The sequence below is a fragment of the Tachysurus vachellii genome, chromosome 5 (genome assembly GCF_030014155.1).
Source record: "Tachysurus vachellii isolate PV-2020 chromosome 5, HZAU_Pvac_v1, whole genome shotgun sequence".
In the NCBI taxonomy this organism is placed as follows: Eukaryota; Metazoa; Chordata; class Actinopteri; order Siluriformes; family Bagridae; genus Tachysurus; species Tachysurus vachellii.
Window position 1 is genome coordinate 11,705,009 of NC_083464.1, and position 144,179 is coordinate 11,849,187.

Consider the following 144,179-nt stretch of genomic DNA (forward strand, 5'->3'; position numbering starts at 1 on the left):
TCTGGTCATTTTAAGGTAAGTAATTCCCCCCAAAAGACTATGTGGTGATATAACAATAATTCACATCAGGTGCTGCCCATAAAGTGCATCATTATGTTATTCTGCTTATACCACAGCAACGTCACGTAAAACAATTACAATGCTGTATTTAACAAATGACATGTTGCACATAACATTTTATAGTAAAATCTGAACTGAGAGACAGGTTTGTTCCTGTTCTCACCTACATTACAGCCAGAATAAGCAGAATAAACTCTCTCTCTACATCATTTTATTGAAAAACCGGAAAGCATAAACTCCTGTGTTCCAAAGACTTGGAATGTTAAATGTTAAATTAATGACTCCTAAATAAAAATTAACTTTAACATGTAGAGTTATATTTAATAAAAATGTTTTTAATCCATTTTTTATCATGTGGTGTGTCATACATGGCATACAAGTCCCTGTGTTTTAACTGTTACTGTAGAAATGATGCATCTTACATAAGGCATTAATATAACTCTATACTCCATACTACTTCTGAAACTACTTTGTGAGCTGTTCTATTAAGATAAGATAACCAATGCCTGAATTATAATATTATATAATATATTAAACAATGCAAAGAAAATAGTGTTTTGGTCAACCAGGTGAGAAAATTCAACTGCATTCATGATACCAATATCATTTTCCGTGAGTGCCTGAAATATTCTGAATTTCCTGTAACACCACTGCTACGGAGCAACGCTTGAGCTTTCATAAGATTATAAATAACTATTCTTCATCATTATAGTCACCCAGATATCACAGCAAACCAAGACTTCTGATTAATACATACTACATTCAGATTTTTTGCTGCTTTTTCATGCATTCTTTATCAAAACATTAGATTAAACAAGTGTCCGATTTTCACAAATCATCAAGGTGTTTTTTGTAGAAAGTAAATAACATGACAATTTAGAGGGCATTCTCAGAGATCTAAATCGATGGTTCATAGCAAAAACTTCCAAAACACTTTACTGCACAGCTGCAATCACATAGTGACACCAGTGTTGCTATAGCAACAGTAACAGGCAGGTAAAAGACAAGCACATCCTCATTTTCTCAAGAAAAAAAAAACTATTATTCTTCTCACTGATTGCAGTTGTAAGATGCCTGCGGATGAACATAAGATAAAAAAAACTTCAGCCATGAGAGTTTATTTTCTATTCAGAATAATGCACAAAAGGACTATGATTACATGAATACTTCTATGTAATGGGTATGTAACACCTGGACCATGTGCACTGATTCTTAGATATGAGATGTGATCTAGATGATTGTCTTTATTCCTTAAAAAAGCTCAGTGGTTAAGGCGTTGGATGTTGAATCAGAAGGTTGAGAGCTCAAATCCCTGCACCAATAAGCCGCCACTACTGGGCACCTGATCACGGCCCGTAACCTTCAATAGTTCTGTCTTATAAACGAGATAAATTCAATCTGCCAAATGCCGTAAATGTAAAAGTATGCCGGTGACTATTGAGATTTTAATGTGAAAAAGAGTTAAGGGTCACTCATTTGAAATGCTTATCTGGGGCTTCTCGGGAACTGGAAAATCCTGTACTTTGATGAAAACCATATACTGGCCTTTACTATTTTTTACTTTACTACTTTACTATTTACTTTACTACTGGCCTATACCTAAGCTATTAATTTTGCAGTACGAGTATAATTATGTATATTGTTCCCCAGTTTTCCATTCATTTGTCTATTTGGATAGCCACACACTCATTAACACTGAATCTGTGAGCAGCCACAAAAAAATAAATTGTAAAAAATAGCGACACATACACACACAACAAAGAGGGATTAAAATTAAGCTATTTCATGCAAAAAGGTCACTTACTCATGGATTCTGACTACTCACCTCATCCTGACTGCTTTCTACTTTCGGGTTGCTAGCTGTCCTTTTGAGGTTGCTGCTGAGGCTGATGCTGACGGTGGCATCAGATTTGGAGCGTTGGTGAGTGCGCTTTGAGGGTGAGAGGCTATGCTCGCTCATGTTTGAGCCAAGGATGTGGTTCTGCTGCTGCTGCTGCTGCTGCTGCTGGTGGAGGCGAGCACGCTGACCGGTTGGCTTTAGCTCGTCAGACAGGATAAGTCTACGCAGTTTTGTGCCACGTGAATGCCTCTGCGTGGAAATGTGCATATCAGATGAGTAAGCGCCGAGCAGCCAGGCGCACTGCAGCGAGAAGCTGATGCTCTGGCGGCAGCGGTGCACCACGTATGGCTTAATGGCATCACCCACGTCCTCATCCATGTGGATGTACATGTTGAGCAGCTGTGGCAGGTAAAAGTCCACATCCTCATCTCTGAAACTGAAAAGGCGATTGCCAATGTAGGCCTGCACACCGGGCTCCTTTGAGTTGTATAGGTACGAGATGGCCATGGAAATGTCAAACAGTTTGGATTCGAACAGGCGCAGAAGCCATGACTGTTTGGATGAGTTGTTCTTGTGACGCCGGCGTACGCTTTTTACTGTGCCCACTGCTGGCACCTCTTCCTCCTCTGTGATCTTCGGAGGCTTGCCTGATGCTGTACCATCCCCATTTAAGGGCTTGGTGTGTTCAGTTCCATTCACCAGATGTGGTTCTTCAGAGGGCAAAGCTGTATCTTCATCACTTTTAAAGATTTTCACCTTCTGTAGCACCTCCTGGCAGGCTATCTTGGCTACCTCAGTATCTATAACCAGACTCAGTTCACCGACACCCTCTGATATTACATCCAGGGGTGGGCTAGAAGCAGGCAGGCCTTCACTGGCACTGGGGCTAGAACTGTTCAGCAGACGTGGGCCAGAGGATGGCGATGAGGGCAGGGAGAGAGATGAGGTAGTGGAGGTGGATGAGGCTGATGGACTCTTCTGCAGCTCCTCCAAATGGGAAGTGGAGAGCTCCAGCTCTGTGTCACCCATGGCCAGATATTTTTAGGCCTCTATATGGGGAAAAACATGAGGAAGAGAGAACGAGAACAGAGCATCAGGTCACTTTGGTTTTGTTTAGCTTAATCCTAAAATTATCCTTATGTTAACAAAATCATTATCTGTTAAAACTATCTACTCTACCTGTAAATAAAAAACTGCAACTAGTTCATGCTGCTACTGGAGTCCACACACAAAGCACTCAACTCACATTACACAGGTGCTCTGTCAGATACAATGTGCTACTGCATCATCCTGAAAGAAAAAGTACAAACCAGCCTACTCCTCCCTACAGGTAAAGCTCTGCATAGTCCTACTCTTCTTACTGCTACTAAGCTTTTATACCTTTACACCCATGTCTCATAGGATGATGATTCTCAACATGGCTTTACCGGTCTGCCCTAAAGGTATCCAAATACTTCACGTGTCATAAGTATATTCAAAAAGAAGTTAGGACACTGCACTGCTCAGGGCTCAGAATGGCTTTGAAGGTGCTGTGAGCTAAACTAACATCAAGGCATTAAAAGATAATCTCTTCTTGGACCACAGATCACAGACTTGTCAAAATTGGTGTTAATATTTGTTTTTTGTACTCACACATGAAAAGTCCTAAATCGTTAGAGTGTAAATGTAAGAGCATTTTTCAGATCACTTGTGGAGGTGATTCCAGAAAACATTATATTTGTAGTGAGAATGCCAAACAACAAACATACACTGTTTGATCAAGGCTGCCAGGTTTTCCTGCAATACTGAGCCGCTGCCATGTAGTCTGCCTCTGAGAATTTATCTATTAAAATGCTCTCCAAAATTGACAGTTTTATCAATGGTATAGTTATAATACCTGTAAATTCCTGCCCTAGAAATTAATTTGTAACAACTACAACTTGGACCTTAGATAGAGATAGAGTCTCAGAACAAAATGCAATGTTTTGGTTGGGGCCCATGCTAAAGTCATCAGGATTATGCTCTTCTCCTTTTATGGGCTTTAGTATTCTTTCAAAAAAAGCGTTCTTCTTTTGCTGACGTAAAAAAAAAAAAAATAAAATAAAAAAAAAATCAGTACTGCGCTCAAGTAACAAACAGACTTGCCCGAGATAATTTACCTATGTTGCCACCTAGTTTTCGTCAGAAATTTTAATGCAAACAAATGCAAATTGAAATGCAAACACAAATGCACAAGCTGAGGGCTGTTTCCAAGGTAGCAAGTGTCCACCAGCTGAACTTTTTGAAAATAGCCAGTAACAACGCCCCTAAAAGAAAAGGCATTATGTCATTTCAGTTTCTAGTGACCCTCAAAATGGCTGCTGTGGGTGTTCCCTCTTTAAAGTCCCATCTGTTGGCTGAGTCAATTCAGATCAAACCTCAGTTCTGTTTGAACTCCAATATGAACTCAAACTGTCCTGTCTTTCTTGCACAAAATATGTCTTTTCTGTTTAAAGTACACAAAGAGCTTGAGACCTGACTAGCTAATGTAGCATGCAGATCATTAGGTGATGTGGCAGCTAGACTTTGGAATTACAGTATCTACACTTTTTTTACCCTTCCCTTCCAACACTATCACCTCTGACCTTATTTCCTTCTATATTCTTTCTTTTCCATACTCTAAAATTGTATGTAACCCAAACCTTCACCTTAGCTACATACTGTACCCATGGCGTAGTTTAAATGAAAAAATAAGACAATAATTACTTGCAAAAACATTCCATTAACAACTAAAACATTTCAATGACCTCCATAGGTTTGTTGCCTAATTAATCCCACAACATGTATGACAATTCTGTGCCTTTTGACCATGAAAGGGCTCTCACCCCGGATGCTTGAGCTCAGTGCCACACGTGATGTGAGCTTTTATGCAAATGTTACTGTGCCCACGTGAGGAAACTTCCCTTTACTCACACATTCCTCAACTACACTGTATTCTTGGGTGCTTAAAATTTCCCCAGGTCATGTTTCTCGATTTTTATCACCTACAGAATGGCATCAAATCTCAATCAATGCATATACAGTACCTAAAGGAAGAGAGGACAGAAACATGTATATAAAAAAATTATTCCTTCTGTCTTTTTATGCAGTACAAGACTAGTTATTATGAACACTTATAAAAAAAAAAATAAAATAAAAAATCTGATCCAACAGTGGAGCTAAACTTAAAGTCATTGTGTTACTGATGGGATTATAACTATCTTCCCCGCTTCCACGTGGGCATCTAAAACAATGTGAGATGACTTGGTGCAATTCTGAAAGGCCACTTGTGTGTGTGTGTGTGTGTGTGTGTGTGCATCACTATGAACACAGTGATCCTGTATACATGGCTCCTGTTGCATTGGAAACAGCTTCAAGTGGCTCTGGCACTGACAGACGACACCACACGAAACGTACACAACAATGAGCAGGGAGAGAAAACCTGAATCGGATCATCTTTCCTAGCTCCTAGCAAGCAAAGCCTATGATGATGATGATGATGATGATGATGTTTACACAGTGGCGGTCTGTGGCTTTATTAAAGATTACAATCAACCGATATGAAAGTTGAACGAATTTAATCTAACGTTTAGTATCAAACGTGTCAAGTTAAATCTAATTAACCGCCATTTTACGACTAGCTATGTTTTGATTCTGCTTTACCAGCAGCCTCTATGGGTGGAAAGGTCACTAAGAAAGAGCTAAAACAAAATATCACGTATGAGCTTTAATGCAATGGGTGTAAAATGTGATCAAAATGGATCCCCGGTAGATATTATACACTAAATAATCAACCCAGGCTAAGAAATGTGCAAGTTTTAGCCGATACGAATCCCTAAACGACGCGACACTTTTGATTAATAAGCACTAGTCAAATATATATTTAATCTGAAGAGACTATGCTAGTTAGCTACAAAACATTGTCGCTAGCTCGGTCTAGCTAACCTGCTCGTGCAGGAACAATAATAAACACCACATACACAGAATTCCTACCAATCAATTAATAATCCTTAATCACGACAGTTTAATCAGATGACATTAAATAAATCGCGTAACCATGACAGTGAATCAGTAGGTACAGCTTTAAGACTCGGCCGACGGAAAATGTCGCGTTCTGTTTAGCTAGCTAGCATTGAGGAGATAGCTAGGTTAGCTAATGTTAATATAAACCAATAAAACGCTTTACTACAAAGACCACGAGAACAATTTCAGACCAAAACGGTTTCAGACCAAAACAAACAGCGAACTCGATTTTAAATGCCGTCACAGGAAGTTGTTTTAGATAACTGCTTTACCTCATATAGGCGGCCAAGAGGATTACAACAGCTACAGAACGCTAGCTTAGCACCACCAGCTAGCTGGTTAACGACGGCATGAACAGAAATAATACTTCTCTTCTTGACGTATTAACTACGTAAAGGATACAGATATCTTCCTTACCGAGCGAACTTAGGTGGTTTGGTTCTTCGTTCTATCTCTCATCCATTCGGAAGGTACGATTTCCCGAAGGATGCCGAACAACCGGCTTGCACTCGGTCGGCAACATTCTAATTCAACCCAACGCACTCTCCCTACCCACTTCAACTTGGTAACGTCCATGTTCTAGGTGAACAGTCACAACGTGTGAACGGCAAATGGAACAATCGGTTGATTTTGAGTAATGCATTTCACCCGACATCATCTTTTAGCGTGCTATAAAACACGACATCGGTAGAGTGAATTAACGGTTTGGGTTTTTTTGTAGTGATATCTGGGATATAAAACGGTGCACCCCTACAGTAGTGGATTGTTCCAAGTGGAAGTGGAAAAGGGAAGTGAGTAAGGAATGAGCCTGAATGAAAACTTTTGCACTTTTTACAAGTGATCAAAAAAACAACCATTAGCCAGAGTATTAACAGTGTATTGTAATATGAAATGATGTAAACAAATAAACAAACATTTTTTAAGTATTAAAATGAATTATGGGGCTAACAATATTGTGAAATGGCTTAAATAAATTGACTCTAAACAAATGAAGTTGAGGAAAGTGGGTGTAAAAAAGAGAGAGACTGTGTCACAGGTTATGCTTCTAATGTGCAGTAGCAGCAGTATCTCAGTTAAAGCTTGTACTGAAGCAGCAGAATAAATGCTCTCAGCTATTTTTATTTATTTTTTACAACTGATGGTTAAGGGCCTTGTTCAGTGGCAGCTTGGTGGACATGGGACTCAAACTCACAACCTTCTGATTGTTAGTCCAGCACCTTAACCACTAAGCTACAACATCCCCAACTCACCCTTCTGATTGAGCTATGATTAAAGATGACACAATTAAAGGGAGATTACAGGAAACTGTCAAGCATAGTTATGGGCAAAGCCCATAGAATTACATAAAAGAAAAGTAACATACTAAGGTAACATTACAAATTTAAACCACATTTGAGCATAAATGTAGTTGAAAAAGATGAAAATATAAATACATGACATGTTTTATCACTGGTGGTCCAGGGTCCCCAGCTTGACCCTGAGCTCAGGTTGCTGCCTGTGTGAAGGTTCATATTCAAGATTCAAAGCGTTTATTGTCATATACCCAGTGAGGAAAGCATGTTTCCCTGAGCAATGAAATTCTTTCTTTGCCATCCACAAAGAATGCCAGGACTGTACATACATACACAAACTGTACACTATATAATGCAATATAATATTTGCAAGTGAGTGCAAATATACTATAACAATGTCAGGAATAACCCAGGTATTTAAAGCAGCAATAACATTAATAGATGTGCAAAATTGAGATGGAGAGCAAATATTAATATAATGTTCTCCTTGTTTCTGTTGGTTTCCTCTTGGGTCTGTGGTCTCCTCCCATCTCTGAAAAACATGCTAAGGAAAAACATCTATACTAAAATTGCTTTAACATGTGAGTGACTGTGTAGTGTGCTCTGTGACATACTGGTGTCCTATACGGGGTGTATTCCCACATCAAGCACAGTGTTTCTGGGACCTGCTCTGGATTCACTGCTATGGAGCCTCTGCATCCACTGTTTAGAAAAAGCCCTTGCTGAAGATGAATTAAAGATCAAATTTGTAAATTACTTTCAAATTTATTTAAAAAATAATTACTCATTGTTTTATGTTTATAAATTACCATGTTGATATAGTATGCTATTGTAAAAAGTTACAACAGCAAATTTCAAAAGATTTCAAAGTATAACACACTGATTACATGTGCTATAACAAGTAGCTTAAGAAATAAGTCATGATCAGGATGTTCTTTCCTAAAATTTCCACTTGGTAGTCAGAGATGTGCTCGTTACACAATAACGTGACTCAAATCAGTGATGTTAACAGCAATGGGGAAGTACCAAATTTTTGCTGTGCCTATACAATTTTTTGACGAGACGGAGAGTAATGTGTTGTAAAAGTAGGAAAAGCAGCAATTCTGTCAGCTTGGCAGTGCTAGAATTTGAGCTTATGAATTTCTGAGCAGACATCCATTGTCCAAGAATGTGTTTAAGGCATTGTCTTACTGATTAACAGGTTAGGATTTCAAATCCCAGGACCACCAAGCTGCCACTGTATGTGCCTTTAGCAAAGCCCTTAACTCTTAATTGCTCAGTTGTATAATTGAGGTAAATGTAAGTCGCTCTGTATAAGGACATCTGCCATGTGCTATAAAATATCAGAATCAGAAAGTGCTTTATTGCAAAGTATGCTTGCGCATATACAAGGAATTTGTTTTAGTGTCATACACTTCCAGGACACAGAGAAAACAAGATGAGAATACCAAAATAAATACACATATGAAAAAACAAAAAACAAATTGAAAAATAAATAAATTGTATGTACAGTTGTGCTGTAGATGGTAGAATGGAATAGCATAGTATGATATCTATTGATGTACTAGGATGGAGATTTTAACAACTAAATGTAAGGTGGATGCATTTGGTTATTGCATAATGGTGGGAACATTTAACTCTGTATCATCGGCCAGATGGTAAAAGTTCAAAAAGTGCATGACTTGGGTGTGAGGGATCCAGACTGATTTTCTGAAATTTTTGTTTTTCACTGAGTGATTTTCATTGGTGTACAGGGAGAAGAGCAGTGGAGAGAGAACACACTATCTGTCAGAAGGCTGGTGATCCACTGACAAAAAGAGTTAGGAACATATAGCTGGTTTAGTTTGATCTGGAGGAGTGTTGGAATGATGGTATTAAGGCCGAACTGAAATTTACAAACAGGATCCTTGCATAAGTCCCTGATTTATTCAGGTGTTGCAGGATGTAATGTAGTCCCAAGCAGGGGCGTCACTAGGCCCTTTTTAGGGGGGCTTTAGCCTTCTGCCCAGCCCCCTAAAAAATTATTTGATTAATTATTTTTTGATCGCTTCAGTCCCCTTTAAAAACGCATTTGAAGCGGCGACTTTCGGCTCCTCCCCTGAACTGAGTCTACAGTACGTGGATTCAGCGCGTTTTTCAATCCGCAGGGACGCCGAGCAGAACGAACATCAGAGAGTACAAGGTGTGTGTGCTTTTACTGATGGAAATTAGGATTGCAACCATGTGAACTGGTGCAGCTGTCCAACACACGGTGGGCGTGCCAGCTTCACTCAGTGAATGCTGTGCTTGAAAATTTGTCTGCCATCATTGATTGCCTCTCTGACATCAATACAGCTACTGCGGTGGGTTTGAAAACAAAAATCTGCAAATTCTCATTTGTATATTTGTTGATTCTTTTCAAGGATCTCCTATCTGTAGTGGCAGGCTTGCACAAATATCTCCAAAAAGAGACCATTGACCTTCCCCAAGCAGTGGCATACAAAGATGCTGTGTGTGACTCCTTAAAGCAGAAACGCAGTGATCCCACTGCTGCAGAAATATATGCTAGAGCAAAGGCAGTGTGTGAAGATAATCACATTGTAGTTGAGGAACAACTTTCAGGCCAGAGACAGAAGAATAAAAGGACGGAGGATTTTGTTGTTGAAACAACTTATGGTGCACAAAGGAGAATCAGCACAGATGCCGAACAAGTCAAAACAAAGTTACTATATCCATGTCTGGATAGAATGATAACTGAACTGGAGAACCGTTTTTCTGCTTTAAATGCTGCATTGCTTCAAGGTATTCAAGCATGTAGTCCAGTGTCTGAAAACTTCCTGTCTGAGCCACATTTAGAAGAACTTGCACATCACTACAACATTGATTTAAAGACAGAAGAAGTCATGGTAGCAAGGCACTTTTTGACACGTAAAAAGCAAACTGGTGCAGCTCCACAGGACATGGTTTCACTTTATAACCTGCTGGATTCTGAAATGTTTCCATCACTGAAATCTGTCATCCAGGTTGCCCTCACTATACCTGTTAGCAGCTGTTCGTGCGAGAGGTCCTTCAGTGCTCTTCGTCGTCTCCTCAACTGGCTAAGGAGAACAACGGGTCAGAGCAGGCTCCATCAACTGGCAGTTATGGTCATCGAGAAAGATGTCGTTGAGCAATTGGACCATGATAAAATTATCAACAGGTTTGCCACTCTTAGGGAGAGAAGACACAGGTTGATGGTCCCAATGAAAGACCAGTAACTGGGCTGCAAAAGCCCATTCCTTCTGATAGTTAACCTCAGTCCATTGTCCAGCCTCATACATGTGTTGTTTATATTGCTGATATGCATAGTCAAAGTTTATGGCTTTTATGTTATTTTCTGGTTAAAAGTTGGTTAAAAGTTTATTTTATTTTGTCAAAAAAAGTTCCTTATCAGGTTTTTATGTGAGCATAGAAATGCAAATAGTAAAATGTCGTGTTTGTACTGGAAACGTGTGTACGTGTGTTTGTACAGTGAGTAATGAACCAGGAAGTCTTCATTGTAAAAAAAAACTACATTCACAACTCAAAATTTTCTAGTGACTGGTCACATCTAAATTTTTCATTTTTTTTACAGTGAAATACAGGGAATACAATGAAATAGTGGATTGCAATAAGGTTAGTAGTATACAACCCTACCCTGGGGGCTGAGCCCCCTAAAATGAAAATTCTAGAATCGCCCCTGGTCCCAAATTTACTGCATCATCCACGGACCTGTTTGCTTGATAAGCAAACTCAGTGGGTCCAATAAGGGTCCAGTGAAGTCTTTCAGGTAAGCCAGAACCAGTTTTTCGAGCGACAGACTCGTTCAGATCTCGTTCGGATGGTGTCTTGTAGTTGTTGATGGCTTTCAAACCTTTCCAGACTGAAGCTTAGTCATTAGAGGTGAACCGAACCTCCAACCTTTTAGCGTAGTTCTTCTTAGCCGGTCTAATCTCCTAATTCTGTGTGTTACAAGACCCTGTCTCCATTTCTGTAGGCATCCTCTTTGGCCTGACAAAGATGTGTGTTGTTGGTCCATCTCTTTACAGTCTTTACTACAGGTTTAACAGATCAAAGTTTTTGCCTGTATAAGGGAAAAAAACTACATATAAATGTAAAATGTCTTAACCACTGAGATACCACTGACCAAGTTTAACCAAAAAAAATGCAATCACACAAAAAACATTATTGCGCAACATGTCTATAATGAATAACAAACCTTACAGCATCCTTACCATCATTCAACAAGTAAAAATAACAAGCATTTCAGTTGCATAAACATACATGCAATACTGATACTGATGCTGTACTGCCTCTTGCACTATTTCACTTATACCTGTACTGTTTATACTGCAGATTTTGATTTCTTATCTATTATTATCTATTTAATTACTCATTGTTTTTAAGTAAGGTCTATTAACCCTTAAACCCTACTAACCCCATTTTGTTGTTTTGTACCACTGTGTACACACAATGACAATAAAACAATTTCTAAGTATTTCAGTTTGCCTGAAAGAGTTGAGTCTCAACTCAAGGGGTTGTGGTTAGTGGTTAGTAGCAGATGCTCTTATACATTTTTATCTCAATTTATACACGTGAGCAATTGAGGGTTAAGGGCACAACAGTGGCAGCTTAATGGACCTGGGATTTGAACTATCAGTAGTAAACAAGCAGTAGTCCAACATGTTAACCACTGCGCTACCACATCTCACATACATGATCGGAAAAAGTTGTTAATCCAAGTTCCACCAAGCTGCAACTTCTGGGCCCCTAAGCAAGGCCCAGTTGTTTAAAAAAACAAAAATGAGATAAAATGCTTCTGCCAAATGCTGTAAATGTCTCATATGAGAATTATGGCCACAAGGTGTCGCTTTAATTCACGTTTTCCAAACTTTGTCCCTATTTTTTTTTAGCTGTAAACAAACTAAATAAAAAACAACCTCCAACATGCAAGCCAAATAAGGATAAAAGGCATTTTTATTTTACTGGTAATTTATAAATCTTACCCAGTTTGTATTAGTATTCAGTTGTTTTAGAAAAGACAGTAATGTGCATGTTTTTCTTGGAGTTTCAGTAGTAGGGCCTTGCAAGAAAGTCTAGAGGGAGGAGTTGTATTTTTAAAAACAGCCAGCTCCAAGACTTTCACAGAGGTTTTTTTTTTTCCACTCAGCTTCACAGAAAAGTTGAAATGTGTGCAGTTGTGTAAATGCAATCACAATTGTGAAAACACACACACACACACACACACACACACACAAATACAATATAAAGACTGTATGGCTTTTCATCGTTGACTTTCATGACTTGACATCCCTTGCATTGCTTGATCTTTACTGATTTCATTCCTGGACACATATTTCTGAGCTCTGTGCAAATCCAGACTCTTTGTCTTTTCAAGAAATTGAAAATTACTATATAAATGCAACAATATTTAATGTTCAATACAAAGGCTTACTTCCTTTCACCTTTCCTTTAATGCTTTGTAAACTTTGAACTATGCATTGAACAAGGAGGTGAGGATATGAGGAAGTAGTTTTTGGAAATAGCTTGTGTTTATATCTCCACACAAATCATTGCAGACTTTTCTTTAAAATAAAAGAACAGCTGAAGTCAGCCAATTCGCCACACAGATTTCAGATTTTCATAGATGGTTTTTAAGCTATTGCTATATTTAATACATGCAGCTTTATATCAGACTTTATATCAGAGATTGAGCCTTCAGGGAAATATTGTATATATATTGTGTAGGTTTCTGAGATGCATTAACTTATGAACATCTGGTTTGGCTCTGTAGTACAGTGGACTTGAAATGAAACAATGTAAAATGGTTAGCTTTAATTAAACACTTAATATTTACTGTATATTGGATAAAATGATTCGAATTACAGCCTTTTTGTGCACAGATGTGTTTTAATATAAAAAGGTGAGTTACTGTGTGAACTACAGTTTCGCACAGAGATTACAAAAATTGATTGTGATGCAGGTCAACCATGAGTGTCAGTCTGTTAGTGAATAATTTGATCAACATCAGTCACATATTGATTTCTAGAAAGACAACAAGTAATACAAAGCATGATCAAGTTAACTACTAATGACTAAGCAAGAAGGATAACTGTTTAGTACTCCAGGTTTATTTTGTAGAGCTAAGAGCTGCCATTTCATAGCCAGATGTCGGAGGTGCAGTCACCTCCAGGGTATCGGATCTCATGAGCGAGAGCAGGACCGTCGGGTTCCTGTCCAAAATCCACCAAGAATTTTTCATTCAGCATCAGGCCACCATTCAGTGTGTCCACATCAATCTGCAGCATGACTGAGCCTTGCCTAAAAACAGACACATTTTGCAGATCACATTTTTCTGCATTCTGACGTGAACTAAATTAAGCTTCGAGTGGTTTTTTGTATTGCACTGCTGCAGCATGACTGGCTGATTGCATGCACGATATGTATGTCTTACTTTATTATCTCAGGATAGAACTGTTTGTCCCATGCACTGTATAGAGAAGTAGTAACATAGAGTCTTTTTCCATCCAGGCTCAGTTGCAGCATCTGTGGACTGCCTGGTATTCTCTTGCCCTGATTTACAATAAATCATTCATTTTCAACTGACAAATTTCAGGAACAAATGGTCTTTTTTTTTAAGTTTGTATTTTTCTACAGCCTTTAAAATTAATCAGATATCCTATTTTAAATCATGAAGTCTATCAATAGTTCCTTCACTCAACACTCCATGTCAGATGAATTACCAGCCAAAAAAGTTTTTGCTTACCTTCACTATTCGTGGAGAAGGTTGCTGTTTCAGTTCTTTATCCTCTAGAACTTTAACAGGACCATCATTTTGAATGCTGCCTCCCAGAAAGATCTTATAAAAACAGTTTTTTAGTAAAATTGGTAGCAAGACCATATCCAACTTTATTTTTCATAAAACCTTTAATTAAAATGGTTGAAAAATATTAAATGTTTTCATAGTGCTATCACACCTGGCCCACCATACGGGGATTTCTCTTGTCAGTGATGTCATACTGTCGAATGTCACCATGCAACCAATTGCTGAAGTACAGGAAGCGATCATCCAGTGAGATTAAAATGTCTGTGATGAGACCTGAAGCAAGACACATTTACATACATAAACACATTTTGCTTGTGAACCATCTAGGTTTCAGTGTAGTTTAAAAAATCCTTACTTGGCATCTCAGGTAGGACCCAACCCTCTACTTTTTTACTAGGAACCTTGATGACTTTCTCTGCAGCCCAGTCACCTTTCTAAAAAAACAGGAGTGAGTTCAGCCAATATAGTCTCAATATAATTACAAGCACAATTTTATGATAGGAATTTCTGGAAAGTTTAACATATGCTTGCCGGAGTCTTATAGAAGCGGAACACGGTGCCTTGGAGTGCACAGCCCACATAACCTTCAGCTGCAGCAGGGTCATGCAGAAAGCGGATCTCTAAAGGAATGGCACCCTCTTCTCCTAGATCCAGAGTCTGCATATGCTTGTGAGTGGTCCAGTCCCACACATGGATGCACTGCCCATAGTGACCTGCAGAGAAAAGTCACATTATGTTCTAATGGTAATGAAAAATGATGCCTACATCCACATCAATGACCACAAATCAACAGAGAATCAACAAAAACTACACACCTGCTTTGACATCTGCAGGATTGAATCCATTGGCGAGTATTTTGGGTGCTCCCCACTCGGTGCTAATCATGACATTATGACGTGGCTGGTACCAGAAGTCATATCCAAAGGGTGCTGCTTCACCAGGCAATTCCCAGTTTCCAATCACTTCAAAAGTCTCACCATCCAACAACACAAATCCACCTAGACACACACATCAAATGTACCTTCATTACTTTAAACATTATTTGTCACTTCTTAAAACCATTTAAGGTTCTTATAATAAGTGCTGATTCCTAATTAGTAATGTTTACTTCATTGTCAACATAGCATATTCATTAACAGTCTTTGAGTTATTATAGGTATATAGCATGTAAGTCAATTGCCCAAACTGGTATATTACCCTTTCCATTTCCTGAGGGGTCTCCCAGGGTACTGATCATAATTTGTCCAGTGCCCAAGCAGTGAGAGGTATGAGGATTGGCCAAGCCACATTTCCAGAACATCTCCACAGGTTCAACAGTCTGTTGGAAGAAACTGATTAATGGAAAGTGGCTGAACCTCTATGGATATTATACACTGTACTCAAGGACAGGCCACTTTGTTAGGAACACCTATACATTTATGCACTTATCCAATGAGTCAATCATGTGGCAGCATCACAATGCATCATCATCAAGCAGATACAGATCTTACAAATTTCAGTTACTGTTGACATCAAACAGAATGGGAAAAATATTGATCTGAGATTTTCATGCATAACAGTCTCTAGAGTTTATACAGAATGGTGTGAAAAACATACACACAAGAAAAGCATCCAATTATTGGCAGTTCTTTTGGCAGAAATGCCTTGTTCATGAGTATAGCCAGAATAATCTGTGCTGACAGAGATGCTATGGTGACTCGAATAACCACTCTTTACAACTGCTGTGAGGAAAAAAAAGCATTTCAGAATGCATAATACATCAAACCTAGAAGTGGATGGACTACAACAATAGAAGACATCGAGCTCCACACCTGTCAGTCAACCAAGTAAAGGACTCTGAGGCAACAGATGGCAAAGGCTCATTAACACTAGGCAGGTGTACATGGTTAAACTGACCACTGATGGAGAAAATTTGTGAGTAAGAATTTCATTGCATACTGAACATTGTATTTAAGAACCTGACAAACATTATGCAGCCCAGGTAAGTGATAATTTATAACAGAGAAGGTTGCGATTACTCTTCAGTTACCTCACCTTGTGAAGTCGTGGAGCACGGGCATCTGTTCCCACATCAATAACATAGACCCGGGAGGAAATCAGGGAAGGTAAGATAAGCCGGTTGCGTTTTTTGGAGGCATCATCAAAACAGCTGCTGCAGGCATTCCATCCAGAGTGGTGCAACTCATCATTCATATTGGGCATAGGCAACCTATGAATCACCTACATTCACCAAGTGCACACATACTTTACTAACTTGTGAAGTACAAAATAAAAACAAATAATTTTTTTTAATAGAGAAGCAAAGCTTTAATTTGTACAGCTTTAAACACACCCAATGGTTTCTTCTATTTTGTCTTACCTTACAATAAGTAGGAGATTTAGGATTTACATCAACGGTTGCAAGATAATCAGGCTTTCGTATTTCAGTATTCCGAAAAATACAGGGCAGGTAAACAATCTCCTCTCGAGGACCTTGGGGAATATTCATGTTACAGGTTAATTTCTTGCATCTCTTTCTTTGGATGGAGTCATTGATACCAAGCTTTGTGATGCCTTACCATTCATGGCATCCAGAGGACTTTTGTAACCTGGTCCACATCCTGAGCAGGTAGATGCTGTGGATAGAAAAAAAGAAAAACAACCTGATTCTAAAGCAAATTTACATCATTGTGGTCCAGTAGATTGGATTCATATTGCATTGATAAGATCGAATCAATATGTGACAAATCAAAGGACAAAACAACATAAAGTGTATTATTTAGGGATTGGATCATGATAAGCCACAAAAACAGCTTCATTGAACCTAAGCACAGATTATACAAGTCCCAAAACAAACAGCACAATATTTCCTTTAGTTTGTCTCATGTCTGTGTGTTTATATTTGATAAAGTAATAAAATACTTAGACATTACTGCAGAACATGTAGCAAGGCATGGAAAATTCCCTGCAGAAATTTCGACATCTCTGAAATGATTCCATTACTTATAAACAGACTGTAATTCTAAATATGGTTTTAGCTGTGGGTGAGGTAAGGAAACAAGCATTCTATAAACTCGCATTTTAGTCCAGGGGGACAGATTAACAGTCAAAATCCATTCACTGGCATTCATGGGAGATCAATATGAATCACACAACCTATCTTTTGCAGTGAGCTGTCACATTTGTTCCACTATAGGTTATAGTGTATAATATATATTATACATGCATAACCCATACCGACAGAAATAAAGATGACTTATATAGACAGAAATAAAGATGACTTTTTAGGCAGTAGGCAATGTTATAGGCAGCTGAAACTTGGCTTTACAACATTCAGTTAGCAAGAATATTGTTTTATTAGATGATAAGAGTAAATGATTCTTGTATCACCTTTTCACTTCAAGCAAAGTATATAGATAAGCTATTTTGTACTGTTTTTATTTACAAATCACACAAAATATATTTTGCAGTGAGATGTCAATATTTCAGATAGACTGTATGTGCACCCTATAGTGAAAGAAAGTTGCACAGGATGAAATTAAATTTATTAGATATGATTAAAGTAAGGTAAAATATTTTATCACCTTTTCACATCAGATAAAGGACAAAAAAAGCTAAGTGAATATGTTTAAAGGTAAGTTAAATAAATAAACTTATTTTAAGTTCGTTGTAATTAAAACTTAGAGTTAAAATAAAAGAAAAACAAACAATCAAACAAACAGTGTGGATTGTAGTAAGCTAGTTGATTCCAGGCAGACACTTTTACACAATTTTGTGATACTACAATAAAAGAAAAATAATCTTCCCATCTAAACAAAATCAACACTCTCACTCGCTCATTTTCTACCGCTTATCCGAACTACCTCAGGGAGCCTGTGCCTATCTCAGGCGTCATTGGGCACAAATCAAAATGTTTTTATTAAATATAAATAAACTAATAAATGTTCCAACAATTATTCAATATAATTAATTGTTGAAAAATTGAGCAATAGGATAAAGTGGTTGTTATATGAGAAGCAACAGATGTGACATTTCTCAATAAGTTAAGAGATAGCAAGCACTGCCAAAAAGTTATACAACATCCTTTCACTGATAAACAGAAACTCTAGTGAGTCTTAAACAAAAATATTTCGTAGCAATCTTGCAAAACAGTATGCAAGAAAAAACCCTATAAATGTCTCTTTGTTGAATTCTATTTTTCTTTGTATTTATCATGAAATTAGTGTATACTTATATCAGTCCTACGTTACAAATCCTACATTACATGTATAATCCTACATTATACATACATAGCAGCAGAACATGAGGGGGTCAATAAGAGGTGTGGTTAGGAGCTATTCGTAGCGGTAATGTGATGCCCCATAGATTTATCACACTTCACAAATGAATGAAGAGACAGGAGTGATGGAGAACCCCTTTGCTGCTCACGTGCTCTGTTGGAGCAGGTTTCCCTCAAGGTACTTGACTGCCATGTACTATGGCTTGTGTCAAACAGAGGTGGATAATAGTGAAGGGTCATGTATGCCTAACTAATTTATAGATAGCCTACACAGACAGATAAGTAAGCAATAAGTAGGTAGGTAAACAAACAAACAAACAAACAAACAGATCACATCTGCTTCATGTTCTATTTCCAAGCTTTTTTTTTTTACTATAATAAAAAAAAAAGAATAATAATGATATAATTTAAATATATCCTTTTTTTAAATAATATTTATATATTTATATATAAATATAATAATTACATCACATTAAACTGTTAGAGGAGGATGTACAGTAAAGCTGTCATGTAGTCTTGTTACACTTATTTCACTTTCTGGGTAAATGATGAAATGTGTATAGTAAGAAGTTTACATTTTAGTTATAAAACATGACAAATAACTTGAAAGCAGAATTATAGGCTCTTTCCCACAAACTACACAAAACAAAGTGTTAGGTTATGGGACAAAACATGGTATAATGATCACATAAACCAACACAACTGGAAAAACAACAAACTGTGGTTTGCTAAAACACTGCTCTGTGTCTGTATTTACTTTAATATTATTAAAATTATTTTGGGCCAAATAGGATATTCTATGTAGAAATCTTAAGTGCAACTTCAACAGGCACCACCATGCGGGTCCATGATAATAAATATTTATATTTATGATTATTTCTTTTTTTTTTTTTTTTGACGAAACACCATTTCAGAATCGCAGACTCACGGCAGTTTGTTTAACTCGCGTACGAAAGTAAGTTAAAAACAAACAAACGTTATTTAAGACACGATTAGACGTATACATACCCATTCTTTAACAAACTCGCCAGAAGTTCCTTAAAGGAAGGATTGTCTTGTAGCAGAAGGATCTTATAAGGCGGTGAAATGAGGCGCGTCCCACAGACAGCAGGAAGGTTATGTAACCGAGGCGACACTGTAAATGCTGCAAATCATTAATCAACATGAAGATTACAGTCAACAGTCTACTCTAGTTTTCCTCAACTGAACATTCTATGGTCAAATTATTTAACTGATACTATGAATATGTTGTGTGTGTATTATTTCTCTTATAAAATGTTGAAAACACAAGACTTTCCACAAAACATTCATTTCCTCAGTGAAGAGCCACTTACACTATATGGCCATAGTCCAGTCATATGTTGACCTTCACCAAACTGAGGTGTGGAACAACTGGAATGATTTACACTGAGCCCTGGCTTCAATCTCACCAAACACTCACTCACTCACTCATCTTCTACCGCTTATCCGAACTACCTCGGGTCACGGGGAGCCTGTGCCTATCTCAGGCGTCATCGGGCATCAAGGCAGGATACACCCTGGATGGAGTGCCAACCCATCGCAGGGCACACACACACTCTCATTCACTCACACACTACAGACAATTTTCCAGAGATGCCAATCAACCTACCATGCATGTCTTTGGACTGGGGGAGGAAACCGGAGTACCCGGAGGAAACCCCCGAGGCACGGGGAGAACATGCAAACTCCACACACACAAGGCGGAGGCGGGAATCGAACCCCCAACCCTGAAGGTGTGAGGCGAACGTGCTAACCACTAAGCCACCGTGTCCCCCCCTCACCAAACACCTTTGATATAATTTGTAAAACCAAAGGTGATTTCGAGTAGCCACTCCATCTACTGGCTTGGTTTGGCAAGGAGAAATGACACCAGAGATCCTAGAAGAAACCAGGATGCAGGAGCATGCAAAACACTAAACAGATTAACCTATGTAACCTAACCCAAGCTCCGGATTATACCACAGACCATAGTAGTCATGGCTCAAAGGTGTTGGTGTTGGGTTACTTAGCATAAGATTGGGTGAACGGGTGGCTTTAAGTGAGGCCTTTAACCCCATCCGTACCAGGGGTACCAGTGTCATGGCTCTGTGCATTGACCCCAGCTTCCTAACAAAATGGGCTATGCAACGACACCATCTTCTGAGCCTGGTTCCTCTCATGGTTTCTTCCTCATATCATCTCAGGAAGTTTTTCCTTGCTGCCGTCGCCTCCGGCTTGCTCATTAGGGATAGATATATAGTATCTTAAATTTTAAGTAAATCTTTTTAAAATTTATTTTAAACTTTAATTGTATATATTATTTATTTTTATCCTTATTTCTTCTTCTTCTTATTATTATATTTATTTTTATCTCTCTTCTGTTTCCATACTTCTGTAAAGCTGCTTTGAGACAACGGGAAACTGCGGAAAGCACTATACAAATAAACTGACTTGAATCTTCTTAGATGTGAGCCAGCAATGCTATATACTGTACAACCATGCTGACATATATGTGGTTTGTGTCAAGTGGAGTATTGGTGTGTGGTAGATGATGACTTGGTATCATACTTTAACATTTTCATATTGTGATTAAGAAATTGCATTCTATATAATTTGTGTAATGGGCTACACAGACCCAGAGAAAAAGACCAAACAAACACAAAGACACAAAATGGACACAGTTAAAACCTAGAAATTTCAAAATACCCCACATTTTCACACTATTCTATAGCCTTTTAGAATAGGATGTGATCATCTTCACATAATTTGTCCAAAGATCATAAACTGCCACAAAGTAAACATATGCTAATTTGACAATGCATGTGGAAAGTAATTAGTTTGGAGAATTGTAAATGTTTAGGGTAAAGTAGTTTAACTCCAGAGCAGCAAAAATGTTCTCATCTCTTCAAGATGCATCCAGATCTCATTATAATAATCTTCATTATCACTGAGACATAAGGGTGAAGACACCCACGTTTAATTGGATGGAGGAAACAAAACATTTATTTACAAGAGATCCACATCCATAGACATAAATGAAAAATAGTTACAATCTGGGAGAAAGTACAAACGGTTTAAAAAAGGTCATCAATCTCTCATCCACTTTAATATATTGCAATAAAATAAGGTTTGAGGATTTTAAGACAATTTCTCCTCAAGATAACAAATTATTTGTCATGACTAGACACATTAAATATATACTGCGCTTATTCACCCTTTCTTTCAAATTTCTGTACCAACTCAACAACTGGATCCAACATCTGTCTGTGTTGTAATAAGGTCCTGACAGGGTTCTAAAAGCTCCTCTCTCTCATTAACATGGTGTACAGCTTGTGACTGTGAGGAGTTATCAGGAAGGGGAGAACACTTTGAAGTGTTCACTTCACTTGACACCTCTAATCCTTCATTCGTTGTTGCCTGTGCTTGTTGCTCTGTCTCCATTCTCTCACTCTCTGTTTTGCTTTCATTCTCAGTTTCTCCAAGTATTTCTCGCTCAGCCTGTTCAACACCACTTTTATTTCCATTTATTACTTTTTCTCTTTTCTCCAGGATGCCTTCAACATGTTTCTCTATGGCCTCTTCCTTTGACACAGAATTTATCACTTCAGGCCCAAGCATGGCTTCTGTCAATGTATTCAGAAGTTTCAACTGAGCATCAGTGTCCTTATTACATTCTTCTTGGTTTGTGATCAGTCTGGAGTGGCAGAATGAGTGCTGAATCACTTGAGGCCTACCAGAACAACAAGCCAAGGCCTCCTCTAACCATGACACAAGAAGCTGAACCAGGCCTTCAGGATTCATCTCACCTGTTCTGTTTTGGGTGACTAAATGAGACCAGCGACATAGCAAGAACTTTTTCAGCACAGGGCGCACACACATTTCCAGAGGCTGTCGTTGGCTGCTGCACCCAGATGGAATAACCATAGGTACGGTCTGGGTTCCATTTAAGGTGGATAGGAAGCCTTCTGTCATGTGGCTATGATGGCCATCAATAACTAGCATAGCCTTATTCTCATTGTGAGAGTTTAAATACCGCTGCCATACATTAGCAGACCAGATCTCTAGTTCTTCTTTTTCTGAGAAACCTTCAACTCTTGCTTTAATTTGAACTAAGTCTGAGAGCTCTTTGCTAAAACTATCTAAAGACATGCCTTTAATAAACAGCATTGTCGGCAACAATGTGCCATCTGCAAGAACTGACAGGTAAATGTTCATCCATGGTTTCCCAGTGCCCTCTAATTGGAATGCTGAGTCTTTGGAAGAGCCTGAACAATTGACAATTTGGTCAAAGTCAACAAAAATCGAAAGCTCATCCATAGCACCAACAGCTGAAAGAGGAACATTGTGTGTTTTAATCTGTCTATGAACAAACCCTGTGAAATCTCTGCAATTTTCCTCCATTCTACTTGGTAGCTGATGACAAGGCATTTCATTATTGTGCAGGCCCAGCTTGTGCTGTAGCATAAAGGTCACTGCCCAGTCATATGAAATACAGAAGGAGCTGTTTTGATTAATCTGATTGTGGATCTCAGAAGCTTTCTGAAATAAATTCTCCTCTCTGATGGGATGCTGCTGTTCCCGCTGGACTAGAACCCACTCCACCAAATGCTCCACAGCCTCTCCACTGCTACTGTCTTGACTCTCACAGTCTAGTCTTTTCTCTTTGTCTTGAAGCCAAGTCCTAATGAGCTGAGGTTCTGTGCCCATATCCTTGGCTGCTTTCTGTATTCCAGAGCACAATGCAAACAGTATAATTCGGAGCTGATGCGCAGACAGCATGTCCTCGGTTTCTTTGATAGAAATCTGAGAATTCGGCTTGGCTGCAGACTCCTTGCCTTTGTGCTCATCTCTGATCTCAACAGGCTCTTGCTGACTACTGTCATCTGTCTCCATTTCTGAATCTGATGACCCCAGAGGGGCCAATTCTTGATCAATATCTTCATTTATCCCAGAGGTATCCTCCAGTGCCAAGCTAGGGGAAAAGTTTGTAGGAGTAATGGTGTCCTGCATAGCTGAAGTATGTTGCCTGAAAGAAGATACAATTGTTACTGCATTTTCTGGACCTAGATATACAAAGCAAATTCAAATTTATTTGAATAGCGCTTTTAATCATGGACATTGTCTCAAAGTAGCTTTACAGAACATAAACATAAAACAAAAAGTTAATATAAAGAGTTCAAGATTAATAGTGTACTTATATTTAAATGTGTATGTATTTATCCCCAATGAACAAGCCTAAAAACACTGATATATTTAGAATGGTTCATCAACCTACAGTAGTAATAACTAGTCAGCCGTGCTTCTATGATGGTCCTGACAAATTGTGCCTAACAACAGTTGGATTACAATCTGTAATTGCATACCTACAAAGAGCATCTAAGGTTGTCTGAATCTGAGTGCAATTGTTCTTGGTACCCCTGGCAGTGTTCTGGTTTCAGACTCAACTGATTCTATCGAACCGTGGTGCATTTGTGTTCATCTTACATCACCACAAATGTGCATGGTGAATCCATTTTCTTTTTTTAATTTTATTCTTATTTATTTTAAGTTAATTTTGTGTTGTTATGCAGAGTAAGACAGAAGGGCACTTTTCTGTGCCCTACAACATTCTCTTTGCAATCATGCTACATGTGGAAACTATTGAAGTCCTCATTGGCTTCACAGGTCAAAATTGTGTAAACTGTGCCATTTTGTACTAAACTGCCAGTGTCGATGCCCCGTATACAGCAGGTGTACCTAATAAACTGGGAAGAGCTTTACTGTCAAACTAAATTGAACAATAAAATTTCCTCCTTATTCAAATATGATTAAACAAAGTTTTCTATATTAGTTTTGCATGATTCACAAAGCTAATGTAACCAACAAGCAATGGAAGTTTATTTAAATATATATAAAATTATTCCCACACAAATAACAAACATACCTTGTAGGCTCCATACTCCCAATTTCAGGGTTACCTGTAGAGAAAATAAAAATAAGTAAGATCTCATACCACTAAATATAATTTAGAAAATGTTAATGCTCTGTATCTTATACATTCATACTCAGGCTTTTCTGCCTCATAACCATAGAAAGCATAGTAGTCCCAGAGTCATCAGGTATGTTTGACCTGACATGCAGTGCAGCCATACACACTCTTATAATACTGAAGCTTTAGGTCACAATTCTTACATCACCATGGCCTACAATTAATTTTGGTTAAACAGTGTGACACCCTCAGAAGTCTTAGAAGCTTCTGTCCTACCCTCATGTCTCTGCTGATGCAACTGGTCACTGTTCATTTCCTTCTGAAAAGCTTGTCTTTCAGCACACTTGGCCAGCTGGTATCCCAAGCGTTTTCGGTAGTTAGCCTGAGAGAAGTGGCCTCCCTGAAGCCATGTGGGTGGGTTGCCTTTCCGAGTCTCTCGTAGTACAATAAAGGAGTTAATGATACTCAAGTTGACAAAGAACCAGAAAAGACGACGCCAGTTTGTGTCCAGGACCAATCCTCCTAGCTGGTTGCAGGCCAGGAGCTGACTGCAGATGTCCACACCACGCATGTTATCTTGTAGCAACTTAAACACCAGTGGTCTTGAAATGGTGGCGAGTTCCCCTGGCTTACTGGTGGACCTTCTCCAAACTTTGTCTGGCTGGCCAGCGACAGCATTTGTAGAAATGCAGACCATCTCTTTTGCATCTTTCCATCTGGTAACCAGTACAGGTGGGTGCTCAAATTGAACATAATCCCCAGTGTTCTTCAATGCAGGCTGATCCCAGAATTCTCTTGGAAGGACTGTGCTGCATGTGGAGCTGGAGCTGGAGCAGTATATGTTCTTTTTGTGCAACTCCTTCATTAGGGGAATACTTGCTAGCAGGCTTGACATGAATATCTGATGATGTCTACTTTCAAGGCCCTTTACAAGATATGGCACAACCAAACTCCCTAAGTCTTTGTTCTTTTTCTGTTTTGTCAAAATTAACATTTTGTGACAGTACCCTGACTTTGAATCACATAAGAGCCATATTTGTGGTTGAGAGTTTCTACACTTCTCCCTGTCAGCTGCATTTTCATGAGATCTCAGTAAAGTTCGATCAATAGTCAAACATTTGTTTGGCTTGTAAGCTTTGCGCATGCTAGTCTCCAGGGTTTTCAACATGGGCTGGAAGAAAGACAGTTTGTCTCCGTTGTCGTGGTCCTCTTTTTCAAGCATGCTGTTCATCCGAATATGCAGGCTGACCTGCTTGAAGCGTTCTACAGACATGGTCCTGTAAAATGTGGAACAGCCATGATAATGCTTCCAAGACCAATACATATCTGGCTCTGGAAGAACTTGCAGTCCCATCAGAATAGACAGGCCTATGAAGCCTTTGACCTCTTCACTAGTAAGAGACTGCCAAGTGGGATCTCCTCTGCCTACATAGCGCTGATACTCAGCATAAGCATTGGTCTCCTTAGCAATCTGCTCCATGAGGATGTCGGGGAATAACAGCTGAAAATACTCCAGAACATCACTGCTTTTAGACATTGAATGCTGTGGCCCACTGCTGTCTGTAAACTCTGGCACAGATCCTCCATCACTTGGAACGCTCCAGTTCTCCATGGACAACCAGTCAGGCTTTGCCTCAACATCATTAGCTCCTTCCACTTTCTCCTCCTCCTCCTCCTCCTCCTCCTGGCAGAATTCAATATCAGTCTCCAGACACTCTGTAGGGGAGGGGAGGGATCATAGGAACACACAGTTAGTCTTCTTTTTGAAGCCTTATGGCCACTAATACTCCAGTTTATAATACAATGTTAAATTGTAAAAGTGGTTCTCCATGTGCCAGTTACAAAGCGTAAGGAGCTCAAAAGCAGCTGATAGTTCCTTGTTGTACAGTCCTTTTTAAAAGGAATTAGTTCCTGTTATGTATATAGAAACCCTTGTTGCTGTCTTCCTTCTGATGGTATACAGTAGGAATTGTGTAAGCAAAATATTTTACATTATTTTAACTATATGGTTATATTAATGTTTTATGACACGTTTCCACTAGCATGCGGAAAGAGGACAGTTAGTCATCCCAAGGTATAACATGGAAAAAACACAACAAAATTTTCATTCGAATGGCGCAGAATGAGTCTGAACGGCAACTTCATTCATTCATTCATTTTCTACCGCTTATCCAAACTACCTCGGGTCACGGGGAGCCTGTGCCTATCTCAGGAGTCATTGGGCATCAAGGCAGGATACACCCTGGACGGAGTGCCAACCCATCGCAGGGCACACACACACACACTCTCATTCACTCACACAATCACACACTAGGGACAATTTTCCAGAGATGCCAATCAACCTACCATGCATGTCTTTGGACCGGGGGAGGAAACCGGAGTACCCGGAGGAAACCCCCGAGGCACGGGGAGAACATGCAAACTCCACACACACAAGGTGGAGGCGGGAATCGAACCCCGACCCTGGAGGTGTGAGGCGAACGTGCTAACCACTAAGCCACCGTGCCCCTGAACGGCAACTTATTTGTGACAAATTATCAACTATGACATTAACAGTACTTGCATGAGATCGGTTGCACTTACAAGCACGGCACACTACAATGGGTGGCCAGTTTGGGTTTGTCCTATTGAAAACATGTAATTAAAATACAATTCAGTGCAGACTCTGCCCAGCATGGATAAAGCAGGATAGTGGGAAAATGTCATTAGGAATTGCTACAATTAAGCTAAACCTAATATTTACATAAACTTGAAGAATACATGCAGAGTGACCTGGAAAACCAAATAGTCATTCCAACAAACAATGCAGTCTGTAAATAGTGTTTTTTTTCTACACTTGATTTGAAAGGAAGCAATTTATTGCTTAGTGTATCCAGTGTGGTGTTTGTTCAGCTGTTCAATTTTAAACTATTTACATTGATAATTGGTGAAACATAAAGAAAAGCACTGTTTTTATATGAAGTGGATGTTTTTGCATTACTACACTAACAGCATTAATAACAGTTAGAGAGTCAACAATGTACAGGGAACTGATATCAAGCTTACTGATTTCTAAAACAAAGCCAAACAGATTAAAAAACCTGTGTTTTATAAGATTGACTTATTAGAAAGACATTGGAGGTAACAGAAGTGTGATACAAGAACTGTCATACAAGTCTAAATATAAAATTCCTTAATTTCACAATATGTATATAATTTTCCCAAAATGAGAAAATATGAATAGAAAATATGTAATCCTTATAATGTTTACCTAGTATGCACATAAATATGTATGTTTGCAGAAGCGAATACCCTTCATTTTTGTATAAAATGCACTGTACATGTTAGCAATGTCTTAAAAAAAAAAAACAACAAACAAAAAAAATCTCACCTTTTAAACTGAAAACACAGCGAGAGTGATTTGGGAATTGGGCCAAGTGTTTAGCCATCAGGTCTCCCTGAGTAGTCTTGTAGTTACACCAAACACATGTTAGCTTTAACCAACTGCAAAACAAGTCAGGTTTTAGCAATAAAAAACCTTCAGTACTCCGTTTGTTCAACTACGAAAAAGATGACCAATGAATGTAAGACGTTACCTCAAAGATCCCTTTTTAGTACGGGCTTTATGAGTTCTGCTTGAAACATGATTGCTGGAATAAAGTTGAAACAAAACTCCAGTTACCAGAGGAATATCCTAGGTAAAAATCCTCTAGTTATTTATGAACAACATTAGACTAAATTTGGCACTTTTCTGCTATTTTATAACAAACGAAACAACTGTTAACTCACTTGATCATGTGGTTGGCATATGCACGGGAACAGCATGTGCTGTATGTGCACAAGGAACAGTGGACATATGTAGGATAGTGATTGGCAAAATCTGGGATATCAAAAGTGCACTCCACACACCTTTGTCTCCCTAACAGTGATCTGAGAAAAGAAATGCGAAACATCAGTTAATCAATAATTACACACATCTCACACACACACACATCTCTCACTCACACACACGCATCTCTCACTCACACACACACCCCTCACTATCTCCCACACATCTGTTATGAAGAATGATGTTTAAATGATAACATTTTGTAAATAGTACAGATATACACAGTGTCAATGTTTTGTGGTACTGTAACAACTAATGAGGCAAGCTTATACAGCAAGCTTGTGTCAAACTTTTGTTTTTACGATAAATTCTAACATCAACCAGTATGCCAATATCAAAACTATCCAAAATCCAACGTCAGTGCTACAGAGCGCCAGATACAGCACCTCTGGAGCAAAGAGAGTTAAGGGCATTGCTCAAGGGCCCACAGTGGCAGCTTGGCATAATCGGGACTATAATCCCCAACCTTATGATCAGTAATTCAAAGCCTTAACCATCACATATATACCAGTCTCCCTTTTAAATACCCACACATTTAAGTGACCAGAGGTACTAGTAGTTCTTAGGTTGGAGGTTTGCATGAAGCTGAATACAATTTCAATATGATTTAAATTTACATAGCCTTACTTCAAAAAGATTACCATTAATCAGTTAAACATTAGTTGATCCAGCAATATCACAACAAGAAGAATTTAAATTGCATATATGCCAATCAGAACGATATTTCTGAATACTCTAGCTTTTATTCCCCAGACCTAAAACACTGATATCTGACTATAACCGTCTGACTAACGTTCCCTGTGTTAATTAAAATGTGATGAATGAATAAAAACATCAAAACACTTTAATGAGACTCATACAAGCAAAGGAACATGCTAAAATTAGAAAGAACTAAAAGTAATATTAACAATAATAGTGAATTATGTTTGCAGGTAATCTGATTATATAGTTCACTTTTTGCATTGTATGCATATAAACTTTTTTCTATATTTTGCCATCTATTCCAACAATCATATCAAAACATCACTTGTGTTATTTTCTGTGTTGTATTACATCATGTAACATCAACCGCACTCAAAAGAGAACTTGATATCAATTCAATTCATTTGTATTGCTCTTTTAACAATTGACATTGTCTCAAAGCAGCTCTACAGAAGCATAGAAACAGAATAAAAATTGTTTAAAAAGTTTAAAAGTAAATTACTATTTATCTCGAACATCTATCCCTAATGAGCAGGTATTTACCTATTGTGAATGTGTATGTGAATTCCTAAGCGATTAATTGTGCTAGGATTTAAGACTACAGCTCCTTCTAGTGGACAAGAACTCAACAGAACATCTGAGAGTTGGTCGTTAAACACAACCAAATGTGAACTCACCTGTACTCCTGGAACTTTGTAAGGAATCCATACATTTTTGTGATCTGCTTTTTAGCAGGTCCACTGCTTTGTGCTACCACTGGCTTCTGCTCAGTAGCAGTCTGATTAGGCTGAGTGGTGCTGATGCGCCTCTCGGTGTCTTTAATTGTTTTATGACCTGTTAGACCTGCAGTTTTTTTGTGAACTGCACATGCTCTAATGGTCACCTAGGCAGACAGATGAGACAGACACAAAAGAGTTGTCTAGCCATAAATATAGACTCAATCAATCATAAAAATAACCTTTTGAAATTACATCATAATTGCATATGTGCTAACATTGTGAAAATATTAATATGCTATTGAAACGTAGATAGATTTGGGTACTAACACGTACTTTGGTCCCAGCCTGGAGCCCTTCCAGTGTAGATGGCTTGCGAAAGGTCTTGTGGTGATTGACTTTATGATCAACTTTCTCTTTTGTGAAGAGAAACTGAAGTCTGCATTTGTTACAATGGTAAACTGAAGTTTTCTGCAATAAAAAGCAAAACAATACTTTCCTAAGATTTATAGTTATTTAAGAATGAATCTAAAACTATATACATGCAATTTGTGTAATCTTCTTTGGAAACTACAGATTGATTATAAAGAATGTACTCCTGTATTTACCTGATGGCGGGCAAAGTGCTGCTGATATGTACCAGAGTTCTTAAAGACCTTCAGACAGTAAATGCACAGCAGGTAGCGGGTGTCCTCGTGCCACGTGCAGAAGTGACTGTGCACATCAGAGTAGAATGAAGATCTATACTGGCACAGCTGAAAATATCACAATTGAAAACAGAACACAGCGTTGTTTGACTGGATAAAATCACACTGAAATTACTAGAAGGAAAAAGGAAACTGCTTTATAAAATGTAGTTCACCTGACAAACATATGGCATTTCTCCAGGTTTATGTGTATTCTTCATGTGCTGCAGGAAAACAGGCTCACTCTCAAATGACCACTCACAGATTTTACACCTGGCTGCACAAAACATGAACCAATCATAAAACAACAACCATAAAAAAACAACTGTTTAGCAAGAATGATACTATTAAAAACACTGTATATAAAAAAAAAGAACTGAACGTTAACGGTCAACACAGATCATGCATGTGAACACACTGTCTTAAATCAGTGTTTCTCAATGATGTTCCTGGATCATCACTTCCACCCTGCATACTTTGTTGTTTTCCATGCTCCCAAATCACCAAATTAAACTCAAATAATTAATAAGCCTGCTTTAGAGGAAGGTAATCACAAAAGGTGTTGAAAAGTGATGCGTCAAGACTGAAAGCACAGTTTCTTAAAAATAACTTAAAAATAGATACATCAAGAGAATATGCTAATTTGATGTAAGGATGTTGTTTGAGGTATATACTGTAGCTTATGTCATGAAGCTCAATTAAGACCAATCTTTCCCACTTACGCTAAATACAACACGAGTGGCAATCTGAGTGCTTTCGCAGCTACTGTTTGTAAACAGCTGTTGCCAGGATTCAACTGAATTAAACTAAAGTGATCTATTCCAAGTCATCGCCCAGAAAGATGACACATGTTGGCTGTAAGGACATGTGAATTTACAGACTGAATAAAATTCAATGCAAGATGAAATGTGTAAATCGTCAAGTTTCACAAGTTTACGCTTTAATCTACGAAAATCTTTTTAAAATATTCTAGAAAAAAGTCTAGATAATTAATTAGATAAAAAGATAAAATAATTAGATTTACGTAAAGATTATATTAATATCTTTGCATTAAACTGCACAAAGCATGCATTTCCTGAATGAATTGGAGAAGCAGGTGAGTAGGTGAAAAATATTCTTTGCTCATTTTTATTATTCTTTACAGGAACAGGAGCTGAAATCCTTTCCTACTTATTGCTGAACATGTAACATCCTATCAAGTTTCAGATCTCTGTGTTTATAGAACTTATATTTCCTGATGACTGTAATAATTCGACAAAAAAAAAAAAAAAAAAAAAAAAAAATAAATAAACCACGACAAGCACAGAAGACCTTATTGCACAGAAACAAGTACTGTAAATGTATGAATACAAGTAAAACATTCCCCTTACTAGTTGATTCTAAATTGCAATGGACGCTCTCCACGTGACACTGAAGGCGAAACGGGGTTGGAAACTGGCGATAACAGTGCGGGCATGATGTGTGTTCTCCATTCTGCTGTTCCATGTCTACATGTAACTTCATGTGGTTCATGAGCCTGTAACGAGACATTTGGCAGACATTTATGGCTTGTGGCAGATGCCCTTATCCAGAGCGACTTACATTTATCTCATTTATATAAGTGAGCAGCTAAGGGTTAAGGGCCTTGCTCAAGGGCCCACCATTTGCAGCTTAGAGGTTCTAGATGGGATTTAAACTCACAACCTTCCAATCAGTAGTCCAACATTTTAACCACAACGTTCCCAATAAGAGGTTCCAAGTTGCAACAGTTGTCCAGACAGAGGTGGCCATACATACAAGCAGCAGGCCACTATAAAAAGTACTCTGCTGTACTATAGAGTTTCATTCCTAAAGTTAACATTAAGATAGATTTCAAACCTGATATTGTTCTTCTGCTTCTTGCCACAGGTGAAGCATCTGAATGATAAAGTTTCTTTTACGTTGTCTGTGGGCACATATTCCCGATTGCCCTCATAGGTTCCATAATAGAAGTCATCCACCAACATAACAATCCTGGACTGATGTTCTCCTGGATTCATGATGCCTTCAGTCTTTACTTTCATGAGGGGGCCACTCTGCTTTTGTTCTACACGCTTGGGTGCTTCTCTCTTTACAGTTTTGTGAGTCATGTCTGGACAGCAGAACTATACAACAAGAAAAAACCCAAATAATTATGGATAATCTCTTTGGTGTTAGACACAGTGTTTGTGTTGGGTGGTCATTTATTTGAGTACTTACACACATATGTCCCCGGAGTGCCTCCAACATTTTGAACTGGGCTCCACATCGTGGACAAGCGAAGGATAAAGGTGTCACAGAAGTACCTAAAATAAGAATAAAAATTCTTACACATAAAGTAAATAAAATAATGTACCACAATTCCAGTGTACCACACTTGATTGAGCTAAAGAGATTGTGCTAAAGTGATACGGTACAACTCATGTATAGCTAACAATTTAACTGTGATGCTGTGCTTAACCATGTGGATTTGATGCGACTGTCTGAACTCGGCGGAACTTGGATAAGACTACATCATGTTCCTGAGTACAAATTAAAGTTCATGTTATTTGTTTTTTCTTGCTGGAGGTCAGGAATTAGAAGTTACAAGCTGCAGATGAATAGTGTGTCTCTAAGAAATATAATTAACTGGTGTTAACTATATACTTGTCTAATGGTAGCCAAATTGAACATACATTGATGGATTTTTAGTTCACATTAAGTGAGTAAAAACACACTATATTTAAGAAATTGAGCACTGACCCCAACATTACGAATGTTAGATTATTAGGGAAAGGGGCAGGGCTTTGAGGTGCATCAGATAATAGAGTTCAGAACATCCACAAAATTATCAGTCATTGCAGATTCATGAAAATTGCAGTTACAGGATATTTCTGAATGACAGTTCATACCAGCATACTCAGATGTTAAAATGCTAAACTCTAGCAAAATGTGTGAAGACGAATGGAGCTGAAACAAGAATCTAAAACTGCATTTAATTGAGCATTTTAAAATGGTTAGTTTTATCTAAGACATATCCAGTTGTGCAAGCACAATGAGAGGTCCATATGTATCTGCATACCTTCCACAATGTTGCTCTGAGCTACAGGAAGAGCTGTCTGGATAGCAGCAGAGCTAGAGCCATTAGCCTTCTGATTGCTCATGACAACAATGGTCTGAGGCTGACTCCCAGGAGCAATATTGACTGTGTTCACAATGTTCATCAGATTCTGCATGTCTAAGTTGCTGCCTCCTGGTCTAACAGCCACTAACAGGGACATGAATTAAAGAAATCATTGAAACATTGCACCTAGTATTTCACTGCATCTCACAGTATTAATCATCATAATGCACCCATTTATAACAAATATTAAATTTACATTAAGTAATAGTATAAAAGTAATAGTACATAAATACTCAATACTGTGAGTATTTGCAATCTGTTGGTCTATCTCAGAAAACGCTAGCCTTGGTTTATTGCACAACCCTGTGTGTGATTTATGTCATCAAAACAGGATAATCCACAATACAAATTATGATAACATAATCTTAAATTTATAAAAACCCAAGGTCATGCACAATCTATATTTAGAAATATACTCAAGCTTAATGTTTGCTCACCAATTTTAGTCTGAGTGTTAATGGGTAGTGGTTTTAGTTCAGTGGAAAGCTGGGAGCTTGGGACAGACATTGCTCTGGGCTGGTTGGCTGGAACAGTGTTTTGGATAGTGAGGGTGGCAGGAATCTGCATGGTAGTGTAGGAGCCTGGCATCTGTCCACGGTTCACTACAGGAGCTATTGACCTTATTTGAGATTGTGGAGTAATAATTTGAGTTGTTCCCACTGCTGGTTTAAAAAGTCCGGGTGTACCAGGCGCTGCAAAAATGTTTAAAATAAATAATAATTTAACCAACCAATAAATAAAAAATAAAACACTGCTATTAAAAAAGGACACATAATAAAGACACTCGGTTTAAACTGAATTAACTATATTGCTATTGTTCTCCATTCACACTATAGCAGTGGAAAAAAGGAAACAATAAAACGTACCTTGGACCAGAGTAATGGGGCGAACTGTTTGGCCTTGCTGGACATTTAATACAATGCTGAGTGGGCTTTGGCCAGACTGGATATTCTGGACAGGGATACCCTGTGAAAAAGTCAGCAAACCCATTAACAATCCGATATTTTAGGAGGCCATTTTACTTATCAACAATCAGTGCTTTTTGACATTATTTCAATTAATTGATGGGTGCCTAACTGTGAGTTCGGTATAAGTCTGCACCTGTGTGGTCAGGTAGATTGGCTGGCTGCTACCAGCACTGGCACCAGGAGAAGTGCAAGGCAGTATCACCTGGGACAAAGCCACAGGTGTCAATCCTCTAGCACCTTGGGTCAGAAACAACTGCTGCCCTGGTGTACCTTTAGAGATGCCTGCGGGTAAAGCTGGTGGCACAGGAAGAATAGTAAAATAACATCAATAAGTAAAATTACCAACAATAAATTAAATCTTGGACAATGAAAGATTATCTGACACTATAAATCAATGTGACTGAGCCTCAGACAGAGAGAGAGACTTACATGGATTGGTAAACAATGGGACAGTATTCATATTAGTGCTGACTGATGAAATGCTGGAAAACACAACTGGTTTGGACACAGGTGGAGTTACAGCTCCCACTGGCATACTTTCATCAGTATCAGGTGAATCAAAAAGTTCATCTCGATTCATCTGTTGCCATGGCTCCAGCTCCTCCTCCTCACACTCCATAAACAAATCCGCTTCCTCCATTTTACTGCAATGTATTGGTCAGTAATGAAGATTCATTTTCAGAAATATTATTGATTGCAATTCGGTTAAAGATTGTGACATTTTACCTGCATGTTATTTGGAAAGATCCAAAACAACAATCAGTGTTTTGTAGCACTCCAAAAACACGTTCCTCATTAACACGCTATAATAAAAATATTTTCCTAAAGGTGTGAACAGTCTTCATTTATGCAAATCTTATAGGACAGGTAAGACTGCTGGAATCCTCTGAGCTTCCATGTTTAAGTGGAAAACAAACTATTTCCACACTTAGTTCAATATTTTCTTAAACATTTGACAGTATGCATGGAACAGAACAGACATTCATTAGACAAAGAGGATTATGCAGCTCTCTGTGCATCTACTATTTATAATATTAAAATTCAGGGGAAATTCTGAAAAGGCACAGAGACTGAAAAGGGGCGGAGAAAAAAGTAGTTCCTGAACTGTATCACAAACGCATAACACAAGCGGATGTACTAAATATATGAACGCAGTGACGTGACGTTGAGGTGTATAACACAATAAAAAATACAAGGCGGCTGTAATTGATTCTAACAAGCATGCCAGAACAGTTTTGTGACGTTTCCTGATCTCAATTGATGCGCACGACGGAATAGAGCCAGCGGCCACTTTACACCGCTGTAACCTTCCGCACTTTGTTCAATGCGCAAACTGGTAATCTGCGAATCCTAAGACGCGCGTCACCATCCTCCATTACAAAAGAACGCGTTTAGAGCATCAGGGATAATACTCACCATTAAGGTGTATTTACGGATTGACCTCTTTATGATAATCAAGAACAAACAAGCATGGCCGGTACGTCACCGACGAGACATCGTGATGATTTTCCGTTTTCAGGAACACCGAACGACGGTGTTGTCTGTGCCCACGTCACATCCTGCTTCAACGCTACATGCTGATTGGCTGTTCTCTCTCATAAAAGCACGTTAATATTAGAACAATGCAGGATCGCGTATGCAAACAAGACCAGCAAATCACTGAGTCTTATTCTAATTAGACCAACACAACTCCCCAAAGCAATAAAGTGGGATTTTATGTACTATCTACATGTTATACCAACCGGCGAGCTCATTAATAGACTTTTGAGAGATTCTGGATTTCCTGTGACGTGTATTAATGTCAGATAGTTATTGTCAGCCCGTCCGTCGTAGCGTCTTTGATCAGAAAGAAGTCCTGGTTTTAAAATGGTGCGACTTGGGAACATGGTGCACACAAGGACGCGCCCGATGATGGAAGAGATCTGGCACAGAGAAGATGCATGTCATGTTTCAGATCAGAATCACAATCAGGAACCTGTCTCTTATGCATGGTCATAGGTTCTTCTTAAGAAGTGCAGGGAACCACCAGGAACAGAGATGGGGGACTCAAGTCATATGACTTGACTCGAGTCAGACTTTAGTCGCAAATTTGAGACTTGCTTGACAAATATTAAAAAAAAGACTCGACTTGACTTTGACTTGACATTCATGACTTGAAACTTACTTGTAACTTGCACATGTGTGACTTACTCCCACCTCTGACCAGTAAAATTCGTCTATCACACCAATCCCATTACAAACTAACGCCATTAAACCCACAATCATAAGGAGATTTTAAGGAGAAGGCTTTTAACACACAGGCTGATTGTCCATATAAAGACAGAAAACTCGCATCTGTGAGAAAGAAAACAGAAAACATCACAAGTGAGATTTCTGTAAAAACTAACATAAATAAAACTGTACACGTGGTAGCGCAGTGGTTAAGGTGTTCGACTACTGATCGTAAGGTCATTGGTTCAAATCCCAGGTCCACCAAGTTGCCACTGTAAGGCCCCTGAGCAAGGCCCTTAACCCTCAATTGCTCAGGTGTATAAACTGAAATAGAAAATGTAAGTCACTCTGGATAAGAGTGTCTGGTAAATGTAAATGTACATTTTGGCTTCATCTTAATACATTGATGTGTACTTTGCCTATAGCCTACAATGCACAGGTTCCCCACCCTGTTCCTGCACGTGTCCTGTACTATTCTGCTACCCAGGAAAGGGTTAAATTAGATGATTAGTTGAATCATGGAGCATGATAAAAAGTAAACTGTGTAAGTAAGGGGGTACTCAGGCACTAGGGAACCTGTGGCCTATTGTATTGTAAGTTACATAAGCAGTACCGAGCTGTATTTCAGTATAGTGTTTATGTAGGGAGAAAAATTGTTATTACATTGTATATACACCAATTCTATACACTCTATACTGTACCGATTATATACGTGTATGAAGTGCGCGCGTTAAACTGTAAAAACAATATATCATTATTGGTCTAGGCCTTAAAAGGTCCTTTCTGCTGTAATTATAGATTACTGCTTCCTAATCCTCCTGAGGTTTAGAGCCTATAATATTTTGCTACAGCCTAATGGTCTGTTGTGAACAATGAGAGCAGTGGCATTCTCATATGTTTTAAGCCAGAAGCACTTGTGTGCAGCTTAATACGCTAAACTCAGCCGTCCCTATTCATAGCTTATGTGTGCTGAGCCACAGAGCCTTGGTGAGGACACAATTCTCAGACGTCTGTCGACGGATAAAGCCGGCTGTTAGTTCACGTAATGTGGGACCGAGTTCCGCCGTCTGTTTACGCGCAGTGTGGCGCAGTGCTCATGCTCACAGTGACCGGTAAGTGACGTGCGCTTCTCCGTGCGCTTTAAAGCACGGATTGTAGTAAACACAGTGCGATTAATCAGAGGTTAGTGTTACATTCATGTGCGTTTGGAATATACATGTATATTTATTTATCATAGTTACAGAACAGGTCCTTGAGTAGTCCCTGTCGTGTACATTTCTTGTACATGTCCTTTCTGAGTTGCACTTGGTCTGTTAAAACAGGAAAAACACTAAAGTGTACAGAACAGGACTACCCTGGGAACCTGGGAGTTATAGCATTCCATAACTTTATTACAAATAATGGTATGTAATGTTGATGTAGTCCAATTAAAACAAAAGATTAACTCTGAGTTATGAGCAGAGAGCATGGTCTTGGTCAGATTGAGAAGCAGAACAAAGATCAGACTGGACTAATAATGTGTTGTAATTTTGAGGAATAAGGTAAAATAATTTTTTTCTCTCTGTGGCTATTGTAATGATTAATGTGTCAAAAATTAGGGCTGTCTATCAGAATATTATTATGATATATTTTATGAATTCAGGATTCAAGAACTTTAATACGGTGGCCGAGAAGTGCAAAACACATTAATAAATCCGAAAACAAAACAACAAATCCGAAAACACATTAACAAATCCGAAAACAAAATGACAATTCAGACAAACCGGAAAAGGTAGGTATCGTTTGTAGGTAGGTACCAATCATTGCACGAGACACCTTTCATTCACCTGTACATCTTGAATGACAGGTGTCTTGTCCAATGATCGGTCCGTTTCCAATCACAAACTATACCTACCTTTTCCGGTTTGTCTGAATCGTTGCAAAAAACACATTAACAAGTCCGAAAACACAACAACAATTCAGACAAACCGGAAAAGGTAGGTATAGCTTGTGATTGGAACACGTACCGATCATTGGACAAGACACATGTCATTCAAGATATACAGGTATGGAATCTTAAGTGTAACGTGTAAAGTTCTCCATTTAAATATAAGAAAATAACAGAATTAAACATTGGCAAGCAAGGGAAATGGAATTAAATCAATGCTACTTTGAGGAAGGACATTCATATGAAGTGATTTTGGAGATGCTGGCAGTACAGTATATCATGGCATAAAGATGTTTGCGCTCTCTAAAAATACACCTGAAGGATGCAGGTCTGTTTTGAAGACAAAACTATTACCCAATAAACGATGTAAGGAATGCTATAAGAGCAGAGCTCTGTGGACCAGGACAGTTCTTCGGTTACCGGACAATGTGGTTAGCACTTCAGCAGAAACACAAGTAGCGTAAATGTCCATGTATTCTCTACCAATAAGCAGGCAGCAGGAACAAATACACAACCATGCAAATTCTATTTTTTAAGTACATAAAGAAAATATTTAGTGAACCAAACAAACCTGTAACAGTGGTTTTCTGCTGTAACATGATCTGAAGTACCTGGTTGGCCATCCTCTGTATCTGAGAGTATTATCTTAAAACAGAAATCAGACTTTATCAACAAATATTATATTTAGAAAAAGACATGGTATGCATGGCAGTAGTATCCAGAGATCATACCTATGTCATGTTAGTCAGATTAATGTACTTAAACCACTATTAACACTAACCTGCACTTCACTTCCTGAAGCACAAGGACTACAGACAAAAAACAGAAGCAGATGTAATCAGACATTTAATAGTACTTAAGATTTGAACGTATTTATTTGTTCTGCTTTTATAGTGAGCATGAACCATGACAAGATTAAAAACATCTTACATTTTATTATCCATACTTTTTTCAGATGTGCTTGTATGCAAAGGTATTATTGGCTGAAAGAAAAAATATAATCAGTTTATACAGATATTTTTCAACAATTGAAAATCAACTGGATTTATTGATATTACCAGTGTGTCAGCCAGGTTAGATCTCTCAGGATTTTGTGTCCTTATGAAAACTTCTCTGTCTGATTCTGAACTGACTTCCTGTTTTCCTAGACACAGAAAAAACCCTGTTATTACCAGTGATGTGCTAGTTACTAAGAAATAGTAACTAGTTACAGTTACTTCATTCAAAAAGTAACTCAATTACTTTGTTGATTACTTACACTAAAATGTAATGCGTTAATGTTAAAAGTAACTTTTTAGTGACTTTTTTAAAGAACATACTTTAATGTTCCCATTAATGCCCTTTTATGCATTATGGTCTATACAAACACAAAACTGACTTAAACACAAAGTAATTTTTAAACAGAAGTTATTTAAGCCAAACCAGCACAAACTGAATATATCACAAGGATTTCTGAAATAAATAACAAAACAAGCTGAATAATATAATCAGAATCAAAAACTAAAGTGTCTTCTGCATCATAAAAGCTGTTTCTGGAGGTGCTTCGACAGATTGGAGTTGCTGTTTATCGCAGTAGATAGGACCTTCGAACCAGAAAGACACAGCCTACATTTGACTAAAAGGTGTTTGTCTTTATGCTCAACTAAAGTGAAATAATGAGCATATTTCCACTTTGAGAAACTCGTCTTGCTCTCGCCTTGACTCGCCATTACTGCCGCAAATACTTGAATAAACGGAAACACGCCCACAGTGCGGCGTCTTCGTGTTTACAGGTTGGCATCCACTAACCCTACAATGCGTCGCTGCTGTAAACAGGTTAGTCTGTAGGCTACACTTCAGTTAAAATGAATTAATTTAAAAATGTAACAGACAAACGCACCATATGGTAACGGTTACGGAGTTACTTTATTTAAAAAAGTAATACGTTAGAGTATTAGTTACTGTCAAAAGTAACGGCGATATAGTAACGTGTTATTGCCCAACACTAGTTATTACCCTAAACATAAACAATACATTAAATATGGCAAACTAACCTTCAAAGTCCTTCCTTCTGCAAAGAAACAAATTTATCCTTGAATAAGGTTTTCCAATTTCTTTTTTATAGTCCTTCAGTGTAAAGGGCCTCGATGTCCCAGGAACATTAATGACCTCTGAGCCATCTGGGTACAGAAGTACATAGGGTCCTTCCTCCATGTTTTTAATAAAGTCTTTAAATTTTTTTTCAGCCATAATGAGGGTTTCACTTGCATTTACAAGTGGATTCGTGAATAACTGGATCGTTCTTCCTCGATGCGGTTTTATGCAGCCATTGTGTAGTGACATTAAACCGATATTAACCTGTAAAGAAAAAAGTACCACCATCATCACTATAACAAATGTGCGATTCACAAACCATCGCTAAACAGCCACTTAAATACGATCATTGACCTGGACTTTCATCTCCGCCTTTCTGCTTCCACATTTCTTGCCCAAAGGAAACTTGGTTCTTTCCCCAGCTTTCAGTTTTCTATATTCCAAAAACTGACTTAAAGTTGATACAGGTGTTGAGTCTGAGCCTTTACCTATGTGCGAGATTAAAAATCATTACTGATCACAAACTAACTCTTTCTATTCATTATACACACAGCTACTAGCTCTGCTATCCCTAGCGAACCTAAAATAATACCTGTGACATCTGTTGGCTTCGGCTGAATGGATTTCTGCTGTGTCTCTTGTAAAACCTGAAGATTTGTTCCACAGGAACTGCAGAAATTTGGCAAAACAATAGGTTACTTTCGTAACCCTGGTTCTCTGAAACATCGAGTGGAGAGATCCACCTATGGGAAGGGCATCCGTACCTGACCTCTGCAGAAGCATCCAATTGCACCAGGTCTGGCTTGACAGACAGGAGGACGTGCCCAATAGCAGGTAAGGTAACGCCCCTTTCCCGAGTGCATAATGCACCTGCATGTGCTACCTTTCCTCAGTGAGCATATTCGCTTCTCGTGCAGCAAGCGGGGCAAACTTGGTGGATCTCTCCACTCGATGTTTCAGAGAACCGGGGTTACGAAAGTAACCTATCGTTCTCTTTCATCATCTCGTGTTCGAGATCCACCTATGGGAGATATAGACAACTCCCCGGTTGCCCAATACACTCACAGCGAGGCCCTGTAAGCCGGCCAAATAGGTGGTGCTCAGCACGTCACAAAGCAACAGACACAATATACTGCGCGGGGTAAAAAACCCAGCCATGAAGAAAAAGAAAAACACGACATGTGGTAACACGCATTTTAGAACCCCGCTGATGTCCAACAAGCGGGCCGCCCACAGTAAAAACAACATGTTTATAAACATGTGAATGGACCAACCTGGGTGTCAGGAGAGGGGGAGGTTTATGCTTGAAACATGCATAACCAGGCCGGACAGACAGGGTTGAAATGAGTGTGGGCCTAGTAGCACGTGGCTACGAAGAGCATGAGCCACCATGGTATGGGTAACATCAAGCCGGTAGTGCCTAACAAAGGTGTGCGGAGAGGACCAGCTCACAGTGGCACAAATGTCCTGCAAGGGAACTTCCCCAAACAGAGCCCAAGAAGCAGCCAAGCCTCTAGTGGAGCGAGGTCTAAGGCCACCTGGAGGCTGCACGCCCCTAGATTCATGCGCTAAGGAGATGGCTTCTACAAGCCAGCTAGAGAGGCGTTGCTTAGAGATGGGATTCCATGTGTTCGGCGGGGCCCAAGAGATGACCTGGTCGCTCCTTCGAAAAGAATTTGTCCTGTCCATGTAAGCCCGTAGGGCACACACAGGGCACAAAGCATTCAACCTCTGGTCCTCCGCAGAGGAAAAAAGGAGGAGGGTGAAAAGCGGAGAGCTCAATCACACCAACAGAGAAAGCTGGAAAGCATTTAGGCATGAAGGCTGGGTTAGGCCTAAGCAAACTCTTATCTCCACCGGGCGAGAATTTGCTGCACGAGGAATGAACCGAGAGCGCATGCAAATCACTGACACGTTTGGCGGAAGCCAAAGCCAGCAGCAGAGCCATCTTGAAGGACAGCAGCTTGAGGGAGATATCCCCCAGGGGCTCAAAAGGCTGTTGTGCCAGCACCTCCAGCACCATGGAGAGATCCCAATCCAGGACTAAACTCCTGGTGACCGGTAGGGAGTGGCGCGCGCCCTTCATAAATCTACGGATAAGGGGGTGCTGTCCCACCGTAATGTGTCACCGAAACCGGCGTGACACGCAGCGATAGCCGCTAAATAGACCTTAATCTTCGAAAAGGTTCTGCCACGATCGATAAGGTCCTGCAAAAAACCCAGAATATCAGCAACTGAGCACAGATATGAAACGAGCTGGTGCTCCTCGCACCACTCCTCAAACACACGGCACTTGCAATCATAGAGAGAACGTGTGGAAGAGGCCCTGGCATTCTGAATTGTGGCAATAACACGCGGGGGAAGCCCAAGAGTGCTTAAATTCGCCCTCTCACGGGCCAGGCCCAGAGAGCCACCCTGTCTGGGTGAGGATGAAAGATTTCCCTGTTCGTTTGGGCCAGGAGGTCCGTGCGCAACGGGAGGGGCCAAGGAATAGAAGGGGAATTATCTCCGCTAGCCAAGGTGCCTTGGGCCACCTGGGAGCTATGAGGATCAGAGACAAACCCTGCACAGCGACCCTGGCCAGGGTCGGGGATATCAGGCAGAGTGGAGGGAAAGCATAGAGCAGCGCGCTGGGCCATGGAGTGTCCACGCCAAGGGGGGCGTCCTCGTCCCGAAGCGAGAAAAACATAGGACAGTGGGCGTTTTCGCGCGAGGCGAAGAGATCGACGGCTGCCTGGCCGAACCTCTCCCATAGCAGCCTCACTATCTGAGGGTGGAGCCGCACTGAGTTGCCCGTAACGACAGGAAATGCCGTGTGCTCCATACCAACAGCTTGTGAGCCAGAGTGTGAAGTTTGGAGGAGCGCATGCCACCTTGACAGTTGATATGTGCTACAGCTGTCGTATTGTCGCAGCGCACCAGCACATGATGCCCCTGCAGGCGGGCCAAGAAATGCTTTAGAGCTTTCAACACAGTGAGGAGCTCCAAGTAATTTATATGGGCTCTCCAGTGGCGCAGCACGGCCATGCACGCGAGTGTCACCGTGACATAGCGGCAAAGATCGTGCAACGGGCTGAGATGAAGGGACAAAATCCACTTCATTAAAGCCCTCATTCTCAGAAGACCTAGAGGCATGACATGGACAGCGGAAGCCATAAGACCCTGTAATCTGAGACATGTGCGATCCTGTATCCGGACTCAGAGAGACAGTTCATGAATGAAGAAATGCGCTTCTGTGACAGGCCCAAGAAAATGACCTCCTGAGCGGGAGTGAAATTGCTCTTTTTTACTTTGACACTGAAACCGAGCGCAGCGGTGTGTGAGAGCACACGGGCAGTGTTTTGAATCACTTTCTCTCTCGAATCGGCTATAATAAGCCAATCGTCTATGTAAGTCAGGATCCTGAGACCTACTGTTCTCAGCGGCGCAAGCCCCGCCTCCGCACACAGACAGAACGTCCTCGGACTCAGTGCGAGCCCGAACGGTAGGACCGTGAATTCGTAACATATGCCTTGGTGGGCGAAACGAAGAAATTTCATTTGTGGAGGATAGATGCTTATGTGGAAAAAAGCATCGCTCAGATCGATCAAGCAAAACCAATCGTTCTGCTTTATCGAACGTATGAGAGAGCAGTGTGTTAACATTCTGAAGTTGTATTTCCTTAAATGTTTGTTCAACACTGAGATCCAGAATAGGACGGAGAGACCGTCTTTTTTCGGGACCAGGAAATAGCGAGAGTAAAACCCCTGACCGCTTAGATGCGAGGATACAACTCGAATCGCTCCCTTCTCGAGAAGAGATGAGATTTCGTCTTTCAGAATGGTTCAGAATGGTCCCGTATGAGACCAGACCACTCCGTTGAACCGCGGGGGTGATTTGGCAAACTGAAGTCTGTAACCCCTTGTGACTGTGCGGGGTTTGGGCGCTCTGCTGAGCCGGTTGTTTCCCGCGGGGTTTGTTGGTCCTGCCAGTGTAGTGGGAATGGCGTCCCTCAGCAGGAGTGTTATGCGGCCGCCCAGATGGCGTCTGGTGCTGCACCGGCTTCCTAGGAAGACACAGTTTGAAAGCCTCATCCTCCTTCTTTTTATCATTGCAGCGCTGCTGCATCAGCGCAATGACCTCGCCGAAAAGAGCTTGACCCGGTTCAACCGGCGCTCCTGCGATGCGACGCTTCTCACTATCAGGGAGACCGGATAGATTGAGCCACAGCACGCATTCTCCGACCACCGACAAAGCCATACAGGGCCCGCTCGCCTGGACAGCTTGACAGGCATTGCGGAGAACGAGGTCATTAACCGTGACGATCTCCTTCCAGAGATTGGGCGATGGCGATCCATTCTGCAGTTGTTGACCCAAATCAAGCCGGAGTTCGGCCTGATACGCGGACAACAGTGAGGAGACATTGAGAGCTCGGATAGAGAGAGCTGAGGCTTTATGCGACGCCTGATGAATCGACGTGGAGAAGCGGTCCATCTTGCCCGGGAGGACGGGCTTGGGTGGGGCGAGCAGCCCGCCCTGAGATGGGTATCGCCCATGCCGAGACTCGCCATATCCTTCACTTTAAGCCCTGCGAGACCATGTTTCAGATCAAGCGGATCTCTACAGCAATATCTCATGTGTTTCGCACATGCAGGGAGGACGGGCAGAAGCTGCTTTCTCGGGCCGGTAGGAGGTCCCAAAAGCTTACCGTCATATACGTCTCTCTCCTGATCCGAAGCATTCAGGAGAACCGGCCATTCGATGCTGAGCCGCGCGGTAGCGCATTCACCAAGCTCCAACAGTACCGATTGTGGTGGGCCCGAGAAGGCCCGCCTCGACCTCATCCCCGGAACCGGTCAGCCCTTCGGGGAAACGGTCGTCGGCCGATAGCAAATCCTCAAACGGGGAAGGACACATGTCGGCCCAGTCAGAGGAAGTCGCACCGCGGGAGGCCCCGGGTGCACAGCGGCATCGCCTTTTTCCCCCTCTGAGTCGGACCGCTCGAAGTCGACACACTGGGAAGTGGCTGTTTTGAGAGCGCCAGGCAATGGCTACAGTCCTCTGGGAGGTCAATAGCTTCTTGCGCATGCTTGAGACCCGTGCAGACAACGCAGAAGAGACGGGAATCCCTCGCAGCAATGAGTGCGCTGCACGCGGCCGGGCAGGCTCGCAATAGGTTGTCCACCGGAGTAGCCGGTGCCGCTCTAGAAAGCGCCATAGAAAAAAAGGCAAAAAAGCAGGCGGGCAGTGTACAGAAAAAAGGGGGGGTGCGAGCGTGGGCAGCTCGCGAAGCTAACCTGGCTGAGGACGAGCACGTCCGGCGGAGGCTGATCAAACGATATGTCCTCCTGAAGACAAAAAGTGCAGTCCAAAAAACCAGGGAGCTGTGAGGTAGAATAGCAGAAGTCGCGAGAAGCGAATGTTAACTGAGGAAAGGTAGCAGGTGCATTATGCACTCGGGTAAGGGGCGTTACCTTACCTGCCATTGGGCACGCGCTCCTGTCTGTCAAGCCAGACTTGGTGCAATTGGATGCTTCTGCAGAGGTCAGGTACGGATGCCCTTCCCATAGGTGGATCTCGAACACGAGATGATGAAAGAGAACACTGAATTTGAATCCACAGTACGGACAATACATTTTGTACACTTTTACACACACATTCCAGCTTTTCCCTGCGGCAGACTGTTGTACTTCCTTATACTTTGAGTGACAGGTGTCTTGTCCAATGATCGGAAACTATACCTACCTTTTCCGGTTTGTCTGAATTGTCAGTGTGTTTTCTAATTTTCCAAACGCTTTAAAGCACGGATTGTAGTAAACACAGTGCGATTAATCAGAGGTTAGTGTTACATTCATGTGCGTTTGGAATATACATGTATATTTATTTATCATAGTTACAGAACAGGTCCTTGAGTAGTCCCTGTCGTGTACATTTCTTGTACATGTCCTTTCTGAGTTGCACTTGGTCTGTTAAAACAGGAAAAACACTAAAGTGTACAGAACAGGGATAGGCCTGGACTACCCTGGGAACCTGGGAGTTATAGCATTCCATAACTTTATTACAAATAATGGTATGTAATGTTGAGGGAGTCCAATTAAAACAAAAGATTAACTCTGAGTTATGAGCAGAGAGCATGGTCTTGGTCAGATTGAGAAGCAGAACAAAGATCAGACTGGACTAATAATGTGTTGTAATTTTGAGGAATAAGGTAAAATAATTTTCCTTTCACTCTGTGGCTATTGTAATGAGTAATGTGTCAAAAATTAGGGCTGTCTATCAGAATATTATTATGATATATTTTATGAATTCAGGATTCAAGAACTTTCATACGGTGGCCAAGAAATGCAAAACACATTAATAAATCCGAAAACAAAACTACAAATGCAAAAACAAAACAACAAATCCGAAAACACATTAACAAATCCGAAAATACAACAACAATTCAGACAAACCGGAAAAGGTAGGTATAGTTTGTGAATGGAACACTTACCGATCATTGGAAAAGACACCTGTCATTCAAGATATACAGGTATGGAATCTTACGTGTAACGTGTTAAGTTCTCCATTTAAATAGAAAATAACAGAATTAAACATTGGCAAGCAAGGGAAATGGAATTAATTCAACGCTACTTTGAGGAAGGACATTCATATGGAGTGATTTTGGAGATGCTGGCAGTATATCATGGCATAAAGATAAGTTTGCGCTCTCTAAAAATACACCTGAAGGATGCAGGTCTGTTTCAAAGACAAAACTATTACCCGATAAACGATGTAAGGAATGCTATAAGAGCAGAGCTCTGTGGACCAGGACAGTTACCAGACAATGTGGTTAGCACTTCAGCAGAAACACAAGTTGCGTAAATGTCCATGAATTCTCTACCAATAAGCAGGCAGCAGGAACAAATACACAACCATGCAAATTCTATTTTTTAAGTACATAAAGAAAATATTTAGTGAACCAAACAAACCTGTAACAGTGGTTTTCTGCTGTAACATGATCTGAAGTACCTGGTTGGCCATCCTCTGTATCTGAGAGTATTATCTTAAAACAGAAATCAGACTTTATCAACAAATATTATATTTAGAAAAAGACATGGTATGCATGGCAGTAGTATCCAGAGATCATACCTATGTCATGTTAGTCAGATTAATGTACTTAAACCACTATTAACACTAACCTGCTCTTCACTTCCTGGAGCACAATCACTACAGACAAAAAAACAGAAGCAGATATAATCAGACATTTAATAGTACTTAAGATTTGAAAGTATTTATTTGTTCTGCTTTTATAGTCAGCATGAACTACGACAAGAGTAAAAACATCTTACATTTTATTATCCATACTTTTTTCAGGTGTGCTTGTATGCAAAGGTATTATTGGCTGAAAGAAAAAAATATAATCAGTTTATACAGATATTTTTCAACAATTGAAAATCAATTGGATTTATTGATATTACCAGTGTGTCAGCCAGGTTAGATCTCTCAGGATTTTGTGTCCTTATGATAACTTCTCTGTCTGATTCTGAACTGACTTCCTGTTCTCCTAGACACAGAACAAACCATGTTATTACCAGTGTTGTGCTAGTTACTAAGAAATAGTAACTAGTTACAGTTACTAGTTACTTCATTCAAAAAGTAACTCAATTACTTTGTTGATTACTTACACTAAAATGTAATGCGTTACTGTTAAAAGTAACTTTTTAGTGGCTTTTTTAAAGAACATACTTTAATGTTCCCATTAATGCCCTTTTATGCGTTATGGTCTATACAAACACAAAACTGACTTAAACACAAAGTAATTTTTAAACACTATTTTATTTAAGCCAAACCAGCACAAACTGAATATATCACAAGGATTTCTGAAATAAATAACAAAACAAGCTAAATAATATAATCAGAATCAAAAACTAAAGTGGCTTCTGCATCATAAAAGCTGTTTCTGGAGGTGCTTCGACAGACTGGAGTTGCTGTTTATCGCAGTAGATAGGACCTTCGAATCAGAAAGACACAGCCTACATTTGACTAAAAGGTTTTTGTCTTTATGCTCAACTAAAGTGAAATAATGAGCATATTTCCACTTTGAGAAACTCGTCTTTCACAATAAACGGAAACACGCCCACAGTGCGGCATCCACCAACCCTACAATGCGTCTCTGCTGTAAACAGGTTAGTCTGTAGGCTACACTTCAGTTAAAATGAATTAATTTAAAAATGTAACGGACAAACGCACCATATGGTAACGGTTACGGAGTTACTTTATTTAAAAAAGTAATACGTTAGAGTATTAGTTAGTGTCAAAAGTAACTGCGATACAGTAACGTGTTATTGCCCAACACTAGTTATTACCCTAAACATAAACAATACTTTAAATATGGCAAACTAACCTTCAAAGTCCTTCCTTCTGCAAAGAAACAAATTTATCCTTGAATAAGGTTTTCCAATTTCTGTTTTATAGTCCTTCAGTGTAAAGGGCCTCGATGTCCCAGGAACATTAATGACCTCTGAGCCATCTGGGTACAGAAGTACATAGGGTCCTTCCTCCATGTTTTTATTAAAGTCTTTAAATTTTTTTTCAGCCATAATGAGGGTTTCACTTGCATTTACAAGTCGATCCGTGAGTAACTGGATCGTTCTTCCTCGTTGTGGTTTTATGCAGCCATTGTGTAGTGACATTATACCGATATTAACCTGTAAAGAAAAAAGTACCACCATCATCACTATAACAAATGTGCCATTCACAAACCATCGCTAAACAGCCACTTAAATATGATCATTGACCTGGACTTTCTTCTCCGCCTTTCTGCTTCCACAATTCTTGCCCAAAGGAAACTTGGTTCTTTCCCCAGCTTTCAGTTTTCTATATGAGTCCGTGCCTTTATCTATGTGCGAGATTAAAAGTCATCACTGATCACAAACTAACTCTTTCTATTCATTATACACACAGCTACTAGCTCTGCTATCCCTAGCGAACCTAAAATAATACCTGTGACATCTGTTGGCTTCGGCTGAATGGATTTCTGCAGTGTCTCTTGTAGAACCTGAAGATTTTTTCCACAGGAACTGCAGAAATTTGGCAAAACACCGAATTTGAATCCACAGTACAGACAATACATTTTGTACACTTTTACACACACATTTCAGCTTTTCCCTGTGGCAGACTGTTGTACTTCCTTAGACCTTGAGTGACAGGCATCTTGTCCAATGATTGGAAACTATACCTACCTTTTCCGGTTTGTCTGAATTGAAACCGAAAACAAAACTATGCAAATGCAAAAACAAAACAACAAATCCGAAAACAAAATAACAAATCCGAAAACACATTAACAAATCCGAAAACACAATGACAATTCAGACAAACCGGAAAAGGTAGGTATAGTTTGTGAATGGAACACTTACCGATCATTGGACAAGACACATGTCATTCAAGATATACAGGTATGGAATCTTATGTGTAACGTGTAAAGTTCTCCATTTAAATATAAGAAAATAACAGAATTAAACATTGGCAAGCAAGGGAAATGGAATTAATTCAACGCTACTTTGAGGAAGGACATTCATATGGAGTGATTTTGGAGATGCTGGCAGTACAGTATATCATGGCATAAAGATGTTTGCGCTCTCTAAAAATACACCTGAAGGATGCAGGTCTGTTTCAAAGACAAAACTATTACCCAATAAACAATGTAAGGAATGCTATAAGAGCAGAGCTCTGTGGACCAGGACAGTTGTTCGGTTACCGGACAATGTGGTTAGCACTTCAGCAGAAACACAAGTAGCGTAAATGTCCATGAATTCTCTACCAATAAGCAGGCAGCAGGAACAAATACACAACCATGCAAATTCTATTTTTTAAGTACATAAAGAAAATATTTAGTGAACCAAACAAACCTGTAACAGTGGTTTTCTGCTGTAACATGATCTGAAGTACCTGGTTGGCCATCCTCTGTATCTGAGTGTATTATCTTAAAACAGAAATCAGACTTTATCAACAAATATTATATTTAGAAAAAGACATGGTATGCATGGCAGTAGTATCCAGAGATCATACCTATGTCATGTTAGTCAGATTAATGTACTTAAACCACTATTAACACTAACCTGCACTTCACTTCCTGGAGCACAATCACTACAGACAAAAAAAACAGAAGCAGATGTAATCAGACATTTAATAGTACTTAAGATTTGAAAGTATTTATTTGTTCTGCTTTTATAGTGAGCATGAACTACGACAAGAGTAAAAACATCTTACATTTTATTATCCATACTTTTTTCAGATGTGCTTGTATGCACAGGTATTATTGGCTGAAAGAAAAAAATATAATCAGTTTATACAGATATTTTTCAACAATTGAAAATCAACTGGATTTATTGATATTACCAGTGTGTCAGCCAGGTTAGATCTCTCAGGATTTTGTGTCCTTATGATAACTTCTCTGTCTGATTCTGAACTGACTTCCTGTTCTCCTAGACACAGAACAAACCATGTTATTACCAGTGTTGTGCTAGTTACTAAGAAATAGTAACTAGTTACAGTTACTAGTTACTTCATTCAAAAAGTAACTCAATTACTTTGTTGATTACTTACACTAAAATGTAATGCGTTACTGTTAAAAGTAACTTTTTAGTGACTTTTTTAAAGAACATACTTTAATGTTCCCATTAATGCCCTTTTATGCGTTATGGTCTATACCAGAGGTATTCAACTAAAATTTAAAGAGGTCCAGTAAGAGAAAATTTCTTGAAGCAAAGGTCCGGAAGATCATAATGTCTAACTAGTTAGTGAGATATATATTTATGTAGCCTAGTAATTGTATCAACATCTGTAAGCAATCAATACCTGACTGTCAAATCAAATAAATTCAGTACAATTCAAAAACATTTTGACAATATTTATTGTCACGTAACATAGAACTGAACATACGTATGATTGTAGATATGTTTAGCGGTCTCTCATTAAATAAAGTAGGGCTACATTTCAAAATAAGAGAAAATAAATAAAATGTGAAAATTGTGTATGTTTAAATAAAGTGCTTAACTTTCCCTTTTATATCCCACTTTTTGCTCAGTGAGAGAACTGAGCTCTAGCTTGGCAGGATGTTAAACCTGGGCTTTAATGGAGTCAGGGCCATTCTCATACACACGTGGAGGTGCTCATTAGTGAGCCTGGAACCATATTTAGTTTGGATTATGTTCATTGTAGAGAAAGCTGTCTCGCAGTTGTACGTAGAGCCAAACATGGTCAGGATGTATAGGGCTACTTTCCTCAGGCCTGGGAAAGCTGTCTCAGGGACGCTGTCTTCAGATTTGAGTGGATGTGTTTGTTCAAAACCTGTATGTTTGCTCTCATAATGGTGTTTCACATTGTCACTTTTAATAAGTGCCACCATTTCTGAACATATGAGACACACTGGTTTAGTGTGAAGTGGGAACATAAATGAGTCTGTCTATTCTGGATTAAATGCTCTATTTTCGCTGTCCACTTTTCTTTTTTTGGAGAGCGCCATTTGTTCTTTATTCTCCCTTTCTCCGTCTCACTCGTCTGTTTCTCTCCCTTTCTCCGTCTCACTCGTCTGTTTCTCTCCCTTTCTCCGTCTCACTCGTCTGTTTCTCTCCCTCTCACTCGTCTGTTTCTCTCCCTCTCTCCGTCTCACTCGTCTGTTTCTCTCCCTTTCTCCCTCTCACTCGTCTGTTTCTCTCCCTTTCTCCGTCTCACTCGTCTGTTTCTCTCCCTTTCTCCGTCTCACTCGTCTGTTTCTCTCCCTTTCTCCGTCTCACTCGTCTGTTTCTCTCCCTTTCTCCGTCTCACTCGTCTGTTTCTCTCCCTTTCTCCGTCTCACTCGTCTGTTTCTCTCCCTTTCTCCGTCTCACTCGTCTGTTTCTCTCCCTTTCTCCGTCTCACTCGTCTGTTTCTCTCCCTTTCTCCGTCTCACTCGTCTGTTTCTCTCCCTTTCTCCGTCTCACTCGTCTGTTTCTCTCCCTTTCTCCGTCTCACTCGTGTTTCTCTCTCTTTCTCCGTCTCACTCGTCTGTTTCTCTCCCTTTCTCCGTCTCACTCGTCTGTTTCTCTCCCTTTGTTTTCTACATGTATCGCTATCTTTCTTTCACGTGTAACTTTACTCTAATTCTCTCTCATCTGTCTTTCACTGTTGAGTCGCAGTGTTTACTTCAGGAACGCAGACTTGATTGGCTGAGTGGTATCACGTGGGATGGCTTAACTCGCATGCAATTGGTCTGTGCGTTTCCACTACCTTTACCGTAAAGATTGCAAAAGCTGCGCCCAATAAAATAGAAGCGCCGAAAGTAATTTTTAAACACTATTTTATTTAAGCCAAACCAGCACAAACTGAATATATCACAAGGATTTCTGAAATAAATAACAAAACAAGCTAAATAGTATAATCAGAATCAAAAACTAAAGTGTCTTCTGCATCATAAAAGCTGTTTCTGGAGGTGCTTCGACAGACTGGAGTTGCTGTTTATCGCAGTAGATAGGACCTTCGAACCAGAAAGACACAGCCTACATTTGACTAAAAGGTTTTTGTCTTTATGCTCAACTAAAGTGAAATAATGAGCATATTTCCACTTTGAGAAACTCGTCTTTCACAATAAACAGAAACACGCCCACAGCGCGGCATCCACCAACCCTACAATGCGTCTCTGCTGTAAACAGGTTAGTCTGTAGGCTACACTTCAGTTAAAATGAATTAATTTAAAAATGTAACGGACAAACGCACCATATGGTAACGGTTACGGAGTTACTTTATTTAAAAAAGTAATACGTTAGAGTATTAGTTACTGTCAAAAGTAACTGCGATACAGTAACGTGTTATTGCCCAACACTAGTTATTACCCTAAACATAAACAATACTTTAAATATGGCAAACTAACCTTCAAAGTCCTTCCTTCTGCAAAGAAACAAATTTATCCTTGAATAAGGTTTTCCAATTTCTGTTTTATAGTCCTTCAGTGTAAAGGGCCTCGATGTCCCAGGAACATTAATGACCTCTGAGCCATCTGGGTACAGAAGTACATAGGGTCCTTCCTCCATGTTTTTATTAAAGTCTTTAAATTTTTTTTCAGCCATAATGAGGGTTTCACTTGCATTTACAAGTCGATCCGTGAATAACTGGATCGTTCTTCCTCGTTGCGGTTTTATGCAGCCATTGTGTAGTGACATTATACCGATATTAACCTGTAAAGAAAAAAGTACCACCATCATCACTATAACAAATGTGCCATTCACAAACCATCGCTAAACAGCCACTTAAATATGATCATTGACCTGGACTTTCTTCTCCGCCTTTCTGCTTCCACATTTCTTGCCCAAAGGAAACTTGGTTCTTTCCCCAGCTTTCAGTTTTCTATATGAGTCCGTGCCTTTATCTATGTGCGAGATTAAAAGTCATCACTGATCACAAACTAACTCTTTCTATTCATTATACACACAACTACTAGCTCTGCTATCCCTAGCGAACCTAAAATAATACCTGTGACATCTGTTGGCTTCGGCTGAATGGATTTCTGCAGTGTCTCTTGTAAAACCTGAAGATTTGTTCCACAGGAACTGCAGAAATTTGGCAAAACACCGAATTTGAATCCACAGTACGGACAATACATTTTGTACACTTTTACACACGCATTCCAGCTTTTCCCTGCGGCAGACTGTTGTACTTCCTTATACCTTGAGTGACAGGCGTCTTGTCCAATGATCGGAAACTATATCTACCTCTTCCGGTTTGTCTGAATTGTCATTGTGTTTTCTAATTTGTTATTTTGTTTTCTAATTTGTTATTTTGTTCTCGGATTTGTTAATGTGTTTTGCACTTCTCGGCCACCTTACTTTCAAGATATTTATTGTTGGTTCATTAATTATAAAATGAGATTCGTAGTTTGCACACAGTCGTGGATGCTGCACTATTATTATCGTATTAGTAGTAGTAGTAATAATAAAGTAAAATGTAAAAATCTATAAATATAATACAGAATAGCATTTTAAATATACAAAAATTAAGCTGTAGGTTTGATAAATTCTAGTTAAAATGTTATATTACACTTCTATTCTATATTCATTGTCCTAAAGGTGTTTTTCAGGTGGAATAATAAGCAAGCACTATCAGTTAGAAGTGTCTATTGTGTTTTTAACTACCCAGGCTGTTTTTCCTCCAGGCTTTTTGTTGATGCGGAAATGGATTGCTGGTGGAATGTGCACAAGTCAAGCTCGCCTTGACGGTAAAACAGTATTGATTACTGGAGCCAACACTGGCATTGGCAAAGCAACAGCACAGGATATGGCTCGCCGAGGTATGAGACACAATTTGGAGCTGATACAGGTGTTCAACATGCAATGTTGACATGTTCGTCTGTGCTATCAGTGCTGTGTGTATTTAAGGGGCTCGGGTGGTGATGGCCTGCCGGGACCTGAGACGGGCTGAAATCGCTGCGCAAGAGATACGGCGAGCCACAGAAAATGGAAATGTGGTCATCCGACACCTCAATCTAGCCTCCCTTTATTCCATTAATGAGTTTGCCAAAGAATTTATAGCCACAGAGGAACGGCTGGATATTCTCATCAACAATGCAGGAAAGCTCTGACTGGTCATATTTTTAAATGGAAATCATAACAATAGAAAACTGTCATTAGAGATTTCATTTAAAGCTGTGTGGAACAAAGGTCAATCCATATTGAAGCTGTATAAACAGAATTTATAAACAGAGTTTAGCTTAGGTTGAGATTTGCTTGTGGATTGATCTTTTAATTCATACAGGTAATTGTGAAAGTGTAGCATGATGGTGGCATAAGGTTTGCTTTAACCTTGGTTTGATTAAGTGGTGTTTAGTACTTGAGTTACTCTGTAAATCTGTAAAGAAATTTTTTTTGCAACAGGTGTAATGATGTGCCCCAAGTGGATCACAGAGGATGGCTTTGAGGCACAGCTAGCTGTCAATCACCTTGGCCATTTCTTACTTACCAATCTTCTGTTGGGAATTCTCAAGCGCTCCGCCCCAAGTCGTGTGGTGAATGTGTCCAGTATTGCACATGTTGGCGGTAATCTCTTTTTAATTAAAGCTCAGTGAGATTAAGATTCTTGCCAAAATTTTTTTTAGGTCAGACTTTCTTATTAAAGTGATGATAATTCAATACTTATTTGAGAGAACAGACCGAATTTGATAATGAATATTAATTATAAATATATTAAATTTATTTCATAGTTTTGTGAATGTTTTTGTCTAGGAAAGATTCATTTCGATGATCTATTTTTTGACAAGAGGCAATACAACTCTCTGGAAAGCTATAGGCAGAGTAAGCTGGCCAATGTGCTGTTCTCCAGACAACTTGCTCAGCGGATGAAAGGTATAATGTAGCTTAGCTAATCATGAGGTCAACACAAAACATTATTTTGTTAATAATAGGTTGTCTATAGTTGTTTATAGAATTTTTATTTTTACAGAGATAGATAGTAAACATTTATGGTCTGTGCTGTAACTAATTAAGTGTCCCTGGTATTGTATGTTTAACACACAAACAGTATCAACATATTTAATTTCTTACACCATCAAAGGTACTGGGGTGGCCTCCTACAGCTTGCACCCTGGAGTGATCCATACGGAGTTGAGCCGACATGTGAAGTCTAAGTACCCCCTGCTAAGTTCTGTACTCACACTCTTTTCCTTCCTGCTGATGAAGACGCCCTGGCAGGGAGCGCAGACTTCCATCTACTGTGCTGTGACAGAGGGTCTGGAGGACAAGTCAGGATGCTATTTCAGGTAAATAGGATATACAAATGTAATGATAACATAAGTTTACTTTTATGAAGAATCTAGGCATGGGGATGATTATGTTAGTCACTTGTGTGGCAACATCAGGAAAACTTGACTTCTATTTAACAATTTGTAAAACGAATGTGGAATGGTTGTAGCTTGACTCTTGTCTTCTGGTATAGTTGAAGTATTGGATGTATTATGGGCACAAGATGAGAAATGAAAGATCAACAAATAACATTATCTGTAGATTAACACCTTATAAAAAAAATGAATTGTGTTATTTCATTTAGTCTTGCTGTAAGATTTGGCTTTGAATTCCTGCTTAGTTTACTTGGTTTAACCTTAGTTTATTTCACATTTACCTACACTGCCTGAAGTAGTTCATGCCTGTTTAGTGATTGCCTGACTTAATGTCTGTCCTTCATTTTGGAACGTGTCCAGCCTCACAATTGTTTAATGAAAGCACATACTGCATCTGTATTCCTTTGCTCAACAACCATGACAAAAAGCCTTGTCCATTAATAAGGATTCAACAGATTTCTGATTGCTCTGTCAAGCCACCACTGCTTAAATCTTATGCTGAGTGAACAACAGCAGCACATAGCTTTGCTGAGTGAGAACTTACAGTGGGAACACAAGTATGATAAAAATCTAAATGGCAAGGTCTCCTGGTACAGTACCCACTGATATGACCAAACCAGGGCTCTTGACAGTAAACTAATCTGTCTCCTCCTCACAGGATTGCGTAAATTCCCGATTGTGCTAGGGTTGTCATAGCTTCGATACCACAACCTTAAAAGTTCATTGCCATAACAAGAAATTATTACCTGGTCTCCGTATTGCCATGAGACCCATATATTGTAATGTTACCATGGCAACAATCTCCATTGAAATACCAATGTAAATCAGCCCATAGTGATCTATAAAGGTTGCACTGAATTCCAAGTAAAAAGTCAACTCGAAGCCTGTGCTTTTTCCAGACACCTCATGGCTGAGCAATTGACATTCTTTCCAACACATACCAAAGAAGTTCCATAATAATATTTTAGCTCCACCTGGGGAAAAAAATCAATTCATTCCAAAAAAATGGAGGGGGTTTACATCACTTTATTGATTACTGTAGCCTCAAAAACTGTCAGTTTAAAATTTACTACATTTACTACAATTTACTACAACTACTACAACATCCACAATAAGCCAGAACCTAGCCTGCATTTCTTGACAAGATTGATAGCTCAGAAGAGGGCATAGGGCAATGGTTTAAATAACCTGAACTTTAATTGTAACTTTTGTGAAGTCTAGCTACATGCCTGATCCTCATATTTGTTTAATGTATAGTTTATAAAAGCTGAACTAGCATCTGTCTATACACTAACCATAAGAATTATTTGTGTTTGTCTGTATTTCTTAGTTGATTGCTTCATCTAATGAAGAAATAATTATTGAGTGACACAAATAAGCTTTCACAGAATAATATATCAAATCCATTTAGATAAAGTTTTGAAAAACAAATTAATTACAGATTAAAAAAGAGAAAGAAAAAGGTCAGAAACAAGAGAAAGTCAGCTGTATCTGTTACTTATAGGACTTATAGATGAGATAAAATTAACATATTCAGAAAAACAGAAAAATAAAATAAATTAAAATTATTGTTCTCTTTTGGTCTTGTCTTTGAATAAAATCTTGCAATGATTAAAACATTCAGAATGTTTTAGTTAGAGGAATGTTATGGAAGTCCTATATAATTAAGGTGATTAAACAGTTTCATGTGGATGTGTGTTTGCTTTATAGGGACTGTGCTGTGAAGGAGCCTGGCCCAGAAGCTAAAGATGATGAGCTGGCACAGAGATTGTGGGATGAAAGTGCTCGACTGGTGGGTTTGACTACAGTGCAGTAGTCTCATCTACACCTGCTTCCAATTCTGCAAAGATATGAAGTGGTTTCCTCATAAAATCAAACTGTATGGATTTTATCTGGTACCACTGCTGCACAATACATGTAGACAACAGTGCCTAGTTCAACCTCATGAATAGTACCACACAATTATACTTGTTGCTTGATTAATCCCCTCAAATTGCAACCACAGTGCAATTTGCATTCAAAATTTCATTGCTTACACATGATTTTTCAATCAGAATCTTAGGTTGTATTTCTTTTGTTGTGTTCCTGTTCCAACTTTATTTTTAGGTGACGCTCTTCTGTAATGTAATGCATTAAAAGGTTTCTATCTATACACACATTATGATGTCCATATAGGGTTCATACATGTACACAATAAAGATATGTACAGTATAATGTGTATATTTATACTTTATATTTCGCAATTCTTTGAAAGAGATTGTAAGTCTGTACACCACCAAAAAACATTAAAAAAAACTTTTGGCCTCCCCAAAATGATCCACCAGATTGTTCCTTCTGGAAATCTGGCAAACCAGATCTGGAAATCTGGCAAAAAAATAAAAAATCTTGTGTGATGGCCTTACAGTAGTTCAGTGACTTCCTATTTTATAGTTGTGTAAACCACTTCTTACCCCTAGATGGAAGCAAAGTAAGGCAAAGGCTACAAGACCAAAGAAAAACTTTGTATCAAGTTTTGGTCTGGTTTATTTCTGTGTGTGTGTGTGTGTGTGTTTGTGTGTGTTTGACCCTTGCCTTTTTACAGGATTTGGTGTCGACAAGGAAGTTCTTATCATGATAAAGAATGACTGTCAACAAAAAAAACCCGTTAGTGGTTTCTACTTCACAGCATCAACAATTAACATTGTCTATAGGGTTCCTCTAATGTAACAATATACTGATAAAAGATACAGGAACAGTCTTTTTTACTGTGGTTTGGTTCATGGGGGTTTCACATTTGTAAATTTGCAGTGCTATATCTTACAAATAATTGAAATGGGAGCAGGAAACCTTTTTGAACAGTGGGCGCATAAGAGAGTACGTGAAGGAAACCCACGTGACTCAAAGCCCCACACAGACAGTAACCTGAGCTGTGTGATTTAAACCCAACACATCAGTAACCTGATGTATGAAGATACGGAAAACACCATGCATCCCTTTAAGTTATAAATGTGAGAGAAAATTATAGAAAAATAAAAGATAGAAATATAGAAGGCTTTAATCCGGATATTAGCAGTTCAATTAATTAAAGGCTTCAATATAAAGATTATTTTATATGGGACATGGAAGCTTAATAGTTAAGGCATTGGCCTATGAAAGGTAGTGAGTTTGAATCCCAGGTCCACCAAGCAACTGCTGCCGCTGGGCCCCTGAGCAAGGCCCTTATCCCTCAGTTGTATAAATTAAGATAAAATGTAAGTCATTCTGGACATATGTGAAATGATGAATAAAAAGAATTTATTGCACTTTTTTGTATTTTATCTAGCATCATGCACGTGCCATGCTTTAAGGAGTAATAATTTTTTTTTATATTATTGGTACTCGTATAAGGGTGCACATATTCTATAATACAGACTCAGTTTGATACTATATACAGTATATCTGTGTAAACTATTTGTATTTTTAATATGGCACTGCTTACTTACACTGTAGCATGTCTGGTTCCATTTTGGCATGTAGAAAGGTTCAATCAATGCGCTGTCTGTACAGACTGTCCCACTAGGGACTCTTACTCTCTGTGTTCATGCACACCAGACTGTACTGACTAGAGGTATGCAGGATTCTTATCCACCAATTATAAATCATATGAAAGAAAGACATATCAGATGCAATGATATTGCATGTGTGTATTGTTTAAGATATGTTTATATACAAACATTTTTTGTGAATGTTTAACTGGTTGCAACCCCTGAACCAGTGGTTTAGACATCACACAAAACCATTTGTTTTCTTTTTTGATACTAAGATACTGATACTAAAACCATCTGATATTGTTTTCTTGTCCTGGGATCCTGTGTTGTCACAGTATTCAAAATTCCAAATATGTTTTCTCTGATATTAACCATTTTTATTGGTATTGGCCCAATATAAATAGCTGGTAATGGGTACACAGGGTACAGATCAGTACTGTTTCTTGTGGTGGTTCTAGGAAATTTCTCACAGGATCATGTCATCTGTGCTACGTTTTTGTTAAAGCAACTATTATTATGTTGTACTGCATAATAAGCTGAAAGAGTAATTATATGGGCAAAGTCTTCTATTGCATTGCTTTTACATGCTTCAGTAGTCAGAAAGATTTTATGAAGTCCACATTTATAGCCCATTATGGGTTATTGTTATATAATCCTGTTTAAGGACCTTGAATCTGTTGTGATCGTTTGTGGGGAATTAAGCTCAGAAAAGAACATTGAATCCATGTTTCCAGTACCAGTTATTTTTTTTAGTTTCAGGAACTGAAGTATTACATTCAGTAACTGTTGACCCACTCATCCAACTTTTATGGGGTCTTAAATTAAGTCTAACAGAGAATTTAATCTATATTTACTGCCTTCTATTTGAGTCAGAACAGAAATGATTGATGATTGATTGCTCATTGTTAGCGATGGCCCATCCCCTTGGCCTATAAAGTTTACACATACATCCAGTGGAAATTCAACATATGCAACATATTGAAAAACATGTAAAAATATAATAAGAATAGCATTTCTTTTTCAATAGCTCAAACTAAAGAGGGTTTTATAAATATACACCTGTACACTGGAACATGTACTCACGTAGAGCTGTATTAATCTTTATTCCATCCAAGTGTCCAAGTGCTTATACAATAAATATTTGACTCTGTGAGGTCTCACAGCTAAAATAGCAGATTGGATCAGTCCTTCTTGTCATGAAGAAAGAAGATGGAGAAGGTTAATAAAACATTAGTAAAGCTTTAAACCATTTTAGTGGAAATGGAATAATGTCAACCAAATTTATGCGTTTAGTAAATAATTTGATCGACATCTAATTAGTACATTTAGTTTTATTTCTGTAGATAGTCACCAATCTGATATGATTAGATGCAATACTGCAAAAAGCGAAATGATCACTGGAAATGATCACTTTTCTGGAAGCAGTATATCATTGAGACAACAAAGTCATTGAGACAACAAACGCAAAGTAGTCTAGATGTGATATTTTTCTCAGTGACAAACAATTGTGGTAAACCAGCTTAGAGTTTTCTTTTGGGGTCTCAATTTCACGTTTATACATAACACCATAGTGTATAAACTAGTAAAGCTGCCTGAATTCAGCTATAATAAAGCATCCGTCTTGAAGTTGACAGAATTAAATAGTGCTCATCTTTCTAACTCCAAATAATATTCAGAGTGGTGATGTTTTAGTCTACAGCTGCTTTGCAGAGACAGACTGAGATAATGGGTGCCAAAGCTCATGCTTAGTGAAGGAGGATAGCCAGTTCATGGCTGGGGTGTAATTAACATTGAGCTTGTACAGCAGCTTTTAGTTGGTGGGGAGCAGTAATCACTGCTCTGTATTACTTGCATGCTGCATGTAGACACACTCTAATCAGTGCTACTCACAGAATCAGTGGGATTTAACAGAGATAGCCTACACTTTGAGACACATGCCATAGTTCATAAAATAAAACACTTGCTGTGAGAAAGGTTTGAAGCCATGGGTTCTCAGCTTTCCATTTTAAAACATAATATATCAACATAGATATGATTTTCAATAAAGATTTGTGAAATCTGCTTGGTGAACACAAAGTTCTATTCATTTCACTATAAAATATTTGGGCTGTGGGTGACACTGGTATCGTAGGAGCCTGGTATCTTACATCTCCAGGGTTTCCAGTTTGAAAATGAACCTGGGCTACTTTGCAAAATTTTGCATGTTTTCTCAGTGTTTAAATGAGCATCTTCTGGACTCTCTGGCATGCTTAAACTTTGTGTGTGCATGGTTCTGGGTAATGGACTAGTGTAATGTCCAGGGTTTGTTCTTGCCTACAAACCCTCTGGATACGTTCTGGATCCACCATGACCCATGAATGAAAATTTGTGTTGTGTATTTTCAGTGTGCAAATTACCCTTGTTTATTCATATGCAAATGTGTAAGAAAACAACAAGAGATCGTATCACACGGCAAATTGCTTTTAAAATGCCTTTGTAGAATTAAAGAACACTAATTCGTTTACATTAGCTTTTACCCTGAGTGACTTACAGTTACAATGCAATCATATAGCTGAGCAGTTGTGGGTTTAAAGTTCTTGCTCAAGGCCCAGCAGTAGCACTTTCAATCTTCTCATTGCTAGCCTTTACTATTGCATTAGAGAAATCATTACCACTTATTCTCAGCACATCCAAAACCACTTTGTGCAAACCCACTTTCATTCTCACTCATCAGAGACAAAATGTCTTTTTCAATTCTAATGGACTACAGTATGAAGAAGAATGTTTGCTGGTCATCATTTTACTTTCTATGCTTTATACAGTAATCAATGCGGATGCACATTCATGATCCACACTACTGGTACTTTGAGCTAAACAGTTCTTAGGGGAAGCTATAAAAAGATTAAGTGGACAGAAGGTTATGACATAATGAGAGTTTTGGGATGGTTTGGGAAGCATTTCAAACTGAACTTCCAACATTTTAAGAAAAGCTGTAGAAAAAAAAAGTATAGCTTTGGTACTTACCCATGTTTTAACATTAATATTGTATCAAAGTGAGATTTACTCACTAAAATATTACCGTGCAATGAACTAAATGTGACTATCATTGTCCTGTGGGCCATTGCCATCTAATGGCAGTGACTGAGCCAGACAGATTATTGATCCCAAATTCTATGATTGTGTTATCTAACATATGTGGCTTCCAGCTGTTTCCAGTGTGATCACATTGCAAAGACATTTCAAAAACAAATGCAAGTCAACCTATGAAAGGCAACACAGCCAAGCAAATATATGTGACGTGTCTGAATTAGTCAATATCATGCTGCTCTCTCTTATCCCTGTTGCGTGTCTCTTATCCCTGAAGATGACAGGCCAGTTTTAATAGTGCAACAACACATTATACCTTTGTGCATTGTTATACCTTTGTGCATTGAATAATGCTAAACATTATTCAGTTGACAGTATCTTTTCTCATACTGTAAAACATAGTCGCACTCATTTTAATGTATGTCAGAATTCATTCTTGAGGCACTGAGTTGATTTGGGTGTGGCATGGAAACCGTAAAATGTACAGTGCAACTTTTTCAGACACAATTTTTTCATTTATGTCATTTTGAATGAAAGTTTTATCTGCATTACAGATTCAGTAATATAAAGTCAAACTTAATATGCAAAATGAAACAAGAATGGGATAAATTGGAACTCTGAATGCACCCCAGGGCTCCTGGCCCCGCTTCAATGCCTGATCTCACCAATGCTTTTGTGCCCGAATCGCCCCACAATCACGTTCCAAAATCTACATTAAAGTCTTCTCATAAGAGTGGAGGTAATTATATCAGCAAGTGGGGAGGTGATGTTAAAACTGGGATTTATTTACTCCCACATATAGGTGTGATAGTCAGGTGGCCACAAACATTTGGCCATCTAATGCATGCTATAACATACAGCATACAAAAATATATATCAACTATACTATCTCTTAGTATGAACAAAAGCATGAACAAAACACAAACTATATGTAAATGACTGTAGGTGAAATCAGGCTTTTTTGCGAGATTAAAAAGCAGTACCCTATAGATAAAAGTGTGCATTAACTGGTTAGAGATGTCTAAAGCAAACCTCTACAACAGGTTGAGAGGTTAGAAATCACATATTTATGCCTTATGAATAATGACCAATCCAAGAAAAGATGTTTCAATAATTGATTAGGAGCATTCAGATCTTAGAGTAACCTCTGATTACTTGCTCTTTAATGCCCAAACCCATTGCAAAGAGCCCAAATTATTCCATAGTATAATAACCAATAAGAAATGGAATCCGTCATATTAATGAATTCTCAAATTTTGACCTGGGTTTATTATTTTCCTAAATTACTGTGGATTATACAGGAAAATCTTTACTTGTTATTATCCAGTTAAAAAAGTCACAAAATACATGGCCACCCAGCAACGATCATCAGTCAGCAAAGTCCCTTTAATTCCCAGCTTTGCAGAGGATTGCCATATAACAAGGATTTACATTTCTACATACCTTGTGAGTATAAGATGATGATGTGGTCTGGCAATTATTATTATTTTTTTCAATTTGTTCCACATAAACACTAACAAATCTCAGTCCTTGGAGAATACGATAAAACCAACATCATATAAGTGATGAACTGATATAATTCCAGATTTTTTAAAGATGGATCTTTGACAAGAGAGTGTCAATGAACATACCTGTTGGCTCACTCCATAATTGATGGGTGTACGGAGTAGAGTTTCAGGGCTAGCATTACAAGACCCAGGTGCATCTCACTTGGCCAAATATAGTGTCAGTGTGCATGCAAAGGTGGACTTGTCAGTAGTATCATAAATCCAACTGCAAAAATACAAATATATTTACATAAATGTATAAAAAATGAAGGTACTCTTTTTGTAGCTCAAATATTTTTTATAGCCACATTCAGAGGTCATGAAACAAAATGATTGGTCAAGTTAAAATTAATTTATGTTGTTTAAAAGATAACATTGGTTCAGGTTTTATTTTAAAGTGCAAAGACTATTTATGTGTCCTGAGCAGTGAACAACAGGAGATAGAGGTACAGTTGCAACAAGCTTTTAGTAGCTCTGAATTTAGGAAGTCATTAATTTAACTTAATGTTCAATGCTAATTGAATGGTCAATGCTAATTGACCATGGAAATATCTTAGAATTTAAACTTTAAACAGCACTATCTTTGAGCTTTTGAAGCAACACGATTACAATGTAGTTCTTGTATATTGTGTATCACTGAATGACATTTGCCATAATCTAGCCTCTTAATTTTCAGCTATTACTATTCTATAAGAAATATTGCAATATTTGGATTAAAAAACAATACAGGCTGGTATTTTATTACTTACATTAAATTCTATTTATTTTTATATTATATTACTAAATATATTATATCTAATTATATGGTATATTTAACGGTCTAATCAGGTAAAAAAAAATGCATGGCTTAACAATTAATAACAAAGAATCCTTAGTATGTCCACTCTGCTACATAACAGAGGTGCATCAAACATGTCTGCAATGAATTTTCTAGAAAGACCAAGATTGACAAGCATTGTGAGGTCCAGTGATCAGCCTAACATTACTTTGTCTTTAAACTTTTGTCTTAAAACTGTTCAATCGAGATCAAGAAAATTATGTTTTTCACCTCTGAAAGAGTAAATGTCTGGTCAGTCTGAGTATTTGAAAATCCATGAATAAAGGGTTTTACCTTTCCATACACCTTTTCTAGGAACCAGAAATGATTTATTAATCTTCAGTAACAGTCCAATTCAGAGCACATACCTATCACAGCTTAGGGCATTTTAGTATCTCCAATGTGTCTCACTGCATGTTCTTGGACAATTGGAGAATAATGGAGAGCACAGACGAAACCCATTCAATACACAGAGAACATTTGAAACTCCATAAAGACAGTAACCCTATAAACTACATACTACATACTACATACTACAGCAAACAATAAGATTACTGTAGTTCAGTGCTATGGCTAGTTAGCGCTAAAGATCATTTGCAAATGGATGTAAAGTCTGAAACCTCTTTAGGTTATTTAACTTCCAGAACTTTTTGTTATATGATAACCTACAAGTAAAAACTATAGGTTTGCTAAATTTACTGAAAATGAAAATTAATCTAATCTAAAGATCTTAATCTATAATCTATAATCTCTCTCTCTCTCTCTCTCTCTCTCTCTCTCTCTCTCTCTCTCTCTCTCTCTCTCTCTATATATATATATATCTATATATATATATATATATATATATATAGATATATATATATATATATATAGCTCTTTAGTAGAATGTGGGGTCAAGATGCAGCTCTACATGACTGCCTGTTGATGGCGGGGCTGACATTACATTAGCTAGTTGGCTAAAGTAATTATTAAACAAGTAGGTAATGTCTGAAACATTTGCAATGTTTTAAAAGTCCACAACAGGCTTAAGCTGGCTCTTATCTTGCAAACTAGTTAAATTAGCTAATGACTAAAATCTCTCACATGCTCCTTCACTCTTGAACCCCTTAAATAGGCAGCACTATTGCCATCTTAACATTTTTTAATTTTATTAGTATCTTTATGTTTCTTTCTTCTAACTTGCATTTTTCATGTTCAAATTACTATTTTTTTTGCTTCAAACCTGTTTTCACACTATTACTGAAACAGTGACCTTCTGCTATGCCTAAGGTTGTGAAATGTAGGCAGTATGTAGTAGAAATGTTTTTACCGATTTAGACTTGAAAGCTCTGACTTTTCATCAATATTTTAGGTTTTCTAGAGAATGTAATGTGTACACAGAGTAGAGTATCAGAGTACAGAACTCAAATCACTGAGGATTTATCTGGTTATTTAAGTAGCCTGATACCTGAAATCTGTCTTAAAACCGTCATGTTATCAAATGTTGTACCACTGGATACTGTCCATTATCTTTACCCTAATACATCAGTTTAACTATATAATCCACAGAAAGTAGGTCTTTTCCTGAATATCTGTGCTTGACCCCATTCTCTACGAGATTAGTGATGTGGAAACACATATCTTGTAATGTGAAATCCAAGAATGCAGCCTATTTGTGTGATACTGTATATACATTCTTGCCAAATTCAATCAGCTGTTTCTTTAGCACGGACAAAACAACTCAGTGGTTAACTTTCACTCAGTGGTTGTGCTTCAGTGCTTGTGCACACATTATAATGGCTCAGTTGTTTTAATCCCTCTGTGTATTTTATCATGCAATGAGGGACAGGGCAGTATGATGACTCAGGTTGAACTGGTGTTTAACTATCAGCAGTCTGGTCATTCAGACATTTGTTCTAGGACCCAGTATTCCATGTGAGATGGGGTTTCACTGAATCTTTCATTTGCTAGTGTAAGGTAACAACAAAGGAGAAACAGCAACATTCCTGATGTAACCATGATCCTGAAGGCACTTTTAGATGTGTGATAATGATCTTTTATAGACCCATAAATATCTGATAAGTAACACAGTGTCTCATCGGTTACGTGCATTGTAATTGATCGATAATAATGTTGATAAACATTATAGTACAAAGACATGGGCAGGATAATGATGAAAAAGGATCATAAGTTAGGGAAATGTATTTAAAAATACACGCGTTTAAATCCAAACCTTATTTGCTGACAGATATTACAAGTGCATGAATGTACACAGTACAACCCATATGTAAGATTTTGTTGCAACACATTCTTCTAGCCAAAACGAAACACGCCAGTGAAAGATTGGCCAATGCTTTCTGTCTCTGTGTATATGCACTTCTGAAGGGCCATTTTACATTTTAAACCAAGATTTTACATTGCAAATAAACAATGCAAAACAAAACCATAGCTCTGTAATGTCAAGGTCTTTGGATTTTAAACTCTAGCCCACTTTAATGCTCTGTCTTTTTAAAAAACACATGTCTGTAAAAGAAGTACAATGTTAGAGAGCTATAGAGGAAACAATTATTACATAATTTAATAACAATAATTACATAATTTAATGTTATCTGAGGGAGAAAATCTTATAATTTGCCTGTAATTCTAGGGTACATTTCTAAAGAGGAAATGTGTGCATTTTGTGTGCATGTGCATTTTGTCTCATGACCTTTTAGTGTCTGTAGTGCTGTGGGATTTTAAGAATGATACACAAATGCATGATGTTAATGCTTTAGACCTATATCGCATTTGGATGTGCAGCAATTTAAGACACATTCTTTTCTGACATGATTTAAAAAATTAAACCACAAAAATTACAGAGATATCTTTTAATAGAGTTTCAAGCCCCAACACGATACAGCATTGGTTATTAAAGAAGTTTAACCTCAGGGAGCAACATGTTTGTGCTTTTGTTCTACTATATAAAGTGAAGTGCTGTGCACTACTGATGATACTCTGTCTGGAGGAACAAATGAAGAATATATCATTAGGCCTGATGTTTTCAATGAGCGCTCTGAGGCAAAAGAAAAAACTATACCATAACAAAAAAGTAAAAAGTATGTCAGCTGGGAAGTCAAATGGTTCTATATTTGTCATGTTATTGATACTGTAGCTTTATTATACCTAATATTCAAAGTAAAAATAACAGCAGTGTGGATTTTCTCTTACTTGGGCTCAAATTTACAGGAAACTCTTGTTTTTCCAGTATATGGAAAGCTTTATTTGACTTTAGAAACTTGCTTATTTAAATCTATGAAATGCACTCAGATGTCAGAAAATGTGACCGGTGTTTAAATTTTTTGGTTTAATAAAGAAGTACTCTGTGCTAATTAACAAACAAGACTCTATGAGTCTGAAAAAAATTCTGAATCATTTTAGAGAGAAATTGTGCATCTGTATATGTAGACTAAGACACAGTGGTAAAACTACAAATTGGGATTAAAAGATTACTTCATTTCTAGTTGCATTAGGCATCTAAGGAAAATGTGTAATGGATTTTTGATAGTGTGTTTTCTACCATATAATGAAGTAAAACAGATCTATTTTTAAAACCGTTACTATGCAGTTGATTACTTTACACCACTAGACGATTTTTGTCATGCCCCTGTGTTTCCTTTCACAATTAAACAGTCATTCCTCAGCTTAGTGTTATGTCTATATTTTATTACTGAATGCTAAATTACATACAAAGATATGTAAAACTTTTAAATTTTTCCATAAATCCTAAAGTATTGAGCATGGTCCAATCGAACAGTACCGGTCAAGAAACCGGCCACAAGATCCCTCTCGTATGGCTGTGTTTGTTTAAGCTTGTGTGGGACTAAATTGGTGTACAAACCTGAACCTTCAGCATTCCAGTTTCTGCAACATTGTTATTCCACAAAACATCATCTCATCATCTCAGTCTATCACACAGTGCATTGGTTGTGGAATAGTGCTCAATTCTTTAGTTTCAGAAGTGATAAATATTATCAAACACTACAAATGCTTACTATAGTTCTGTATTCATGATCAGTAACATCTCGAAACATGTTTGAAAATATGAATACATGTAAGCTGTTGCTATTGTTAAACTTTCACATTTCATCATTTTTGTTGGGTTAAGCCAAAGACAATATTATATTTTTACATTGATATAGACAATAATTCTAAATAGATCATTTAAAGCTATGTGCTTTTAAAGTAGTTGTTTAGCTAACTATGGAGTCTCAGTTTTAACTGAGCTGTAATTACTTTTTCCTTAGAAAAATATTATGTTCCTTGGCTCGCTGTGTTTAGGATACATTTACCAGTAATGTAATAACTGTGTAAATACACTAAGGGCTGTGGGATATGAGCTGGTAAATGTTCAGAGTGGGAGAGCGTCTCAGCAATTCATTCTCTCTATGATTTGAATCTTTGATTAGTCTTTGGTGTTAAACTCGGAACACTCTGAAATTGATTCGCCAATTATGGGGAAGAGTCAACTTAATAGAGCTTGGCTGGATTCACAGTGTGATTGTCAAACAGTAGAGAACTATTTTGCTGACAGGTCTCTCTGAAGACCGCTTTCTATTTATAGTTGCAATCTTTTCCCTTACAATGAAGTGAGATGTGAGGGTGAGATATTTGAGGTTGTCAGGGTCTGAACTCTTTAGACAATAAACAATTAAACAATCTACAGATACTAAATTGGTAGATTTTTTTGGATATGAAAGACACAGTCATTAATTATTTGTTCCTCTCTTTCTGAAGTGGAGCTCCTAGTACATTCACTAGTCTAAAATGACCCCGAGCCTCTAATATTTTTTTGCTGTTGTTATTGACTGGCTGGAGAGAAGCTCCATAAGCGCCTTTCCCCAATGGTTGTGCAACAGGCCTGCTAAAACTGGGGCAGTGGTACTGGATTAGTGAGTGCCATTTGTCTGATGTGATTACTATTGTGTTTTAGTGCTTGATGTTTGCAAATAGCAAAGAAAAACTAAACTTCAAACAGATATAAATGACATTAAACAGTAAATCTTCAAATGTGAATTAAATCCAGTTTCAGCTTTGCTCTCTTTTTAGCTAAAGTTCATTATTCACTGTATTATAAAAACATTACAAACATTAAAAACATATGTTTCAAATGTGGTATCATGAAAAATTGGTTGGAAAACAAACTAATCTCTGACAAAATACAAATGGGACAAATTTACCAGCTGTCCAACAGATAATGTAATAGATGACTTTATGTGCAATTGGTGTTAAATAGATTAATTGCATGGTGGTGCAATGGGCTGCGTTGCGATCTAACATCTCCAGGGTCTCTGGTTTGATACTGAGCTCAGGTTACTGTCTGTGTGGGGTTTCACATGTTCTCCCTGTGTTCATGTGAGTTTTGTGTGGGTTCTCCAGTTTCTCCCAAACCCACAAAAACATGCCCTTTGGTAGATTAGTGAATCTAAATCACCGATTGCTGTGAATGAGTGTATGAATCTGTGATTGCATATTGCCTTGTAAAAGTCAGGTGTCCCAGTCTGCCTCACGCACAGATCTCTGCATACATGAAAACTCTGACCAGGATAAATGAATTTCTGAATTTCTGGGCTATTTTTTGACTTACTGCTGTGAACTGATTTTCATGTCCACTGTTTGAATGTTTTGCAAGCCAAATAGACAATAGTACTGGACATTGTCTATTTACAAGCAGAAAATAGTTAATTGAGGATCTGAATAGCTTTCCAGTTAAGGAGGAAGAGTTACAACTGAGTAATTAGTTTCACATGAATGATTTTACTGTTGCATGAGGGGACAGCAGCCAGTGATTCCAGGAAGCTCAAGTACATAATTAAAATGTAGAACACTCAGAAGAATACATTGTTCTCAAATATTCACTGCTGAACTAGAAACAGTTTATAGAACTTACTGAGAAACTGCCATATTCCATTACTCCAGCTCCCTTGCATTGAATTTTTTATACACGTGTAAATCAGTTGACTAAATAAAGTAAAGATCTATTTTGTCCTGAAATTGCTTAGTGAAGTTTAGCACAGACTCATACCTCATATGTCATACAAAGAAATGGATGATCTCAATGACAAATGCAATTCACTAAAGACAAAATTTTCTATAGCCTACATACATTACTTCATACAGCGTTACCTATAGAAAGAAATACGACAGTAAGTGAAACTGTAATAAACATGATTTTATAATTTTATAGCCTGAGATTCCACAAACTACAACAAACTACAAACCAGTTGATAGAAGTGGAATTGAGCTGAAACCCTCATGATCATGCACAGAAGGTGCTGTCAGCCTGTAAATCACAGTCAAGATGTAAACTCAATATCTTACACTGGATCAATCTGAGCACTTGTTCTGACCTGTTCAGAGTCCATGATGTTAATCACTAGTGAGAACAAAGCAAAGCATCACTTCAGATTGATGAGTCTTGGTTAAAGCAACGATATAATCAGTACTGGTTAACTATTAAAAGGTATCTTACTGTGTTCTATCTAGGCCTTCACAATTTTTTTAGTTGAAAATGTTGTGTGCAGTTTCCTCCTCCTCCAGAGTGATCATGGCGCTGTGATGAACACAGGAGGCGTTGTGGAGCATCAAGCAGGAGCAGCACAGCGGCAACTTCTTCAAAACCATACAAGTGTGAGAACACACTTCTAACGGGCGGAGGAGAGCGATGGCAGCGCGGATGTGCGTGCAACCAGAAAGCTGATTTCTATTGTTGGGAATGCGCGAAATGCGTAAAAGGCAAACGCAAAGCCCATCACAGTACACGTGAAGCGCTGCGCCTGGGAGAGACGAGGCGGAGTGAAGAGACACGACCCTGTAGTTAGTTTCCCACATCGTCTTCCATTTCTCTTCCAGACTGGACTTACATCGGAAAGCAAAAATAAAAATACAGATAAGAGTAAAGAAACGGGATTAATCAGAGGGAACTCGAAGGTCTCACGATGAAGAAGAACAATTCAGAGAATCGGGTACGAGCTCCAAAAGAGTGGGCGCTATTGTCACTGTGGCTTTAACTAACGCGCGCCTTTGTGTTTTAACACTTTGTCTCTGGATACATTTGGGGAAACACACATGCTGATGCTCGATCTGCTCGGTTATGCGCCATTATAGCGTTTATTTGTACGTGTTGGCTGCTGGACTACATCATTAATACTCATTTGTTATTGCAAACCTGATATTTTCCATCAAAGCTTTTACCCACTTTCCATCATTTGCTCGTTTTTGTTGTGAATTAGTGGACTACATAAAGTAAAGAACCGTTTTGTGCTTGTGGAAAGTTCAGCACTGAGTCAAGCTCGCAGTTGGTGTTGCACAAAGAATGGGACGATCTCCATGACAAAGGCAATGGTAGTGTGTTGTGTGTGTGTGTTGTATGTGTGTGTGTATGTGTACCCCTTAACCTATGCAAATTTGTGATGTATTCTACCCACAGGAGCAGTACTCAGGGATGTAGCCTAATTTCTTAGTGTTTTGTTTGTGTGTGTGTGTGTGTGTGTGTGTGTGTGTGTGTGTGTGTGTGTGTGTGTGTTTTTTGAAGGCTTTGCAGGACACCAGCCAGCAGCCTGCTCAACCCGACAAAGTGGGATGGATTCGCAAGTACTGTGGCAAAGGCCTTTTCAGGGAGATCTGGAAAAACAGATATGTGGTGCTGAAAGGAGACAAGCTGTACATCTCAGAGAAAGAGGTGAGTTTATTTAAAAAAGAAATATATATAATCAGTATTATAGGTAAAAGTGATGCTGCCCACACAAGAGTTACAATACTGTCTCATGAACAGTATAAATATCATAGACAAATATCATAAGTATATATTATAAGTTGGGGTCAAATCTATTTTTACCACAGTGCTGTTGAATGCTTTATTCTGATTGGTCAGAGGTTGTAGATTCATTTTCATAATACATAAACACAGATCACACAGTTCCAGCTGCAAATGTTATATCAATGTGATTGTTTTAATAATGAGACATTTTATACGAGTTTAAACGACGACTCACATGATGGACGTTCGACATAAATACATTTAAAAATATGACTGTTTATAGCTGTTATAATAAGTGATAAGAGGAACAGGAACTTATTTTTTGGATGTTCTATAACGGTAAATATGAATGAAAATGAGTATGTTATGTCACTCTTTAATCAAAGAAAAAATTTATTTATTGGCAAATTGTTGTGACACAAGGGGAATAAAGCACTTTGCCTTTACCAATAAGTAACAGAAGGTAACACTTGAATGTTTTGTGCATATTTGTTCAAATGCACTTTATACAAATAATAGAAGCTGAGCTGAAATAGTTTTTCATTAAGCTAGCAGAAAACCTTTGTACTTATATAGCATAGCGTCTACTCACAAATACAACATAAGCAAACACTAAAATATGTGATTACATATACAACATAAAACCCAAACATAGTTTACATTGTAAACACTTTTGCCATACTTGTCTGACAGTTGTAATTTTAAGGTTTACATTTTGTTAAACAGTGCACCAATTGGTTAAACAGTGCTTGAAATCTGGGTCCCTTTTTTTGTTTAAAGTAAGTTCATTGTTGATGCAGTAGATGTGAAGACATAAGTTTATCACTCTTTAGTAACTTTGCTGATAATAATTGTGTTGGGTTAAATGCAGGGTAGCATTGTTTGGTCTGATATTTGCCAGTGTTTCCTGTTGCAATCCTGCACAAGCACAGGCTCCTAGTGGTCAGCAGTCATCTGCCTTACACCTGGTCTGAGGGTTGTTAAGGAGCTGTCAATTGTTTGTTACAAAATTGGTTTCCTTTGCAGTCTTTTCATTCCCTCTGCATTTTCCAAGTGCACCTGTTTTGCTTTGCTGTGCAAGCAAGCAAGCAACTGTCCTCCCCTGATGTGAAAGACAACATTGTCTATGGGAAAATGTAATGAGCTGAGCAGAGTTAGCCAGCTAACCTCGTGACCCTATCCTAATTAGGTGTCTTTAATGAAATATGCAATCTGCTTTTTTAAAACAACAAATTGCTTTACTTGTTTTATTGTTAAATAAAATTGTTGAAATGATGCATAACTTCCTACATCTTTCACAAATTTTATTTAACAATTAAATTATACTTACTTTTTTCAAACTGAGATATTTGGGTCAAGTATCAGAATGTACAGAAGGTTGTCTAATGCTAAGGTGAATTTGTGTCTAGACACAACCTTTTATGGTGACATGAATAGGTGACAGTTTCAGTTTTGTAATGACCAGAGCTTATTCATACCGGCTATTTCCAAAGTAAACATTAGAGAACTCAGAATTACAAGTGTAATTGTAAAGTTATCTGAAAATGGTTTTCTTTACATAGAGATACAGTATAAGTGACTTTTATGACATGAACTCACAACAGCAAAAGACCCAAAGTTGAGAGAAACATTCACACAGCTAATGCATTTAACTACCTAAACCACAGTTCACCCTGCTGCTTTCGTTTAATCATTCAAAACAGGAAGTTCACAAAAATACCCACAAATGTACACTGTTAGAACTGTCTCCCTATTATATTTTGTCTAGTTTTGATTATAATAGTTGTCAACACAGTCGTCAAACCCTGATCATTAGGTATTAGTAGTATATATTACATATAAATGATAACAACTGTTTCAGATATGTAGAATCATAATCCTAAAAATGGTAAAGTTTATGTAATGCTATTGCATGCTTCAACATTAAAGGCTGCATTAATAGTAATTATGTATTTGCTGCATATGGTCACTTGTTCATGCAAGGAAAATAGTAGAGGGATTTGCTGGAAAACAGGAGGCAGTTGGCCTGGCTGAAGGATTTAAGAGGCTTTCAACATTACTTTAACACCTTGATCCAATTGTGACACTACCTTGGTCAGAATTTAACAGGAAACAAAGTTGCTGTCAAACATTTGTCTTATATATAACTTTGTTTCCTGATATCTTACCAGTACTTCTGACCAATATTGAAAAAAAATAGGTAATATTCTTCCATTGGATAATTACTGCACTGATTAATATGATTTTAACCCTAACTGATGTAGCAATTAGCCTTCATTTCCTAAACAACCCCGCTAGCTGGAGCAATAGAAAAAGGTGTGGTCTGATGAGTTTCTCTGCAACTCTGGACGCATATATATATACTGTAACTCCTCTCATCTTGTCTCAGTAAATGTAGATGTTGATGTTTATTGTAATATATCTTTTGCCCTGAAGGCTTTAACATGCTCCTGTAAGTATGGCCAATATAAATAGACCATTATTCATCTTGCTTTTTCCCACTAAGGGAAGGGAAGGGAAGATGGAACAAACTTGAGTCATGCTCATGCAGAAAACTGTTTGCTGTGCTCAGCATCGGATCAAACAATGCCGAGCCAGCATATGGCCTGTGGCTACAGGGAGGAATGACCCTTTTAGTGCTTAACACACTGATGTTTCATCATGCTGGTGACTGTTTTCTGCAGCTGTCTAGACAGATGCCATTAATCAAGCAGCTTCTGTTGCTTTAGTGTCATTTTCATTAAGTGAAGGACAAATGAGCAACATTTTCATGAGGACCCCCAAAAAGGGATAGTTGGTAAATTGCTCTTTAATCCCAAGAGACATCTGGAAGTATATGAGGGAGTCACAGATAACCTGGTGTTTAGACTTACAAAGTGACAGTTTAGTTGACAGATGATTGTGTTAATCTGTTTCTACCAAAATGTGTTAAGAATCATTAAATCTGATAGAATGACTGATAGTCTGTGGGTCAGTGTAAATGAGACAATATCCATTATTACATTTTAGATGGGTGTGGGAACAAACATGACCTCAGTACCGGAGTGTCTCTGTGCAGGGGATCAGATGTCCTGCATGTAATGATGTCTCCTTAGTGGGACAGCTGTCTGGACACAGACGTGGGAGACTTGGGTGCTTGGTCTCTCCACTCTATCTGACTAAGCAGTGTTTCTTCCTGTTGTCAGTGGTTTAATGCTGTCTTGAATGCCCTTCTCACAGTTACTTAGTTTTTGGTTTGGTATCAGCATGATCATCACACATGCACAGGTCTAAAATAGTAACCAGTATAGTGGTTGTATTTCTGATGAAATGATGTATGTGTGCTAAGTTTATACACACGCGGTCATAGGAGGGTGTTGTTCTTTTTTCCTATTTTCATCAGAACACTAACGGTAATACACATAAATAACACATTTTGCTATGGCCAAGAAAAGCTTTAAAGATATCAAAATCTATTTTATATGTAAAGCTCTTAACAGCATTCTTGATAAAGCCTGGCATAATTTTTGTATCTAGCAACACGAGGAGCTTTACCTTTTTCTTTTTTTCCCTCCAAGTTACCTAGTTTGCCAAGCTACTCATTAAAACAAACTATGTTTTCAGGGAATGATTTAGTTAAATGAAAACTGCGTTTTTTTTTATTAATTTATTGTTTCAGAATAAACATTTATACACTGGTATTATCCTACTATTTACACTAGTCTTAGAAACAAATTTAAACCCTTCATTAGCCTTCATCATAATATCTATAAGGCAATGAAAATTATATTTGCTGTAGTGTTCAGTTTATTGACTGGTCGTGTTTGATGAAGTGTGAGAAATCTATTTTTGTAATATGTGCTTAAAGCCATTGAGTGTTAATGATCTCGCTTACCTCTCTCTGCCAAACTTAGATATAGAAGAAGTCTACCCAGTCCCTGCAGTTCCACACCCTCTATACAATTTTTTCTGAAGAGTCTCTCTCCTTCTAAAAATTCAGACACAGCAGTGGAATCATGATTTAATATTATGATCCAGAAAGTATTTGTGTGGGTGCAAGCTTTTATTCTATTCAGGCTGTTACACTACACTGATTCCTGATTAAGAAGCTCAGTAACATCTAAACTGATTTCATTTGTAGAACTGCCTTAATGTGTCCCGTAGCTGCTTAAAAAGTTTTCATCCACACCAATGCTACATCCAAGCACTTGTAGTGAATCTTGGGCAGACGTCTATGTGTTGTTTTTTGTTGAGCCAACTTTGAAGAGTACATTATAAGATGGCAGATTTGGAGGATAGCAATTTTGGGAGGATAACAAATAATCTAGTAAAGCCCAATAAATAGCAGTCAATCAGAAGAAAAACACACAACTCGCAACAACTGGCTCTGTGTATCTCTCAAATATCTCAATCTTTTCCTTTTTAAGTCTTTTCTGTCATTGCTTCCACTAGCTACACCAATATCTTTACAATAATCTATCACTATGTCTGAAAAGACTCTGAACTTTATTCAGTTCAAACTGTAAAGTTCACTATGAGTATTCTGCATTTTCTAAGCCAGTGGTTTTTTTATCATTGCATATTTGAAGTGTAGCCAGGAAGTCAATAATTTTTGAATTTAGTTACACTGATGAAAATCACAACCCACCATGATCAAAGATATATGTATTGTTGAGTGCTCGGTGGAATTTGTTTAACAGTTAGAGATCCCTGACTAGATTTATTGATTAGAATGCATCCTACTGGAACATAATGCATTGTGGGATATCATGGATACACTGGATATTATGCGTTGTTTTTCCAGACATGATTAGAAAAATGGTAACTCAATTAACTTAATATTTTAGTTATCTTTATAAAAAATTCAAAGTTAGTCCAAGAGTATTTATTAAACTCATGATGAAAAGGAACAGACAGCAAAAACAAAAACAAAAAAAAAGTTTTGGTTCCTGAATGTCCAGTTCCTTATCCAAATAAGGTTTGCTTCTTGTAGGTTTTAAAGGTCTCTGTTCTGCTTTTGAAATGTATTTCCACATTTTCACTTCCACTTTGTTATATACTGGTATTATGTTTTCTGTGCATTTGACCAAAAGATTGTGACAAAAGTACAAAGTATTAGAAGATCTGAATGATGTATGTTGTGGTAACCACAAAATTCCATAGCAGATGGTGTGATGGACAAAAGCAAGTGACTCAGAACGAAAAAATAAATTCTGATGTCCAGTATTATAGTTATGAGAGGTGACAAACTTTTTAGTCATTGATTCTCAGAGAGTGATTTTAGCTACAACCCAATTACTATTTCAGTTTGTAAGTAAAGATTTACTAGTGAATTTCCTCCGGAATCGATCAATCTGCAGCTGGAAATGTTTTTACTGAGTTGTTTGTGAGTCCTTACAATAAAAGCAAGTAGCCAGACTGATGTAATAGTCTGTGATATTTACAACAGTCAGTTAAATTCCCAATATATTAAAATTCATAGTCCCATGAATAAATCAACAACAACTGTATGAATGAATCCTGACCTACTGTTAAATTTTAATGCATTTCCTATAATAGCAGCTTGGCTTCAAGGCAAATGAGAGCTTTCTACTAATGTGCCTGGTTAACATTTCTATAGTAACATTTTTAACACAGGGGATGCTCCTCATAAATTGATTAAACAGCTAGAATTTCCAGTTTTCAAACACAGGAAAGTTTTCAGGGTAGAAGGCTTTGTAGTTCATCTACAAGTGTGTATACATATTCCGCAACAGACACGTCTAACTATAAACAATTATTAAAAAATAATATATGTAATTTTTTATTAATCAATATTGTTAGAGTTGGCATATTGATGTGGTATAAGTGGGTTAAAGCATATTGGTGCCTCCTATTAGTGGAAATTAATAAACTTTGGGCCTCCATTTCACATTGGGTTGCATCACACCACCCTATCATTGATTATTTTCCTATAACAGCACACCCTGTCCTTTTTTTACGTTCATTTTATAATTTACAGTGTAGCATTTTTAAAGAGGGTTTTATGAGATACTATGTGACAGCAACAACTGTGCAAATGTAATGTAACATCTTTTAAACAACAAACCTGCCTTGAGCGTCTGGTAGTTCAGCAAAACAGATCAATCACCCTTTAAATATATCTCGTAAACCATTTAAGTAATGTGCACACATGAAAGTATGTATGTATAGTTGAAAGTAATGCTACTAATTCTATACTAATGTCATACCATCATTTCAGTATACTGTCACAATTGTTTAACTAAATTAGCATTTGTCGGAAGACAGTTCAGTTTTGATTAAAGGAATCATCTTAAGACTGTATATCTTTCTGTAAAGTTTAGTGCACAGAAATGACATAGAAAGATTTGGTTCAGTGGACATATGAGGCATAGAAAAATAAGGGTGGATTTTGCAGATGAAAGATTTGCTGATGAGTGGGTTGAGTGCTAGTGCGTGGGTTTTGAGAATTATTCCAGGAATATGAGATGAGTAGCTTCACAGTGAAAAGTGTGAGAGGACTTGTTGATTACAGTGCAGTGGTACACAACATTTGGAAGTAGCTCTGAATAAGAATAACTGCCACATGACTAAATGTAAGTGTAAATAAGGTCAGTTTTAAAGACAGTGATGAGTTGCTGCATGTTTGATAATATGTCCAAACATATTGCTGTACACTGCTGCCACCAGGGTCTACTATAACTGATTCCTAGACATTTTTATTTATTTTTGGAATGGTGCTTGGAATATACACTGATCAGCCATAAGAGTAAAACCTCCTGCCTAATATTGTGTAGTTCTCTTTGTGCCTCTGAAGGTGTGCTGTGGTATCACCAAGACCTTAACCATCCTTCTGTAAGTTGTCATTTTGTTCTTTGTTCAGCACATCTCAAAGATGCTTTATTAGTTTAAGAATTTAAAGGCCATTTCAACACTTTGAACTCTTTGTCATGTTGCTCATGACCATTCCTGAACAGTTTGCAGTGCAGCAGGGTACATTATTTTGCTGAAAGAGGCCAATGCAATTAGGGAATATTATTGAGATGAAGGAATATACTTGGTCAGTAAGTATATACTTGGTCCACATAAATGCCAGGACCCAAGGTTTCCCAGCAGAACATTGCACAGAGCGTCACAAACGATGTTAAGGAAAACACGTTTAATCAGACCACGCCTTTCTTTCCATTGCTTCATAGTGCAGTTCTGTTGCTCATGTGGCTATTTTAGGTACTTTCAGTTTTGGACAGTGGTCAGCATGTGCAATCTGACCAGTCTGCAGCTACATATTCTCATACACAGCTAGATGTGCTGCACTGTGTGTTCTGACACCTTTCTATTATCACTGGCATTAACATTTAGTAGTTAGTGCTACTGTAGTTCTTCTGAGGAATTGAACGAGGCAAGCTAGCCTTTGGTCTACATTTGGTATGTATTAACCACTGCATACCAGAAACACCACACAAGAGCTGTTGTTTTGGAGATGCCATCAAGTCGCTCAGTCCTTATGCTTGTCTTTTTTCCTGCTTCCAACACATTAAGAACTGGTTAAGAACATTAACTTTAAGAACTGGCTGTTGATTTGTAATCAACAGTAATATATCCCAACTCTTAACAGATTCATTGTAACAAGAAAATCAATATTATTCGCTTCAAATGTCAGTGGTATAAAATCTTTGGCTGACTGGTGTATATGTAAGGTGTCCTTGAAGCCATGAATGCAATGGATGACATAACATTGAGCATCATTATTCTCATGTCTTGACACCAGTAGGTTAGATGATTCTGGAAAAAAATGTCCAGAAAAGTGCACAAACTGTCCCTGAAAGACTTTTTACACTTAGCACTTGCAATTTTCAAGCTAATAAGTGTCAGTTTTCATATGGTTTAAACAGTGAAACTGCTTAGGCTTTGAAAACAAACAGAGTCCAATTTCAGCATCTGACCGACTGTCACAAGCAGCTTTGCGTCTAAGCTGACTGATAATCGTCCCTGTCTCGATGACCAGAGCTGAGGGTGATAAGCTGCAGGCTGTATAAATATTGCAAATGCAGCTTTGTCCTTAGATTGCCTTTTGGCAAGTTGATTATATCTAAGTAGTGTCATTTGCACTGTAACTGTTGCCAAGGACTTAAACTGCCACAGTGCTGGCCCAGTGTGGTCCATTTAAATTAGGCCCATGTATCTTGTCCATTCATCTATTCTCTACACTACTTATCCTACTGGGAATCTGGGAACCTGAGTCTGTCCTAGAGAACAAGGCAGTTTACACCCTGGAAAGGATGCCTGTTTATTGCAAGACACAATCACACACACACACACAAAAACACTCACACACACACACGCACACACGCGCACACACACACACACACACACACACACACACACACACACACACACACACACACTTTTGTAGTATTTGGTAAAACCACATTTTGGTTCTGTGAAAAAACTTTCAACATGAAACCAATCAGTACAAGGATGTGTCTCTAGCCACTTGTCTATCATGCTTCCTGTCAAATCTTGCCCTAGCATTCAGGTGTTCAGGGCATGACATTGAAGTGTTGACTGAGGGCATGCATTGAATTTGTTTAAAGTTTGAGTTTCAAAACAGCTATTGATGGATGACAAGTTAAGCAAGCACCGAAGAATATTATGCTGTGGGTTTTTGCTTGTATTGTTTGGATTCAAGTAATAGATTTTGGAATTTCTTTTCCCAATTTTACCATAAAGAGGCCAATTAAACAGATAAAAAGGTTTTGTTCAGAGCAAGTAAATTTGGCTAAAATATCTTAAGGAAAACACAGTAGGACTTTCATTTCAGTTTGGCACAGGATTTTAAACCTCCCACCCCTTTTACACTAGCCAAGATTCAGCTGTAATCCTCCTCAGTCTAAAGGTCAGGACTCCTTAGGATTCCAACATTATTATCATTCAAATATGGGAAAATTAGCAGTAAAAAGAAGGAAAGGGTAGATTGTATTTAAATCTATGGCTCTTCTTAGGTGAAGGATGAGAAGAAATTTCAGGATGTGGTGGACCTTACAGACTATGAGAGGTCTGAGGAGCTTCGGAAGGCCAAGAGTCGGACCAAGAAAAATCACAGCAAGTTTACTCTGCTGTGCACCCGCCAACCAGGCAACACAGTGAGTAATGCAGTCTCTTGGCTAATGGTCAGAATGGACCTGTGATCAAAACAAAACGAAAAAGAAAGCTCAGTGCAAACTACAGCATCTAAATATTTTGTAGACATAGTGACACTTCAATTCTCAGTTTCAATTCTACTGAAAAAGTAGCTAATTTAAAAAAAATTAATCTGATAAGTAATGAGTGATCGACAACAAAAAAAGAAGTGATACACAATCTTTGTCAACATCTTGTACTATTAGATTTCAGTAAGAAAGCTAATCACCTTTTTGTCCTCAGTCATCCTGTTTATGTGACACCCTTAAAACAAAAACACATCTCATGCCAGTGATTACCGCAAAAATGCTATCCCCAAACATCAACAGTTATTTTACCTGAACTGGTCACATGCTCAGCATTAAGACCGATTTAGTGAAATCCGGCACTGGAGCAGGTGGTTAATCCCAAGAGGTACGAGTGGAATAAGTCAGCAGCACATGCCACCACGTGGCTAAAGTTTACCACTGCTTTATAATGGCATGCTGTAATACATGGCACAGGCTGTGGAGGAAATGACCAATACTGCTGATGTTCTCTTTCTATGCCAAGTTGCAGATCATAAGACAATACTGGCTGTGCACATTTCTGTTGTAGGCGTAAAGGTAAAGACCGATTCCTTTGGCGTTGCAAAACTGCTTAGACAGCAATAAAATACATATGCTTATATAGTATACCTTTGAGGCTATTCTCTGGAAATTGACAGCACTGAGAAATGCACAGCTGAAGCAGTGTATTTTGTGTGGACTGCTGCAGTCTCCAGAGCTTTGCATTTAGAATATTTAGTTTTGCATCATGTTATTATAGCCTTTTGCTCAGTTTTTTTGCGTGTGTAGCATGAAGTTTGAACTACATGGCTCTATAGGCCCTGTTTTTTTGTGGGTGGAAGCAGAAATTGCAGTATAATGTCAGCATAGTGCTAAATTAGTTGAGTATAGGCCAGTTGTTTCCTGTTTATACTCAGTTGAAATTTGTGTGTTTAAAAATACACACACTTTTACATCAGATGTTGTAGGTGGATTTTGGTTAAAAAATGTTCTTGTTTGGAGTGGAATTTACCACACATTATAAAAAAAAATCCACCTGTCTACTGTATAACTGCAAAACTATCTTTAGCATATAAAAACAAAGAACACAGTTATGGTTAGAACATGTCACATAAAAAAGTAAAAAGTACACACCCTACAGGAAATCTAAATGTATTTTAATTGGATATTAGTTAACTCATTCTTCTAACTCATTTTTGAAAATGTATTTCTTCTGACCTGTGAATAAACAACGCAGTAATCGTATACTTTATTGCTGCACTTGCTTGTTGACCATAATAATAGATTTTATGAGATAAAAGGTTTAAGATGGTGCAAAATGCAAAATGAAAGATATAAAATATAATGTTTCTAGTGTACATTTATCATCAGTGTTTGTATGTCCCCTAGGTTCCAAATCTGGTTTTCCTGGCTGTCAGTCCCGAGGAAAAAGAGTCATGGATCAATGCCTTAAACATTGCCATCACCAGGGGCAAAAATCGCATTCTGGACGAGGTGAATTTAACATGCAAGCACAAACACGCGCACAAATATCTGTCTCTCTCCTTCCTTTGATGTTCATTTTCTAAAGATGTTCAGAAAGCAGTAAAGAGTACAAACACACATTGTTATCCTCATGTCCCTTATTTTCTAATGGGGCCATTTAAATTTTCAGGTATGTCAATAGTATATTGTATTATAACTGCAATGAGCTAAAAGATGCAACAGCTAAATATACCAGTTGTATTTATTATATAACTTTTTCTTTTTTTACCTCTGACTCAAAATGGCATTTTAGAGTTGCATTTTTTCCCCAGCTAAACTGTGCATTTCTCAGATTGAGTAGCAGTGACTACACCTATTATATGATGTACTGAGCAGTCAAATGGCTGTGACAGTGCTTCCACTGAAATAATCTTGAGTTAAGGGAACATTCATAGTTGAGTCTTCGTTGTTTGCTGAGTGAAGAGCATCTCCTGACTGGCATGAAAACTTTCCACTAGAGCCGACTTGCTACTAGCTCTTCTCATACACTCAACAGGAGAGGAAAGGATGGAGAGGATGGAGTCAGCACACAAAGCCAGGTCTGCTGTGAACAGATTGTCCCTGTAATCTAGGAATTAAACCTCAGAGACTGCAGTTTCACACATGACTGCCTTTACACTAGAGCTGTATGGGCTTAACATAACACCTCTTCTTATACTGTTCTTTGGCATGTTTATTGCAGTCATGAAATGTTTTAAACTGGGATTATTATGTGGAACAGCAAAGATGTGTTTAAAAGAGTTATTGAATATATGTATGAATTTATTTTAGTATTTAGCATACAATATGTAAATACATGCAAAATAAATTGTAATATCAAATTATATTGTGGGTTATTAGAGGTCAAATCAGGGATATTTGTACTTAATGCCAATACATGTGACTGATCTATTCTAATCTTTGTATGTCCCTTTGGCTAACCTTTCAGGTTACAGTGGAAGGTGAAAGCTGTTTGGTTCATCCCACGCGAGACCGAGCCAAAATCCCACACACACGCCGTCTTCCCACCCGTGGGCACCTTTTGGCTGTGGTGAGATGTCCATATCTTAACCCTAGAGCTACATAACTAGCTGTTATGTGCAACACATTCTCTTAAACATTTTTCAATAGAACTCGCTATTATGTGCATTTGTTTTATTATTTTTTTCTGTTGTTTTATCATATTTTTCAGGCCTCAACATCTACATCAGATGGTATGCTGACCCTTGACCTCATTCAGGAAGAAGATACTGAGATACAGGACCAGAACAAATCTGCAAACTCCAGAGTGGACACAAGTAAACTTCTACCTTTGGATTATGAAGCTACAGTCAAATCTCAGAGCCTGCCACGCAAAAGTGAAAGCTCTTGGACCTGGTGTGAGAGCCAAGCACAAACCCCCAGGGCTGGAAAGAAGTTCAGATCCGCGGACAAGAACCGCTGCGCCTCCATGGATGAGATCCTCTCTCACACAGATGCTAAGAGATCAATCCCACACTGCTCAGCCTCAGCCCCCGCACACTCCATCTGCCAGCTACAGGAGCTCATCTCGTTAAAACTGGATAGAACTCAGGAGCTGCTGTGTGAGGCGCGGGGTCACAGCCAGGTTTGTGGTGCGAATTCTGCCCCTGGCAAGGAAGTGGAACGCCTGCTGGAGGAGGCAGCAAGTGCCTGGGGACAGGCTAGGGATGTGCTGGAGGAGGTGAAGGAAATCAGAGTGCTGTGCAGACAGCTGGAGGAGGTCTCCTGCCCTAGTGACAAGCTGAAGAGCCCACAACAAAATCAATACAGGAAGAGCATGATGTGACGATGTGGAATAAGGTGATGCAGTGAGACCTGACGATACAGCTAATGGACATCAAAATGAACAAAAACTGGAGACTAATCCGTTTTTGTTTTGGACAGTAATGGCTCTTATTTGTCAGGCTACATACCTTCAGCATTGTCCCTGCTTGTCAGAAGTCTTTTTAAACTTTAAGGAGTGTTTAAATATACATTCACTCTTCTGTCTTCTGCAGCCATCTACAATGGTTTTTATATTACAAAACCCTTAGCAGTCTCACCCTGGAACATCTGAAATAATAACAATTATAGCACATAAAAGAAATCAGTGAGATACTTTATTTATTTTGCAGAAATGGTTTGGTTGTGATGCCACACTATGCCTAAATTTTGTGAATTTCCTCAAAGGACTCACAACAGATTTCTTCCTAATGACATTACACGGCAGTTAGCATGTGCGTAAATGTTTAAACGGTACATGCAGACTTTGGTCCTGTTTTACTACAGCTGATACTATGTAAAAAGATTTCCAAAGCCAGAAACAAAACATTTGCCATAATCCAGTCACTGAAGATGTTACAGCAAGTGCATGTTGTAGCCATTGTGAAATTCTGTCTGCTATACAAACTCCTGATTTGTTCCTCTTTTCTCAGTGGCAGTGGCAGTATGGAGCCACTCATATATACTCAGTGGCGACTTGAATAGAGACACATGAACACATGATCAGACTATCATGTGCCATGATCTAGGTGAGCTTCAGTCAATATGCACATCAAATGTTAGAATGATGGAAAGAAATCTGATTTCTTTGACTTGAGATTTTGGCAGAGCTTTTGGGACCAAAATGGCTAGTTTGAGTATATTAGAAACTGCTGATATTCTGGAATTTTCCCATAACAATGTTTAGTTTTTACCAGAATAGTGCGAAAAATAACAAACATTCATTTTTTTGGGCAGAAATACCTTGCTGATGAGTGAGGTCATAGAAAAATTGCCAGATTGGTTTAAATTGACACGATGGCCATAAAAACGTAAATAAGAATAAAACAAAATTAAAATTATGACCTGGATGCAGTTGGGCTCCAACAGAAAAGGAATCGCTGAACAGTTAAAGACTGGAAAAAGTCCAAGTGATGTTTTTGTGATACTGGGTTGTCCAGTTTCATCGAGTCTTTTGCCTACTGTAGGTTCAGATTCTTATTCTTAGCCAACAAATGTTATAGCCTATCCTAGAGACTGTTAAGTGTAAAAATCCCAAGACATCATCAGTTTCTGTAGTACTCAAATCAGTCCGTATAACTGGTAAAGTCACACAATTGCATGAATGAGCAGGTGTAGTTTTGCTTCTATTATAGTGGCTGGTGAGTATATATCAGTCCATAATATAAGGATCAGGCGGACAGACATTTGTTGCTGCTTTGTTATGTTGGATTTTTTGAGCTGCACTTAAAACCAATATAGCATAGGTCAGGGTATTTTGGAGTATTTTGGGGTACTTTAGCTCTAACTCTGCTGTCAGGGAGCCCTTTATGAAGAATATTAATATGAAAGAGCAAAGCGTCCCAGGCAGTGGAGCTACTGAGAAAACTGTGTACATCACAAACCTGCCACGATGTGAATGTTTTATTTTTCTACTTAATACACTGGAACAGTTCTGGTTCATTGAGGATGGAAGTCTTCAAGGCTCTGGACGTTATAGAGCTATGCAAGACTTTGCTGCTTCTCTAATGTTTTCCTAATAACACACAGCACATGTGGTCTATTATATACGTACAGGACATCAATATGTACACAGAATAATGCAGAAGAGATGCAGCCAATGGCAGTGTCGGTCATGGAGAAGAGGCTTACTCCGTCTGTGCATAAGAAAGGTGATGTTGAATTTTATAGTGTTTGCTTGGTACTTTTGTGTACTTTCTCTGCAAACTGTCTTTCAATGTAGGTGGACTCAAACTCAAATAAGCCATGCGTAGATATATAACCAGAAGTACAGATAAACTCTGGTGCCAGTGTTGCTGAAGGTTGTGAAAGGCGGATGAGACAGAACAGCCATTAGATCTGTGATTCAGTGTTTGTGGGGGCTTGAAAGCTTAAAGGAAATGGATAATCTCAAATTTGCACTATTGAATGCTGTAAAAGTAAAGTGAAACTGGCAAGCTGTCTTTTTTACCCCTATGGCACTGAGCGACAATCTAACAGTAGCTAGCTCACAGTCAGATAAATAAAATGTTGGTTCAATGATTAAAAAAAAAAAAAAATCAAATGCTGCCTTAGTGAACCTTCCAAGGGCACATACATTTTGCATGTCAGTTTTAAAAACATTTTTTGTTTAACATTAATGAAATTTCACCTTCAAGTTGCCTGAACCAATGAGTGGTGAGATGTGTAGTGGCACAGAGGCCTTTACATTAGACCAGGGGTGTTCAGTCTTCTCCAAAAATGGGCTGGTGTGGGTATTTATTCCCACAAAGTGGAAGCCATACCTGAATGTCTAGTAAAAGCCAAGTTCAGTTGAAACAGGTGGAATCAGGTGTGGCTCCTGCTTGAAGATCAGACACCCCTGCATTACACCTAATTTGCTACAGATAGAAAACTATGCAATATTGCATACAAGCCTGAAATAAACAGGTTTCAAGACTTACTGGTGATGTAAAGTGTGGTACTGTAACAGACCAAAGGGTATGTGCTGCCAGTAACTAACGTCTTGTTTTACAGTTTGTAGCTCATTAACGTGTTTGCACAATGTAGGTATGATTTAAATCTGTTCTGTTATTTAGGCCTGATTACAAACAGTGTTATTTTTTTTGTACATTTTATTGTAAAATGCTTTTTTTTTGTAGAGTCAGTAAAATATTCTAGAATTTTTTTTGACTTAATGCTTAAATGGATGAAAAGCTCACATCACATTGTTTGACTCTGAGGCACCATGATGTGTTGTGGAAAAGCTTTTAGCATTTAAAAAATTGTAACAAAGCACAGTATGTTTTTAATTCTTCCCCTGCATTTTTTTGTCTCTGTAATATATCCAAATATAATCCAACTAATTTCTTGTCAATTCTGGAAAGATGCAGTAATGTATGTAACTCATCTGAATAGGTTACACCAGTGGATTTACCACAATTTGTCCACTAAGTTATAAGTGGAAGTTAATTTCCCACACATCTACCAGACACTGAGACACATTGCTTCATTTGGCTGTAAACAAAATGGAACACAAATGTGAAGATCTAAATTATTTAACATTGTACAGGCTGCAGACAGGATGGGGCCACAGATAAATAATTTATACATTTATATTGAGTATAATAATATTATCCTCTGTTTACTTTAGTAATAGCACTGCAAGGAATTCAGTCTGATTCATCTAGTCTTTTCAATGCTAACATTACAGTAAACCATACGACATTAAACCTATTTCTAGACATGCTTTACTAATCTGAAGCATAAAATAGTCTGTTTTTTTTTTTTGGTAGATACCAGTAATATTAAGCAGTTATTTCTATAAAGAAGCAAATGGTCTGCCAACAGAACAAAAACATTGTTTAAAACAAGTGAGTTAAAGCATCTAAAATCAGTCTGAACTATCTCATTTTTGATTTATAATAATTTCATAATAAGAAATAAATTCACAATATCACTTACTATGATATTATTTTATAGTGTAACCATATAACAATTAAGTTTTTCTTATATTCAAATCTTTCCTGTAAGCCATATAATCCACCAATTGTAACAGCTTTTCTTGATTTTTGGAATGCTTTATTTTCATTTCATTTTATTACAGAATGAATGAATATATGTCTGTGGGCTGAGTTCTGTGGTCCCAGGAGAGGTGGACCACATGAAAACATACTTGTTCAACTCTGGCTCTGCTGAAATGTTCTAGAACAAATTTTAAGAGGGTTATGTTTATAGACTGTGAGTGTAGAGCAGTAAGTGATGGTGCAGGGGGTTTGAATGTTTAATCATGTCTATACTCTGGACTGTCTCTGAATCGCTGGTTGATGTCACACTGTTGCTGAGATGCCATGCAGTCACAGACTGCTGGAAATACCTCGGAAATGCAGCTACGTACCTCAAATACCTTAATAATTTCAGTTGTTATGCTTAGTGTTTTGTAAAATTGATGGCGTATCCCCTCAAGTCTTCTTAGCTACGTGCTTTAGGTATAGCATAGCTGGATACATGTGATTGTGTGTGAATATATAATTGTAGGTGTTGCACTTAATTTTTTTATGCTCAGGATTGGCAAATCTCTGATATACTTGAGACAGACCACTTGTGCAATTAAAAACCATTCGAACTCCATAACCACATCAAAATACTGTCTGTTTCTTCATTGATAGCAATAGCAACAATATTATGCACTCGCAGGAAAAAAAATGTTCTCCAGGATTCTTGGAACTGTTACATATTTCTTAACGTTACAGTCTTAGGTTGCTAGGTAGAACTTTTAAAGGTTTCCTCCGAGAACTGATTTTTTTTCCTAAGAGTGCAGATTTATGCCAAAGACACACAACAGTCCACTCTTCTTCTAGAACTGTTTTTAATTTCTATTAAGCAAGGTAGGTAAACGTATAATTTATAACTTGTAACTGTATGAAGATGAACTGTAACACAGTGTAAAATGGCCAAACAGACATGTCATGTGCTGTGCAAGGACACTGGGTCTCAAATATACTGGATAAATCCTTTTTTTTTTTTTTTTTCTTTTTTACTGCCGTTCGTTTTTCTTTAATCATAAGTAACCATCCTGTTTGTGTGGTAATAAAACATCCTGTTGCATTTCAATGTTTCAAAGTAAAAAGTAATAATAAAAAAACCTGCTTGTCATTGAATACAGTTTCATTTTGACAAAAGATTCTGTTTATACTCTTTGTTTGGTGAAGACATTTTACAAAAAAATCCACTTGAAATAAACAAACTAATGTATCTCCATCTTCAGGGAATTCATTAAGCAGATCTAACTTGTACATGTGAAATATTCGTTAGAGGTGTCATTGTGAGCACAGCTGTCTGTCTGAGTTAGCCCCAGCAGTGGAGAGGAACAAAACATCACAAACCTCCACATATATGTATTGATGCTTTAAACATACTATATAATTATTCATACAATATTCATATGATTATTGAGTCACAATTTGATAACTTAAGACTCACTTGTAAGTGGAACAAAAGTGAACGCATAATACCTTTCAGAGTAATGGCTTAATTAATGAATGGTTTAATTAAATGTTGAAAAAAGTAAGCAAAATGCTATTTTAAGTAAGCAGGAAGTTAAAAACCCTATTTTAATACCCTCTTATCTAGTGTCCTTCTCAATATAAGACTTTATTGTAACTCTAAACAATAAGGCCTTTAAACTCATATGTTACTAAAAAATGTTAAACATATCTAAAAATAAAATTTTTTTTCAGATTGATAAAATATCGTTGTACATAGAATTTGTTTCAGAGTGAAATCAAAATGTATGAAAGCTCTTGCAGTCCACTGCTTTCAACTACTTGTGACAAGAGCAGCTTGTCCCTCTATATGTACAAAATCTGTCCACCAGAGGGCGCGATATTCTCACTTATTGCGTTCAATAGCAAATCAACAGCCCTATTAACTACTAATTTGTCTGCATTTATATGAAAAGTACATTTAGAACATTTGAATGCATGAACAGATTGAACACAATACGTACAAAACAGATGAACAGATTTCAACCATTAAATACATAAGTATTCATTTCTGCATTTGGAAGTTCTGCAATTTGGAGCTGAAATATTGCAGTGCTGTGAACAATGGGGTGATTTGTTTATTTATTCAGTGTCAAATCTGCAGTTTACAAATGGCTTTAAAGCATTTTTTAAGTTGTAAATTTGGGGCCCTGAATTCATTGCTCAAATGCACCCCCTAGTGGTATAACAGAGACCTGCGTTTTCCCAAAAAATTATTGAAATTTTTGAACACAGATTCTAAATTAATTTTAGTGGACATGATTACGGATGTCAATAACATATGACCAATTGATTAACATATACACTACTAAAAATATAACACTGCAGTTCTCTGGTAATCTTACAGTTAACGGCTTAGCATAATGGCTAACTTCACTTTCTTCTACTGAATAGCTAATCAGTAGTGTAGCTAATTAGCATCATATACTGTAGTAATATAGAGTAGATCTAAAGCAACACTGCACAAATTATTTTAGAATTATAACTTTGATTTGGGGGGCACGGTGGCTTAGAGGTTAGCACGTTTGCCTCACACCTCCAGGGTTGGGGGTTCGATTCCCGCCTCCGCCTTGTGTGTGTGTAATTTGCATGTTCTCCTTGTGCCTCGGGGGTTTCCTCCGGGTACTCTGGTTTCCTCCCCCGGTCCAAAGACATGCATGGTAGGTTGATTGGCATCTCTGGAAAATTGTCCGTAGTGTCTGAACGAATGAGAGTGTGTGTGTGTGTGTGTGTGTGTGTGTGCCCTGCGATGGGTTGGCACTCCGTGTGTGTATCCTGCCTTGATGCCCAATGACGCCTGAGACAGGCTCCCCATGACCCGAGAATAGTTCGGATAAGCGGTAGAAAGTGAATGAATGAATGAATTTTGATTTGATGGTTTAGATTCTTCTAATGTGGATTTGATGCTTATAGAAAATGCATGAAATGTGAAAAATGTTAAAAAACCAATTACTTTTAAGGCAATTTTAAACAAACGTAACCGAAGGGACAAACTCATGAACACATTGTCATATTGTGATAAAATGACTGCTTATATTTTCATCTAAGTAAATCTGCCTGAAATGCGGAATGTGTTAGGAACTTATGCAAAACTTTACAAGTCCTTAGGTCTTCATCTCATATAATTCAATATAATGATACACCTTTTGGCAGCAGAAAATTTTGACTTACACTTTTGTTCTTCCTACATGCCTCTCTACACCTAAGTAACCATCCACAACCCCAGAATTTCTCTACATTTTGTAGTTTTTCTTAAACTGCTTGTGTAGGAACTGAACTCAGGGTCCTCCTCTGAGTGGACATACAACAGGGTGGTACAGAGTTATGGCCACTTTACTATTATAGCAACGATTTATTTTCACTAATAAATTAGCAAACAAAATAAAAACTCTTCAGGCTTAGATGAGAAGGAGAAAATACCCAGCTTTATTGCATTTAACAAATTCTTCACAAATTATTCAGCATTAGAACCTCAGACAACACTAAGCATCAGGCGTGGTGCAGTAGCTCACCCTCTTCCCTGTGGAGATCCCTGCTATTTAACAAAAAATCCTTCTTTTAATTTTTTAAATAATTCCCATTATCTTCCAACTAAGGTTTAGTTTCTTGCTTGGTACTTTTTTCTAATCTTCTCTAATAATTATCTAATATTTTTCAGACTTCTTTGTCTGTTTTTTCCTTTCCCTGTCTAAATATAAAAATATATTTCTAAAAATAAAAATGTGTTTCTTCTTGCTATGCTATGGTTCCTTTATTGTGCACATTCAACTCTGAGCTGGTGTTGCAGTTTGAAGTCTCATGTATTATTTTCTGCTCTTCTCTCGTTATTTCTCTAAAATAGGTTTTTGTTTTACATGTTTCCTCGCACCAAGCCACTTTAACATTTGCCTTATGTATTCTTCATTAATATACTGTTTATAAGTGATATAGTTTCTTACTTCTACATTTGCTGTTACAGTAGTTACCCTGTTAAGTGCAGTGTCTATTTCTACATTTGGGTGGTTACCCTGCTCAAGTGTTGTTATTCACACTTCTCCAATTCCCCAAACTCTACTCTGCTTAACGGTCATAAATTTCCCCCAACATCTACCTCTAACAAAATATATATATAAAAAAAACACAAGACAGTGGAATATGTTGCGAAACAGAGAAACTGAGATAATTTGTGCATCTGAGTTCCTATGCTAGTGTCACACAGGAAGAGAGTTGTTAGTTCTCAGGCTAAACTGACAGGTACTTTATGTTCAGGTCGTACTTCTCATAAAACATAATGTTAGCCTTTCATAACAAATCTGTGTCTGCTTGGGAAAAACCTGTTGTCAGAACTTGTAACACAATGTATTTCCCCTCAGTAATCTTAGCTATACATATTTGTTGACAGGAAAAGAAAAAAAAAAAAAAAACTTCAATTCAGTTCCAAAAGATTTTCATAGTATGACAAACAAACAGAGGAAGTAATTTCAGATTTTATATTTGAACATTTTACACATGTTGTAGTATTTCTCAAACAGCAGGGTTACCTTAAACACACACACACTTTATTCCTAAAATTTAGACATTTAGAATGTAGTTATGGTTTAACTTGTGTACACATCAAAACAGTGCCAGGTATTTCTGCCTCTCATTTCAGTATCCAGTCATGCACAGCATAATAGTTAACATCCTTCATTAAAATTAGCAAAAACAATAGTATAGAAACATTACACAGAAAAGTAATTTACAACAAGAGAGGGAATTATTCTATTTTAACAAAGAACAAATATTAAATAATAGTATTTTTGCTCAAAAAAGTGGCAAAATACCTCTAAAAATGTTTAACATAACTGCAAAATAAAAAAAAACAACAAAAAAACAGTACATACACACAGTGGTGTGAAAGTGTTTGTCCCTTCCTGATTTTTACATTTTTTGCATGTTTGTCACACTTTAATGTTTAATGAAGGTTTTTATTATTAAGGGTAAACAAAATCAAAACCCACATGGCCCTGTGTGAAAAAGTATTTGCCCCCCTGTTTAAACATAACTTGACTGTGGTTTATCACACCTGAGTTCATTTTCTATACCTACACCCAGGCCTGATTACTTCCACACCTGTTCAGTCAAGAAATCACTTAAATAAGACCTGACTGGCAAAGTGAAGTAGACCAAAAGATCCTCAAAAGCTACACATCATGCTGAGATCCAAAGAAATTCAGGAACAAATGAGAAAGTAATTAAGATCCATCAGTCTGGAAAAGGTTATGAAGCCATTTCTAAAGCTTTGGGACTCCAGCGAACCAGTGAGAGCCATTATCCACAAATGGCAAAAACGTGGAACAGTGGTGAACCTTCCCAGGAGTGCCCATCCGACCAAAATTACCACAAGAGCATAGCGACAACTCATCCAAGATGTCACAACATCCAAGGAACTGCAGGCCTCACTTGGATCAGTTAAGGTTACCATAAGAAAGAGAAAATCCACTGATGAGCAAAAAGAACAAAGGCTTGTCTCAGATTTGCCAGATATCATCTTGATGATCCCAAGACTTTTGAGAAAATACTCTGTGGACTGATGAGACAAAAGATGAACATTTTGGAAGATGTGTATCCGTATCCCATGTGTAAAATGATGTGTAAAAGCAACACTGCATTTCAGAAAAAGAACATCATACCAACAGTAAAATATGGTGGTGGTGGTAGTAGTATGTGTCACGGTGAGACAAAGGTGAGTGAGGATCCAAATGCAGTTCAATCTTTTAATAATCCAGAACAAGAAAAAGGCCAGATCACTGAGCAAACGGGAACATATACACAAACATTCAACAACGACCAACACCAGGGACGTGAACAAACAGAGTACATATAACAAACAGGAACCAATCACCAAGCAGAGACAATCAGTGACTAAGACAACACACCTGAGGGAGAGATGGAGTTCAATTAGTGTCCATGGTAACAAATGAGTGGGCGGAGCAAACAATTAACAGCAAGGCAGAACAGCAGACAGAAACAGGGCAAAACACAGACAGACTCATTACAGTATGATGGTCTGGGGCTGTTTTGCTGCTTCAGGACTTTGAAGACTTGCTGTGATAAATGGAACCATGAATTCTGCTGTCTACCAAAAAATCCTGAAGGACAAGGTGCAGCCATCTGTTCGTGATTTCAAGCTGAAGCAAATTTGGGCTCTGTAGCAGGACAATGATCCAAAACACACCAGCAAGTCTGCCTCTGAATGGCTGAAGAAAAACAAAATGAAGACTTTGGAGTGGCCTAGTCAATGTCTTGACCTGATTCCCATTGAGATGGTGTGGCATGACCTTAAAAAGGCGGTTCATGCTCGAAACCCTGCAATGTGGCTGAATTACAACAATTCTGCAAAGATGAGTGGACCAAAATTCCTCCACAGCGCTGTATCAGACTCATTGCAATAACTTGCAATGAGTCTGATACAGCGCTGTGGAGGAATTTTGATTGCTCTTGATTGCAGTTCTTGCTGCTAAGGGTGGCCCAACCAGTTATTAGGCACTTATTCACACAGGGCCATGTAGGTTTGGATTTTGTTTTCCCTTAATAATAAAAACCCACATTTAAAAACTGCATGTTGTGTTTACTTCTGTTATCTTTGACTAATATTTAAATTTGTTTGATGATCTGAAACATTAAAGTGTGACAAACATGCAAAAAAAAAAAAAATCACAGAACATTAGAGAAGCGAAGGAGAGCAAGAAAATAGCAGAATAAAATAAGCCACTGTTAGGTAATAACGCGCTTCCTTCTTCTGTTTCATTTAACAATATACAAAAAACCCACACAGCCAAGAAGCCAAAAACAAGCCCAGAAGTTGTCACAGTCAACAGAATATTGTTCTGTTATTGTACGGAAATTGAATCCAATCATAGAAATTATTTTACGTTGACAATAATGGCCCTTTATTCTTAGTTCCCCCCTGTGTACTTCCCACTGAACAGCATGATAACGTTTGCATGACTAATTACAGCTAATGAACTTGTTAAAACAATAAAAGCTTCAAAGGCAGGATCTTGGAACATAAAGTAACTAAATGTCAAGATAGGTATATTTTCAGCCTTTTAGTGGAGACTAGCTTGCTTGTACACACATCAAAACAGTGGCAGGTGTTTTTGACTCTCATTTCAGTATCCAGCCATGCACAGCATAATTGATAACGTCCTTCATTAAAATGAACAAAAATGATGGAATAGAAACATTACAAGCAAAAATAATTTACAACAACAGAGGAAATTATTAATCTTTTTTAACAAAGAACAAATATATTAACTAATATAGTATTTTTGCTCAAAACTCTATGTAACATATATTGCAATGACCGTCTCTATATTTGATCTCAACTGAAATCTTGTTATCTGAACCAAATGCTCTGTTACACTGTCGTTTTTTTTTTATCAGATTGTAAGATAATATGGTGTGAACATGAACGTGGTATTTGTTTAGTGGCTTTTGATTAAAAAAAGTGTAGGTGTCCATAAGGTGACAGCTGTAAGATACAATGTTGTAAAGTGATATTTGAGTCATTATTTGGCAATAACCCTTTAGATGTTATGACTGCTGAATTTTCATAGTCTAGGAATTTCCATGAATTGCTTTGTGTCTGTGACACAACTTGCCTCAACATGTCTGGGTCTTAGAATTTACAGACTGAAAGCACAAGAATGACTAACTAATCTTTTTATTAGTGATTGCCACAAATAAATTAAATTTCATATTATAGGTTTATGGAAACCAAATGCATTAGATGTCTGTCTAAAATAAGAATGCAGATTTGGTGGTTCAAGGAGTTGGGTCAGTACATTCTGTATAGAAGCTGTTTTTCTACTGGCAGGATAATACACTATGCTTGCTTCTGAATAAAGAAAAGGAAGCAGAAACGAACATAAAATATTTAGTTTTCAGACAATGAATTTCAATTCCCTCTGACAAACAATGTTTATGTAATTTGATTGTTCAGTGTTTTTATTGTTAACTGCAGACTAGACATGTTACTGGCTTCCTCTAGTCAAAACCACAATCTCATGATGTACAAGAATGCTTATTGAACATTTGTCCATTTCCCTTAACCTGTCTGCTTTTAAATTAGTGCAGATTTAAAACTACTCATTCTAAGGGGTTTTGGGAGGAACATTCTGAGTATTCTGAATGATTCTAAGTAAACCACATAAAAAAGCATTATAAAGATTTCCCTCACAGATTTTTATTACCATGTCTAATCTTTCACTTTGACTTCTGCGAATGCAAAAACAAAATCGGCTATAGTGTGTGAATGTGTATGGGTTTGTGCCCTGCAATGGGTTGGCCAACTCCTTGTGCCCCTGAGTCCATGTTAACCTGTGTAGGATAAGAGGTCCAGAGGATGGATGGACAATCACATAGGCTACTTATTAAAGTTGCTAATTCTACTTAGTAGGAATTAGCAACTTTAATAAGTAGCCTATGTGATTGTCCATCCATCGATGGATGGACAATCACATAGGCTACTTATTAAAGTTGCTAATTCCTACTAAGTAGAATATTCAAAAACTCCAATGACTAAAACGAAAGTTTCTCACAGGAGCATGTGCCTATGCAGTGCAGTACTCAATTTACAGAATTATACTGCCCTTCATTACTGTTAACTGAAACACATGGAAACTTCATCACTACTGACAAGTTATGGTGAACCCAAACCAAGAATATCAAGACAGAAATATCTATACAGAATATCCCAAGAATAAACCAAGAATATCAAGACAGAATTGTTACATACCAGACAAAGTGCTATGTAAACTTTAAACTAGCCAAAATGTTTGGAAAATCCATATATACAGTATATATGTATATATAATAATGCATTTATTAAAGCAAAATGTCTATAGACATCAGTTAATGATTGTGATTTGTGATTGTGAATGAACAGTATTATAGCAAAAGGAAACTTTGTTGTCACATATAAATTACAGCACAGCAGTATTTAAATTTTTCCACACATATCCCAGCTTGTTAGGAAGAACAGTGGCAGCTTGGTGGTGCTGGGTTGGTCCCTGAACCCCCAAACTTTCTGATCAGTAACCCAGTGACTTTATTGTACTTACAGAAATGTATCCAACATGATTTCAGTCCATTTAAAGGAAAAAGTCACTGCCAATCAGTTCAAAGATTATCTGACCGATTGTCTTTATTTCATAATGAAATATTTTATTTTACTGTGAGTGTTTTTTCCCAGAATGACTCTACATATCTACATGGCACAGCTCAGCACAGAGTCACTCAAAGGTTTGATGAGGACAAAATGATGTAAATCATATGCTTTTTTTGTCTTAGGTTAGACAGTACATGTGACCACTATTTTCATTAAAACATTAGCTGAGTGAATGCAGTTTGGAAGAATGCTGTTCATTGCTCCAGTTCCATATACACTGTAGAATCTAAGCCAAGTTCTGAGGCTGGTCTACTGGCTTATGGTTCCCCAACATCTTGCTTAACACTTTCTTTAGAGTTTACATTGGTTTTGCTTTAATTTGCCATGTGACTGTAAGTTTCTACTGGTCTAAGGATCAGGAACAGATATTAGTTTGTATTAGTCTGTTGTAGCCCAACCCAGTCCTCCCCACCCTTACACACACTCCTTTTCAGAAACATCACAGGGAGATATGCATGTGTTCCACACACAGACACACACACACACACACACACACACACACACACTCACACACACTCTACAACCACACGCATCTCCAGCATGCATGCAGGACTGCTCTTTCTGTGTTTGACAGGGGCTTTATTGTTGCCTCAAGGTTTGGGTAAGTAATTTTTACAACCCTAAACCTTGTTAATCCTCACTTTCCAAATTCAAGCAGAAATTAATTGAAGTTGCTTATATACTAATGAACAATGTGCTCATTAGATTAAATTAAACAAATTCAACTATGAAATTAAAAATGTGTTCAGAGACTGGGTGGATCAATTTTTTCTTCAGGAATGATAGAAGCTGCAAAAGTAAATTTTAACTTTTTTAATTAACATGTGTCAGTTTGAATGCTTAATAAATGCTTTTTCTCATTCATGTTCAGTTTAGTAGGCAGTTCAGGAACATAAGGCGGCACATGCTGAAATATTTTGCAGCTTTTTCCGCTGTATATATAAAAATGTATACAAAATATTTTTTAATTTATATACCAGGAAAAGCAGCAATATATATTTCAAGGAAAGGTATTATTTTATCTTGTTTGCAGAAAAAAAAGAAATGAAAAAAGGTCTAAAACAGAGGTTGTGTTTTTTTTTTTTTTGGCTGTTTTCCAGAATTTAGCTACTATGACATTGGTATGTGTTTTCCCAGAACACTGCAGATTACTTAAAAAAATATGAGGGTGAGCACAGATGAACAGTTTTAATTTCTCACTTTATGATTGTCTACTTGTCACTAAAGCATGCAAGCATTCACCTATTTGCTGTGTACTCTTAAACTGTTGCAAATTGCAAAACACTTTCACATCAGGGTGCATATTTTTTCATACAGTATGTCTCATATTACCCTTATTGATCTTTCCTGAAGATGCTTATCAATTCTCTTGTCATGCTGAAAAAACGAATAGCAAACATAGGAAAAGCTTGTCCAAGCATGCGCAAGCACAAGCACCCACACATATACACACACACAGCAGAACAGATAACCATCTAACAATTTTTAGCAGTTCAAGCAAAACTGCTAGCATTTAGCCTCTATATAAAAATTACTTTGAGAACAATGAATGGAGCAACTCAATCAATTGTAAGTGATTTATTTCACAATGATTATATCAGGAATAAGGAAATGACTAAAAAAAGAAAGTGGAGCCAGTGTGGAGAAGTTTTTGTCACTCATTCAAAGCTGCCAGTAAAAAAAAAAAAACACTTTCTTTCGATATATGTAAGTTGTTTATATGAGCTGTATTAAGCCAAGTCTGTAGAATATATGAGAAGCTTGTCTATACCTGTTTGTTAGAACAGTGAACTGTCAGGTTTAGTGACGGGAAACTCAATCCCTGACATATAAGAACACGTTCAGACCATCACAATGTTTCAGTTGGTTGAATGCAGTTGAATACTATAAACTTGGTAGTGTTTTCTGCCCAATTATATTACCTTGTGTCATCTCACTGTTTTTTATTCACATGTTATGACTTTGCCTCACATATTCACCCAAAATCAGTCCATATCATGACACAACATGAAATGACTAAGCTCTGATTATTCTAAAGCAGACTTCTCAGAAGAGTTTAGAGTAAGATTTTTTATTTGACTTGAATATTAAAAACAACTAAATACAAAACAAAAAAAAAAAAAGAAAAAAAAGAAAACCAATACATTCTGCAATTTTGACTTTGACTCAGATTTTAAAGCCTGATCAGCTTAGTATTCTGAAGATACAAAAAGCAGTAGCTCAAATTCTCCACAAATATCTCCACATAATGACCTTCTAAATATTTGTTTTTTTCCCATTACAGGTGATATAGATGATTATGAGCTTGAAACAACAACTGCGGAATATAGTACATTTACAGATTACGTCTTCGAGTATGAGGGTATGCCAAGTTATAATAAATGTAATAAATAATTACATTTAAATTAAAGTTATACATTTATTTCCTGTTAATACATTTTCCATTACAGATCATACATCCACTATAGATTATGATATGTATATAACACCCAAACAAGGCAATAATAATGAACAATCCAATATAGTAAGAGGAGAACCAGTCCATGGTGGCATGAACGAGCTAAATGATAAGGTAAATAAATATATGCACATATAAAGACACAAATATAATGTACTCACTATGATAGTACATAATCATTGAAAAAAATATATGTCTGATCTTATTCAGTGTTTTAGTAATAACTATAATTTTATCTGTTTGTATGTACTTATTTTATATGGAACTCTTCATGTAAACAACACAAATTAATGAATAATCATCATCATCATCATCATCATCATCATCATTATCATCACATCATCATCATCATCATCATCATCATCAACAGCATCTTAATAATAAAACATTTCAGTTTTTTCAGTGTTGACAGTTTATGAAAGTCACTTATATGTACTGTATGTACTCACTAGCTCTAGAATTTTTGAAAGCTCCATGGTCTTCTTGATGCTATATGTTTAGGCATGTTCTCTCTGGGGCCTTTCAGGAATAGATGGATTTATATTGAGATCACACTCTAATTGCACACAGGTGCAATCAACCACTCCACACACTATGCCATCAAGTGGCAGCTGGTTGAACCACAAGTAGTTTAAGGGTTTAAAGGGGCTAAATAGTTATGTAGTCACAAGTGATTAACATTTTATTCATTTTACATTTGTAAATAATTTTGCTAGTTATTTAGATTCTCCTCCTACTTCAGTATTTTGGGCTAGTTTGTGTAGATCCAGGATATAATCCCAATTTAGTCAATTTAATTTAGTCAAGTCGATTTAATTTCGAGGGTGTAACACTGCAATATGTGGAAAAGTTCAAGGGGTTTGTGCAAACTGTTTTATTGTATATTAAAGTAGTTTTATTTGAGTTTTCAAGTTAAGATGTTACAAAGTTTATGCTCTTTTTGTATTAATACACTTGTCTTGACTGTCAGGCCTCAACCGTATATAGATACTATGCTGTTGGTCTGGGCCTTATAGTGCAGCAGTTCTGCCAACAAAAATGACTGGGATTTTTACACACACAGACTCAACAAAGGTGGGTTAAACAATAACACTTCATGATGCTAGATATGTAATAGGTATACAGACATATGAAAGAGGAACACAGAGAAAGCCAGAATATACCAGAAAATGGCTACAGTGTGAACTTGTTTTTTTTCTTTATAGGGCCGAAAGCATTTGGAATGTAATGCAAACTGCAGGATGCGCTTTCAGATGTCCAAACAGCATGACATTTTCTTTAGAGGGTTCACTGTGGGATTCCTGGTTCTTTTTAACTGTTCTTTTAAACATTCATTCTGAGCTTTGCAAAACCTTCATTAAAGATAAAGTACAGATTGTAGAATTGGCCAAATGTTAGTTACTTATACAATGGCTCATGAAACAGCCCTAGAAATGTACTGTACACTCACTATTGCCCATGATTTATCATCATGAGCTTTTTTATTTTGCACCAAATATCAGGAACATAGCATAGTAAAATATAGGGTCAAATATGAATATCAACAGTAACATTTCAATGTACAATTGCCACTGAAATTTTGTGCACATGACAAATAAACAAGCATCCTTTTGTTTTTTAATCAGTATTAAACAATCATCTATCTATCTATCTATCTATCTATCTATCTATCTATCTATCTATCTATCTATCTATCTATCTATCTATCTATCTATCTATCCATCCATCCATCCATCCATCCATCCATCCATCCATCAATCCATCTGAGAGATTAAAATAGAGAGAAATTTTATTTTACGTCTATTATAGTAATAGAATTGGAAAAACAGTGATGTTCAGGTACAGCGATGTTCTAAAAGAAACAATATTCAGTATTACAGTATGAATGTAGAACACTCCTTCACAAGCTCTTTGGCAAACTCTTTGTCATAAAAAACACACAATTTGTTTACACTCTTACTGTACAACAAAGGGTTCCTCAGGGGATCTTTGAATAGTTAAAAGTTCTTCCCTTATAGCGAATGTTACTGTCTCTGTAAAATGCACTGTTTAGAATTCCCTTCCCTAAAGCTCCTTCAGATTAAGAAACAAAAGAACCCCATAATGAACATTAAATCACAAAATTTAAAAACATAAATATTTAATTTTCTTCGATCTCAAATATTTCACACATTTTCTCCCAGACTGATTTACTGCTCTTGCCTTAGGACATTTTTGAATAAATCGCCCTAAAGTGATGATTAGCAAAGGCTTTACAGGCTTATGCAATCTTAGAGTCAGGTTTGATCTTGTTTAGAATTGTTGACTTTAGAACAGCGAACCATTCTCTATGTTTTAAGGTGAAATTCCAGACACATGTCCAAAAACTGTATTTTTGTCCTGTCTGACACATGAACAGCTGACATGCTTTTGTCTGACTCTTTTGTGCCTTTTATATGCATATCGTTTTGGGTTTTATATCTAACTGTCAGATGTGGGTAAACTCATGGAAAACCTAACTCATATAACTCAAATGGAACAAACACTGTAATATCATGACCAGTGATTGTTATTTCTTTCTCTTTGTGGTGATTGGTAATTATGGCTAGTTTTGTTTCATGAAATTTTGCTTTAAATTGTAATTCATTAAATTATTTTGCTTGGCATTAAATAAATAAATTATATTAAATAATATATAAATATTTAATATATATTAAATAATCAGTACATCAGGCACTATGAATGAGCATTGAGGAATAGAGTCACTCAATACATAGTCATTGTGCCTGCTGTGTCCGTGTTTCATTAAGGAGATGAATTTTCATTTGTCCTAATTACTGATCACCTCTCGTAATACATGCAGTACATTTTCATCAAGCAGCAGGTGGATCCTCTGCCTCATAAACACAGCTAAGTGTCAAACGCATGTCTCACCAATCACGCTAACGAACAGCTCAGATGATGAAAAGTGGTTTCCATGGAAGCATATTGATTAAATTACACTACAGAGTAACAGCATGAGTACAAGAGTAACATCACTGCCAATATCCATAAAAAATCAAACCCTCAAAAGAGCCGACTTACTGATGAAAGACACAGACTGCAGATGCTAGATATTGAATTGTTCGATCATTTGTAACATTGTTTTCAATTGTGTAAAGGAAAACGACATGTTCCTACCTCCATTACATTTAAATAATAACCATCCAGTCCTCCAGCTTGTGAAATGTAAAGAAATTATCTTTTATTTGCTATTGGAAGTGGTAACTTGTGGACAGTCCAGTTTGGGGTCTCTGTGTTGATTGATTTATTCAAACCCTATGGTAGAGCATACCATTAACCTAGCTAAAAGAGAAGAAGACAGGAACTAATATGGAAATAACTATGACAGAAAATTTCATGGGCTGGGATACGGAATGAGGCATCCAGAACAGGGCTGAAGGGCAGAATAGGGGTGCACTCATCAACACAGCACACAATATGCAGACAGGAAATAAAGAAAGTCCTGATCCAGGAGAAACAGAGAAGCAAAGAACAGAATGAATAATTTTGTACGGATTGAATTCTAACTATACATTCACAAGCCACCATAGAAACAAGTTTCTCAATAATGCTTCCTTGCTTTCTTTTTTTTTCTTTCATGTATTAGCTCATCTCCCTGAGGAGGTTAGGAAATTATGCAAAATTGAAAAGCATTACCTGATAGGTAACAAAACTGAAAAATATTTGTGAAAAGCCTCGCTTATAAATATAACCACAGCTAAAAGAAATGTTTCATTAAATTTAATATAATGTTTTTTTTGCTGAAACGTTTATGCATTTCAGAGCAAAAAACTGGCAGCACTTTATATATCTATTATTTTGATTAAAAGTCAGGAAGGACAAATAGGTGGCATGTTGGAAGCACACAGTTGTTGAGAATGTTTTTGTGTGCTGTAGCATTACATTTACCATCACTGGAAATAAGGAGTCCAAACCTATTCAAGTATGTTCCAGCAGTACCCTTGTGAACAAAGTGAGTATCATGAAGACATAGAAAAGTGCTGACCTCAATCCTACTGAACATTTCTGGCATGAATTAGGATGCTGTCTGCAAACTATGTCTTCTTGAATTGGCATGGTTGTGGGGATCATACCCACATTTTAAAATACTGGGTAAAGCTTTTACAGAATAGAAGGTGAAAAATAAACAAAAAATGAGCCAACTCCATAGTAATGTCCATGTGTTTAGAATTGGCAAGATTATATGGGTGTAATAACCAGGTATCCATAAACCTTTCTAATATATAAAATATATTCAAATAATATAGAAAATAGTAAAATCTAAATAAATGATACAAATCCTACAGAGAAAGAACTTATTCTTTAATGCTCTTGAATTTTTTGTTGATATGCAGCAACCTTTCCTGCTTTTTAGTATTTTTGCATTGTTTCTTTCCTCACTTTCCTTTACCTGTCTTAATACTTCTGAGGATTTTAGGAAAGTGCAGACAAAAAAAGGTATGTATAACAAACTTATTGCCAGAAGGATGAGGAACTGTACAGAAGGTAAAGGTCCTCTGTAATGGTCTACTCATTTTTTATTGACTTCTCTACACATGATATATCTTACATTCATGATGCTGGATATCGAGCTGGATCAGTTTTCTTGCCATTCTCTTGTGACCTCTTTCATTAACAAGGCATTTCCACCTACAGGACTGCTGCTCACTGGCAGGTATTTTGCACCATTCTCTCTAAAGATTGTTTTGTATTAAAAACCTAACAATCACATACACAATATTTTTCCATGTGACCTGGAAATTACCCGAAAGACCCCATTAATGACATAGAAAGCATTTCAATGCAATGAGAGTAATCAACGAAAGAAGAGGCTTCCTCAGTGATGTACATAAAAACAAATTTCAAAACATTATAAAATAAAAAGAACAACAAAATCTACTAAAGGTTCTTAGTTAAAGAAATAGGTACAATTACAGGAGTATACTGTAATCCACTTTCAGTAATAGGCTACTCTCATAGGCTAATGTTATAAATATACGTTACATTTAGTACACATCCATATAGAACAAACAGATGAAAACCTAAAAAATGCAACTTTAATAAATATCATTCAAATCCTTGTATAGAGTTTTTCTTGAATCCTCTGCAACCCTTTTTTAATACTTCTATTTCCTAGCCCTATGAATTGCTTGAGGATATGCAGCAACCTTTCTACATTAAAAAACAACAAGTTTAAACAGCCCTGATTAGGTCAAAGAGAGCTGCAATTTGCATTCATAGCTGAGATGCTGGTTTTATTTCACAGTGCAATGCATTTGGAATACAGACAAACATATATGTTTCTATCATAGTCTGTAGCACTAAAAATAGATATAAGTAAACTGCATTTAGATGCCTTAGCAGTTGCAAATTACGGCTAGTGATGTCTTGAAATTATATACCTATCTCTATATCTCTAAGACTATCAGAGTTTCTGTCTTCCTGTTTTCTATATTCTTTTTTCTTCATCACCCACACAGTTTAAAAACAAATGAGCCACTATCGCTAGTCACCTTCTCCTCTTTGGAAAGTACATCAAATCTGTGATGAGCATATGTTCATATGTTTTCTGTTCAACAAATCAGAATATCTCTCTAAAAAGATCTGTTCTTTCTAGTAACAGGTGGAGTCCAGAAAAGTCTGTTGTGCTACATCATTTTGCATTTGATTTTGAGGTCTCACACATTTTATGTACTTTTTGAAGTATGGGACTGATAAGGCCTGATAATGGTGTTTTTTCTGTCCTTGCTAATAGCATTAAGTATAAAGTTTATCAACCATTGCCTGTGAAAATATTGTGGTAGTATGAAAAACAGATCTTTCAAAAGTTTCCTTATTTGCAATATTTACATTATATGTTGTATCAGGGTATCTTTTGGGATGTTATTTGTATTATATTATATTATATATTATATATACAGTGCTCAAACACACTGTGAAGCACTTTGGTCAGCCGTGTGGCTGTTTGTAAATGTGCTATATAAATAAAGTTAAACTTGAACTTGAACTTGATATTAATGTTTGCATATTCAGTTTATTTGTATGTACCTTTTAATAAAATATGAAATATTTGTAATATCTAGATAGCTAATCATAATACAGCAGTATAATACAACATAATACAACATAATAACATTATGTACAGCAGTACTTGAAACACTTGGTTTAACTTAACATTGAGCCACTGATCATAGAATATATTTATAAATGACTATATATATATAAATTATACACGCATAAATATGTTTTATTTTAAGGATAAGGGCAAGATTACAGTATAAAAGGAGGATTGTTACAGATCTAGAAAATCACATCAGGAAATAGCGTTCTGGGATCCATATTACAAGTAGCTAAATAAAGAAGCCACAAAAGTGTGCATGCTCAGAAAACAAATCAATATTACTCTTTTATTGGAGCCTCTGAGTGGCACGACAAAAACACTTCCCTTTTTATGGAGTTCAGATCCTGTTGATGCCATAGCCACCTACAGCATATGCTCTCTCCCTGTCAATAACAGCATCTGGTCTGTATGAGTTCATCCATGTAGAAAGGATAACACTTACCTCTGATCGTTGCACGGCCAGCAGCAGTTCGAAAAAGAAGTTGCCCGGCTTCATGTGTCTTTGAGGAAGCATTCAATTAATTTGTCTTGGGGGCCAATTCATGAAAAACATGAGGGGAAGGAGAGAAATGACTTGCAATATGAGTAATTACACAATAATATAGGAGCCCATATGTTGTATTTCTGCACTATATGACACCCAAGAAAGCTTTTTTCCCTACGTTTAAACATGTGTTGTATTAAAATCATTGCATTGTAAGATACCCAACTAGGCTTTTTTCTACATTCAAATGGGTAAATCAGAAAGCCATATCAAACTCATTTAGAATTTAAGTAATTTAACTAAAACTTAAGTGCACAAAATAAATAAAGTTCACAATATGGAAAATAACATTGTTTCCTGGTATTTTTTGTCAAACTAAATTATTTAAACTACAACAGCCATCTCAATAATTGGCAAACATTTAGGCTGCCTTCTAATGAGATACATGACATATTTTAGATTTCACAAGAGCAGTGAAATCGGGTGTACTGTATGTGTTGTCAGCACAATACACATATAGTGTTGCAGGAGCTGAGCTGTGAGGGATGTGTGATTTAATGACATTCATGTTTGAGAATGACAATTTGCACGTGTAAGTAGAGCTAGGGTAGTAGAGTAGGGTTAATGCTGTTTCACTGAATTTCCCAATTTCTTTTTATTTTTTGTGAAAAAACTGAAGGAAGAAATGAACAGAGGAGATTATACTAACAAAAGTTCTCCATCAGTCATCGTCCTGTCCAGAATGTAGGGTCTGTTCTCTGATTGAACTATATTTATTACAGAGATTTATTATTCCCACTAGGCTACTTAAAGAGTTCTTCTATGCTTTCTAGCCTTCACCCTTTCTGGATGGTAGCTGTTGTATAAAGGGGTTGGTTGACACTGGCCAAGATTAAATTAGGGAGACAATCTAGGGGAAAATCACATTGTTTTCTCTAGTGTGCTATATATTTGCATCTAAAAGTTTTGTGACTGTGAGCCTTCTTGCACAATAACCCTAATAAGAGTTAAGGAATATGCTGAATATTCAACTTGGCTGCTTTTGTTCATTGTCCCTACTGGCTTAATAAATCAGGTTGCTGATCTGTGTTGTGAATTCCCAATTAGGGTAATCTGTTTAGCCTGCTGTTAGTTCTTCAGTAATGAATACAGATTTGAATGAGTCACAAGGCTGTCTCATACATCACTCATAGGATACCGTGCCACAAAGCAAGCATTAGTGCACTGAATCTGATTAGTCTTTTCCAGCAGTAGGAAGGATGGAAGGAAGCAGGAACGATGGGGTAATAGCACACTGTGGCACAGGTGTAAAGGACAAGGTTGCATTCATCATGCATTCATCATTCATTCTTGTTTGCAAAATGAAGAATTCATTACAGGATTGGCTACTTATTTGCTCGATAGTTTCATGCTTATCATGTAAAATGAATAGTAGACATTTCATTGCTGTTTGATTTGATGCCTAAAAGACATTATATTTTTTATTTTTTATAACTGCCAAAAAATTACTTAGATTCAGCTACAATGAAACAATAGGATTTATTGAACAGTCACATTTTTATTTCATATAATCAATCAAGTTGTGTGCTTTGGTGGTGTGACCCAAGGCCTGACATGAAGTGGAGAGGCAATACTAGTTTGTTTTTTTCTCTGTCTTTTTAAGTCCATAAGACAAAAACAACTGTTGTCAGTTTCATCATGTTACAGAGAAACAAGAAAGCAAAAATCATGAAGACTCTTTCATGCAGGAAAACGTATTGACTGTTAAAATGCACTGACATCGGAGACTCCATCTATAAATCTTAAGTAAACGTGTCTTTACAAAAAATGCCACTATATCAATTACATATTATCTTTGTGAAATAACAGTTTTATTAATCCATTCATAATTATATTATGTGGAGTATCTGGCATACAAGTCAATGTGTAAGTAACCACCTTTCCACCATACTATTAAAATATCACATATGCAACAACGTCAGTCCAATTCTATAAGCCCACTTATTACTTAATAACTCACATTCATTGTGTCATACTTCCAGAAATTTTGCATTTGAGCAGCAAAAAAGTAGCCAGATAATCTATTATATTCATAACTATTTTAACTGGTCTTTCTATATAGAATACACTACATGGTCAAAAGTATAGCACATGGACACCTGATCATCACATTTATATAAACATCCCATTCTAAATTTATTCCCCTTGGCTGTAATAATAACCGTCACTATTCAGGGAAGGCTTTCCACTGTATGTGGCTGTGGATTTGCTCATTCAGTCACACGATCCTTTGTGAGATCTGGAACTCAGGTGAGGAAGTCTGACCCATTCCAGTCCTGTGGATGTTCAGTAGGGTTGAGGTCAGGGCTCTGTGTAGGTCACATGAGTTATTCCACACCAACCTTGGCACACCATGTCTATTGGAGCTCAGTTTGTGCACACGAGCAGTGTCATGCTGGAACAGGTTTGGGGTCCCTTAGTTCCAGTGAACAGAAATCTACATTTTCATTTGGGACATTTGACACATTTGACACATTTGACACACGCCCTTTTCCAGAAATCTAAAATGACATTCTACTGTATACAATTATATGCCTCCCTCTTTGTGGCAACTGTTTGTGAAAGACCTACATACTTTTTGCCACTCTGCACAAAGGAGACAAAATATTCGATCCTTTGTACACGGCTCTCAAAAGAGTCGTTCAAAAAGAATCGATTCGTGCGCGAGTCACTCACGACGATAACAGCAGTGGTGGTATGATGTGCGGGTCAGAGAGCGCGTGCGGCACAAATTCACGGGATTCTTCTCAAAGGAGCGGATTTGCTTTATCATTGTAGGGGATGGAATTACACAGAGGATTTGGACCAACATATGCTGAAGAACTGCGTTTACATCCTATGCAAATCGCATCCTTTTAACACAGGCAGATGCACATAATCATACAACAAATACTTACTGCAAATAGGCGTCCGGATTTATTATAGTCACCTGACGGATTAGATTAAAGCTACAAACCTTCGGATTATTCTCCTTTAGTCCTGCCACGTTATTGTACAGTGTGAGAGATGCCTGGGTTACAGCATCCAAACACTACTGCTGGTGTTTTGCACACAGATTATGAATGGAAGTACGAATACTATGATGATGAAGAGCCAGTTTCATTCGAGGGACTCAAAGCACACAAATGTAAGTCAAACCTTTTTCTGAGATTGAATGAAGTTTTTAGTCTTGATAGTGATGGGCAGCTCAAATAACACTAAATAGAATAGAATAATTAGTAGCAATCTTATGATTTCACTTATGATATAATCTCAGTCTCAGAAGTGTATAAACAAACAATTAAATTCATTTCAATTCAATTTATTTGTATAGAGCTTTTAACTATTTCCCATTGTCTCAAAGCAGCTTTACAGAAGTATGGAAACAGAAGAAAGAGAGAGAGAGAGAGAGAGAGAGAGAGAGAGAGAGAGAGAGAGAGAAAAGAAATATAATAATAATAATAATAATAATAATAATAATAAGAGGAAGACAAAATAAGGATCAAAATAAATAAATGAATATATACAATTAAAGTTTAAAATTAATTTTTAAAAAGATTAACTTAAAATTTATGATACTATATATTTATATATATATAGGTGACGGCAGCGAGGAAAAACTCCCTGAGATGAGGAAACAGGCTCAGAGGGGAACCCAACCTAATTTGGGTGACACTGGACACTAAATAATGTATATGTAAATAATGTCCTTTCAAAAACAGTTTATAATAGTGCAACCGAGAGCTCCTGAGGAACTAATGGGTCAGCGTACGTGCACATTAAAATTGAGTCAAGCAATAAGATCCAAAATCCATAAGGAATATATAACTGCTCACATACTACAAACCTGAATTGTATTACTTCCTAACATTTTCACTAATGATGTTTCAGATTCCATTGTGATTGGCTTCTGGGTGGGTCTTGCAGTGTTCGTCATTTTTATGTTCTTTGTGCTCACTCTTCTGACCAAGACAGGAGCTCCACATCCAGAGTAAGTAAATCCTAATCAATCTCAGGACATTCCTCACTAAAATACATAGTATAACAATCATGGTTTAGAGCAAGAAATCTACTTGGAACACTTTCATAAACATGGTATTCACCTAAGCACAGTTCCCCTTTCATGTTATTATTCATCTTATTCAAAACTGTGCTGTGTCCATCTGTTTGCCTCATTATCTGCTCTTGCTCGTGCCTGTATGTACGTGTGGGTGTACCTTTGCAACCTGCCTCTATTTAGCTGTCTGTTAGGTTCAGTTAAGTCAAGAAAAAAAATCCAAGCTATTCAACAATTGAATAAATACAACTCTGAGATCACAATCAATTAGCAAGACAATTTGCAGCAAAACGCCTTCAGAGCTTTAACTCCCAGCTGAAGAGCTTTAAAAATTTGACATTTTTATATGATGCGTGCATGAATGTTGCAAACAAATAACCTACATCAAATTGCAAACTTGGTGGCTGAGAAAGTAATTAAGGATGTTAATTTACAAAGAGAAAATAATATGTATTTATGTACATTGCTTTTAAGCCATGACTAATACCTTAAAAGATGAGTAAAAGAAACAAAGCAAAGCAGGATTATAAAATATAAGGACATTCTATACAACATCAGGCTTTATACGCATCTAGGCACCAACAGCTTTTTTAATCTATTTTTTTCCTGGTTAATAATTTCATCAATGATCATGTATAAGTGTTCAAGGACAGACTATAACTTAAAAGAAATCATATTGTAAACATATATTTGTTTCATTTAAATGTAATAAAATGTTTGGTTTTAACATACAGTATATACTGTACACTATATGGCCAAAGGTTTGTGGACACCCATCTTTTCTTGTACAGTACATCCCATTTCAAAACCATGGGCATATGTATGGACTTGGTCCTCCCCATGCTGCTATAACTGCCTTTGTGAAGGCTTTTCACTAGATTTTATAATGTGGCTATGGAGATTTGCGCCACACTTGGTAAAGTCTCTGATATCGGGTGAGAAGGCAATGTACACAATTCAGCTGAATCGAGGCCACTAGTGTACGTATGGTCCATAACAGCAAACCAGGTCTTCATGGACCTCACTGCACAGGAGCATTGTAATTCTGGTACAGGTTTGGACATCTTGATTCCAGTGAAGAGAAATATAAATACTACAATTGTGAGCTTCAAAATTTGTGGAAGATCTTAGATACTTTTGACTATATAAACTATAAATGACAAGAATTCTATTGAATCAAAAATGAACCGAACAAATTAAAAATTATGATTAGCCATTGCTAGAAGCACCTACTGGTACAGTAAATCCAAATGTTTGAAAAGGATAAACCAAACATTAGCATGTATCAGGATCCTGGATATGCTGATACTGACAGTATTGGAGTATTGGTCTGATACTGTTCTCTTTTACTCATATCATCAAAAAATGCTCCAAAACTAACATCTAATAATATGAGTCCACTTTAATAGGAATGCCACTACACCTGCAGCTTCAAGGGTTTTAGCTAATGTTGAGAGCAAATACCAGAACTGAGATAGTGTGATCCTGGTGACTTTGATAAGGCATTGGTGCTATTAGAAGTTGGGCTGGTTTGAGTATTTCATAAACTGCAGATCGCCTGCAAATTTCACACTCAACAGTCTCTCGAGTTTACACAGAATGCAACAAAAACCAATAAACATTGGTGAGTGAGCAACAAGTCTGTGGGTGGAAACACTTTGATGATAGGAGAAGGTAGAGGAGAGTGGTCAGTTTGAGCAATGAAGGCTTTACAACCATGGTGAACAGAAAAGCAATTTAGCATGCACAAGACATCAAACCTCAAGGTGAATAGGCTACACCAGGTTCTATTAATTTAAACCAAGAACAAAAATCTGAATCTTCTGCTGTTGTAAACCAAGGTTTGAGGTACTGTGCTTAGTTATTATAGGCTTCTTGCCAGCTCAGACCAGTCTGCTCATTCTCCTCTGATCTCTCTCATCAACAAGGTGTTTCAGTCTGCAGACACTCTGCATATAGGCCACTTTTTGTTTTTCCCACAAAAATCACACAATTCTGTGTAAACTCTAGCAGGGTTAATGACCAATGTTCCAGTCCTGGAAAACATATTTAAAATGAGAGAAAACATAAATTGTCCTGGAAAAAATCTTGTTGTCCTGGAAAATTTTGATTTTTAAATGTTCTTGATCATTTAAAGAACAGTTTACAACTGGTCGAAACAATTAACGTTAGTAACAGAAAGCGCTCTGTTCAGGGACGCTAAGTTTTGACGGGTTTTTTGTTGTTATGCTGTTTAATCTCGCTGTGACGGATGACGCTGTCTTGTGCTGGCGGTTTCAGGTGCTAGGAATGGTTTAAGTGCTCGCATGTTTTCAGCAAATGGTGACTGGTAAGCAGGTTATATTAACCTTGTTAATCTGAATATCATGTGTAAGGGGAATGCACAGCAAACTAAAGCATGCATGACAGCATTGGCCTGAGAAAGGAAAGGGTATTAATATGTGCGGTCTTTTTATTTTATAAATGTTGAAATTTCATTCACATGACAAATTGTCTTTAAAAGTATAGTTAAGTAATAGCCATAAAGTGTACGCTGTTTTTAAGACTTCTGGAGAGAAGAACATATTACTTTAGGCCGTGAATCTGTGATCCTTGTCTTTTTTTTGCTAAATTTGAAATGTCCTGGAAAAGTCCTGGAAAATGATCTCTGAAAAAGAGTGGGAACCCTGTCTAGAGACTATTGTGTGTGAAATCCCAGGAAATTTGCAGTTTATGAAGCACTCAAACCAGCCCACCTTGTACCAACAGCCTTGCCATGGTTAAAAGTCACATTGATCACGCTTTTTCTTCATTCTTTCGTGTGATGTGAGCATTACCCAAAACATTACCGTCTGCTGCTACATGATTCTTTAGATAATTGCATAAATATGATTGCATTCCTAATAAATTGGATGATGAGAGGTTTTTGTTATGACAGTGATCAGAACATATCACAATTAAAAATGCCAATCAAAGCAAAGCAGACTGTATCCTGTGCTTTGTGTAAATATCAAGAAGAAGGACTAAAGCATATTTCTAAAATGCAAGAAACATGGTAAAGCTGCTCATGGTGTTCTAATGCTTATGACTCAGTGTCTTTAATAGAGTGTGTACGAGTGGCTTTTCTTAGCATGTAGTGCAGTATCAGCTAAAGCATGGTCATTGAAGAGAAAGCAAGGTGCAGTGGATTTGTGGATTAGAGCAGTGCCAGGGTATCGTGGCACATTGTGCTCAATTTTATTGATACTGCTTTATGTGCTTATATCAGTTGCCCTTGTGCTTGCTATTAAAAAAACACAATAATGGCATAAACATAAATCTCAATGTTAGGAGATGTTCATTGCTAACATCATATTGCAGCATTCAACAAAGAAATTGAAATAAGATTTTCCATTATGTTTCATGATTTCTCCTTTTCCTTACTATCAGTATTACTATCAGTATTGGCGAGTGCCAAAAAGATGTACTTGGAAAATTAATAATTAGAATGATGTATAACATTTTACAGAGAATATTAAGGAGTTCACATTACTCTGCTAGTCAAACATATAAATAATGTGTGTTACATGTGTCATTTTCCTCTTTATTATGGGTCACACTTTCCCTCACCTTAATATATTCACCAGTCATGTCAGCCTAGAATTCCTTTCAATTTTAGTTTATTCTTCCACTTACTGGGTGGCAATTCAGCTCTTGATGCCTATCTTGGTGTTTCACATGATGTTCCAAGTAATCTCACAAATTTTCTTTGAGACTGAGGTCTGGTGACATCGTAGGCCAAAATGTTCCAGTGTATAATTATGCTTGTTGTACAATTTACACACAGACTGGACCTTGTGCACCCTGCAATCATCATCCTGGAATATTAGAGTGTAAATCTCAGTGTCTGGCCAACAAGTAACCTTCCACATTTAGGTCTGCACTAATATATAGCCTGAAAACTCAGTGTTTTTTCATGTACCAGAAAATGATGCAATAAACACTGAAGGTTTCAGACATTCAGACATTTAGCTTAAGTCGAGAAGCTAATAAGTCAAAAACCAACAACCTAATAAGTAGCACACCACACAATAAGGAAAAGATCAGATATCAGAAAAGCAGGAGCTCAATCTGCAGTGATACAGGAAATGTATCCAATGACTAATGATGTTTGTGCAACAAGCTCATAGCACAGATTTTATATTGATCGCTATAATAAAAATATGGTCATAGGGACTCAAAGTCGAATTCGAAGCATGTCTGCAAGTCATTTCTCTAATGAAGTAAAAAAATCTACATATGACTGAGAAAAGGTTGTATGATATACTAATATTTATTTTTATACCAAATACCTGTTGAATTTTCTATAACAGAACAAAGCAACAGTGACAGTTATAGAATATATTAATACACTGTACATTGTATTAATACATTATACATTGTAATACATTAATATTTCTTTGCAGAATGATGTGTTGAAAATAGAAATCTTAGTTAAATCACAGGATAAAACACTTTAGGATCTACTGATATAATAATTTCACACCATGTTATCATAGATTCTTTTTCTAGAACTGCAGTGTGAAGTGTTTTTTCTTTCATGCAGAACTTTTCATTTTGATTCCCAAAACGAATTTTTCAAGCATGATGATCCATGTTTAGACGTTTTAATAACCATAAACATCCCAAATCAAGAATCCGATAATTAAAGTGGTATTATTAACAGATGAATATTGGAAGTCAAAAGGGTAATTCAAAAATCAAGGCTGAGACAGATAGAGCAGTAATCACACACAATGTAAATGTAAACTTAAACTCAGTACTTGGTTAAAACAATGATTTACATTAAGTCAATGTACATTAACAGTTTATAAAAGAAAAAATCAGGAAGTGAACCCGGAAGAGTGTCATTACTATTCTTAATTTAATTTATTAGCTGCTTATTAACAGGTTCCCCCAGGACTAAAAAGATGGAAAGAGGTGTAGCCTGTATTGGTTTTGATCAATTTGATCACTGCCTTTACAAGACGGCAGTCAGCTGTGTCTGAGCAGACAGATTACTAAATTAAACAGATATTTCAGTGGATTTGCAATAGCAGGGGCTCAGACCCAGCTAGATTTTTTGTAACATAATTCATTTCTTCAAGACCTCATCTTCTCAGATGGACAAAGGGAACCACTGAAAGGAAAGGAAGTAGGGGATAGAATATGAGTGCAAGGCAATTATTTTGCCATCACAGGTAGATTGTGGATGAGTGTGGATGGACTGTGATTTTGTGTAGCCTTATACTGGATCTGAAAACACAAGATTATCTACTGGAGACCTGAGTAAATGTGCTCATGTTCAAGCAGCAATCTTTGCCATAACAGTATAACTAAATCATTAGAAACAATACACAGTGACTTCATTACAAACATGTACGTACGTTTTAAAAAATGGCCTAACTTGGTCATTTCAGGAATGACCAAATGCTACTCAATCATGACTGCATTTTCACACGATTCCTGGCAAAATATCCTTTCATTTTCATATGCTGATGAAAAAGACAAATTAGAATCGGTATAAAGCACTTACAGGCATGCTCAAGAGATTTGCTCCTTTTCATATGTTTTTGAAGTGTTGCAATGTTTTTGGCCTAAACACAAGTAGCTTCACAGATCTCTGGGCTTTTTTTCCAAACAAACAAACAAAAAGAAAAAAACTAGATATGACATCTAGCTTCATGTAGTAAAAGAAATCATTCTGGAAAATTAAAGTGAATTTGTTTATATTATAAACCTACATTTATAACATTAAACACATTTCTGTTTAGCATTTTAATGAACAGTAAATAATCATAGTAATAAATTAAGCAATACATGTTTAGCAGTTACAAGAATAAAAAGGCTGAAAATGATAATACATGTAATGACACCGTCAGCCATGTTTGAGTAAATTCTTCCTCTTTATAACATTATTATACCTTCAGATCTAAACAGCCAGCAGGCATGTGTTATGTTTTTGACAGAAAGAGTACACATGGATGACATTTGTCTATTGAAAAGCAGTCATAAGGGCACTGCTACATCATCTCCACATTGATCCAAATTCTGCCTCTTTGATCCTGAGCTTTTTCCTCATGACTCATTTGACAGAATAATGTCTCATCGATCCTGATATGACATGTAAATGAGATTTTCTATCCGAGTCACAAAACTGGCTTACCACATCACAAGTACAATGTTTTTATTTAATCTGGCAGTGTTCCTTTTATCACTGTCACTTATTAGAGTCATTCCCCCACCATTCTTTTGTCTCTTAGTTACAAAGACCAAAACACAAATTGTCATTGAAACCATAAAGTGCATTATAATTAGAGAGATTTTTTTTTTTTTTTACTAAATAACAGCACTTATTTTTAAATATTTGTTTACTGGCCTTAGATCATGCTGAGAATACCCTGTGTATGAACTATAGGAACTGTAGGAATGATAATGTACTGGACTGAGAGCTTTAATATAAACCATATGGCTGTAACATAAATATATATTAGAGCAAGAATTATTGCTTGTATATGAGACAATGAGTTGTTACAGAAGATTAATCCACACCTTCGGATTTGAGGATTTAACACCAATATGGTAAAAGCAATATTACTAAGGGAAAGAATTTAGGTACTTCAAATTAAATTTTATTAGTCACACACACAACGATACATGGTACGACATACAACAAAATGATTTTTACAACTTTCTGTTTTATTAAATAAAAAAGGGTTTTATTAAAAAAATCAAAATGAATATAATGAATAAAATGGAATAAGATACAAATAAAAATAAGATAAAATATGGAAATAGCTGTGCCAAGTAGAGTATCAAAAATAAAGTTAGATTAGTTGTACAGTGGAATAATAAATGGAAAATTTCTTAAAAAATGCAGCATATGAAACGATAAAGTTACTGATGAAATATGGTGGTAGGAATATATGATGTTATGAATAACTGCTATGTGCATAAAAATATAAATTGTACTTGGAAGCACATACTTTTCACTGTCTTTGATATTAAACAAACAAACAAAAAAAATCCATGTACTTATGTGCACACATATGGTATATAAGCTCCAGATATTGCACCATGTAAGCTATTTAAGAGCTCCATGTATTGAGTAGCATCTAATGCTGGTCCTAAAATGGAAACATAATCCCATACCACTTCAGATTGGCTTTTCCATACTTTTGCGCTTTGATTGTATTTTCCTCAGCTATAAGTCACTCTGGATAAAATAATCTGCCAAAGGATATTAATGTATGTAATGTAATGTAATGGGTGTCACATGTCTCAACTGGTTGCATCAGAATCTCTACATTTTTAAAAATGTTTGTAAATTGGCAAACTTTATAGATTTCTTTCTCAGTTCAATATTATTACAGGCTTTTTACATTTAAATTCATGGCATTTGGCAGGTGCCCTTATCCAGTGCCCTTATTCTGCTCATTCTGTAGCTGCTTCACAATGTCATGCACCAAGAATAACATCTAGGCAAAACTCTACTATGAAGATAATATTTTCTGCAGATTCATGACATATAATGCCAATTTATGTATGTCTAGTTCTATTTCATGACATATAATTTCCAATAAATGTCTCTGAACAGCGTATGAAATTTACTGTGAAAGAGCTAATCCCGATATCGTTTCTCACACAGAAGTGCAGAACCGTGTGAGGATTGTGTACACCTCACTAGCTGTGTTGAGGAGCTAGGCCGCCCTCGGGAGCCAGAGAACTCCAGAGCTGGTCTACCTCGACCTTTACTGGAGGAGTCTCGTTTTCTCTTTAACTGCTACATTAATGAAGAAGAGCAGGCAGCAGAACGGTCCCTGAGCCATGCCCGCAGAGCTCACACACGATCAAACAGCAGTGACTCGAGTGGCCAGATGAAAACCGGTGGCCTAATTGTTCAGAGTACACAACTGGAGATGATGGAAGATAATGAGGCAACTTTTCTGGCTCATTTTAACATCCCAAACTTTGTGAACTCTGAACTCAGCTCCACACTGGGTGAAGATGACTTACTGCTGGGTGAACCATCCATAATAATGGAAAGGGAAACTCATTCTCACAATACTAGTCTCATTAGAGACTAAACACTTGAACCACAGAATTATGCCAAAATGAAAATTAGCCTGACTGGATCAAACATGTAAGGATGCTAAATAAATCTCATCTAAAAAGCAGCCTGAATCCATCTCTGAACCTATAACATTATCTTACACAGAACACATTAATTTTGTCATACAGTATATCTCTACAGGTACACTGCAGGTTTTTGCAATTTCAGAGGTAGGCCGGGTCACTGTAAGACCGTATGATGTGTCTCTTGTAACTGTAACCAAAACGTGTCTGTTATCTCCATCTGTCAACACCTCCTTATAGTATTTCTCTTAATATTCTATGTGGAAATGTCAGTTGCAAAAAAAAACATCATTTGACCGAACAAGAAAAAAGTTGAATGAAATGACATGACCAAATTAGATTAGCTTGTTTTTAAATGTTTTTTTTAATAATGATCACAACACAACAATTCAGATATGTAATAGCATTAAATGTAAGGTTTGTATGTTCAGTAAAGGTCTCTAAACTGTAAATAAAATAAAATAAAAAACACGTGTCTAGAAGTTGAAACAAAACAACTGGACTACAACTGCTTTAGGATTGTTTAGATACACCAAAGATTATTAAATTGCTCAAACATTCTGCTGGCAAATTTAGTAGTAAAAGTGTTATTAAAGATTCTATAAAGTAAAATAAGAAGATTGCCACCCTAAGGACAAAATAATTACATTTAACACATTGATATCATCAACGTACTTGGTAGGTTAGGTTCAGAGAATTTAAAGATTTTTTTTTATTATTATAACAAAAATGGTCAAATAGTGTGTTATGCATTGAGAATGGAAAAAAAACTATGCCAACCTCTTTCTATCCTCTCAACTGATGGCAAAGACATAATTTTTATCCTGTGGGAAGCTACTGTGTTAAGTAGTCTTATGTTAATGTAATGTAAATGTGATTATTAAAGTTTTGTTATTTTAGAATGTATCTGAGGACAGGAACATTGGTAAGGATGGAGGCATGTACACACACACACACACACACACACCAAGTAAATTTACATTTGAATCATTTTTAAAGCTACTACCTAATAGATCCTCTGAGGAATTAGGGATGAGAAATCATAATCCATTTTTATTATAAGTAGAAAGAAAGAGCCCAATTGCATAGAATGTAGAAACAATGTTTATGTACATCAAACTGTATAGTATAGCAACAAGTAGCACATTAAATATTTTACATTGTTCTGTTATCTATGTTACTTGTACAGATTTTCTTTTGTCACTTGTTATGTAGTCTATTTTTGTAAACACAAAATAAAAATGATCAGTCGTTGTATTTTGTAAGGTTTTCATGCATATGTATTGTGACAATGGCCTCATTTTTTAATCTTTCTGCTAAGTTGTGTGTAAATATAACTATTAACCTAAAGATTTGCACCAGATTTACTAAAGTTTTTGAAATACTGATTTTCTTTGTACTCATATGTATATGTTGATCACCCATAAAGTGTAAATCTCGTTCCTGAAACAGCTCAGTTGCATTTACTGACACCCAAGAAACTCCATGGCTAAAGCTCAGAGAGGGCTGAATGCACAAAATTAATATGCAACTACAAAATTGTGGGGGAAAAAGAGCAGAAAAAAAAAATGGAGGGAATGAAGGAAAAACAAAGAGCTACCCTGTATCTGGTCATCATGAACACTAATCACATCACACACAGAAAGTACAATTTTTTATATCAAGTGTCTCAACTGACCTTTATCTTACAAGTGCAAGAAACATTTGTTGATGGCTTTCTGACATGCACAAAAAAAATAAAGAGAATGCCTTTATAGTAAGATTATATGACAAATAATATATAGAGAGTGTAATGTATTAGACCCCTTTAATGAATTTTTTTCTTATAGATTTTAATTAAAATGAACTGAATTTACCATTTTGACATTATGGGTTATACAGTACCTAGACAAAATGAACCATCTTTATAGCAAACATGCACTTTTAAGATTTTTAAACTGTATTTTACAGTTAAATCCCTCATTTTGATATGTTTTAAACCCTTTATTAAGTACCTTGGAGAAGCAACCATGGCAGCAACTACATGTTTGAGTCCTCATGGGTAAGTCTCTAGCTTTGTTCAACTATAATTGGGAGGTTTCTTTTATTCTTCCCAGGAGAAGCTCTCAAACTTAATTTTTTAAAGTCTCTCTCTCTCTCTCTCTCTCTCTCTCTCTCTCTCTCTCTCTCTCTCTCTCTCTCTCTCTCTCTCACTCTCTCTCTCTCTCTCTCTCTCTCTCCATCCATATGCATGCACACACCTGCAGATGCAGAGGCACACAGACACCAAATGAAAGTCATGATTTAATGAACACATGCTTATTGGTTACTGCACCGGATGGAAAGCATTTTCTGAATCTTTAATGTTATTACATTATGAAAAAATGTAGCAACGGGTAGGATCTTCACCTTTATTATATTAGGCACTAATGTGAAAAGAAAGCCACCTGATTTTTGTGCTAAACAGAAAATTAAGGCATTTACTTGTCTCATAGCAAATTAATGTAAAATGGGGCAAATAAAAAAAACGTTATTGCAAGTTTAAATAAAATGAACTTGAAGTAATGAAGAAAATAGCTGCTCAAAAAGGATGATGCTGACTCTTAAATTCCCAAGAACATTGCTTTTGAAATCTTAACTATGGGGATCTGTGGGGCAGTAGACATAAATCAGGACTTTCTAAGACATTTAGTCCAAACATTGCACTATTTTTGGTTATATGTCCTGGCTTGATTTTCACAGTAGCTGGTCAAGAAGGGCAATGTTATCCAAATAAAATGCTGATATATCTGTATTTTGTTAGATGGAAATGCTTTTAGCTTATTCTAGTAAGGTACCTAACTTCCAAGAGCAATACTTATGAGACCTTTATGACAAACATTACAAGCACACAATTTATTATGTGCAGTTCCTTTAGTTGCTTCATCTTCTGCATTGCATGGGACTGTGTCTCTGATGTCTTCTATGAGCAGTTACAACACTCTGGGCTTTGATCAGCTAACTGTCGCTCCAAATCAGAGATCTGCTGCTGGTACTGAAGCTAGAAACTTTCATGTGTAAACTTCTATGGTCTCGAGACTATATATTAGCATAAAACAGTGGACTGCCAGAAAATGCTCATTATTCTGATTTTTTTTTAAAATACATATAGTGGCCCTGATCCAAATGTGTGAATGAATCCAATAAATGTATTGGAATTGACCAGAATATAACAAAGGACTATTGCAAGAGCATAAATTCATTATCTGAGCAAGTAATTCACAAAAATGCTACTTTTTTTTTTTTTTTTTTTTTTTTTAAAGTTTTATTTCAGTTTTGGGGGGCACGGTGGCTTAGTGGTTAGCACGTTCGCCTCAAACCTCCAGGGTTGGAGGTTCGATTCCCGCCTCCGCCTTGTGTGTGTGGAGTTTGCATGTTCTCCCCGTGCCTCGGGGGTTTCCTCCAGGTACTCCGGTAGGTTGATTGGCATCTCTGGAAAAATTGTCCATAGTGTGTGATTGCGTGAGTGAATGAGAGTGTGTGTGCCCTGCGATGGGTTGGCACTCCGTCCAGGGTGTATCCTGCATTGATGCCCGATGACGCCTGAGATAGGCACAGGCTCCCCGTGACCCGAGGTACTGTAGTTCGGATAAGCGGTAGAAAATGAGTGAGTGAGTGAGTGAGTGAATGAGTGAGTATTTTAGTTTTCTGCTATTTGGGTAATTGAACCCAAAATCATTTCTGCTATGAGCTGTAGTGTCTTATGAAATAAAGTTTAGAGAGAGTAATTTTTGTTGTTACATGAGAGATAATGTTTGCTGGCATATAAGCTACTCCAATACAATATATACCCCTATAGCAATGTGAGAACTCAAGGTTTTGTGCATTATTTTAGATAAATGTACTAATGTTTTGTAAACGTACTAATCGTTATAATGATTTTAATTATAGCAACGATTGCTAATGCATACTAATGAGATAACATGTTTTGCTCTGTGAATTCACAAAAGTGCACCTTTACTTTTATGTTTTCCAGGGAGGCCACATGAGTGCCGGAGGCAACATACTTATGACCTTAGAAAGATGTTAAAAGAGAAAACCTCAGCAGGTGCTTAACACTGCTGAGATTTAAGCTACATATCTTATCTGTAAGTGCAGTAGCATCAATAAATAATGTTTACAGTTTTAAAGAGCAACTGAACAAAACAAGCTGTACTATACCAAATTGCTTTGAAATTTAGGGGTTTATACAGATACACAGTTTCACCATTTTCTGTATCTCAGTCTGCTCTCAGTGATTACATTTTAGGATGAGAACACACGAAAGAGCTTGTAATACAACTTCAGTTTTTACATCTGTTCTGGTTAACACAAATTAATCTATTTACTATATAGAATTGCATGCCTTTAAGCAAAGGTGTAATACTTTACAAAAATAGGATTGCAGCATCTTTTTATCTCTCAAACTTGTTAAATGGCTACTGATAGCTCAAGTCTTCTTCCATTCACTCTTTGGTAGGAGAGCACTTTACACCCCTGTGTCTGCATTGAAACACCGAACCTACCAGACTATAATGAGATCTAAAGTGCTCCTACTGTCTCTCTGTTGGAAAGAAATTTATTTAAACTTTTCTGCAAGTAATGAAAGATTTATTCCACAGTAACTGAGTAATGCATTACCTGTGAGCACAGGTCCTACTAGAGGACGTCAGGGCCTTATGCCACCTTCGTGGAGACTGTTTTGGAAATTTTGGTCAGAAAAATGCAGACCAGTAGACTGTTAATGTAATTTTGAAGGGATCTGGAACAAAGGAGCAACTAACAGTGCTCCGAAGTTGTTGCTTTTCTACAACCCTGTCCAGCTCACCTCGTGGAACGGCCCATCTCCCAAGCTCCTCCATGGTCTTGAAACGCTGCTAGACACCAAACCACCTTGCAACAGCACATACGGATGTGCCATCCTGGAAGAGTTGGACTACCTAAGCAACCTGATCATGCAAGTTGTGAGAAGGACCCTAACAAAATACAAAACTAGATACAAATACGATATTAAAGATAAGGAGAGAGCAAATGTCTGTGACCATTCCATTTTGTTGTCTCTTTAGTGCACATGTTGTCACTTTTATTTGCACCAAAGCAGGTAAAACTGAACAGATTGACATCCCTGAAGTTTATTTGGTGTTATTCTGTGATGAATAAGTGTATATATTTTATCATAAGCTTCAACGTTTCATTCATAAATGTTCATTCATTCAACCACCATAATATTTTCTGATCTTAAAAAGAGGCATAAAAAAATGAGGCTGAATATATAATTTATGTATATTATAGCAGAGCATAGCATAATGGTATAATATAGCTTACATAATGTGCTGATCCATATCCATTTGAATCTGCATTTAAATAAACAGCTAAAGTGTTTCCATTAAGCTGCCAGGTCAACCATTATGCCCTTGTACAGGATATACATGTACAATGCATTGCTATCTATTCACTGTGGTTCCATTTCTACCTTTGCCATGCATAGTACATGGGTGGTATAATCCACAGTAAAGTAATGAACGATTTTATTCCACAGTATCTGAGTAATGCATTTCAGTGAGGAACTATTGTTACTGCTTGGATGGGTAGTAATAGGTATGCACAAGGATAGACAGGACACCTTCACAAAACACAACTCACCCAACAGGAGGCCAGATGTCTGCCTTTAGCAACACGATGGCAATGGGATATAAGAGCCAATGAAAAAAGGAGGAATTAAGTTATTACGGTTATTATGGAGTTGGCTGGTTGTCTCATTTTCTTGTTTTATCTTCCCCTGAGGGGTATACAACTGAACTGAACCAAAGCTTACTTGGATCTTTGTCCATACAATGTTTTACATAAATTTGCCTCCCAGTTTAGAGGTACATGCTCTTTAAGTCTGTGGAGAAATGTCCATGCACAAAGCCATAGAAGAGTAACAAGTGCATACATAGGCTCTATAATCAATTTGAATTTCTCTTCTCATTTGAGCCTGTGGCAGAAATTCTATTCTATCAAGTGAACTTTCCTAAATTGCAAAGAAGAACACAGCAGAGTCCCTTGGAATATTAAACTTCTTTATTCAATACTGTTCCTAATTTTTGGGGTATGAGCGTATTGGTACAGAATGTTCAGTGTTCATTTTTGTTATTAACAACATTTTCTATTACAAGCCCAAATGGAAAAAAAACATTGCTTAAATACTATGAGTAATCATACTATGAGTAATCCTGCAATAGGATTTCTCAGATATTCTATGTTTTACATTACTCAGAGTGGTGCTCTTTTAGGCTGTATGCAAGTACAAATAATTATTTGATCTGCAATGTTCCTTTCTCTTGTGTTTCACTAGAGATTCAAAGCTGTGCACTGAAAATAGACTTTAAATGAAAGTGGTTAGGATTCTGTTATAAATCGACATGCATTGTTCTGTCCATTCATTTTTTCTAGCTCAAGGTAAGCTAAAATAAGTGGGCAAGCAGATTTGTGAGATAAACTTGGTCAGAGACAGAGAACCAATAATTGCTATCGAAAACTTATGCTATAACTATACTCCAAGGTCCACAGTTTCATCCTAAGATAAAACTCCTGTCTGAGAGAGAGCGGTTAGTGCTTTTCTCAGAGCGTGTTTATAAAGATGTTTAAAAAAGTTGGTGGATTGTATCACTTCTCGAAGGAAACAAGAAAGCCTTCACTGTCTCGGTTTCATACTGTAGCTGTTGTGTTATAGTGAAGAGCTGGCTGATGGATGGGAAAAAGAAAATTGAGAGAAAAAAGAAAAACAATCTAAGATTAATCTTTTTTATTTGCCTCAACATCATCACACCTCTCAACCAGGTGTTGTAGTACAGAAGCGCTTACAGAACATGATTGATTGTAAATTCAAACAATGAAAGATGAACAAAATACCAACAAATACTAGCTTGTTTAGATAAAAAGTTCAGTTGAATTACCAGTAGATTATTCAGTTGAAATAGCAAGTTAAAAGTTAAAGTTAATTATAATTTATATGTGCTTAATATATGGCAATATGTATGTGTTATGTTTGTATGTAGCAGGGAGTGTCGAGGTAGGACAGTCTGGTGATGTTCAACAGTGCGTATAAAATGTCTTGGAGTGTGTTTACGTGTATGCTCGAACAGCAGTAGTGTCTGCTAAAAGTAAGGAACAGAATTTTCTATAAATATGCAAGTGCAGATGGGTCCAATATATTCATCAGATAGATGTTATGTGCAGTGTCTATGCATTCTGTTCTTCTTTCCTAATTAAAAAGAATCACTGGAGACTTTTTCCAGATCTTTTAATTTGATGCTTCTTTCCTGCTCCCTAGCATTTTAATTAAGCTGGGGCAACAAATAAATTTTTGTGTAAACTAAACTGTACAAAATAATTCCGCAAACACTGATTTTTTTTTCTTACTCATATGTTGATAAGTGAAAATAAGTCATAAATTATTGGGCACAAATATTATGGGCACGTAAATTATTGGGCACAAATATTATGGGCACGTAAATTATTGGGCACAAAGCTGAAATGACAGGTGAATGAAATTAAAAGACTTTCTCAGAGGTAGAGAAAGTGAATGTTATTTTGACTCACGCCAAGCCAAAAAAATAGAGATTATTTATAAGTCAAAACCAGAACATGAACTATCACAAAATACAATAGTCACTTCTGCTTCTGCTTCCTCTTTATATAGGAGATCAGTGGTTAGGGCATCGATATGGGGGCAAGATCAGGGCAGGCTGGAAACTCTGGCCTGGAATCAACCCACAAAATCACGGGTTGTAACAACAGCATAACAGCTCATTAAAGGCCTACATCTGAAAATCTATAAATAGCTGCATTAACTGAATGGCTGCTCGTTTCTGTCTACATTTATAATTTTACACATGCTAATGAAACAGCAACATCTGTTTAGAAATATGCAGTACCTCATCATGATATATGTGATTTAAAATCAATCTGTTGAGATTTATATTAGATAGTCTTCTTATGCCTAAATTTGTACAATTTTCAAAAATTAAAGGATTTTCATGAAAGCTAAGTTTGTTGTATGTGTTACAGATAAATCAGTTTGTACTGAACTTGATTAAGGAGCTCAGTGACTTGAACTTTGTCACTTCATACATGAGTATGGATATTTTACTGTGGTATACAGTGACCAGACACCATATCAAAATGTAATGTGTATGGAGGAGTGAGGTACTTTAAGAAAGTGCTATTAACCATTACATAGTCTTTGTTTCTATGGCAACGGCTTTTATAAAGTATCACTGTTGTCTCAATAAAAAAGTGTGGAGTGAAACACATTGCCATTCTGGTTTACTCTTTTTAATTTGGCATGAAATATTCACTATATGTTTCTATATTTAATGAGCAGTATGCAAACAACATGTAGATATGGGACAGCTAGTCATAAACATAGATTTAACACATTGTTCTTTTTTCAGCAGCAACTTTCAACCGTACAAAATCTTTTCTGATGAAGATATGATGAAGATTTAGTGTTCAAAATCATTAAAAATAACTAATTTCATACTGCCAAAAGACAAAGCAAATAGTTAAGTATAGTAACCATATGGTAACCATAACTACACTATAGATTGTAAGAGCATTTAAATATACACTGCTTAAAAAGGCAACACTAACACATTGGCTCTAGATGAACAAAATATAAATAAAAGTTATTTTTTTTATTTATGAACATTGTGTAATTTGTGGAGAACAAATTACACCAAAAATCAAGCAGGTGAAACTGATTCATAATAACTTCAATTTCCTAAATGGACAGATTGATATCCCTGAAGTTATTTAGTGTTATACTGTGATGATTAAGTGTTGCCTTAATTTTTTTGAACAATGTACATCCCCTATGTATTTTATCATAAGCTTCAATGTTCCATTAATAAATGTTCATTCATTCAACCTCTATAAATCTTTTTGTCTTAAAAAGACATAAAAAGAGCAATAACTCACAGTGAGGCTGAATATATAATTTATGAATATTATAACAGAGCATTTTATATGATATGTAATGGGCATGGTTAAACTGATCATTTTTCTGTTTGAATAGCTGCATTTAAAGAAACAGCAAGTGTGTTTCTATTAAGCTGTCAGGTCAACCATTATGGCCTTGTATAGCATATACATGTACAATGCATTGAAATTTATAGTACATGGATGGTATAATCCACTGTGAAGTATAGGTTCCTTATATAAACTGGCACATAGCTTTATTTCAAAGCCGTAGACTGCTGCAGCAGTGTGCTCTCTTGCATCAGTAATAATTTATAATTGCCAGTGTCAGGAAGCCAATGGGTTCCTATGTGAGCCTAGTTACACTACAGATTTCTCCCTTGTGTAGGGTTTTAAACTTAAAATTTTCGTTTCTGTGCTTCTGTAAAGCTGTTTTTAGAATTTCAATTGTTAAAAGTGATATACAAATAAACTGAATTAAAATAGTGGCAAAATACAGATGTAAAGCAATGGTAGTGAACTCCTATGATGCAACCTGCTGAGAACCGGCCATTTAAAAGATAGCCATGTCTCCAGTATCGAACTGCTTCAGGAAGAAATTTTCAGTCAATAGTTTGTGAAGAAATGATGTGGGCTGAATAAAGGTCAAAAATGTCAAAAGGTGTTGCATATTCCATTTGACCTGCTATTAAATCAACCTGCACTGTACTCATTGTCCTAGTGTTAATGTTTAACGGTGCTAATTTAAATCAGAATGAGAATGACCTGTCTATATAAAATGAAAATTAAATTGAATTTAATAATTCACTGTGAATCCTTGATGAAAATTGAAATGTTGATGGAGCACAAAGACAAGAGAAATTGGCTAATAAGATAATAAAAAGAATGTTTTTCACATTGAAAACAACATTTATACATTTACACTAATTATCTATATAGATGGCATGGAAATAATAACATAAAAGCAAAACTGGTGATGAAGAATGATGTAGATAATTTTTTAATTAGAAACATTTTAGTGTGTAATCTAGTCTAACTACCAGTCGGCAGCTTTTGTTTAGAGGAAGGATTTAGCCAAAAAACCTTTCACTTCATGAGTGTCATGTGATCTCAAAAAGATTAAAGGCATTCAGATGTGAGTAATCAACAGCCATTTACACACCATAAACTAATGAACTAACTCAGATGACTGTGAAAATGTCAACACGATTATAGAATACATCTCACCTGCTTAGTTAGTCTCTGTGTTTCTGCATTCGACTGATCCGAGTCTGGCTATATCTTTGCAATGATATGCTGAGATTCAGGAGCTGCTCAGCAGTCTTTTCATCAGTGCAGCCACCTCTTCCTTAGGTTTCTTCTCCAGCAGCTCTAAGCCCTCAAACCCTTTATCATCTAAAACAGACAACTATAGGCCCAAACTGGAAAATGCTACATAACTCACAGAGGATAAACACGCAGTTTGAAACACCCACACCAGCCTGCTGTACCTGAGGTACAGATCACTTGTGCTTTTGCCAAGTCCCTTTCTTTTCACCATTTGCAAGTCCACCTGCAGAGACTGCTTCTCTTCTTGCATCCTTTGTCTTTCATCCTTTTAGCTTAAAGTCTCTTTTCTATACATACAAAAGCTCTATCACAAACCTGCCAATTGCATTTATTATATATTTGATCAAGTTTCACTTTCTGTCGCAACCCTCCCGTTTTATCTTGGCTTGGAATCGGTATTGAGAGATAATCCCACAATGAATCCTGGACTGTAGCAGTAAGGAAACAGGAGCCTTACCCTCATAAGCTGCTGTAAGGTTAATAATAATATTCCTAAAAAATACATTTACAGTTTAGTTTGGGTCAAGGAAGTGGAATTTAATATCGAAAACATAGACAAAATGGGTGTTTCATAAAGTCCCAGTGTGGCTATACTAATAATAAGCTGCTTTATCCATCAGATTATTGTACTGGAACAAACTGATGTAGAATGAACTTTAATCAGCTTCATGGTGATAATCCTATCACTCAGTCATATGCATATTTTGCTATAACAGCATGTACATTATTTCTTAAATAGCACACTGTATATGATACAGTATGTATCACCTTTTGTCTGTCCTGCTGTCTTCAGCATGCAGCCTGACAGACATTCAAAAGAAGAGATGAAAAATAGAAACTGATTATTAAAGAAATTAATGAATAAATAAAATAGGTTCATTCTTCCAGCAGAGCCTGTGGGTTGTAGAGAGGTTGTGATCTAAACAAACAGACCCACTAAAAGCTTTGTGTTACCTCACTTTGGAAGTCCATCTTATAAATGTCTCATTCACTCTTCTCATATGCCCCCCTCCCTACACACAAAGTGCATTATATCACCACAGCCACCATGGCAACCAGTGAAACAAGCCGTAATGACCTTTTTTAAAAAAAGAACAATTCATCAAACAAAGCCAAAAAGTCCCCTGTAAATGTGTGAGACAATATTAGATGGCACTTGAAGTTGAGGCGATTCACAGACCCTACTTTCTCAATTTGCTTAACAAAAAGATTCCAACAGCTAAAATTAATAAACTAGACATAGTCAGGTAAAGTAACCACAGCTTACTCAAAAAAGAAATCAGCACAAATATTTATATTTTATAAACAAAAATACAATATTATATGCACATTAATAATATTAATTATTTAATATTAAAAAATATTCATTCAGGACTTGCTTTGACATTATTGTTTTACATTTACAGAATTTGGCAGACACCCTTATCCAGAGCGATATACAAAAGTGCTTTTAAGTCTTTGAAATACATTAACTCTGGTTTACTATGTTACAGTCTTAAGATACCAGGAGCCTAAGACACTGTTCAAAGTTTTTTTTAAATAAATACTAAACAGTATTTTTCAAGGAGGAACCAGAGGATCACTGCCAGATCCCTTCAAAATGACCTCAAGCAGGCAACTGGTCTGCATCTTTCTGACCAAAATTTCGAAAACACACTCCATGAAGGTGGCATAAGGCCCTGTCGCCCTCTAGTGGGACCTGTGCTCACATCCGAGCACAGTGCAGCTTAATTAGCATTTTTCACAGAGAACACCAGAATTGGCACGTCCGTCATTGGCACCCGGTTCTCTTAACGGATGAGAGCGGGTCCACACAGGGCACATATGACAATCGTGAAAGAGTCTGGAGATGCCATGAGGAATGTTATGCTTTCTGCAACATCATCCAGCATGACCGGTTTGGCAGTGAATCAGTGATGGTTTGGGGAGGAATATCCTTGGAGGGTCACACATTTGCCAAGAGTACCCTTAAAGCTGTTAGGTACTGGGAAAAAACTTAGGCAGGTTGAAAACAAATCAGATGCATTTTGGATCATTTGCAGAGAACAAATTGCATTCATACAGTAGGTAGACCTCACAGCAGTGAGTTGCAGTAGTACAGTCTTGAGATAAGAGTCACATTAGCAACCTGCAAGGAAAATACAGTTGATTGTCCATGGTTACCCCAAGGCTGCAAGCTGTGACTGAAGGGGAGATCAGATCATTATGCAGGGATAATGCAAGATCCTGATCTGGGGATGAATCACCAGGCATTATCAGCAGTTCAGTTTTGCTGGGATTGAGCTTCAACTGAAGAGCCATCATCCATGAGGAGATGTCTGCCAGACATGCTGAGATTAGAACAGAAGCTGTGGTAACTGAGGGTGAGAAGGAGAAGATAAGTTAAGTATCATCAGCATATCAGTGGTAAGAGAACCTGTGTGGGGAAATAACTTGACCAAGAGAGTAAGTATGCAGGGAGAAGTACTCAAGTACTGAGCCCTGTGGGACACCAGTGGAGATTCTGCATAGAGCAGATGTCACTCCCCTCCATGTTGCTTGATACTGTATGAGCGACCTTTCCCAAAACATTGGGGGGAAAAAAAGGAAGTCAATCTGGATAAGGGTGACTGCTGAATGCTGTGAATGAATGAATACAAATTTAATTCCCATGCTGATTTGCAAATTCCAAGACTCCTGAGGGTGGACAAGGGAGTCTTGTAGTATCAAAAGCTGTATCAAAAGCTGCTCAAAAGGTCTGCTGTAGTAGTTTCTCAGAGACATCCAAAAAGGCTGTCTCTGTCGAATGTGCTGCTTTAAAGCCAGTCTGGTTGGGAGCTTGGAGGTTGTTCTGTGAGAGATAGATAGGCAGTTGATTATAGACAATGCATTCAAGAGTTTTTGAAAGAAAAGAAAGAAGTGATACCGGTCTGTAGTTACTGATGTCCGATGGATCCACTGCAGGTTTCTTCAGGATGGGAATAAGCATTGCTCCCTTGAAAGTAGTTGGTACATGACCAGATGTTAGGGATCCGTTGATGATCGTGGTTATGAAGGGCAGAATCTCTTGCAAGATAGTCTGGAGCATAGTGGAAGGGAGTGGATCCAATGGGCAGGTGGTAGGATTGCAAGACCAGATGAGTTGTAAAATTTCTTCAGGGGATTCCTGACTGTGAAATGTAGGTGCAGTCAGGGCAAAAGTGAAGGTTCAATCTTGAAGCAAACAAGCCAGGGGGGTTGAGCAGAGAAGAGAGGATGTTTTTTCAGCTTACAAATGGTATTGTGCAGAAGCTTCAAGTCTTTCCTTGTAGAATGAAGTCTTGGCAGAAGACACGTCTGAAGAGAACTTTGCCAGGAGTGTATGGTAAGAGTCAAGATCTGCATCAAGTTGTGATTTATTCCACTTTCTCTCTGATGATCTTAGCTCTCTTCGATTGCTGCGCAACACATCTGAAAGCCAAGGAGCAGAACAAGAAGTCTTCTTGGGTTTAGTGGACAGAGGGCAGAGAAAGTACATGGATGAGGAAAGAGAGGAGAGGAAAGTGTATATGGCTGAGTCCAAGGGTAGTGAAGAAAAGCAGTCAGCATCAGGAAGAGATGAAAGAGTGCCAGAAGCTACAGAGGAGGTGGTGACAGAGTGGAGGGTTATATGCTGATAGCAGCTGGTGTAGTTGCGTTCTGTGGGGATATCCAGGACTCAGTTAGCGTCAGAAAATCGAAAGAGTAGCGGGAAGCTAAAGCCAAGATAAAATCAGCTTTCCTTATGGCAGACCGGCAATTCTAGAGCCCTCCTACCACCACTGTTTGAGACTCAGACAACAGAGAAGGGTAGATGAGGTTACTGGAAATGTGACCTCTGCTCTGTAGATGAGCGTGCCTATGACTAAGAGGTGACTACAGAGATGGGTTTTAAGCTCATATCTGCACTCAACCAAAAGTGAGATTTAAAATATGGTTTGGTAAAACAGATCAAAACAGACATTTATTTACAATGTGTTAGAGGTTTTGGCGATACATACAAATCAGACATTAGTATCTGTAGTGGAGATCTGTTTTATATCACACAAAAATTCAGCACACCAGTGGAACACTAAAATGTTTCTTCATTTAATTACAGTATAGATCACAGGGGTGAAACTCAGACTGAGGCAAAATGTTATTTAATTTATTTTTTTAATTGGTTAATGATGATACACTACTACCTCACACATTTCCACAATAGAGCAACATTACTTACATGTCACAGTTGATGTATAGCATATAGCGATACCTTCCAATTCACATTGCACATATTCATCTAGCACCAAAATATGTACAGTGTCTGAATACACATACGGAAGGCCCAAACATTAGCAGAATAGAGTAAAACTATTTAAGAGGCATATGAAAAAGGAGCTGTGTAATGTATTTGCCAGGAACCAGCATTAAAGGTTAAAAATAAGTCAGTTAATAATAGTAATTATCATCAATATACCAATTGCAGAAAAGGAAAAGCAATTGAAAAGGGAATTAATTGCATTAAATGATGATCACCATTTACAGAACAGGGCATTGAGTCTTTATTTAATGTAACTTTTAATGTCTGACTGCTCTAAAAAAAGAAGAAAGTTTAAGTATTAATTTCCAAATAATAGAGAATCTGAGACAACCTGTGACACTGCCTCACTGCAAATGTCTTGCCTCTACCAGAGACGACAAAAATCTCTCTTATTACCTGTTACTCTGAGAGCCACAGGAGATGCTCAACTTTATATCTTGCTCAACTTTAGCCCTCAGAATCAACCCTTTTGGCTTTCTTGTCTACAGTCTCTTGACTAAACCAGAAACAAAGCCAACCTATACATTCCTAATAATCTCTAGATGCTCAAGACGCATATATGCTGAAAATGAATGAAATGCTCCTGAGAGCTTCCCTTTTGGCCTCAATACAAAAGCTACAGTACCGCATCTGGTCCAATAGTGCACATTGGCTAAATCTTCAACAAAAACAAGACAGTGAATGATCATGTGGATGGTGGGTCTTATACTGGTAGACATATTCATCTGGTTTATATTTCTGCAAACCCTTGAGAATGTTTTGCTGAAAAGTGCTGAAACTGAAATTGGATTCAGAAATATAATGTAATTTTATATATTATTCTAAGCACAGCTGTCATAGTATGAATTTGTCAAACATAAATTATACATCGAACATATATCATGCATAAATTTGAATAAGTTACTGAAATAGAGCAGCTGTGAATCTCTGAAATCCACAATTGCTACCTTCCTGGTTTGTAGGAAGTCCATTTTGTAAAAGAATCCAGTTAATTTAAATACAAATAAAAATAAATAGTCATATGTGTGACTGTGTGTGTGTGTGTGCGTGTGTGTATCACAATATATCTTTTTACAGTATAAATTGCAGAACCAAAATAGCACCATTAAAAGTTTTACTACAGCACCCTATCCTAAGATTTTCCTTTTACACCTCAATAACTTGACTCATCTAAGTGACAGGCAGTAAAGCACTTCACTTCCATTTACCATGCTCATTATTAGCAGATCCCTACAGACTCTATCTTTCTTACCTGATTCTGAAGTGGAGGCATGCTGAGTGACTCGTCTTAAAAATACTGGAGAGCCCTGACTGCAGCTTTACTTTCTCTCACTATTCACACTTGTCCACTAAAGGCCTGTAGGCCTCCTGTACAGCCTCCAACTCTGACGATATGATAATCCCAGAAAGTGTTACAACTAGCAAATAAAAAATGATGGAGGAAACATGAAAAGAGAAATTCAAAGCAAAAGCAACTAATTAAAATAATGACCATTAGCTGATAGCTAGAGTGCACAATCCCAGGGCACCTGGCTCTGCTGCCTCATTTGGCACGACTATCTTGGAGTTAGGGTAATTTCAGGGTCAGGGTGCCTGCGCAAATCATCTCCCTCTATGGAATTCTGTGAGCTATGTGGTAACATAATGAGAAATAAGTGTTTGAAGATATGAAATAAAAAGGCGCATTGTGATGGCTAGACGACTGGGTCAGAACAGCTCAAAAATGGCAGGACTTGTGGGGTGTTCAGGTACGCAGTGGTGCCTAACAAAAGTGGTCCTAGGGCAGACAACATTAGAACTGACCCAAGGCTCACTGATGCTTGTAGTAAGTGAACACTTGCCCATCTGTCTCATAGTGTATAGCTAACAATACTAGCTTATATTCTGAACAGGTAAAACACACAGTTCAAACCAAGAGTAGACATTCAGAGCTATTAACTGTTTAAACAATGAAACCGGGCATACCTGGGAAACAAAACAACAAAAAAGGTCTCAAACACAAATGTATTCATCATATAGCAAAAGAATCATAATAAGAACCATAATAAAAACCAAAAAAAAAAAAAAAAACATTAAAAGAGAATAAAAAAATACATTTGCTGGTTCTATATCCATTAAAAATCCTCTTAGGATGTGCGTTCACCTGACATTCGATTTTTAAAACAATGCGACAATGACAACGGTTATGGATATAACCAGGCTGAGATCATGTAAAAGATAATTGTTTGATAGATATTTCTAGAAATGGCTTCACTATGCATCAGAGTTCAATGTCCTTCATTTTAGCTTAATTGCACCATCACCATAAAGCATGTGGTCTTGCATCTAATAACCGTTTTAGTTATATTTATGCTTTAATATCTTTCGTTTGTTGAGCTTAATCTAAAGAATAAAAAAAAAAGCAAATCACTGCTGTCCAAACTCTAATGTCTTGCACTGAAATACATTTGTCCGTTTCAAGCTAAACTCCTGTCAGGTGGATGGAAAATTACTTTGTAGGCTCAGACGTTTTCTGTAAAGAAAACAAACATCTTGTTCTGGTTCATATTTTGTGCATGTGGATGGATATTTTACCCCTTTGGTTATTTTTCTCTGCACTGCAGTTCTGCTCTCCTCCAACCTGAAAACAGCTTAGTCATGTTGTATATTGTAAACCCACAAAATATGACCACATAAAAAACACATACAACAAACCTATTAATCTAATCGATTAATTTAAGAATCAATTTTTCCTCAAAGAGTTACTTTGAGACGTTGCAAACTATTGCTAAGCTGTGATATTGTACATGATTGTAAAGTAACATTGATGAATCATTTGAATTTTATAACTTAATCATTCATTCAATAAGCTCCTTCTCAATGTCACAGTGGATCTGAAGCCTGTCATCAGAACAGCAGTCAGGAGACTGAAAACAGATTCAAAGAGATTTATGGAACGGTGTGTACTCGGTAATATGACTGAAGTCAACGTGATCTTACTCCTTATTGAGCACTTTAACATAAAACAAGTCCAGGTGAAATTAGGATGAAAATACTACCCATTGCATGCAGTGATATTGATTATTAAACAGGCATGATGTAGCTTTAATACATTCAGAAAACCTGTTGCTTTTCAGTCACAAAACTCAAATACACATAGAGAAGTTATTTTTTTTTTTACAACAATAATGCTATAATAAATTAAACAATGAGAAATGTCAGCATTATCACATTTCAACTGTGGATCTGTACAATTGCATGTTTTTCTTCTTTTATTTTAAGCTTACCTCTATTTAAATTACAACGAAGGGGAGAGTGCATTAAAACATTCCTAGTATTTAAAACTTATGACTTTAATACAAATGATAAGTTAGAACTGCACACAGATTCTTGTTTTGTAGCAGACCAATCCATTATGGAGCTGTGACTGCCTAGTGGTTAAGGCATTGGTCTACTGATCAGAAGGTCATAAGTTTGACTTACGTTGTTCCCAGGTCAACGAAGCTGCCATTGCTGGGCCCCAGAGCAAAGCCCTTAATCTTATATAGCATAAATGTAAATAAAATGTAAGTCACTCAGGATAAGGATGTCTGATAAATGCTCTAAATGTAAAATTTATTCAAATTACATGCCATCTGAATTCAAATCCTAGTGTAAGTGCAGGTGAGTTGCTGAAGTGACCCATCAGGCTAAAATGAATTTCAGCTTGCTCAAAGCAAAGTGTAGTGCAGGACTGGCTTTGGTTTCATGATGGCTTCATGCAAAGATCATCTCTGAAAAATCAGAAGACTCTTCTAAGGCTAGCCTGTAGAGTTTCATTTTAGTTTTCCAGTTATTTGTCTAGTTTGGATGGTGCTGTGCCTCAGATGACTGTTCTTGGCTGAGAGAGGTGGAGCCCAGTATGGTCTGTCGCTGTTGTAGCCAATCCACCACGGGTTTTGATGTGTTGTGCATACTGAAATGCTTTTCTGCTCACTAGTGTTAAAATTGTGCTTATTTGAATATGTATGGTCTTGCACTCAGGTTAGTCTTTCAGTCTGCAGTTTTTGTACAATTCTGTGCAGACTGTTGTGTGTGACTGTACCAGATTGGCTGGTATTCCAGAAACTGCTATAAACAAGAATTTAAATTCAGATCATTGCATTTTTCCCCATTCTTTTGTTTCATGTACAGTAAATATTAACTGAAGATCATGATCTGTATTAGCATGTTTTTATGCTTTGGCTGGTTGGATAAGTGTATAAACATGGATATATAAAGGTGTTCCTATTAAACTGGACGGTGAGTGTGTGAAAAAGCTTTTAATAGTTCACTGTGGTTATTTCCAGTTGAAACTAAATTGTAATGTAATATCTACCAGCTTATGAATAACCTGTAACAACGTCTTTAAGAAAACACACAATTGCAACAAATATTGCTGTGGCACTAATTAATTAGCCCTAAAGGGGACTAGTACAGTTCATCCAAACGGTATGTTTTATTTATATTAGCTTGGATAGAGCTGTCCAGAGTATTCAAGTGGATTTGCACTGTAAACAGTGTCTCCCAGACAAAACTGAGTGTATGCTTGGTTATACAGAGAACCCTATATCAGTATTTGAGTGTCCGGGATATACAGCCAGCAGCAGAGGAGTATTGAGTGGCAGGAATCACCACACCTTGCTTTTGCAGCTCTCGAAGCACATCTAGTATAGAGTCCAGCTCCTGTCTGAAGGCCTCCAGCTCGCTGCTCTTCCCCTGAGCCAGTCTTTTCCAGCGTGTTACTTCTGCCTGCTGCTCTTGCTCTACGACTAAACGTGTCTGAGTGATCATCTGCAACATGCAGAAAAGTAATTAATGCTTTGTGTCTGTGTGAATATTAGGTTGGTTTAGGTGGAGTTAGGTTTGACACACATACCTGCTGTAGTTCCTGCTCACGTTGATTGTATCGGACCTCCATGTTATGGATTTTGTGTTCCAAACTAGCAAAGTGTCTCAGCTCTGGACTGTGGGCCTCTTTTGCCTGCTTCAGCTCTTCTAAAAGCTTGGTCAGCTACACAGACAGACAAGACAGAGACAGACACAAAGACAGGCATGCGCATGCAGACAGGCACGCAGACAGGCACGCAGACAGGCACGCAGTTTGAGATTAGACTTAATTTTGGTTGACATATTTTAATCACTGGCAAATCATTCGAAAATGTTACAAATCAAACTCTCCCTTTCAGGTAATCATGCTCAATTTACCAATAATTGAGTGTAATAAAATTTTAAAGTCTTTATTAGTCTGTAATATGTGCAGCATGCAGAATGCAAGTCCTTGTGAATTACCTGTTACTAAACAAATAGTAACATCAGAACCAGGACATCAATAATTCCCTTAAGTTAAATGTGTTAAACTCTATATTATCTGAGCTGCTGCACATAGGCCTTGACCTTTTGATAAAAGCTGCAATATGCTAAGAGATAAACAGCAACCAATCAATGATTCTCTATCTATACCAACCACTCAAATTGAAGACAGACAGAAGAGACACACAACTGAGTCGATATGCGTAAAAGAGAATGAAAGCTTATACGTAGCCTTAAAATTGAGAGAAATTATGATAAAAGACCTTAGAAAGTACTTCAGCTTGAAACAAAGAAGGAAGGAAAACAAATGGCAGAAAAAAGTAGTAACATGTGGAAACACTAGTAAAATGATTCAGTAATGGAGATTAAAAGAATTTAATTACTTGGTTTTGTAAGGTTTCCTCTCTGAGTTTAGACAAAGCAAGCGCCTCTTTATTTCTTTGTAGCTCCTTCAGTTGCTCACGCAAATGCAGTACCATGACCTGAAATCACAAAGAAAGTTATATTTGAATACATTTTAAACAATAAGTAAACTGTGAATTGACTATATAAATAAAAATTATTTATTGTAAATATGAATAATTATTGTTATTCTTGCATTATTAGAACTGACAAACTAATTTCATGACCATGACCAGTAATGTGTCATATATATATATATATATATATATATATATATATATATATATATATATATATATATATATATATATATATATATATATATATATATATATATATGCGATTATGGATTATGACTTAAGAGTATCATATAAAGCCATACCTCCTGTGATTTCACTTGATTTGTGAGTTCAGCTACTTTGGAAGAGGAGTGCTCCAGGGCATGGCTGGCTACCAGACGCTCTATTTCTCTTTGGTGGTCAGCTTTGAGCAAGTCCAACTGTTCCAGGTTTTGTTCCTGAGCCCTAAAAACAGAACAGATTTACTACCAGACTACCACTATGACCAGTTCATGACCGGTGGTTTACATACCTCTGGAGTTCCACATGTGCTTGTTTGGCAGCAGCCTGAAGTGAGGTTCTTTCTTCTAACCACTGATACTCCAGCTGCTCCTGTTTGACCCTCAGCCTTTCATTCTCCTGCTGTACCTCGGAAATGTGAGAGCCTGAAAAAACTCCAGGCTGATAGTCTCTCTCATCCTGTGTAGATGGGAAAGTCTCAACCGGTACAAGGGACTGCTCTTTGCCTGTCTGTTTGGACAGAGCTCTGGAACTTTGGTATTTTGGGCTAAATAACATGCTCTTCCTCTCTCTTTGCAGCCTCTCCACAGTACGCTTCAGCTCCTGGATGGTGCGGCTCTTGGTTGCAAGCTCTTGGTTCAGGCGCTCCATCCGGGTGATGTGTGCTGCTTCTGTTTGCCTCTGGTGTCGAGAGGGCTTTTCGTGCTCTGCTGAGAAATGAAGCTGCTGGGGTTGCTCTTTTAAAGTGCCCACATTGGACGTTAGAGTGTTTACTTCACTCTGGGGCAGTTCCTTAGGTTGTTCCAGCTCCTCCACTGTGTGAGACTGGGTCTCTGACTTCTTAGATGAGCAGTTATGACACCCTGAACCTTGCACGGCTATCTGCTGCTCCAAATCAGAGATCTGCTGCTCATACTGGAGCTAGAAAAAGAATTAGAAATTTGCAACTAGCATGTCTCAAGGCTGCTAATTTAAATATTAACATAAAATATTGGAATGTCAGTAAATGCTTATGTAATTCTAATTAATAGAAATCAATACAAAAAGAATAGTGTGTACATCAGCCTGAGCCAAAGGTAAAAGGCAAGTGTTGCTGGCTGCAAAAGTAATTTAATTAATTAGCAATATATAATACAAATGTAGAACCAAGACATAGAATGTAGCCAGAATAAACAAATTAATATAGCAAGCGTGTAAACATGGAAAACTCATTAGCTAATACACTGATACCTTTTCCATTTTAGCCATGCATTTTATTTTATAGTTGGCTTCATAAGCATGAAAATTAAAAACGTGAACGAGAAGGAATTCACTGCTGATCTTGATTAGCGGAAGCAAAATGTCTGGAACACCACAAAACTTCCACAAAAGAGGAATTCTTTCCTTAGTGAAGAAAACCCATTTACAATCCACAGCCAAAACAACACCACTCTTAAGTTGCCCTCAACATCAACAAAGACAGTTTATCTCAAGATGCAAACCACTAGTAACCGTGAAGAACAGAAAGGTCCGATTAGACAGTGCTCAAAATGCAGCCCTGTGCTTTTACAACATTCTTTTGGGCAGATGAAACCAAGATTAAGCTGTACCAGAATGATGGGAAGAGAAGAAAACAGCGAAAGAAAAAGGGCTTATGAAGCAAAGCATACCATATCATCTGTCAAACATGGCAAAAGTAGCGTTATGGCATGTGACGGTATGGCTGCCAGTGGAACTGGATCACTTGTGTTTATTGATGATGTGACTGATGACAGAAGTAGCAGTGTGAAGTACATAGCAGTAAACGTTCTGCTCATATTCAGGTAAATATTGAAACCCTGATAGGACAGAACTTCACAGTACCGATAAATAATGATCCATGTCATACCGTAAAAGCAAACCAAGAGCTTTTTTAAGGCAAAGAAATTAAATATTCTTAAATGGCTTAACCCAATCGAGCATGATTTACTCATACTGAAGAAAAAAAAAACGGAAAGCAGAAAGACCAAAAAAACAAGCAGCAAACAAAAATGGCTGCTGTAAATCAAAGCATCTCAAAAGGAAGAAACCAAAAAGCATTTGATGATGTCTGCGGTCATTGACTATTTTAATAAATTGATGCGCATCCTCTGTAATATAGTTGTTTATTTATTTTATTATTTAAATATTTATAAGTATGTTATTAAGCTTGATTACTTTGTATGGAAAATGTATGGACAATGTAATAGTTTACTATAGTTCATTGGTTAATGCGATATTTTTGTTAATCTGCTTGATTTAAAGCTAAATGTCTGCATTTCAAACACATCTTGATTGCTTTATTTCAAATCTACTGTGGTGATTGACAGAAGCAAAATGATAAAAAATTATTCCACTTTCCAAATACTTATTGAACTGGCTGTAGTTCTTCCCCATCACACAGCAGCTTCTAACTGTAGGTTGGTACTGTAGGTTTTTCTGAGAGCCCATATTAGTGCCCGAGGCTACATATTTAAGTCCTTCAAAAAATGTTAAATAGCAAACCACAGCAGGAACCCAATACTGTTGAGGTCTGGACTGTGAGCTGTGTATACAATATTATGTTGAGAAACACAATTTATATTATTAAGTATTAAAGATTATAAACCCCAAAATGGCAAACAGAGCTACAATTTCATAAATAATGTTTACAGTTCACAATAAATAAAATAAAAAAATAACAAAACATAAGTAACTGATCGAAACAAACAAACAAACAATAAATAAATAAATAAAAAAAAACAAGCTGCAAGCAAACAAGGTTAAAGTGCCATGGGATTTAGAGCTTTAAATAGTTTTCACTGTCTCCTGCATCTCAATCTGCTCACAGTGATTTAATTTCAGGATGAGAAGACAGGAAGAGCTTGAAGTACATTTTCATTTTTGACATCCGTGCTGGTTAGTTCAAATTAATCTGACCCACTAAATTACTGCAAATAATTGCATGACCTTTAAGCAAATTTATAATATTTTAAAAAACACAAAGAAGAGAAGAGCACCCATATGTCTGTCAAACTGGTTAATTGGCAAGCAAAATATATTTTCCATACTTCGCTCTTTGGTGGAACAGCAATTTACATTCCTGTATCAACTAAACAAGTCCTTATTTAATCCCTTTTAAACCCTTGATCATTACACAGTCTATGCACTTCAGAGATGGTGCAGCACTGTGAGCCTGCTGTGCTGCTATTGTTCTTCTGTTGGGCAGTCAGTTCTGCAAGTGGTTACAGCACAGTTCCAGAGAAAAATCACTATTATGATGAATTTGCATTACTTTAGAATGGGTTGGAATAGCTACACATGAGGACAGACAGAACAATTTTACAAAAAAACACCTCACGCCACTAAAGACACTAGGGACAACATGCTTGTCCATCGTTCTTTTGTGTATTGTAGTATCTTCAAGACTGTTGGGGATTCCATTTCTACCTTTTAGAGGTATATAACTAAACTAGACCTATTGGTTGCTTGGGATCATTGTCCATGCAAGGCTTTGCACAAGTCTGGCTCTCAGTTTGGAGGTGATCTTAACTCTGTGAAGAAAGGGTCATGAACCAGTGTAAATATTTTGTTCCATGTCTTGCACAAGTTTTAACTCCAGTTCATTAGGTACACTGGTGCCATGTAGCCCAGGTAAGAGCAAGATCAAATAATGGTCATGTGGTGTCCAGAACCATGGACAGAATAAATAAATGCTATAGAAACACAAAGATTACTGGCTATGGAGTTTCTCATGTTCTTCCATTGCATGTGATTCCTACCA

At 37.3% G+C, this 144,179-nt stretch overlaps 7 protein-coding genes across 22 annotated transcripts in view; 3 read left to right on the forward strand and 4 right to left on the reverse strand.

The window, feature by feature from the left end:
- Positions 1-6,487, reverse strand: part of pi4kb (phosphatidylinositol 4-kinase, catalytic, beta) — a 13,846-nt gene extending 7,359 nt beyond the window's left edge. For 2 of the 4 annotated variants that reach the window (XM_060869774.1, XM_060869771.1), the window contains exons 1-2: positions 6,338-6,487; positions 1,886-2,949 (exon numbers count right to left, since the gene is read on the reverse strand). In XM_060869774.1, the coding sequence (XP_060725757.1) occupies positions 1,886-2,929 (1,044 nt within the window). In that variant the 5' untranslated portion in view covers positions 2,930-2,949; positions 6,338-6,487. The other 2 variants (XM_060869773.1, XM_060869772.1) reach the window with 2 other exon arrangements.
- A 6,612-nt stretch (positions 6,488-13,099) lies between these two features.
- Positions 13,100-19,418, reverse strand: selenbp1 (selenium binding protein 1). The gene is made up of 12 exons (XM_060869775.1): positions 19,302-19,418; positions 16,594-16,650; positions 16,395-16,507; positions 16,070-16,255; positions 15,233-15,353; positions 14,851-15,033; positions 14,567-14,748; positions 14,391-14,469; positions 14,187-14,308; positions 13,976-14,068; positions 13,664-13,782; positions 13,100-13,530 (listed from the first exon to the last, which is right to left on the reverse strand). The coding sequence occupies exons 1-12, from the start codon at positions 19,303-19,305 to the stop codon at positions 13,368-13,370; spliced, it is 1,422 nt and encodes a 473-aa protein (XP_060725758.1). The 5' UTR covers positions 19,306-19,418; the 3' UTR covers positions 13,100-13,367.
- Positions 19,419-21,234: 1,816 nt separating this feature from the next.
- On the reverse strand, positions 21,235-54,210 carry pogzb (pogo transposable element derived with ZNF domain b). 5 transcript variants are annotated; one of them, XM_060869776.1, is made up of 39 exons: positions 54,037-54,210; positions 53,832-53,932; positions 53,438-53,741; positions 50,929-51,014; positions 50,800-50,852; positions 50,649-50,676; positions 50,439-50,512; positions 49,534-49,610; positions 49,329-49,429; positions 48,935-49,238; positions 48,009-48,094; positions 47,880-47,932; positions 47,730-47,757; positions 47,520-47,593; positions 41,165-41,241; positions 40,927-41,060; positions 40,533-40,836; positions 39,558-39,643; positions 39,430-39,482; positions 39,281-39,308; positions 39,071-39,144; positions 34,791-35,005; positions 34,495-34,655; positions 34,260-34,359; positions 33,831-34,085; positions 33,292-33,477; positions 32,451-32,536; positions 32,091-32,356; positions 31,604-31,749; positions 30,410-30,510; positions 30,156-30,302; positions 29,884-30,018; positions 29,509-29,714; positions 28,030-28,170; positions 27,837-27,890; positions 27,632-27,744; positions 24,538-25,977; positions 24,217-24,250; positions 21,235-23,319 (listed from the first exon to the last, which is right to left on the reverse strand). In XM_060869776.1, exons 1-39 carry the CDS (start codon positions 54,164-54,166, stop codon positions 21,534-21,536), a joined length of 7,827 nt encoding a protein of 2,608 aa, XP_060725759.1. In that variant the 5' UTR covers positions 54,167-54,210; the 3' UTR covers positions 21,235-21,533. The 5 variants fall into 5 exon arrangements, with proteins under 5 accessions (XP_060725759.1, XP_060725761.1, XP_060725760.1 ...); XM_060869778.1 differs by lacking the exon at positions 24,538-25,977 and having other exon boundaries at positions 54,037-54,209; XM_060869777.1 differs by lacking the exons at positions 47,730-47,757; positions 47,880-47,932; positions 48,009-48,094; ... (2 more) ...; positions 49,534-49,610; positions 50,439-50,512.
- Positions 48,350-58,606, forward strand: si:dkey-23o4.6 (retinol dehydrogenase 13). Of its 4 annotated transcripts, none has more exons than XM_060869783.1 (7): positions 48,350-48,716; positions 54,716-54,850; positions 54,939-55,127; positions 55,431-55,595; positions 55,782-55,901; positions 56,110-56,314; positions 58,103-58,606. In XM_060869783.1, exons 2-7 carry the CDS (start codon positions 54,727-54,729, stop codon positions 58,206-58,208), a joined length of 909 nt encoding a protein of 302 aa, XP_060725766.1. In that variant the 5' UTR covers positions 48,350-48,716; positions 54,716-54,726; the 3' UTR covers positions 58,209-58,606. The 4 variants fall into 4 exon arrangements, with proteins under 4 accessions (XP_060725766.1, XP_060725767.1, XP_060725765.1 ...); XM_060869784.1 differs by lacking the exon at positions 48,350-48,716 and adding an exon at positions 52,812-53,083; XM_060869782.1 differs by lacking the exon at positions 48,350-48,716 and adding an exon at positions 52,813-53,219.
- A 13,309-nt stretch (positions 58,607-71,915) lies between these two features.
- On the forward strand, positions 71,916-89,915 carry plekho1b (pleckstrin homology domain containing, family O member 1b). 4 transcript variants are annotated; one of them, XM_060869789.1, is made up of 7 exons: positions 71,916-72,681; positions 72,878-73,024; positions 82,084-82,224; positions 83,698-83,802; positions 84,291-84,371; positions 84,761-84,862; positions 85,004-89,915. In XM_060869789.1, the coding sequence occupies exons 1-7, from the start codon at positions 72,673-72,675 to the stop codon at positions 85,616-85,618; spliced, it is 1,200 nt and encodes a 399-aa protein (XP_060725772.1). In that variant the 5' UTR covers positions 71,916-72,672; the 3' UTR covers positions 85,619-89,915. The 4 variants fall into 4 exon arrangements, with proteins under 4 accessions (XP_060725772.1, XP_060725771.1, XP_060725770.1 ...); XM_060869788.1 differs by having other exon boundaries at positions 71,917-72,687; XM_060869787.1 differs by having other exon boundaries at positions 71,917-72,308.
- Positions 89,916-110,417: 20,502 nt separating this feature from the next.
- mrap2a (melanocortin 2 receptor accessory protein 2a) lies at positions 110,418-120,597 on the forward strand. Its single transcript, XM_060869178.1, has 3 exons — positions 110,418-110,779; positions 111,523-111,622; positions 119,334-120,597. The coding sequence occupies exons 1-3, from the start codon at positions 110,659-110,661 to the stop codon at positions 119,770-119,772; spliced, it is 660 nt and encodes a 219-aa protein (XP_060725161.1). The 5' UTR covers positions 110,418-110,658; the 3' UTR covers positions 119,773-120,597.
- Positions 120,598-136,557: 15,960 nt separating this feature from the next.
- cep162 (centrosomal protein 162) overlaps positions 136,558-144,179 on the reverse strand; it is a 30,365-nt gene continuing 22,743 nt past the window's right edge. For 2 of the 3 annotated variants that reach the window (XM_060869792.1, XM_060869791.1), the window contains exons 23-27: positions 140,712-141,340; positions 140,503-140,644; positions 140,102-140,200; positions 139,285-139,419; positions 136,559-139,199 (exon numbers count right to left, since the gene is read on the reverse strand). In XM_060869792.1, coding sequence (XP_060725775.1) covers positions 138,978-139,199; positions 139,285-139,419; positions 140,102-140,200; positions 140,503-140,644; positions 140,712-141,340 — 1,227 coding nt within the window. In that variant the 3' untranslated portion in view covers positions 136,559-138,977. Of the gene's footprint in view, positions 139,200-139,284; positions 139,420-140,101; positions 140,201-140,502; positions 140,645-140,711; positions 141,341-144,179 lie in introns of all 3 variants that reach the window. The other variant, XM_060869793.1, reaches the window with a different exon arrangement.

Excerpts from the sequence above, each read along its gene's own strand:
- selenbp1 (XM_060869775.1), bottom strand. Across the intron at positions 14,069-14,186 it reads ATCCCCGTATGGTGGGCCAG|ATCTTTCTGGGAGGCAGCAT; the intron begins GTGTGATAGCAC and ends TGTTTTTATAAG. Across the intron at positions 13,783-13,975 it reads CTTCTCCACGAATAGTGAAG|GGCAAGAGAATACCAGGCAG; the intron begins GTAAGCAAAAAC and ends ATTGTAAATCAG.
- pogzb (XM_060869776.1), bottom strand. The coding sequence starts at position 54,166 with ATGTATTGTCCGTACTGTGGATTCAAATTCGGTGTTTTGCCAAATTTC. Across the intron at positions 30,511-31,603 it reads TTGCAATTTAGAATCAACTA|CCAGGTGTAAAATCTGTGAG; the intron begins GTAAGGGGAATG and ends TGTTTTGTGCAG. Across the intron at positions 25,978-27,631 it reads CTGTGTTTTCAGTTTAAAAG|AGTGTCTGGAGACTGATATT; the intron begins GTGAGATTTTTT and ends CCTCCCCTACAG.
- si:dkey-23o4.6 (XM_060869783.1), top strand. The coding sequence starts at position 54,727 with ATGCGGAAATGGATTGCTGGTGGAATGTGCACAAGTCAAGCTCGCCTT. Across the intron at positions 55,596-55,781 it reads CAGTATTGCACATGTTGGCG|GAAAGATTCATTTCGATGAT; the intron begins GTAATCTCTTTT and ends GTTTTTGTCTAG. Across the intron at positions 55,902-56,109 it reads ACTTGCTCAGCGGATGAAAG|GTACTGGGGTGGCCTCCTAC; the intron begins GTATAATGTAGC and ends ACACCATCAAAG.
- plekho1b (XM_060869787.1), top strand. The coding sequence starts at position 72,282 with ATGAAGAAGAACAATTCAGAGAATCGG. Across the intron at positions 83,803-84,290 it reads AAAATCGCATTCTGGACGAG|AGCCGACTTGCTACTAGCTC; the intron begins GTGAATTTAACA and ends ACTTTCCACTAG. Across the intron at positions 84,863-85,003 it reads GTGGGCACCTTTTGGCTGTG|GCCTCAACATCTACATCAGA; the intron begins GTGAGATGTCCA and ends CATATTTTTCAG.
- mrap2a (XM_060869178.1), top strand. The coding sequence starts at position 110,659 with ATGCCTGGGTTACAGCATCCAAACACTACTGCTGGTGTTTTGCACACA. Across the intron at positions 110,780-111,522 it reads GGGACTCAAAGCACACAAAT|ATTCCATTGTGATTGGCTTC; the intron begins GTAAGTCAAACC and ends ATGATGTTTCAG. Across the intron at positions 111,623-119,333 it reads ACAGGAGCTCCACATCCAGA|AAGTGCAGAACCGTGTGAGG; the intron begins GTAAGTAAATCC and ends TTTCTCACACAG.